The sequence below is a fragment of the Melopsittacus undulatus genome, chromosome 5, assembly GCF_012275295.1.
Source record: "Melopsittacus undulatus isolate bMelUnd1 chromosome 5, bMelUnd1.mat.Z, whole genome shotgun sequence".
NCBI classification, from domain to species: domain Eukaryota; kingdom Metazoa; phylum Chordata; class Aves; order Psittaciformes; family Psittaculidae; genus Melopsittacus; species Melopsittacus undulatus.
The window spans coordinates 80557390-80688765 of NC_047531.1; the positions used below are offsets into that span (position 1 = coordinate 80557390).

General features: G+C 39.8%; 1 protein-coding gene across 1 annotated transcript; it reads left to right on the forward strand.

The window, feature by feature from the left end:
* Positions 1–10646: 10646 nt before the first annotated feature.
* Positions 10647–115128, forward strand: EFCAB6 (EF-hand calcium binding domain 6). Its single transcript, XM_034063333.1, is given in 28 exon segments — positions 10647–10865; positions 15024–15101; positions 21841–21971; positions 30106–30169; positions 36704–36852; positions 41961–42057; positions 48568–48680; positions 48682–48729; positions 48781–48845; positions 62953–63125; positions 67574–67675; positions 68045–68093; positions 70552–70617; positions 70620–70684; positions 71816–72048; positions 74375–74471; positions 75864–76010; positions 77740–77807; positions 86870–87019; positions 90662–90857; positions 94093–94209; positions 102681–102736; positions 103375–103447; positions 106842–106868; positions 108880–109051; positions 109820–110004; positions 112421–112570; positions 115006–115128. Coding segments are annotated over 28 exon segments (3213 nt in total).
* Positions 115129–131376: the final 16248 nt, after the last annotated feature.

Here is a 131376-nt window from a genome sequence, read left to right on the forward strand (position 1 = left end):
CCAAAGTTCCTGTCAAAATCTCTGTCAAAAGTACTGGAAAAAGCATTGGCAAAATCCCTGGAAGAAGCAGAAGGCTTTTGCCAAGGTTTTGCCAGTGAATTTAGCAAAGTTTTCCCAGGCAATTTTGCCAAGGCTTTTGCCAGGGTTTTTGCCAGGGCATTTGCCCAGGTTTTTTCCAAGGCTTATTCCAGTGTTTTAGCCTGGGCTTTTGCCAATGCTTTTGCCAGGGATCGTGCCATGGCTTTGACAGGGCTTTTGGCAAGGCTTTTGGCAAGGCTTTTGCCAGCAAGTTTTCGAAGGGATTTTGCCCGGGCCTTTGCCAAGGCTTTCTCCAGGGATTTTGCCACGGCTTTTCCAGGGCTTTTGGCAAGGCTTTTAGCAGGGGTTATAGCAAGGCTTTTCCAGGTATTTTCCAAGGCCTTTGCCATGGATCCTGCCTCAGCTTTTGTCAGGACCTTCTCCAAGGCTTTTTGCCAGCCTTTTCCCAGGGATTTGGCCAGGAATTTTCCCAAGCATTTTAACAGGGATTTTGCTGAGGCTTTTGCCAGAAAGTTTCCCAGGCCTTTGACAGGGCTTTTGTAAGGCTATTTCCAAGACTTTTGAGAGGGATTTTGTTAAGCCCAGGCAAAAACCATCGCAAAAGCCATGCCATAATCCATGCAAAATACCTGTGCGAATTCCTGGCAAAGGCCTGGGAAGAGCCCTGGAAAAGGCTTTGGCAAAATCCATGGGTAAAGCCCTGGCAAAGTCCCTGGTACAAACCCTGCAAAAAGCCTTGGACTCAACCTTAGGCAAGGCCTGGCAAAAGCCAGGCATCCCTTGGAATTCCATTTTCCATGGATTTTACCAGGACTCTTGTCCTGGGTTCAGCAGTAGCAGTCATTTTTTCTCCTTCTTGCTAGCTGGTGCAGCGCTGTGTTTTGAGTTCCGGGCTGGGAATGGTGCTGACAGCACGTATGGTTTGAGTTACTGCTCAAATGTTTACTCTGGCCAAGGGCTTTCTGAGCCTCATGCTCTGCCAGGGAGAAGGGGAGGCCAGGAGGAAAGAGTGACAGGACACCTGACCCAGGCTAGCCAAAGAGGTATTCCATACCATAGCACGTCATGGCCAGGATGTAAGCGAGAGTTACGGGGAAGGGCGAGGGCTCTGGGGGTTGGAGGAGGGATTGGGTCGGTGCTCGGTCGGGCAGGGTGGGGTGAGTTATGGGTCAGTGGCTGGTGAGGTGTTGTATTCTTTTCACTTGTTATTTCCTTTCTTAGTAGTAGTAGTACTAGTAGTAACAGTAGTGGTTTGTGTTCTACCTTAGTTATTAATCTGTTCTTATCTCAACCCGTGGGAGCTACATTCTTTGGATTCTCCTTCCCAACTCTCTGGGAGTTGGGGGAGAAATTTCATTGCAAAAGCGTACACAGCATTTCCTTTGTAAAATCTGTGCAAAATCCCTTAGAAACACGCTGGGAAAATCCCTGTGAAAAGTCCTACTGAAATGACTTGTTAAATCTTGGCAATATCCACAGCAAAGAGTTAGCAAAAGCCCTGCCAAAATCTCTGTGTAGATTTTATCCCATCAGCTAGATGTCCGTGTGCAGTGTTCTGGGCTTTAATTTCCCTGAGTCTATGCCAAGGATGGAAGGACCCTCTAGTCCAGTCACATTAGGGTGCTTTTGCTACTTCTTCCCAGTTAGGTTTATTTCACCACCAGTACTGCCAGCTCTTGTGATCCTCCTGTCACTCCCGAAATACTAATGGGTTCTACCCCTTGACAGGTTGATGGCATCAGGTTACACTGTGCACCAACATCAGCCAGAGCCTTATACTCCTGTGGGACTGATGTGCCAGGCCATCTGATCCACACAGTCCCATAAACCCAATTGTCCCTCTATATAACATTTCTATGGCTCATCAGCTAAATGCTCATCTCTGCCACTCTGGGCTTTGAAAAGAAGGTATGTGCTGTCATGATAATCAGCAGAGAATAAAGTCATGGGAACATCCGACAGCAGCAGCAGAAGTCTTCAGGTCAGCATCAACTGACCCTGACTTCCCTCCAGTCATCACCCTAACAAAGAATGAACTTTTATGAAACCAGACAAGCTCAGCAGTGACCAGATGAGTTCAGCGGTGTCATCAGAATGCCACTGTCCAACACTGCACACTGTCTCCCCTGCCCTGAAAGACTGTCACAGCAGATGGAGCCTGACAGCATGGACTGAATGAACTCAACAAACTATAGCAATGGTCCTCTTTGTGTGTGTGTGTATACATATATATATGTAAAAACACAAAAAGCCATGGTATATTGAAATATGTGGGATCTAAGCATGATGTCAATGGTATGGAATAAGGGGTGGATACTGTCCTGAGTTCAGTTGTAACAGTCATTTTTCTCCTTAGTAGCTGGTGCAGTGCTGTGTTTTCAACTACAGTCTGAGACTAATGCTGATAACACATAAAAATTTTTAGTTGTTGCTATGTTTATCCTGATCAAGGAATTTTTCAGTCTCACGCTCTGCCAGTGAGGAGGGTCACAAGAAGCTGGGAGGAAGCAGAGACAGGACACCTGACCCAAACTAGCCAAAGCAGTATTCCATACCACAGCACATCCATACCCAGCATATAAATCAGGGAGTGTTACCCAGAAGGCCAGGATCACTGCTTGGGTCAAGCTGGGTATCACTCGGCAGGTGGTGAGTGGTTGTATTGTACATCACTTGGGTTTACTGTTTTCCTTTATTCTTTTTACTTTTATATTCTCTCTCCCTGTTATTTCCCTTATCATTATTATTACTAGTGGTGGTAGTAGTAGTAGTTTTGTGTTGTGCTTTAGTTACTGGACTGTTCTTATCTCAAACCCTGGGGTTTACATAAGATTCTCCTCCCTGTCCTGCTGGGAGGTGGGGAGTGAGGGAAGAGAGGACTAAGGGAGCAGCTGCATGGGTCTGACTTACCGGCTGAGCTTGAACCATGACAGTGTGTCACACTGAGACAGTTTAAATGCATTAGAGGATATGGTATATAAGTGATTGTTCTTTCTAGAGAGAGCTTTTATGTTTAATTTTTGTCCTGTTTTGCATTTCCCAAAACAAGAGGCACTATTGTTTTCCCTGCATTGTATAAAGTGAGAAGAAAATTCCTTTGGTCATCCAACAAGTAAGGCAGAATTTGGATCTAAGTATTTGATATTTCAAGAATCAGCCTTACCCCATCAAACCATGGGAAGAGAATAAGGAGAAGTAGTAAGTGGTTTAATAATTTGAGTTAGGGAGCTAAGAAAACTAAGGCAATGAGAAATCATCTTTACATGCTGTGTTTTGCACACCAGAATTTTTCCTATGGCTAACAAAGAGTCATGAAGATGCTGTTTGCCTCAGAGACAGGGAGCTCTAGGACGAGTTGTGAGGTGGGAGGTAATGGTGAATTCCCAGGAAAACCCTGTTTCACCCACCATTTGTATTTCAGGATGACTTGCCCTGTGTATTGCGTGTAGGCATCAAGCTGTTGGTAATATGGGGCTGCAGGGACTGCCTCTTGCCAGACATAGCTGCTTCCAGTGAGCCCATTGCAGGGCACAGGTGAGCCCATCAGCTGTGGTACATCTGTGAAAGTATATTTAAGAAAGAGTAAAATATAAAAATTAAAAATGCCATACACATGTGTTGAGAGAGAGAGGAGTGAGGAGAAAGAAAAAGTGTGAGAAACCATCCTATAGATAACAAAGTCAGAGAAGAGGAGGAGGTGCTCCAGTCACTGGAGTAGAGATTTCCCCCACGGTCTCTGGAGGAGGCCATGGTGAAGCAGATATTTTACTGCAGCCTATGGAGAGGACCACAGCAGGGCAGGTATCCACACTGGAGCACACAGAACACCCCAGACTACAGCAGGTTGCTGTGCCCTGAAGGAAGCTGCAGCCTGTGGAAAGCCCATGCTGGAGCAGGCTGCTGGTAGGAGTTGTTGCCTGTGGAGAGGAGCCCATGCAGGAGCAGTTTGTAAAGGACTGTAAATGGGGGAAAGGACCCACAAACAGAGCAGTGGGAAAGCATGAGGAGGAAGGAACATTGGAGAAGAACTGTTACGGACTGACTGCAGCCTTCCTTTATCAATATAAAGGAAGCAGTCGAGGGAGGGGATCCTGCCCCTTTGCTGCACTCTGAGATAAGCTCTTAGGCAGGAGGTTTTAGGACAGGGAATTGCTTGAAAGAGTCCAGCGCAGAGCCACAACGATAATTAAGGGAGTGGAACACCTCCCTTATGAGGAGAGACTGAGGGAGCTGGGGCTCTTTAGCTTGGAGGAGACTGAGGGGTGACCTCATCAGTGTTTACAGATATGTAAAGGGTGGGTGTCAGGATGATGGAGCTAGGCTTTTTTCAGTGATATCCAGTGATAGGACAAGGGGCAATGGGTGTAAACTGGAGCATAGGAGGTTCCACATTAACATCAGGAAGAACTTCTTTACTGTAAGAGTGACAGAGCACTGGAACAGGTTGCCCAGGGGGGTTGTGGAGTCTCCTGCATTGGAGATATTCAAGGCCCACCTGGACAAGTTCCTGTGTGATGTACTCTAGGTTACCCTGCTCTTGCAGGGGGTTGGACTAGATGATCTTTTGAGGTCCCTTCCAACCCTTGGGATTCTGTGATTCTGTGAATATATCTGCACTGCTCCCAGGGAGGGAGCAGAAGAGCTGGGAATAAAGGAGTAAAGTTGAGCCTGGGAAGAAGAGGAGGGTGGTAGAAAGATGTTGCAGTTATTTTGCCATTGTTTCTATTTTTAATTGGTAACAAATTATTTTTCCCCAGATCAAGTCTGTCTTACTCGTGATGGTAATTGGTGAGTGATTTTTACTGTCTTTATTTCAACCCACGAACTTTTCCATCTTATTTTCTCTCTATCCTTTTGAGGAGAAGGATTGAGAGAACAGCTGTGTGGGCATCTGACAGCCAGTCCAGGCCAACCCACCACACTGTGGAAGCCTCTGGTAACCCATTTCAGATTAGGAGCTTATAGTCTAATGTGGCTATGATAGCTGTTGCTTGCTATAAACCCATCATGAGAAGAACAAATTGTGCCAGAGCCACAAATTGTTCACCCTTGGTCTGCATGGGGGATTTCATAGCCCTAATTGTTCTCTGACAGTTGGAGAGACTGGCACACTTTCAGGGGGAATAAAGCAAAATAAAAGATAATGTTATAACAATGCTTTAGGTTATGTAAGATAAAATGTCTTAGGCTTAAAATAAAAAAACCACAAACAACAACCCCCCCCAAAAAAACCCCTAAGAAAATAAAGGTGAGATTTGCTATCTGTTTTGACAAACACGATTCAAAGTAGTGAAGCTTTCAGACACAGATAGAAAAAGCATTCTATTCTAAATCTTCATTTATTCTTCCAAGAAAAATACGTACTCCCATGGTTCTAACTGAAGCACTGTAACAGATCCTCATTATTCTGTTAGTTAGAAACTGCCTTCTCCATGTCTATCTAAACTGTCCAGAAATATATCATTTGCAAGACCCATCTATCTTGTAACTAAAGTGAATCATGCCTCAGATGCAGGAACTTGGTATATAGACACTTGGGAAACTCTTATCAAGTAAATTATTGAAATGAGAAGAAATGAGGGCCAAGTCCCTTAGTGGCTACAGATGCTGTAATTCTTCTGAAGATAGGAAAGCAAGCAGACCTATTCTGATTTATGGTAACTGAGGATCTTGCCCTTGTACTGGTAGGAATGTACTTAAAAATATAAGCAATGGATCTGATTTATGACTTTTTATGTACCGGCATGAATTTCAAGTAACATATAAATCAGGAGCTATTCAGTACAGTTAAGTTATTTTTGATTCATGGACTGATACTTTGCAGGTGTAAAGAAAATGTAAAAGAGAAGAGAACCAGGCTCAGTATCTGATGAAACTTTTAATTTGATTTCTCTGTTTCAGTAATCTTTGACTTTCAGTATATGGACTTCATGTGGATGCTGGACTATCCCTGAAGGATCCATGAAAGATAGTAAAGAAATGCAAGCTGACTGTTAGTAGACCAGATGGATATATGCTTCCACCATAAAATGTCTAGTGTCCAGGAAAGTACCAGTTGCAGTTGGTTTATGTAAGAGTACTTCAGAGATCCATCCTGATTTTCTGAAGTCAGAGAAAGCTTTGCTAATGACTTCAGCAGCAGCAGGATGTGCTTCTGCTCACCTTATTCTTCCTGTAGCCAGGTTACTGAGCCACATAGCTGTTACTGCCTTAGCTGTTTGAATGGTCCTTTTGCTAACAAATTGATCTAAATATGTCTGCTGAACCTGTAACAAGTGCAGAGTGGTATTGAAATGTCCATGAGTTTCCCTCTGGCTTGGACATGGTACAAATAGCTGGCACAGTGTCTTTAGCATGAGTCCCCCTAGTACCTGCAGTAGAGCTTGGTGGTGCCTGAGGAGACACTGACAGAACTGGCTTGCTTCTGTTTGTTCCAGATATGCTTATTGTCTGTCCATATTTACGATGGGTTAAATGTTGCAGCCAGAAACCATTAATCGGAGCTCCTGGCCTCTGAGAAATGGACCTTCCCTGTTCATAGTTTCTAGGGAGCCAAACTTGCATGGGTGCCATTGTAAGGGTATCAGCCAAGTGACTATAGTAATGATGACACTTAGCCATATATCAGATGAAGAAGAAAAGGTTGCTTTCCACCTGAATGGTGGAGAAAGAATGCTTGAAGGCTCATTTCTTTTAATAGATGGCTACAGAGCTAGGACATCTGCCAGGGATTACGGCTGTAGGTGGGCTATGCTAGTAAATTCAGTGTGTTTGTGACTGTTTCTTGGCACTGGGGCAAACTGGCATGGAATAGCTCATCTCCAGACTGTTAAACACTTCTCAGCCTTTGAAACAGGATGGCTGCATGCAAACTGCGTGTTGGGAGCAGTTTCTGAGCAAGCTAAATCCTGAAATGTACTCAGGAAGCTGCTTGACCCAGAGACTATTCTAACAATTTGAATGTACCAATGATGAAGATACAGTGTCCAGTGACAGAACCCAACAACTCCCTTACTTGCTGCATGCTAAGCAGTGGAGGACATCTACTCAGATCTACTTAATTTCTGTTTGATAATGTGAAGATTGCTTACATTGTCAGAAAGGTGTTTTCTCTTCCTTTCTTGTTTTCTCCCCCCTCCCTCACCCCCCTCCCCCTTCCAATTCTCCCTAGTATTCCAAAGCACTGAGCTACATATTAAAGATCTGAAATATTTGAATTGTGGTGGTTTCCTTTATTTATTCAGTTTGGATGGGGAGGGAAGAGGAGGAAGAGCTCTACCTCTGTATAATGCTGCACAGTGCTGCATTTTTGCTAGACTGTTAGTAAGTCTTGCTCTCATCCCACTGTTTTTAATCTTGGACATGGAATGTCTGCTTTATTTTCACTTCTCATCTCCCTTACAGAGAACTGACGGAGCCTCCTTATATGGCTTTTGTCATTTGTATACAGCAACCTGGATTTTCAGAAGGCTACAGAACTCACTGTCCCAACATTTGCTTTCTATACTGTGGTAATTGAATAACAGAAGCAAGGTGCAATTGATTGGCACATACCAGAGAGAGGAGGAAATATATTATATGCTCCAAATGCTACTAAGTTTGGGAAGAAACCAGATTTCTAATTTTGAATTATGTTTTTAACAGAGGAAATGGGAGTTTTTTAAATATTTCATTTGAAGTGTCTGATTGTGTTAACTATGAAAGTATCAATAGAATCACTCCGTGATCCAGTGCATCAGACTTCTGATGTTGGAAGGTACTTTTGTGACTGATGACTGTAAAATGGCATGGAAAAGATTGTGTGGTAGTGCCATCACCTGGATCACCCTTATTTTATTAGCACTAAAAACACGTTCCATGTGGGCAAAGACAAGTGCCTCATAAGCCCCAGAAGGGCATCTCCCAGTGTTCTGAGCAGTAGAGCATTGTTGGCTCTCAGCATTCCTACCAAGAGCTCACATAGCAGTGCCATCACAGGTGCTGTTCAAGTTGTATGGCTGTGCAGAGCAGATAGAGATTGTTTAACATTGTCTAGCAGGTCACCCGTGGGCTGTGCAACACTATCTCTGTCTGATTGTTATTTTCCCAGTTAGCTCTTCTGTTTATACTTACAGTGTAGTTTGCCTCAGATTTCCTGGTGCAGAAAATTAATAATAGCTCTTCGTAAAACAGAGTAATTACTGTAATGAGCTGGCATCTGGTATGTGCATTTTTCTCCTGTGAAAGCCTAAAAGTCTAAATAAACATCTAAGCAACTGTACTGCTTAATAAAATAGCAGGCTTTCTTAACTAGAAGGTTGTGCTCTGAAATATTTTTAGAGGCCTTCAAAATAATGGCCAGAAAGAATTCCAGAGAAAATTCTGTGTTATATGGTAAAGGAGTTAGTCTACCACTCCAGTCTCCTACCCTAAACTGCATATCTGAAAGCGCTGACATGGGAGACATCCATGTGCTGACATCAAGCACAACCACAGAAACTGTGAACTCCTCTCATCGGGCCACTGCTGTTCAGCAAGACCTATCTCAGTTTGTATTTTTGTCGTCAAATCAGATCTTGTGTTAAGAAACCAGGTTTCATTGCTCTTGTTGCTGTTGCAAGCCACACTGTTTCTTTTTGTGTCCTGTGTTCTCTCATAACCCTGTTTTAAACTTAAGGAACACCACGGCCAGAGTGACAACTGCAGAAGACCTCAATGCCTTGTACCCCTTCACTCAAGGCATCAGATTTACCCCAGGACCTCCTTCTACACAAAACAGAACATCATTGTGTGGCAACAGGCAGCACTCAATTAAATTGGCTGGAGGTTTGTATCAAAGTCTAAGCGTTCACAGTCTTGGGACTTTAAATCAAAATCCTTCCATTGCTCAGACGACAAGCACTGTGTGACTTGCAGATGGCATCACCCTCTCAGTCCTTCTGTCCTAGTGTTTGTGTTTCAGTGGTGCCTTTCAATATAACAAGTTGCAATGACCAAGGAACCCTTGTGCTGTTTAGGGTTTGGGGCCTATTTCCCTCAGTACTTTGAGAGAAGTTGTCTGTCACAAATGCACCATGTTTGCTGGATCCTGTGGACATGAACAAAATCAGTCTGGTTTTAATCATGGAGAGAAGGTAAAAGAGGAAGCCATGGCCCTTTTCACCTACTTCTTGTTACTCCTACTTGTGTGTGAGGAACCATAGTCTTTATTATTGTTTGCTTCTCTGAAGTCCATTGGAACTTAAGAGAGATGCCACTTGGACCACTGTCTCAGTACAGACTTTGTTCTGAAGTCACTACAAGATCACTGTTTCCAATTATAACACATTACCAGGTTTGATACACATCCTATCCTTTGGGAGCTTATTTGAAATGACTATGCACTTGCCACGGAAAGCTCATTTTCGGGAGCAGTAAGATTTATAGTTTGTTTCAATCAAGTAAGATTTTGCTGTCCCAGTGTGGGATTCATTTTGCAACTAATTTTTAATTATTATCATGTGGGGCTTCCTCCATCACTGTTCACGTCACTTTCCCTCCTCTCTTTGACACGTAGTTTTAGATTTAGGGTCAGATTCATTGTAGAAGGAAGCTGTGACAGTTCTATTGATTTCACTGAAGCTGTATCCAGCTGTGAATTTGAATGCTTTCTTTTGTTGGAATGGCTTAAAGTTGAAATGAAATGTGCAAGGCGTCCATGATTGTCTACTTTCCTTGTAAGGAAGGGATGAACATAAGAAAAAAATTGGCTTTTATAAAATTGCAGCAAAGCTGTAAATAACAAAAAGCTGTATTTTGCTGTCTTACTTTCTATAAACAAAGCCTTTTTTGAAGGCAGTTACATTTCATTTAAGAGCAGATACTAGATTAAAGTTTGGAAAAACCAGTTAATGCCTATGAACTAGCCACAGTGTTCGGATTTGTGTACAAAACCTCCTTTGATTCAAGCAGAAGGTAATTAAATGCTCATAGCTGTGGCTGAATTTGGCTTATTATGAATCAAAAAAAAAAACCAACCCATCAGGCCAAATCTTTTGGTGTTGTTTAATTCTTATTCAAGTCTAATGAGGGCAAGAGGTGTCTTAAGTAATATAAGGCATCCCTGTACACCATATTGCACTGTCAGATACTTCCATTGCTGGTTGTGTTTTCACACATTGTGGGAATGGGGCTGGCATGTGCTAGAATACTTACTGGCCATAGACTCCATATACAGACAATGAATGTTGACTCCACTGCTATGTGGAATCTCTACCCAAAGCTCAATAACCTCATAAAGCCTCTACATTTTATGGGGCAAAGAGATCCTCTCTGTAGTTTGAAGTGGAAGGGTTGCTGTCATAGAACACATCTATGTGCTATAGTTTTATTTGTTTAGAACTCTTAAAATTTAAGTGTATATTCCAACTTACTCTTTTGGCCATGGTAGCAAAACAAGATACCCTGTAATCTTTAATTTAAATATTTGCAAATATGTTTGGTTATTTATTGTTTTCAAATCAGTGGACAAAAAATAACTGATTTACTGATATATTTTTAGAAATGAACAGATTTGTATTGAATTCTCAGAAAAATTAGTGATTTTTCAGACTTTGGAATATCTGATGACTACCTAGTATATTTTACAGATGTCTGTGGGCTATGTCCTGGATCCCACATCCTTCTCCCAGGACATTGGGAAGAGCTTACTTCATGAGACAGCTGAAATAGAAGAGAAACTGAAAAAAACATTTCGGATGCTTGATGTTGATCTGACCCCGACAATCACAAAGGGTGAATTCGGGAGAGTCATTGAAACCTTTCTCTTCCTTCTAACAGAAGCTTACTTTGACGCTGTGCTGGCAGAGGTATGCTGTGTCATTGACGTTCATAATCATTGAGAGGCTGTTCCTATTTACGTCAAGAGCAAAATTTCAGTGGGAACAGGTTCCAGACCAGTGTTATCAAAAAGATACTAGACATGGTCAAAACCTTTGTTCAAGTCACAGAAAACTTGCAAAAATAACGTGAGCTAAATTTGATGGTTGGTATGTTTACATGAGGATTTTGTCTGTGTGGTGTGTCTCACTATTTGAAGGAGTTGCAATTTACTAGCAGATTTTTTGATTAAAAAAAAAACAACTCACAGCTTAAATTCATATACATGCAGTGTTATGAATATGCATAGATTACATTGTGAACTCTGAGTCAGAGACCAGCTGTTTTTTGTCTGCACAGGGAATTTCTCAACTCACTTTTCGTATTTGCTACCTTATAAACCATTGTCAGATTGGTTTTGAAGGAACGTTGGGTGTTTATATGATATTGTGACTGGCACTTACCAAAAACAGGGGGCGTACCTCATGCAAATTTTCACCAGCATTATTGTACACTTACATTTCTCTCCTGAAAGTGTGGATGACTAAGTTTTATATATTTTTTTCCTAATGTATTTGACTCTTGTTTGCTTCTTTAATTTGGTGAATTATCTATTGCATTTGTATTTTAAACTAATCAGTCTGTAACGGGTTAAGCCCATTTCAGCAAAGATGGATACTACATACTTTGCTAATGCTAAATCGTCATTAGGGGACACATACACAGCTGAAACATATTGAACAATCTTTTGAAACAAGAGAAGTGAGACTCAGTGAGACTGAGAATTAATATACTTACTTATATACATGTGAAAGATCATAGAACTAGAGAGCTGAGAAATCTATCTTACATGAGGGAAATACTTGTAGGTTGTAACTTTTTGGGGGAGGGATTTTCCACATATTAAGTTTATGTTCTGCACAAGTTGCTGAGGGTTAGTAGTGCATAATACACAAAACAAAATTGTGAGATTTTTTTTTTTAAGAAAAGAATGAGTAATGCAAATTAAGTATTTAAAAAATCTGATATCACCGTAGAACTTATCCATGTATATTGAAATACAGATCTCAAAAATTCCTGTCAAAGCTCACTAAAATTGCCAGAAATATTAACATACTTTAAAAGTTTTGTATACTATGCAGTAAAATTGCTCAAAACTTGTAATAATGAATCACTTGTGAGTTGTCTAGCTCTGAAAGCAGAATCTAGATGTTAATGTGAGCCTCAAGTGACACAGTGACAGGATACAAGTTTTCCTAAATTGCTTTTTCTGCACTTATACCTGGAGTAGTTGCCATAGGAATGTTTCCTGATTGCCAAAGAGAAGGGAGTGGTCTGCTAAGCTGCTGATCTGCTACTGGAAAAGTATGAACCTTTAAGACTAATCAGTCTGTTTTCTAAATCAGCAGTGAAAGTTGTTGTGTATGAAAGAAACTGTAACTGATTCAGTTTAATAGGGATTTGAAAACATGCCATTCTGCTTGATGTGTCTTTAGGTGAAAAAGAAAAGCTAAACCAAGGGACCCAGCAGTGGCAAAGTTACATGTTTCAGGGTTCAATCCTTTAGGAGTGAATAACTCACAGCGATCTTTGTTGCCAGTGTAAGTACACCGGCTGTGTGTGAACTGGGATTAAGTTTAGATTCTTACCATCAGTGAAGTAAAATGGAAATTAAAGCCATACTTTATGTAAAACCAGAAATAATTAAAACCCAAACCAAAACAACCCCACAAACCCCAAGCCCAAATCTGTGTTCTCACAGCAGCTTTATTAGTGGAGCACTAAATATTTTTCACACCTCATCCCCTCCCCCAGTGACATTAAAGGGAGACATTCTGCACGGAGATCTGTGGGGAAATTCCTTTTCCTTCAGTTTGTCCTGTGGGTTTCTATGATCTTGCCTTCAATAAGGAGTTGAATCAAAAAATATTCTGTAAATTCCAGTCCAACTTTGTTCCCAGCCAGTGCAAAGCTAAAAAAACTCTCAGACAAAGAAAGAATGGGGGAATGTAATACTGAGGATACAAAAATGGGATTAGGACTTTGAAAGGAAGCAGGAGGAAGAAGAGGAGCAGCAAAAGAAAAGAAGAAAAAGGGAGGGACCTAAGCCACTTTCTCCCAGAGAGACAGGGGAGCTTAAAAAATTCTAATTAATTAGCGAAAACTAATTAAATAACAAATGAGGGATCTTTCCTGGAATAAAAGGTTAATCTTTTCTTTATTACATGCAATATAATAAAACGCTAAAGCTTTTTGTATGCTTGGGGTTGGATTTTCTTCCAGTGTTCAAGGAGAATAAGATGTTATTCTTGACTTCCTTTTAAACTCAGTAAAATGCAAGAAGTAAGGATCGTGCTTAGACGATCTTGTCTTTTGGCCAACTAGTTTGCTAGAGAACTTCTCTGAGACTGCAGTGCGTGAAGGCAAAATTAATGGTAGGTTTGTTAGAGCTATCAGGCACAGAGATGTGATCTTACCACTAGAGGGCACTACAGGTGCTGTTTTGCAGGAATTTTGCTAAGGAGCGTTACCAGAGCTAATTTCTCCCTCTAGTTAGAACTCAACCAATTCCACTAAATTCAGAGGTTGAAATGGTGGCGGAGTTTGTCTTCTAGGACCTCATCCCACAAATAAAGGTATAAATAAAACTGCACAAGGCCTTTCAGAAACAGTTAGTTAAGGCTGAAACCAGAGAAGTATGTACAGAGGGTGGATTTTGGCACCTGCAGAACCCACTAGTGAAAGAAAACTTGGCTGCTGGTAGATAACTCCTGAAATTACCTGCTCTGCGCTTGGTGCAAGTCAATAGGATGCAGAAACAAAACCAAGGTGATATGGTTTTAATTTTTACAAGAACATTAAAAGTTACTAGTGACAAATAGATCTCAGGTTTGTGCTGGATGGGAATAGGAGGAGAGGCAGTTGTAATCTGAAGATTGATGGGAGCAGAGAACAGGGGAGAACTGGCACTATAACTTTCTTGACCTTGGGACTCTTGAGTACTCTGGGCAGTACTTGGGACTCCTGAGTACCCTGATCCCAAGGGCTGGATCATCCCTTTGTGTTCTGTTTGCCAGCCAGAAAAATACTTCAAGACAAAGTTTGTTACACTAACAGCCACCACTGTTACTGCTCACTCTACTTGTGGTAGAGCAGCAGTTGCCAGAGAAAACCTCATAAAGTTCAGCTAGATCTTTTGTTCAAAAGGTCCTGCACCCGGGTCAGGGCAATCCCAAGCACAAATACAGGCTGTGCAAGGAAAGGATTGAGAGCAGCTCTCAGGAGAAGGTTTTGGGGGTGTTGGTTGATGAGAAGCTCAACATGACAGCTCATACTTGCAGCCTAGAAAGCCAAGTGTACGCTGATCTGCATCAAAAGGAGGTGACCAGCAGGTGAAAGGAGAGACTTCTCCTCACCTGCTCCACTCTTGTGAGACCCCATCTGGAATTCTGTGTTCAGCCCTGGGGCCCCAACACAAAGAGGGATGTGGACCTGCTTACATGAGTCCAGAGGCCATGAAGATGATCAGAGGGCTGGAGCACCTCTCTTATGAAGACAGACTGAGAGACCTGGACTTTTTCAGCCTGGAGAAGAGAAGACTCCAGGGAGAACTTAGGGCAGCTTTCCAGTACCTATCGGAGCCTACAGGAAATCTGGAGAGGGACTTTTTACAAGGGCATGTAATGACACAACAAAGGGGAATGGCTTTAAACTGACAGGAGAGATTTAGATTAGATATTGGGAATAAATCCTTTACTGTGAGGGTGGTGAGGCAGTGGCACAGGCTGCCCAGAGAAGTTATTGCTGCCCCATCCCTGGCAGTGTTCAAGGCTAGGGTGGACAGGGCTTTGAGCAACCTGGTCTAGCGACAGGAGGGTTGGTCCTAGATCACCCAATCCATTTTGTGATCTCTGTTCTGCTTAGGGACCCAGAATTATGGCGATTTTCTCCAAGAGCAATGTAGAGCTGTGAAGAACAGCCTCAATAAAGGCTACTTCCTTGCTTTTGTTCACATGCAAAAAGAAATCCTTTCCCACTGGTGTCCCTACAGTGGTTTTGCACAGCAATATGATACATTTGTGATTTATATTTCATGATGTACTTGTGTTTTCTGTTCATGTAATCTTTTTTACTATTTTTATTTTCAGGACGAACAGTCAGAATCGCCAAATAATGATGTGAAGTCAGCTAGAATCCATGCTCAAGGAGAAAGTATGTTGATGAGGGTAATAGCAGAAACCACATGCTGGGGTAGTAATTCCTTTCAGATAAGTAGATGTTGCTCTTGATAGACTGATATAAAATTTAGTAACAAGTTTAAAAGTATATTGCTCTGTTGTATGAAGATCTGGTCATTCTTATATGCTTAGGGTTTTCTGGTTTGCTGGGGGGGGGTGTTTGTTTTTGTTTTATTATGCTAAAGTACAAAGTAACATGTTAAAAGCCTCTCTAATCCACACTTTTTAGCATCCAATACCTAAACGCTATTTTTTTCTTTCAAGCAGTCTTTCAACAAATCTCTGGTGTAGGGTTGGCATAGCCCCACTGTGAATTTATTTAGTTACTAGGTGCTTGTGGCTTGAGTAACAACATTGACTTGTTTAAGAAACTAGATTCTCCATGTCAGTACATTTTTGGTGATTGTGTAGCCATTTGCAAGGCTGATGTAAAACATTCAGAAGAACAATATTTTAGGCATTTTGTACTCCTTTTTTTTAGAAGTATCCAGTCACTTAAGAGCTCAGTCAGCTTAAATCTTAACTCGCATTTTAATAGCACAAAACCACTCTTATAATCCAGGACAAAGTGGTAGTGTTTCTATGGGAAAGCAAGATTTTAATTTTAATTTTGTACAAAATGAGCCATGAAAATTTGTTTGTAACATCCTGACTTTTTATAATTTTTGAGCACTTGCAAGTTAACCTGATGTCACTTATCATGCCTAATAACAGTTAACTATTTGCAAGGACACAGAACAGTATTCCATGCTTTTGAGAGCACTGTGTAACAGTCTGTTGGCTCTACCCTAAGAATGCTCATAGAAGAAGAAATACATTAAACATAACCTGATGTAAATGCTAAGGAAAATCCAGTCTACTGCTGTGCTTAGCATGGGCTTGGCCTGTAGTTTGGGAGGGAGAGATAAAATCTTTCTGATTTCACAGCTGTTACTGCACCTAAGGGCTGCAGTAGTACTTGCAACCCATTTGCTTCCCTTCTACTGAGTAGGACATCTGAATATATCCTCACTGCAGTCTGAATAAAATGTTAATATATCACAAAGGCTGTTAGGACAGATTGTATCCAAGACAATCTTTTCTTGCTGTAGAAAAGCCTATCAATCATAACTTAGTATAGTTGTTATTAATGTCATAGCTTTTATTCATTTGGCTCTATACAGCTAACTAAAGAGTAGCATTTATGTTTTCATGTTAAGTGTTTCCTATCACAAAAGAAACTGATGAAATATCTTATTATAGAATTTATTAATTGACAATATCCTCCAAAGTCCTAATTAGAGGTACATTTAATTTACAAGGTTATATGTTATTTTTTAACAGCATTGTTAAACGGAGCTGTTATGTGTATTTTAGTACATTAACAGGAAACACCATTAACTGAAGGCAAGGTTACTGCTACATATATATCCTAGGAACAATTCAGTTAAAGAAGTACTGCAAGATATGTAAATGCATGATGTACACAGGTAATTATTCAGATACACTTAAGAGTTCATATACACATTTAAATATTTATCTGTAACATATCATAGTGGTTATTCCCAAGCCAAACATTATTCTGCTTCTGTTTGGCTGCACATAATCAGCCAAGGACGAGGTTTTGAATTTGCATGTGCAAGTAAAAAAAAAAAAAAAGAAAAAATTAAAAATAAGATTCAGGAAGCCCAAAAGATAAAGCTTCTAATGTCCTCAGTAAAACATGGAATAGTGTTTTTTCCCTTGTATAGGCAGAAAGACACATTTGGACCATTTACTACATATATCTGTATTTAGCCATCATAACTATGATAGTTATGATGGTTGACTATACTGGTCAAGATGAGTGTGGTGGTTTACTCTGGATGGATACCAAGTACCCACCAAAGCTGCTCTATCCCTCCCCCTTCTCAACTGGACAGGGAAGAGAAAATACAACTAGTGGCATGAGCTTTCTACAGGGTCACAGCCTTCTTCAGCCATCTCCCTCCTCAAGGGGGGTCCCTCCACAAGCTGCAGGTGGATATCTGCTCCACCATGCACCTCCATGGTCTGCACCAGGGACTGTAGGGGAATCTGCTCTAGTACCTGGAGCACCTCCTCCCCACCTGCACTAGCCTTGGTGTCTGCAGAGGTGTTCCTCTCACACATTCTCACCCTTCTCTTCCAGCTGCCATTACTCCTGTGAAGTTGTTTGGGATTTTTTCCCCCTCTTCTTAAATACGTTATCCCAGAGGCACTACCACTGTTGTTGATGGCTCAGGCTTAGCCAGCAGCAGGTGTGTCTTGGATCTGGCTGGAATTGGCTTTCTTGAATGGAAGGGAAGCTTCTAGCAGCTTCTCACACAAGACACCTCTGTAGCCCTCCTGCTACCAAAGTCTTGCCATGCAAACCCAATACCATAAAGAAAAGTGGCATTATTTATTTGTTGTATTTGTTGGAAGTAAGGCTTACTGGCTCTGTAGTCATTCTTACTTGCTCAAAAAGTATAGATATACTAGGTAACAATTTTGACTATTTCAAATGCCGGTATTTCAAAGCTCTATGTTTAGTTTTGACTATAGGAGTCCTTCCATAATTTCTAGTCAAATATAGTAAAATGTTACTCCTGAAGGTCACTGTCTTGGGAAAAGCAGAGATAAGGAAAGGAAAAAAAATAATAAGACAAAACCATACCAAAAACCGATCAAGAAAGACAAGTAACAGCAAATTGTAGGAAAATGGCCACAGTGTTGTCTCCTAAGAAAAAAAAGAAAAGCCTGGAAGGAGGGCCAAATGCTGAACCCTGTGCCTGGGAATATGAATAACAGTACTAGAAAAAGCTCTTTCCTATTGACTCAGTGAGCACGCAAGGTAGCAGGCAGCAATGTAGTTAGGCTACTTAAGGACTTCTTTATGTGCTGTGGGTAACAAGAACCAGAACTTTTATACCATACCAGAAGCCCAGAGTCTTTTTTGTGCTCCTGGCCAGCTGATACCCTGGCTGCTCACTACTGCCCTGGTGCAGCAGAGGACTGTTGTTGTAGGAATATTGTTTTAGCTAAATTCAGAACCTGTTTCTCTTTAAAGATTACTGAAGCACTGTGATTGATTTGCATTTGCAATAAGACTGTTCATGTAAAGCAGAATGTAAAGAGGACTGAAAATTGATTTATTTTGTGTACTGACTGCACAAATTTCAAGGTCTCTAAAAATTACTAATTAGTTGTAAAGGGCTATCAATATGAACAAGCATCAGGCCCATGTATTTTCCTCACTTCCCCTGCTCTTATCACCCCTCCCCCATTAATTTTTGATTTTATGTTTATGAGGATCTGAAAATAGTCTAATTCTTTTCTATCTGGTTTGGGCCTATCTTTACCAGCTGGTAAATAGGAAATGTTCACTGTAGGAAGCCAATACTCTGCAGAGTGTAAACAGATGGAATCAATATAAAGTGACAAGTTAGACTGTGCTACTGAGAATACAGAGCCAAAACTAAGAGCATAACAGTCACGATACTTATTTTGTTCCAATTCATTTGGTACTGAATAGCACTTCATATATGCACAGCTGTGTCCTTCCATTTTTTACTTTCTTTCTTCTGGTTTGATGATGACAATTTCAAAGAAAAACTTTAATTAAAGATTTTACACAGAATGGCCCAAAGTAGAATATAGGGAAAATGAGAACTGATGTGTTTATAGCAAAGAAGAATATTTTTCAGGCACTTATTTTCTTTCTTTCTTTTTTAACAAAACAAAATCCAATGTATCTCTCTGTGTATTATATGCTAGATGGATAGATCTTTGCAGGTGGAAATCTTCCATTTGGTGATAAGGTATATAACCATACCTCTAAGAGCTTCTCCATCATCCTGTTTCTTCCCTGGTACCTATTACAGCAGAGTGTCATGAAGGGCAGGAAATCTAATCGTAAATCTCTGCATGGGTGTGCTGGTCAAAGAGAAGGGGACACTGATACAGACTGCTGTTAGACTGCCCTGAGACACACTGGAAGCAAAGTGACTGAGAGTCTTCCTTTCCCTTCCCTGGCTAGCTTGCCTCATATGTACCTTTCACCCTATAGAAGGGTATTTTGGAGGCCGTGGATCTGATCCATGGTCCATTCAGAGACAGTTACTGGGGTGGTAAGCTTCCAAGCTGTCCTATGTTGTAGGGTTTGCTTTGAAAGCACATCTGAGTTCTAGTCCTTTTGCCAGGTGTTATAATATGGCGTTTTCTTTACTAATTTATGCATTTTTTACACATTTTCACAAATGTGGAAGAAGGCAGCATGTTTTACCACTCTATCCCCAACTTATTCCTTGCAGCATATTTCTTAATGCTGCCATTAAAATTTTGCTATTTTTGCTTTCTTGGCAAATAATAACCCCAGATTTCCCATATGTTGTTTATTAGGGTGACTGTATGTCTCTAATGAGGGGCAGCAGCCACGAATCTGAACACAGATTTTGCTTCTGATCCTCATGTCAGGGTCAAGCATCTTTTGTTTCCTACAGGAGAAACACTGGATCTGTCCCACTCTCCTCCATGTGTATCTCCCTAGATATGCAAGCCATTGTAGCGCATCTGCACAGAACTTCTCTGCCTCCTCCTCCAGCCAGCTGCCTTCTCTGCAAAGTGCAATTCTTTTCCTAACTATAACACTAGGGGTCTGTTGGTCTCAGGGACTTCCTAAAAGATCTCCCAGAACTGTTCAACAACAGAAAGAAGGTATATAGTGTTGTAGGCAGGATTCAGGAGCTTGAGGTAATGGGAATGCATGAAAGCCCCTTTCCAGATCTCCTTCCCACCCTTGCCACCCTGAGCCACCAAACAAGTTCCATAACAGCAGGGAGGGGGAAAGAACACATGATGCAGGTGGCGCCTGCATGGGGAGGAATTGTTTTCAATGGCTGTCCTTTGTGTTCCTGAAGTATAAGAAAATATTTCAAATATTCATTGTCTTCTTTCTTCCCAAGGGATCCCCAAGTGCTCTACATGCATAAATGCTGCTGAAATGCAGTCACTGCTGGGGTGGGGAGAAGCAGCCAGCTGGCATGTGTCAGTGACAACAGAGCACGTTATGCCAAAGACACTATGGCAAGGCCCTGTGGTTGCTAAAAGTGCTGTGGTATCACTAACACTCCAGAGAACAAACAGGAACATTGCTTCTAGTGCTTCTGCTGAGTGATTCTGATAGCATAAACTGATTGCTATGTAGCTTATCTAACCTGTAAGCACAAATGGTCACATCAAGCTGGCAGAAAAATGTACCACTGGTGCCAGGCACCACAGTATCCAAACCTGTGCTTCGCTCATTAAATAATACATTTCAGTTAAATCTGATCACAGGGGAAATGAATCAAGATTTCTGCATTTCATTCTCTATGAAAACCTTGGAGTTGTGGTGGAAATGTTTTGCCAGTCAAGGCAAGGAAGAGAAATCCTAGCCTACTCTGATGAAATCTAATCCTTTCTTTGAATCTGAATTCCCTTTGTTGTTTTGTATGTAGTACTATAGGAAAATACACTTTTAATTATAAAAACTGTTTTTCCTTCTTCATGTCTTTAGCCAGATGAGAAGCTTTATCCTCTTCCACCTTTTTTGCCAGGTAGAGTTGCCAAGAAGTAGTCAAATCCACCTGATCTATAGCTACTTACTTCAGGCAACCTTTGCTTGTATCAGTGGATGGTTGTAGCCACAAATAGGCCTATTTACTGTGCATAAATGCTCTGCAGTAGGAGTACTGGACTTGGAACCTTGACCCTTTTGGTGAAAACAAACAAGATTCAAAGTCTTGGCTCCATTGAAGTACTGACTTCTCTATGATCAGAATTCCTTTCAATGATTTTCCTGCTTACTCCTGGTAGCACTGCAGAGTATATGCAACTGAGCTGGATTTAATTCTGTCTCAGGCAGCCGCATTCAAATAAGTGAGTAAGGAGCAGAGGCAGAATCTTTATTATTGCTGCTATTATGTGAGCCAGAAAGCACACAGCCTGATTCAATTCCCCAGTCACATTTGCAGATATAGCAGTTAAAAAGAGTGATTATTTTTGAACAAGGCTTTATTTTGTAAGCTGAACAATTCAACACAGAACAGAGTAAGCATGGAAGCTATCGATACTACTTTTACTGTCAGTTTTCAGGTTTTAAGCTTACTTTAAGGTCCAGGCTGCTGAGATTATTTACAGATGTAGAGAAAACAGTTGCAATTTCTAGAATGTTAATATATTTGTCAGTTTGTCCCATGTATACATTCTCTTTCAACTCCTAAATCTTCTGGATTTTGGCAATTTTTGAAGAGAAGTGAAAAAAGAATATTTTGGTATATGAAGGACAAATAATTCACTGATATTCTGGAGTTCACTGATACTTACAAAATGTATACCTGCCTTGATCTTTGATATCTGGTTTCCAGCAAATCTCTAGGTTTCAGTTGTTAAAGGAAGATCATTCTACTGTTTAAAATATATGAATTGTATCTGAAATTCATTGCTTTGCCTGAAAGTGTTTTGAAGTTTACTAGTGCCATTTGAAGAGGAAATTGCCTTAGACATTGAGTAAATGCAAAATACTCATTTCTCTTGGAGTGTTACTGTAACACTTTCTATTGTGCCAGGGAATTACTCTACTGTATTATCAAAATAGGTATGAAATGTCATTTTGTATTATATGTTAGGAAAGCTTTCCACTGCTTGCAATTGTGTCAGTTGTGTCAGTATTAGTTTCTTGTTCATTGAAATCACCTGTAATTTGTAGATCGCAAAGAATGTGAAAAACATTACCAGGTGCTGCAGACTTTTTTACTACAGCCACACAGGATGGATATAGAGGCATACAATAAGGCAAATCCTTGGGATGACCTGTTTCAGGATGAAGGACTCAGAGAAGTAAGTAAAGAAACAGCATGATTTTTCTGTAAGAGAAAGACTTTGTGATCTGCTGAATGACAGTGGCTGGGGGCTGCTTGAAGCAGGCTAATTTGCCAGTTTATCTTCTGTATGCAAGTTACAGCCTTCAGCCTTTCTCTGACTAAATGGATGCAAGAGTATGCAAAGATAAATATGTTAGTAATTCACTCCAAAGGGATGAGTCCTGCATCAAAATTCATCCCAAACAGCTTGATTTTCAGGATGGTGTTTAAGATGCTAAAGTGACAATGTGGGACTCCCCTTGCCTGCAGTCTCACAAAGCGACATTGGCACTGCATGTCCTTGGCCTCAGATCCAGGACACAGCTGAGTAGTCTACATGGAGATGCTGGTGCCTACCCCTGTCTGAAAGCTAAACAGGAGAGATAGTGAGAGCCCCAGGGGATCTTCCAGGGGAATAGTGAAAAGAGGAAAAGATTTTGTCACTCTACTTATAAGAGGAGTTAGGTCGACCCTTTTCTTGACCCCTTTCGTTTGTTTGGCTGACATAGGATATATATAAGATCTGTTTGAACTATTCTGTGATTCTATTATATATATATATGATTCTATTATATATACATATGTATATTTGATTCTGTGACTAATCAGTAAAACCAATGTATCAAGAGGACAAAGTGTGTGTGCGAACACACCTACAGGACCCAGGAGCCCCTCCATTTTACAGCTGATTTGAAAATGTTTGCTGCTGAGCAAGAAAATGGCTCCCCACTCCTTTTGAGGCCAGGGAGTGGAGAAATATGAGAGCCATTGCCTCTCACTGGGAAAAGATCCTAATAACCAGGTGACTAGTGAAATCTTGCCTTTGAAAAAGACAACAGCTCCCATCAGCTGTTTCATACTTCTGCTGAATTCCTGCAAGTATGACTGTGTTTTTTGCCCATGGGGTAGAGGAACACAAGCTATTTGAAATAAGATGTTGTATGGCACATCTTCACATCCTGTGCAACTTGAGGCAGTGAACAGGGAAACGTTATATCGTGGATACTATACTCTGCTTCCTGCTATCTTTGCAAGGTTTTCATGTGAAGTGATACGGTGAAATGGAAACTCAGAGGCTGCCTCCAAGCAGGGCAAAGCCAGAAAGCAAGGAGCATTTTGCTTCAGTGAGTCAGACTTCTAAGCTTGGCAGTTGGTTCACCAGGAACCTCAGAAGAAACATTTAACCTTTTAGAGCTGTAGTATGCATATCTACATAAGGGAGTAGTACTTGCTTACCTCAGAGGGATGATGTGAACCTTGACTGATGTTTGTATAGCATTTGGAAACTAGATTGGCCTGCTCTTCAATGGCAGAACAGTGGCTAAGTATTGATACTGGGAGTTCATATGTGCTTCAGATATGATGGATCCAGTGCCCCTATTAGTCTGTACTGGACAAAGCTGTAGCAGATCCTGCTTTCACAGAACAGAGTTGCAGGAATGTGAAGTAGCTGGAGCTTTGACTGCAATAGGGGTTGCACAAAGAGGGATGGTCCAAGCATGATGGGGTAGGAAAGTAAATATCTAAAAACCATGTGGAATACTTCTGTAGGATCTTTGCTGGTGGGTTGCTTTGAAATTGTGCTTATAAGGCACTATGTTGGAAATGTTGAAAGAGATCAAGTGATGACAGTGCCTGTGAATTGATGCCTATACACACTAGGAGATCAGCTACAAACTGGCTTAAACTAATGTGAATCTGTTAGCTGCAACATGTACTCCAAGGGGAACCTAAAGAGACTTAAGCGCCTTGGAATGGCCTTCCAGTTGCATGTAGTGACACTGGAAGAAATAGTTGGGCCAATTCTATTATTATGTGGCCCCATGGATGGTGTCACCACCACAGTTCTGGGGTTTTCAAAAATGGGATGGCTTACATGGCATCAGGCTTGCTGCCACCAGAAGGGATTCGCCTTTCTCAGAGCAGGAAGAGCCAGCAGGGCTCATTGACGGACACCTTTGGAGGGGAGGGGGAGGCTTACTCATGGTAAGCTATAGGATGACATACCAAGGTTAGAGGGACAGGTGCTATCAAAGGCCCTCAGCCTGTTGTCTGGGACATGATGGCCACACTGGAGCACACTTGAAATCTTACAGAGATGAGCTAGGGCCTCCCTAGGTAACAGGAGCAGTGGGGGAAATACCAGTGAAATACCTGAAAGGAATTAAGGGATGTTCTTCTAAGAAGGTGACACAGATGACAGCCCAGCTGAAGTGCCTCTACACCAATGCACACAGCATGAGCAGCAAACAGGAGGAGCTGGAAGCCAGCCTGTTGCTAGAAAGCTAAGACCTAGATATCATTACTGAAACTTGGTGAGACAAATCCCGTGACTCCAGCGCAGTTATTGATGGCTACAGACTATGAAGGGACAAGTGAGAAAGGAGGGGCAGAGGTGTTGCCCTCTACTACAAGAAATGGGTAGAGTGTTATGACCTGTCTGAAGAATAGCCACAAGCAGGTTGAAAGCTTATAGGTAAGAATTAGATACTGAGGCAACAAAGGGAACCTTGTGGTTGGTGGCTATTACAGGCCACCCAATCAAGGGAAGCCTATTAATAAAGCTACAGGAGGCATCATGCTTGTGGACTCTCATCCTGCTGGAGTATATTGGCCACCCTAACATGAGGTCAAAAGAAGCACAGACACCTGTAGGCTCTGTGTTCAATATCAGGTTGGACTGGGCTCTGACCAATCTGCTCTAGTGGAAGATGTCCTGCTCGCTGCAGGGGAGCTGGAACTAGATGATGTTTACAGCTCCCTTCCAACCCAAAACCTCCTATGATTCTCCATGCTCTGATTCCAAAATAATTTCTGTCAGTTCATATTGCCTGGCTACACTATTTCACTTTGTGTGTTTTTTTCTGACTGTGACACTTTCCAGAATTAGATATCAACAACACCAATTAAATAATTTGGTACAGGCAATTACAGAACAGAAGCAATACTCCTCTAAAGCAAGCAATCAAAACCCCAAAAGATGCTTTATTTGACAATAAACCTTGTGTTTGGCATTGCAATCTGAAAGGTAATAAATCTATAAAAATTTTACTACATCTCATAAGTGCTGAATAATAAAAAAAAACACAAATCTTCATTTTGGTGTTTAAGGCTTTAAAAAGATGAAGTTTTGTCGAAAAACTTCTGAAGCTTATATAATGGTACCGAGTCACCTCTGTATGAAACAAGACAATAGAAAAAATAATAGAGAGAAAATCTGTAACATTTGTTTTATTTTCCTACTGATGGAATATCACACAAACATCTTTTGAAGAAGCCTATTAAATTTGAGAATGTTTAAATATACCCAGAGTATACCTGAATTTGTTATTATGGGCAAACCTTAAAGCAAATGAAAGTGTATTCTCTTTTCAAAGTGCAAGTTGCAAGATGTTAATGTTAGCATGTTTATGAAAGGATATTAATGTCCTAGTCAAAAGAATAAAATGGCTTCTTTTTTGAAAGTGTGGTAAATTCATGGGTCAAATTCACTTCTGTGCTGGTAATTTTGCACTGATCCAGTTAAATCTTAAGAACGACATAGACCAGCTAAGTCTACTCTGTTCCTCTGGCTGCACACTTATTATTGTACAAAAGCTATACATCCTGTAATCATCATGCCCTAAAAGAACAGTGCCCAGTTAAGTGATTTAGGTCATATTTACTGGGTTTATTTTGTCTGTATCACAGGTGGCTAGGAAGACACAGGCAACTCAAGATATTTGAATCTAAATGCTCTCTGCTATTTCAAGTATAACCATGTCTCACTCTAAATTCCTGATATATTGGGCAAGCACAGTACTTGTTTTATCTGTTATGAACAGCAAATTATCTAAATAAAATTGTCTCCAATGGAATATTTAAGTTCTCCAAGTCACCATTCATGAAATTCCTTGTAAAAAAATGAATAATCCTTGGGCTTCTAAAGTATTGTTTAGCATGTCGAGGGCAGATAAACAGGTAGGCAAAGTAAATGCCAACAGTTTTTTTAGACTGTTTAGATGTATCTATACCCCTTTCTTCCCTCTCAGTTCCCCTTCTTGGGCAAAAGATTGGAGTGTCATACTCCAAACCCACACCCTAAAATGTTGTTTTCATTAGAAAGATATTTTATTCTGTTTTTAGTTTCCCTGTGAGGTAGCATCCAGTTCAAACCTGCAGGTCCAGTGCCATTCTAGGGCATTGGATGCTCAACTAGCTGCTAGGCCATGTTTCTTTGGTACTATTATCTCACATTTCTCTGGACTGTATACTTTTCATAGCATAGTCCTCTGCCTGAGACATCTGGAGAAGATGTATCTTATTTGATAAGTCCTTTGCTCCTGTTGTCCTTCAGGTGTCTACTTTTGAAATACAGTGAAATATACTTGTCGTGGTTTAAACCCAGCCATGCAGCTCGTTCATTCACTCCCCCCCCCTTCCTCCCCCTACTCTCGGAGGGATAGGGAGGAGAATCAAAAGAATGTAACTCCCATGGGTTGAGATAAGAACAGTTTAATAACTAAGGTATAACACAAATCACTACTGCTACCACCAATAATAATAATGATAAAGGAAATAACAAGGGAAGAGAATGCAACACCTCACCTCCAGCTGACCGATAACTCACCCCACCCCTCCCAGCCTAGTGAGTCCAACCCCGCAGTGCACTGGCCTTTCCGGGTAACTCTCAGTTACATCCTGGCCATGACGTGCTGTGGTATGGAATACCTCTTTGGCTAGCCTGGGTCAGGTGTCCTGTCTCTGCTTCCTTTCAGCTTCCCCTCCTCCCTGGCAGAGCATGAGACTCAGAAAGTCCTTGGTCAGCCTAAACATTTGAGCAGTAACTAAAAACATCGGTGTTATCACTGCTGTTCCCAGCCCAAAAGTCAAAATACAGCGCTGCATCAGCTACTAAGAAGGAGAAAAAATGACTGCTACTGCTAAACCCAGGACAATACTCCACTTATAATTCATTCTTTCTGCATTGATCTAGAAAAACCCTCTAACTCAATATCATTCTTTGGACCAAGTACTGCTGCCACTTTTCTTCCTCCTGTCCCTTCACAGTGTGGTCTCCTGATTGATTTCTGCTCTTGGACTCTGCAGCTGTTCCTGATTCAAGCCAGAGCATGCTGAATATTTGCCTTGGATTGATTAACAAACATTTTTTTCCCATAATACTGTTATGGTTGTTCTGGGACACTCTGTCAAGTCTCTCAATTAACTTTAATGGACTTTGGACCAGTCCTGTAATTATTAAGAGGTCTTTTTCTGTCACGATCCTGACACAAGGCACTGCCCATATGTATATTTTGGGCTGGGGACACTTTGTAGTTAGGGGAAAATATTAATTTCTGGAGATGTGTTTTGGATCCACACACTCTGCCAGACAGCTCTGTTTGTGTTCATTGCATTTCTTTTAGATAGGTCAGCCCAGCTCCAGAGAGACAAAACAGTTGTATTACATCACCACAAGGATATTAAAGCATTTATGGAAAAAAATACCCAAACCAACCAACCCAGAACTCTAACAGCCCTGAAACCTGCTCTCTGCTAGGGAGAAGTAAACCATTTCTGGATGGACCTCCCATTTAAAGATTTACTTGACTCTGAAAAATGAAACTCTCCTTAAGACCAGATCTCAGGACTTCGGTTTTTAGGTTTTTACAGTTGGGCAGTCTTGATTATCTAAGCCTGGCAGTAAGGAAAGTGACTCAGGGTTCATATCAAGGATAAATTCTTCAGTTTTGTGGGAAAAACAACCATGAACTACATATATATATATAACTATTTCCTTGAGATCCCAATGATGTCCTGAATTCATTGCAACCAGGCAATACAAACTTTCACTATCACAAAAAATGACTGGAAACATAGAAACAAAACCAATCTGACTTCTTCCTCTATGTGGTAACTTGATTTAATTTTAAAATCAGAGAAAGAAAAGGGATATGGCAGGAATTTTTCAATATTGAACTTAAAAGCTTTTTCTTAAAAGTCACATGCTCAAGATGAAGGTGTCCCTAGGCACCTTTAATGTACTCATGTGGCAGTTATGCAGCAAATAACTCACGGTTATTTTCTTTGGCAGTGATTTCAGAGCAAATCTGTGTAAAGAGTGATTTCTTTTCCTTGAACAATGGGTTGGATTCATAAAAAGTATAATGGGTATGTTTGTTGGTTTTTCAATTTTAACAATTAGGAAGTATTTGTATGTGTGTAAACATAGAAAGTAGGAAAAATAATGAATAGTTTTACTTACAATTATCATATTTTGATACTTAGGAAACCAGAAGGCATTTCTATGCTTATTAAATGTGCATTGTCAACTTCAATTTTTTGAAAATTGCTAACTAAAAAACCAATTTTGGATGAAGCATTGCTTAAGAAATACTTACTGAAATTAAAAGTAAACACAGGCTTTAAAACATAGAGAACAATATTTGTGCTTAGAATCATAGAGTAGTTTGGGTTTAAAATCATTACTCCTTATCCTATCACAACATTAAAAAGTCTGTCCCCATCTTTCTTGTAAGATCTATCAGATTTTTATAAGCTCACTTGTGTAATAGTCTTAGCACTAAAATATGTACTAGCCTTTAATCAAAACTTGTGTAAAGATCTCTCACTGTGGATTTGGCCACTCCAAATGCATTCATGGATTCAAGAATATTCAAGGATTCAAGAATATCATGGCTGCACAGGACTGGATGCTTCAGCCTATCACAGCCAAAACTAGCAGTAAAGTTAAATAGCTGGGATCTGTGTGCTCTGAAAGACCATGTGCTTGCAAGAACAGGGCTTTAGAGAGAGTCTGATTCAGTGCCCCTTGACTGTAATGGACGTATTTGCACTGTTTTCAACTGATTTCAATCCAGTCCTTCCATCTTGGGTGTAGATAGGAAATGATGACCAAATTTAAGCAGGCACAGAGCATAAGCCAGTACCAAAATATTTTTTTTCAGATGATAACCTATGAATTGTTTTAGCTTATAAAAATGAGGAAATAAATAAGCAAGTCATAGAAATAAACAGCAAAATCATCTAAAGACAGGAAAGGCAAGGCAATCCAAGTCTCCTATTAATTTTTATAATGAAGATGGGCTCTATCTCAATTTTAATGGCTGCTGCAAAGGCCAGCTCAAATCTCCATTATTTACATGTTCAGACTGTATCCCATCCCTTCCGTAAGGATGTGGTTTATGGTACGCAAAGCATGATGGCAATCATTGCCTATTCATGGGGATCCTGTAAATCCTTTCTAGTCCAGAACTGGAGTGCAAAGAATAGAGGGGAAAAGTGCAATTTTGAACCAGTAATTAGTATTGTATTTGTTTATTAAAGAGTATTGGCTTTCCAGCCTTGATATATGCAGATCCATAACAAACCATTTAGTTCAAATCAGCAGAAATTGCCTGAAAGTAACAGTAGGAAGTACCTAGGGAAAGGACTGAAGCTGTTTTCATGTGACAGAAAAGAGAGTACCCCTGGGTTGCTTGAAAACAGTCACTAATGTAGGTTAATGACTGAAGAGTGTTCTTATTCTGAAATAAGACCATGGTAATTTGTGTATGTATCTGTTGTTTGTTGTAGGTTGGGGATTTTTGGTAGATAAAAAACTGAGCTGCAAACACGGGAGGATTTCAGATATTCCTAAAATGTGCCAAAGTAGCATTCCTGATACAGAGATTTACTATTAACCTCATCTTTCTCATGACATTTTCTAAAATAGAACTGTCAATCCCCAGATAATCCAACCACATGAATGTTTTTGAAGTATTCATTTTATTTTGAATATGTGTGAAAAGTTTGTTCAAAGTGGATCCAAATCTATCAATTTTATTAGATATGTTTCAACTGCATTTCACGTTAGAGCAATGTCTGTATATTCATTCTGTATTTCCATATGTACAACTCATAGCTAAAATAATCCTAAACCCTTTAAAATTTCCTTGAAAAGAAGTTCAAAGATAAACCTCACCCTCCAGTAAGACACAAAGAGAAGACTCAAGGGAATGTAGGATGTGAGGGAATAGCTGGGGGAAAGAAGTGAAGTCCTACATTAATTATGAATATACTCGTGGCATACCTGCATCAAAAACAGGTGTGTGGTTTATTGCGATAACCAGGTTAGCCTCACGTTTTGGGCAGGATCATAATTCAATTGTTACAAATGAGAAGCTGAGGCAAGAGGCAAGTCAATAAATTCCCAAGTTTATTAAATAAATTTAATATTGTAATTGGGCATTTCTGTCTTTCTGTGTCCCACAAAAGTGAAACTAATCATACCTTCACTCTTTGACATGCAAAACAAATAATATAGAGAAAGCCAAGGTATGTTACAGTGCAGCTCTCTTTTCTTGTCCCAAATGGAACTTGCCAAATGGCTAAACAGATTCTTTTTATCATCTAAATGGAATTTCCTCCCCCCACCATTTTGATGCGAGTAATGGGTTATGAATGGTGTGATCTGGCTTTTTGTTTTCATAAAATCTCTTCTACTATGAGTCTCTCCAAAAGGGTTAATATCCGAAAGATGTCTGGAAAAAAGTACTGAGCAGAGATAGGAATTGTACTTTCATACGCTGACAAAGTCAAAACCAGAGCACAAATTCACAACAGGTGCTCTCATTCCCAGGATGCTGGAAAATTGTTAAGCAGAAAAAAAACCCCCAACCCCCTAAAAAAGCCACAGTTGTGGTTCAAGGGGTGGTGCAGACGCTTTAGATCTTAATGTTAGCATACAATTGGTGTAGCCTTTGAAAAAGGAGTTTACAAAGTGACTGCATCATACGGTGTAGTATCTTCACTAAATAGGTGCATTCAAATATAAAAATAAGAGAATCTATTTCTGGTTTTGGAAAAAAATCATCAGGACTAAGAAGAGGATTTATTTTTTTTCAGACATGCTAAAATCAAACACAAGTTTTGTTGTATTTGAAGATTGTGGGACCAGTGCAAAGGAAGTTGAGATGTTCTAATGATGCCATTTTAGCTTTAGACTTTACAGATCCTCTTTATGCAATAGAATTACAATTTTCATTTTAAAAACTACATCTTTCTGGGTTTCATGATTAGGAAGATGAAACATGATCATGAGTCACAGCAGCATTTTCTGAAGGGGACTGGAATTTAATCTCATAGTACCTTGTGATAAACTGGCCCTGGTTTCTCTAACAAACTGTCATTCTGGAAGATGAAATCTGCCTATATTTTCAAAGTATTTGGATACAGTCTGATGGTGGCAAGGGTACACAGTATGAATAACTTCCCTCCTGATCAGGGAAATATCTAGGAAATAAATGCTTCAGAGACTAATTTCCAAGCTGTAGAAGTTAATTCTATGTGTAAATGGGTTCTAATTGCAGAGTGAGGTTCCCGTTTAATCCAGATGAAGCTGCTGCAATTTTTCTAGCCCACTATAATATCCAGACAACTTGCTGCAGAATTTAGGTGTGATTTATCATAAGTTACACTGGAATTTGTTTAAGAATATCATAATACTCTTATATTATTAGAAGAAAAATGTCCCTTTGCAGATATATTAAAATTCATGCTCATGTAGATGGCCAAGAAAATGGCACTGTATGTAGGATTTGAATGATATTATTCAGACAACTCGTATACTATAGGCAATCTTTGGCAGAGGAAAAAGAACAGAGAAAAATGCAGTGGGAAGCTAAAAAAAAGTAATTCACTGATTGTTTTTCACAATCTTTTACAATATTGTATTTCTAAATGCTTAATAAATATCCTATTTCTTCAATTCACTACCAGTATGATCTATAATAGCTGTGTTCTGTAAAAAATGGCTTCTTCTCTGGTCTCTGGAACCGTTATTGTGTTAGAGACTAATGTGATGGATTATAAAGAATTTCTGAAGAATTTTGGCATAAGTACAGACACAGTTAAAGAAAAAAGCACAGAAAATGAAGTTCCAGGTATGTGCTCAGAAGAGAAGTGGAAACTTATGTACTCCCTCTCTTTCCAGTTATATCATTAGTAGTATTCCTGTTGGCCTTGATGGATCTGGTTTGCAATTTTGTAGGACACTGATAGCCTCTGTTTCTCAGCAGAATCAACTAGGACAGGGAGGAAAAGAAAGCCAAGCCTTTGGCCTGGGAAATTTTACCAATGGTGTGTGAAAAGTGCCTTTGAAATCAAAATGTTACACATTACATGGGACAAAAAAAAAGAATAACACCATTATAAGCTTATAAACCCCAGATAAAGATCTTGTTACTGCACCTCGGAATCTTACAACACTTGGCAACCTCTGTTTTCACCCAGTATTTAATCATACAGTACTTTTCAGGTTCAGTAACTGTAACAAAGGACTTTCATTGAAAGACAGTGACAAAACGATGAGCTTAGGCTGGGAAGGTCGGTGACCATAGGATATTTTTTGTTAGCATGACTATAGTTTCAAGCATAGCAGCAACCTAACTTATTGGGAAGTTGGGAATGTCTTTGTAGGCATCCACTCAAAGAAGGATGTTTGAGAAGTATCAATGGTCAGTAATTAAGTCAGTTTGTGAATGGGTATGTACAGGTCCTCTCAAATGTAAGGGTCAGCATAGAATTAGGTACAGGGTGGCACAAGGGGTTATTCCTTAGTGAAAGGTGATTGGCATGGAGGACATGGGCCATGAAGACTTAAAATTAAATCATTAGCTTTTCTGTGGTTGTCTAGGGAAGAAAGTGTCATTGGTAAGAGCAGGATATGGTTGTTTTCCTAAAAGACAGAAAAAGCGTGTTTCAGTAATTCAGTTGCTGGATGAATGAAGGCAGTGAAGAGGCTCAGTACAAGGCATTTTCTTCATCACATATGTGCACACATGATACTTTGGCAGTAGGATTTTTCAGGAGTGTGAGCCTACGTCCTGGTTTCTGCTGGGATAGAATTATTTTTCTTGCTAGTAGCTGGCACAGTACTGTGTTTTCGCTTTTGTCTGAGAATAATGCTGATACATTACTGCTAATTACTTTTTCATTTATTTTTGTTTAATAAGAAGCATTTAAACTTACTGTGGCTTTTGCTGAAGGAAGCCAGCAAAGACTTATCTGTACTTTGCAGGCTAAAGAGCAGTAGCTTCAAAGACTGTCTCTCATTTCTACTACTCAAAATTTAGCGCTTAATGAAGAGAATTACAGAAGAATAAAACAAAATCTATCCTGGTCTAGAAAAGAGAATCCAGAAGTACAGAAGTCTGAATTATGATTTTCCTTTTCCTGACAAAAACTCTTTCCTTGGGTAGTAGGAGCTATTTTTGAACCGATTTTGTATAGATGGCCTGGTGTTCAAAGGCGTTGAATACCAACAGCTCACATTGGCTTCAGTAGGATCAGAAGAAGCTGAACCCTTTGGAAATCATTAAGTCAGAATATCTAGTATTTTACTAGTACTTTCTTCTCACCGTTTTATACAACCATGGATAAAACCACATGACTATATAGAGGTTGGTTTGTGCAGCACTATCAAAGATTGTTTTGAGACTATTACTAGAGGTAAATAGAAGTACCAAAAATAGAATTGGGCTTTTTCCTACATGGGTATTGAAATTGTGGAAAATAATTTTATTAATTAAGGCTCCTTCTCCTTCCTAGTGCTTGCTGTACCTAGCACTGTGTATGATTAAGCCTCTTAATTAGTTAATGGTGCCTGGGACACAACTTCTCACTCGATCTGCCATAGGATGCTTCAGACATTCAAAGACTTAGCTTGCGGGGTGCTCCTGCAGCCCTACTGTACTCACAGTGTCTTGAATTCACCTGCTGCCCTCTGATTCCCAGTTTCATCTTTCATCTACCCACTTTAAGAAGCAGACCTTTGTCCATGAAAAACACTTATGAAGAAATTACCAATCAACATTGATCTAAAAATAGATTCTAAAATCATCCAGATAAATTAGTAATAACCTCTGTGGTTCATTTCTGTGTTGCATAACTGAGTGATATTTGCTTAATAAATATTAATACACAAGCAAAACTAAATTGAAATAAAGCAGTTCTAAATGGAATTAAGCATTCACACAAATACTTTTCAAACATTTTGAGTAATAAAAGGTATAGCTTTATTTAAACAGGAAGGAAGATCTGTCTTTAGCAGGCCACTGAGTGAGCAGAGGGAACAGTGGAGAGTATATCCTAAACACATACTCTTAGTGTATAACATTCTCAAAATGCCTGTGCCTTGTCTGTCACAGTAATTGCTGCTGTGCTCTGAATTGAGTATAACAGATCCATCGCAGAATCGTTATCCCAAAGAGTGTATATGCCAACAGCACATTAAACAGCAGTATGCAGTAAACCACCATTACAGCCCATGTGCAATAAGTGTGCCACAGAACAGGTTTGGGTTTCGTGGTGGTTTATTTGATGGGGAATCATTAAAGAGAGCTGTTTGCCTTACAGTAACTGGAAGCTCTTCCAAGTATCGTGGGAGCTAAGATGAGACAATGAAATGGGAGTATGTGAAGCAAATGGAAAAGAACCTTTTCAAGGTCAGTAGTCATGTGTACTACCCAAAGTCTATAAGGACATTGTCCTCTACTTCCTGCGAAAATTTTTTGGTGATGGATCATTCTGTAAATATATTGAGAGAGGGAGTTAGTTTCTAGTAGTACTTCCTGATATGAAATGTAATAAAGTTACCTGTAAAGATTTTAAGTTATGTGTATTGTGATTTAAAAGAAATATTAAATGAAAAATAATTACAACAAATGCATAGCTTAGAGAACATAATTTGAAATACCGATCAAGTAGTTTTATTGAAATACAAGAAAATACAAGAATGTTGTATTTCAGGCTTGGTTTAGTCTGTTTGTACATAAAGATTCATCAAGTTAACAGAAACATTCTTAAAGAGTTTTATAAGGCTTTATTTCTTTGAAGCCAACAAAGCTGTGGACTTTGCTAAATCAGTTTTCTTAACACTAATCTGCTAGAAAATAAAAAAGAAGGAACAGAAGCAGAAGGAAGTTTTCCTACAGTCTTCACTGGTTAAGTGTGCTGTGACAGAGTGCAGTTTGGATAGCACTGAGAAGGCATTTAAGGAAAAGGTAATGGAGTGTCATTGGTACTTCAGAGTACATCAACAGGTGGAGAAGCTGAGCCAGGCATCACAGGAAAAGAAACCTGCCAAGCTTTGAGGCCAGTTAACTATATCAGCTTCTTTTATAAACAAATTCCATGCACAGGGCTTCTTGTTTGCTTTTGCAGCTGGTGAGCAGAAGCACCAGTTCTGTTTCATTTTGTGCATTCCAGTCTTGCTTATTAGAATAACAGCATTAAAAATGTATGTATTGGAACTCCAGATTCCTTAGGCTAAAACAAAATGAGAGTACATCAAGGCTTGATGTCTAAAATGCTTCATAATGTGAATTGCTAGATCACTCTGCCAGTTCAAAGTAAGGACTTTCACTGTGTAATGACTAGTTGTCGTTGTCTGACAATTATTTTCTGACCTGCATGAAATAAATTATTAGTGAATAGGTGCTACTACAGAAACACACTTTTTTATGTGAGATTGCAGGACTAGAATAGAGAACGGAGATGGATTAGACATGGCAAATCACCTCTCCACGTGCCCTTAAATATGATCTTAAGGGGGGAGTGTGATGGTGGAACGTAACTGTGTTCCACCTGCTTTCTGGGAAGGTGAAGAGAAAAATAGTTTTTCAACATTCACTCATGTGCTTCCATGCCATGAAAATCCTGACTCTAAAAAAGGAGAAGCTGATACTGTGCATTAAGACTGCGTATTCTACTACAAACTCAATTACAGAAGCCTGTAGCTGTGTCTTCTCAGTCATGAAAAGACAAGAGAGGAGGGACAAACAAGGCTATAGGGATATTCAACATCTTGACCCTTTTTCATCTTGGTTATCTTTGATGTGGAGGTCGAATCTCAGACTGGAAGCACATTACAACTCACCTCACAAGCCCTTCTAGTCCTTGATGTTTATTTTGGCCCTCTAAAGTCTCTCAATACATTATCTTTACACTGTGATTTCAGCAGTTTTGAATGAACAATAATCAGCTTAGAAGCAGATGGGGTACTTGCAAAAAAAGGCAGGGGGAGAAAAGCCTCAGGGATGCTCACAGTATTCAACAACCCAGTGTGAGCTAACATTTCAGAAAAACAAACCAGTCTTCCTATTGTTTCATGAGCCTTATCAAAATCTGCAGTAAGTCAACTTTCAGGCATTTTACAAGTCCCATAAGCAAAAACACATCCACATAGCTCCTTTGCAACAGCCCATGAATTAAGAAAAAACCCAAAGAAGTGTGTGATGTGTTTATACCACAGCTATGTTAACTCTTCAATGTCTTCTAACATTTTCCAGTATTCGATGTGCTAATGACCTATTTTTCATAAAGGGAACTTTGTACCAGGTTATACCACGGATGGTTTTAAAGTTATATTAAGACAGGTGCTATGAAGCAGTCAGATCCACCAGGTATTTTTAGCTCTGAATTTTGAGGCAGAGTTATTATTTGAGAAACTTGTCTAACTTGTCATTTGAGAGTGTGTGATTGGGAATACTGTTTTGTAGTGAGCTTATTAATTAAACATCTGACGTTCAGAGCATGCCAGTGTAACCTATTTGATCAGTTCACAGAGACAAACATTCAGAAAGGTCTTGTAAAAAATGCATTATTGTTTTAAAAGCTTCATGAACTTGATTTTTCTGAACAAAACACCATAAATTGTATTCATTACAGCTGTGTTCAGCCTATCAGGACATTGAAAAAACCTTCAGAGCAATTGATGTCAGTCAGAGTGGATTTGTGTCTCTGGATCGCTTGAAGTCAGTCATAAATGGTTTTATATTTCCTTTGTCAAATGAAATTTTTCAAGAGCTAATGAATGGGTAAGAATCATATTATTTTCTTAGGGGACATTTTTTAGCAGTGCTGCCTTATAACTTTATTATTGTTTTTTGTGACTACCATCATTAATTCATCTTACTTGTGCCTGTATCGCAGTATGTATGGCACAGCACGTAAAAGCTGGTACAGTTAGGCATAAAACCAGGGTTTTTTTTTCAGTAAGGTATATAGTTTTAATGGAGTAAAAGCTTTAAGTTACTGCTTTCTTACTTCTATTTGCTCACAAATTTGTATTTAGTTTCCTAAAGGGAGCATTCCTCTCTTGCATTCAAATGACTAGTGATGTGGGATGGTGTGAACTTGCTGGAAAAGCAGCTTCAAGACTGTTAGCACCATGTTCACATGGTGATAGTGTGACTCCACAAGCCTCTCCTTTTTAAATATGCTGGTGCAGTAAGTAAAAGAGAGGAAGAAGTGAAACTGAAGTAGATGAATGAAGCAATGCTGAAGGCTTTCACTCTGCACTGCTCATTACCAGTCACTGAAAAAGATAACTGAAGGGACAATTCTGTGCCACATAACAAAGCAATTTTATACTTGGAAACTTGAATTTTAACTAAAATGAGGCAAAAATATTTTGAACTGAGGTTTTGACATGGTAAATATTTTTATTACAGCTGCTGTGAAGGTTGAGGAATCATGCCAACTGCTGGATTCAATTCCATGTACATTTTTTATCTTAACCAGCCATCTTTGTAGTATTATGACCAAAACTCAAATCTTCCCTTGGGCAGTATAGTGTACAGAAGATAAATGGACATTAAACATTTTCCAGCCCAGCCTCAAGGATCTAAGCAGACAGAGTTTAGGCTACAAGACATTTTCCAAAATACACTTTCCTGACCATGATCACTTCAGCATATGCTGACTAGCTTCCCAAATTCACATTTCCTCTTCCAAGCCAAAATATCACAGGAGTGGATGTTTTTGTGGCTTTTGGTTAAATCGAGACCAGGATCGCTCATTATTAATCTTTTGTACTCAGAAACCATAAAGCGTGAGAAGAAAACTGACAGAATACACTTTATACTTGTTGGCAACAGTGCCAAGGGCATATGGGCAGCCAAAGAAAAAGGAAGAACAACTCTTGCACGTTTGTACTCCAAAATAGTGCTTACTTATAGTAGCAGAGCAAGGCACCCAAATCCTACAGTGTGAGGAGGCCAGTAACTAGATCATGCATTACTGCTTAATGATTCCATAATTTATAGTTTATCTATTTAAATTGTTGGAACAATTGAGTCGTCCATGTAAATAACCAGCTATTTTTTTTTCTCTATATGCACTAGTTAGCTGTAAAGAGCTCAGTGCAGATATACGTTTTATAGCAGCAGGTGCTGTATGAGAGTGTCATCTGCAGTAACCATATTGCTTTGTGCATTCAGCAGATAAATCTGATTTGCTTCTAGTCATTCACAGTGTGATATAACAAGGATCAACTATTACTTTGTAAAAAAATTGCTGCTATAGGTTTTTTTTCAATTAATGCCACTTGCTAGTGTAAATCTTAAAGTAAATCTTGCTCTTAAGAGCAGTTGCATAACTGAAGGATTTCTGCATGCATTTTTTCACTGGAGCTTTCTCTACCTTTCAAAATATATAGTGGCATTTTAATGATGCAGTAAACAGAAATGTTTAAGCCCATGTATGCCATATCTCTTAGGTGATATTTCTCAGATAATGTCATTCAGAAGCTCCATCAGGTGAATGGAGCAACAGCAAAAGTTTGTCATAGGCATCTTATTCTAACAATGAAGTAACTTCATCGTGTAGCTGATAATAAATGTAGGAGTAACTGATGGGCAAGGGATATGGTTTGAAGGTTTTTAAGATTCTATTTAAATAATATGACATGAGATGTGCCAGGGAGTTGTTTATAAGAAATAATACATTACAGCATTTTATGATTGTTTGAGGTATTTACATCTCATGGGTTCCTGATATAAAATTCAGGGTCCCTTGAAGTTGATGCAATTTTGCCTTAGACTTCAGCTAGGATTTCACCGTTGACTGGTTTAGGACCAGATTACCTATACACTTATCTCTCAGTGTATGTCCCCACTGCAGGAAGATCAAATACATCAGAGGCAGACCATTGAGGTGTACTTCATTCAAAGGACATCACTCATCTGAGTCCCAAATTCCCTGATTTCCATCACTTTTGTGCTTGAAAATTCTTTCTACTTAGAACTAAAACATTGTGAGCTTGAGGTTATATATAGAGTTGCAGAAACTGAATGAATTAATCCCACAGTATTTCAGCGTTCCCATGTGAGAAATATTTTGGTGATGTTTTGGAGCTTTCCTGTGAACTGTATCCCTCCACAGGCTGAGGGGTATGAGGGAAGGGAATTTTTGTCAACAACCGTGAGCAAATCATACTTGAGCAATATGAAGGCTTTGCCGATGGAAGGCCTAGCTCTACTAGCTCTAAGGTTCTTTTCTGATGGTTGCTGGGATTTCTAATTAGTGACTTTATGATATGAGGTAAATAAATTTGTTCAGTTTGTCAGGACTTTGGTGAACATGTCAGCTAAAAACACAAGAATTTTCAGCAGCAGAGGTATTTGTAATCTTTCTGTGTTATCCTCATGCTTCTTTAATTCGTGATTTGTATAAATGTATCAGATGCTAAAGCACTGATGGCGAAAAATCCCTACTAATGGCTGAAGGATCCCTACGATGATACATCACATTGTCTCACTAGGTATTCATTATGTTGCAGCTCTAATCATTCAATTCTTTTGGAAGTACTCTCTTTTGTATTTGGACATAACAATAAGCATACTTCCAAAAAGCCATGAAGAATTTATTTATATTACTTTAATAAATTAGCTGGCTTACTATAGTAGGTAAAACTATGGATTATCACTTACAATAGAAAAACATTTTCTTCTGGCCCTACAATGGAATGGTCTTCCTATGCCTCGGTTATATCTACCTATGGCATCTAAATATTGCATTTATTGCCCTTCTAGCAGAGCTTGAAATCTGAGAGCCAGTAGTTTAACTCTAAAAAAAATACTCCAAAGTCCTTGCTCGGGTTTTATTCAAACTGATTTAGCTTTATCTAAATGGGGGTTTCTTCAGTTTGATCCATAAAACTTAATACTGGGGAGCTCCTCCCCACCTCCCCTACCCCAGCCCCTGTGAAGGCCTGATTCATCCATTTCCATGCTAATACCTGCAAGATTAATGTGCAGTACTGACTAGCCACAGACAGAACTGGAAGAGCTCTACAATCCTTTACCTGTCTGTAGAACAGGGGATAACCACTGCACCTTGTGGACTGATCAATGGCACCACAAACATAATGTCACACCTTCACCCAATCGGATTAGTATTTCTTCCTAAATTCCCTTCAGCTCCCAGGATTTTGGCAATTGTCACTGCTAGTGTCTAAGAGGCAACTGTAGGGTGTCCGAGCAGGAAGGTGGAAATTGAGAGGTCTGTTGCTCTGATTGACACAGCTTTGGCTGGTTGCTCATTTTCAGTTTCAGAATTGCTCTCTACAGTGTGATTTGATTTGAGTGATTTAGTAGACCATAGATATTTGATTGTGAAGAGATCTCTGTTGGGGGATCAAAATAACAGTTGTTATCTTGGCCTTAATTTTAAAGATCATCTGTTATTTCATACTGTTTGTTTCGTATTTATTTATCCAAGACAAAAATTAAATATGAAATAACTATTCTTCCCACAGCTTTTTTTAAATAACCCGTCCCTCAATAGCATTGTTGGCAAAGCCCTTCCCTGCAGGGAATGAAATGGTTCCTGTTGTGAAATCCTAATGCTGGCACTGCCTCTCTCTTAATTTACCTCGAATCTCTGGTGCTTGGCCTTTCCGAGCCCTTCTTCTGGTCTCTGGTGCAATTGTGCTGCTTGTGAATGGGAGATGCTCAGCCCCTTGAGCCACTGCGCCATGGTGCATGCACAATACTAACAGGCAGGACCACTGTAAAAAGAGTCAGGTTCCCTCCCCACCCATTAAACACCCCATGCTGCCAGGTTGCAGTCAACCAAAGCCTGAATGCTGTGATTCTTGTAACTTGCTTTTTAGCTTTGTTAGCTGAGCTCAAGAAACTGCTGTGTAGTCCAAAAACTGGAGGTTTTTGTAAAAGATCCAGGAAGTTTGCGTACCTCTTGGTAATTTTTTAACTTTGTCCTATGCATCCTGGATTAGCAAATGCTCTAAACACCATCTGCCACCATTTTAAGGAGCATTAGGAGTTTTAAAAGCTTATCTGAGATGATTAGAGTAGCAAGTCAGCACGTTTCTGATAATATGTGAGGGGTGTAATTGCCTACAAAGCACCATCTGAAATAGCAGTGCATTTACCCGTGCTCATTAGAGCTTTCTACAGTACCATTCAAACTGAATAGGAGATATATCAGTGGTTGGGAGGGGTCATAGGATCAGGTCCTCCTTGATTTTAAAGTAATTATTCATGGAATATGATACTAGTTAACTTCTCATGATTTTCAATATAGTCTAGCACTTACAGTACTCTCAAAGTTTTCAAATTTGGATACAATGAACATCATAACATTTAAAAAACCCAACATACTATTCCCCCTAGTTTTTCTACAGTTATGTGTAAATAATGAGAAGGGATGCATTAAATACGATCTCATTCTAGACATCTGTAATGTCTATGCCTGAACTGCTCCTCCTAGACTCCATTTTATAGTCACTGGAGAAAAACAACGGGCAGGAATCATCTAATCAGTTTTAGATGTCTACTTTAGGGTGAGATGAATCCTGTCCTGAAAGTGCCTGTCTCTCCCCAGTGACTATAAAGAGAACTTACAGTGACTCACTCAGGTGCAGGCACGTACATTTGCTTAGATGAATTCTCACTTGGGGTCTAGCTCTTCCACAGCTAGAAATTTGGAATTGAAAAAATAAGTTGGCTCAGTTTGCAGAGTTAGTAACAGAGAAAAGCTATGCAAGCTAACTCTAATAATGAACGTTGCACACATTGATATTATAATGATGATGTGATTTTCTAATTCAAAATTCTTCTTGGAACATAGAGTGGTTTTATAAGAAAACGTTTTAAACCAGTTTTTGTTTTTTAGAAACCAGGCTTGGACTGAAAGCCACAGGTAAACTTGCTTGGCAACAATTCTTACAACAATTCCAGGGTCCTGGGAGAACCTTTGAAAACAGGCAGACAATTCCTGTGAGAAAAAAAAGCCACGAGGAAGTAGGAAGTTCCTTTTTTTATGCAAGTAACCTGTGGAATACATATATATGTAATACATAATGAGAAGTGTATCCAGTCAATGGTCACCCTTCATTAAATTTATTTAAAAAAATCTTTTGGCAATGCTTTCTCTAGGTGCACTCTTATTTTTAAATCCTATCAAACTCTGAGCCTTAATGAGTTGATTTGTTATTCCTGCTCTGAGAAGAAAATGATGAGCAAAAGAGGGTGAGACATGAAAGCATTGCAAAGACTGTCTTTTTTCCTCTTTCAGATTAAATCCAGCTAGAGGAGATGAAGCTTTCTCCAGTGAGTGACACTGTTCTTCAGAAGCGTGCAAATACATCCAAGATGCCTATCATTCTTTAAAGGAGGGATTCCTTATGCTCAATGAAGTAAGAGCAATTATTTTTAGGTGTTTCCTCAGTTAATTACTCTTACAGCTGAACATTTATGTCTTATATCTGCTTCTAAGTAGTCTGGTGGTTGCTGGTCTTTGTTTTCTGTTACCACAACAAGCAGAGTCTGGTTTTCAAGTTTCCTTAACATAGATACGTGCAACTGGGGACTAAATAATCTGTAACAACCTCTCTGATAAACAAAAATTATTGACCTCCTGCAGTTTCACTGGAAGTCACGTTGGACAGTTCTTTAATCATCCCTGTGGCTGCCTTTGAACCCCTGCTAGTTTTTCTGTATATTTCATGATATGTTATGACAGAAATGAGAATTGGTGCTTTCATAGAATTTGCACTAGTACCAGAAAAAAATAAGTAATATAACTTCTCAGATAGTGTTAAGTGTTCCCCTGTTTCTATATCCAAGGATTGCCCGAGTCCCTTGTGCCTAACATCATAGTGGCAATTTACTTATGCTTCGATTATACATTATGACCTGCAAATCTTTAAGAGTAACTGCTCCTTATAGTCAAGATCCCTCTTCTGTTCTGGCATATTTTCTCCATTTTTCATTGCAAGAATTCATTAGAAAGCTTATTCTTTCCTTGTGCTTATTCTTCCCAGTCATGCTGTTCTCTGTGGTTTGTTCTCTTCATCATTTTACCATTCCATTTGTCTTTCAGTTATCTACGGTTGTCTCATGTTTTAAAGCTTCTGGGCTGTTTTTTATTTTCTTTCAGGTTATTTGTGCATGTGTCTATGTATATATATGTATATAAGTATATATATAGAAAGAGACATGTTTACTCTGTTAGAGACACATGTATATGTGCATGGGTACATAAAAAGGATATATAGCATAGGGCTAAAAATCAGCTCCTACAAGACCGCATTTGAAACAGGCCTGCTTGAGAATGAGTTATTATCTACACTTCCATTTGAAGGTTTCTATTATCTGATTCTCTTATCTATCACACCTGTTTGATACCTATCATTTGCATCCACATTTCTAAGTCAAAATGGCATGCCACTAGGAATAAGTAAGGTGTACCATTGCCTTAGGCAGCAGACTGCTCCACGACAGTAGTGCAGGCAGGGACCCAATGCCTGTTTTGCCTCTGCTAGAGTCCTGGACAGCCCTATTAGCTTCTACTTCCAAGAGAGTGATCTAGATGTGTTAATTTGCAGCTGTTGGCATCCCTATGTTGGCTGGTACCACTGGTTATTTCATGTTAAGCATTATATCCTAATTATGCAGGGTTAATCTCCAAACCTGGCTCTGTGTTTCCTCTCCCCACCATTCCTCTTGCTCAGGGCTGTCTCTAGGCCTAAGTGGATCGCCTCCTATCAGTGCCTACAGCAGTTTGTCATGAAGTGTGGTAGCTCCCAGAAAAGCTGTTTTCCTTGTTGGTAAAATGAAATGTGATAACTATTGGCTTTGACACTTAATGAAGAGGGAATGAAATGAAAAATGTTCAGTCTCACATGATCAACACAAGAAAAGACTTCTTGGGTGTCATATTTCTTTTTCACACTAAGATCTGCATAGCAGTATTTAGCAAATACTATTCTCCTGCTAAGCTGCGGTATGCAATACTTCAACAGAGCAGTGACCTCACCAGTGAACTCATTATTAATGTCTAAACATATGTGAATTTGTAACATTCCTAAATATTTCTGTAACTGTGTGAGTGGGTATTCAGCTATTGTGCAAAACCCGTGTAAACCAAGTACATCTTAGAGTTAACAAGTTTCTTGCTCTTTTCTTTTTTTCAGGAGGTAGAAATAGATTTGAACTTGAATGTCTTCTGTTCCAGGACTTAAATATATCCATGTTCTTATCTAAAAGTTTTTAATAGATTCATGCAGCATGCTCCTGATTCTTCATCACATCCCTGCCCAGCCCACAAGCAGCTGCCTGCTCCCTTTTTCTTCTAACTGATGTTTTTTCGGAATTGCTCTTGATATGTTGGAGTCTAAAATGCTTCCAGTCCTGACCCGTTGAGCCATATTCTGAAAACAAAATCCCAGTCTAGTAGCAGTGTTTTCTAATGTGCACACTAGAAATGTAATGTTCTCTGCAGCTATACTACAAAATTGACTTTAACATATTGAACCAGATTGATGTTTTATAAAAGGATGAATGAAGCACCCTTTGATGTTCTTTCATGAGTCTTGCGATACTTTGTGATTCAGATCCTAGAAAAAAATAGTTACACAAGTGTTTCAACACTAAAGAATTAATAATTAAACAACTTCTCTAGCATTCTAGAATGTTTTCAGAAAGTTTCTTCATATATTTTGAAACAAAGAAACAAAAAGTCATTAAAATTATTTCAGTGGGCAATGTTCAATATAAATTAGTTGAGCTTTTTAAAAATAAGAAATATCATTACTATATGTAATTTTTATACATACCATTATATGGCATGCATTTTTTGATAGTTCTTGTTATTGATCAAAATGTTATGTCACAGTCACCTGAGGCATCGACATTTGTGTCATTTGAAGATGTGACATCAATTTTTATTATAAATTTCATGCTGTTACATCTCCTGCAAATTTAGAAATTTAAAACTACAGTATCAAGTTGCAATTTTTTACTTGCATTATTTAATTGATTTTTTTTTTGGCTTTTTGTCTCTTTTAAAAGGAGATTTCTCACCTCAGGGCAAGGAATTCAAGTATTTGAAAGTCTCCTAACTCAAGTCTTTAAATGCATCAGATTCGTAAAAGAAATTAAACTGTTTCTCTCTTGTACAGAAATGTGGCATCAGGCAAACTTTAGTGTTCCTAGCATTATAAAATGCTTAAAGGAACATACCTAGTTCTTTAATATTATATCTAAATACTACAGAACATAAATACTTATTTAACATTACATGGTGAAAGCGACTGATTGGTTGTGATTGACATTTAAATTAAAGATAGGCATTAATATGTGCAGGATAAGGCTACACCTTAATGCGAGATACAGCATTTTGAAAAAGAAGGGAGGTGTCCTAGTTGTCTACATCCAAATACACTGCTAAGCAATAAGTATACATCCCCATGGTCACTGTCCACCCAAGAGAAATTAGAGCTGAGGCACATATCTTCTGATAAAAGGATAAAATCAGTGTGATAGATAAAGTTAATGAGAATCAGAGCTGTGTAGCAATTATTATAAGCTCATATTATATAATATAAACAGAGAGTGCTATCATGTATTTGTGAAAGGTTATTAATCTGACAGGTAGACTGGAACTTAAATAAGGTATTGACAAAGTTGAGCCTACTGTGTTCACTCCAGTTTCAAAAGTACCGTCATCTGACTTTTCCTAGACTTTGGATTGCCTTTTCATGTTTATTTCTTGGGTATGAGCTTTTGATAAGAACTGTCTATTCTTACCGGTTCTGGGGCCCTCACGATGTACAGAACTGTACTAAAATGCCTTTCTGTCAGTTTTGATGGAATGTCATCATATGTACCTCCCATACACTGGACTGCGTGATCATCTCTTTAGTGGACAAGTTGGTTTTTTTATTACTTTGATTTGCTACATATTGCTCTTCCTAAATTGTGACTCTGTACTTCTAAATTGAATGAGCAAATAATAGAGTAAAAAATTAAAACGCTCAGTCTGGTTGACAGAAGCGAAAGGAGCACTGGGCATATCTTCAGAAGTACTATTGGCATTTTTTATTAGATGTTTTTATATAGATGATATATCACAATCCCTTTCTAATATAATTACATAAAGACTGTTCCTTTAAGCTCTGCAGTATTTCATCTATATACATACATATATGACCACAAAAAGAAAAAATTCACCTACCAGTTTATAGGAAAAGAAATCAGTTTAATACATTGCAGTAGATAATAATTATGCTTACAGCATTCAGGACGTGATTCAGTAATGCACTTTACTACATTATTTTAATTCATTTATTGGACTGGAGCATTACTGAATGAAATTGTTTACAAAGATAGAGGTACTGGAAATGGTGGAAAGACAGGCAGAAGAAAGAATTATTTAATCCCCAGCACCTGGAGCCTCCCACCGTGAAATAAATACTTGTGAGAATGGTTTATAATTATACATAACATCATGACTTTTGTTGGACTAGACCAGTACACCCTCAGTCACGTCACTGATGCTGGACTGACTGACTTAGGTAATGGCCTGGGCAATAAAATTAAATCATTTTGGGTAAATAAAATTGAACTTGCATGGTAGCCAAATAAGCAAATGCAACCTGCTTAATAAATCCTGATGCTGCAGATCTTAAGTTTCACATATTATCTAAGGTTTGAACAGATGTAATATATTTTTATCAAAACAGATATTTCATCTTCATGGGTAAGACCTAGGCATTCTACACAATTGTTTCTTGTAAAGTACAAGCTATCAGATTCCCTAACTTATTTACTGGGGGAAGTAGGTATATTATCAGGTTTTGCTTCCATATGATTTAATGCAGTGACAACAGTCTCTAAAGAAAATTCAAATACCAGATAGTAGCTTCACAAGACCATTATCTTTTGATTGCCAAACTTTAAAGTGTTTCCCAGACCGACTGATGAAGTAAATAATTGCTTATCCTCTATATTATTACTGCCACCCTGGATCTCTGTGGGGGACTAAAGGGAAATGGAATTTTCTTAGGGTGAATTTTATGAACAGAAAGATATTTGTCTAGTGCTTAGTCAAGGAAACTGAATCACTGAAGGAACTATTTACTCCTAATTTTTCTGTTATTGTTTCAAAGCCTTTATTTCACTTTCTTCTTTTCTCCCCATTATCTTTCCTCAGGTTTCTTTAGAGAAAATAAAGAAACAATTAAAAAAAAGAAAAAAAAGGAAAAAACTTCAGGAAGAAAATTAAAATTATAAAATACAACAGACAGTTGAAGGGAGGAGTTGGTACAAACCCGTATTTAAAACTTTCTCACATCATTTCTGGATATTTCTTGCATGGGAATTGAGAGAAAAAACTATGCCTTAAGTGCAGTAAAATAACAATAGCCTGTTTCTCCTGCATGAAGACATCCATTGCCCATTACCTTAAAGTCCAAATGAGCATCCATTGGCACAATAGTGTGACTGGGTACCCGGCCCTGGATAAAGATTCCTTCTGAGAGCTAACTGACCCTCAGAAGCCAGATCAAGAATGTCAACAGACCTAGCCTAGCACCATACCTGATTTAAAGGATGCATAAACAGGTACAAAGTAAGCATAAGAAAAGAAAGGAGGTCCAACAACAGTAGGTCTCAAGAGTTTCTGATTAACCAGCTGTCAACAGCCAGAATTTCTCAGTGCTCACCATGTACTTATAATTACATCTTTAACTGAAATCTCTGCAAGAACCCAAGTGTTTGCATTTACTTTGGTCTTACAGACTTATGGATGACATCTGACAACTGCAACCTTAGAAAAAGCTGTGTTCAGAATAAAAAAGTTTTAGTCAAGATTTTGGTTGTTGTTCTGAAGTTAATAATGAAGAAAATCCTGCCACAGATGTGAGAACACATCCACCTAATAAATTTAGGCTCATGTGCCATCTATGAATATGTTGAGAACTGTATTAGGATCTAATACAGACATTACTTGATGGACTTCTTTGTGGACTTAAAGCAATGGTTGAAGTACATGCTACAGCAACTTAGACTCGACTCAGCTGAGTAAAGTTTACTTTGACCCAGCATGTATTCAGTCAGACACAACTTTGTGTGAACACTGGTTAGAGACCAGATAAGTCATAAATTGCAGCTCATAAACTAACCCGAATGTGAGCTGGTCTGTGCAAAGCAAGTTTACATATCGATTTGCTTGTAGCACAGTTTATCAACGAACTAAATAATCTAACCCAAGGTAATGGAAAGATCATTTTAGTTTCATTCCCATAATTTTAGCCTTCCATCCAACAAGTATTCCACTTGTATGTTCACTGGGAACGGGAGTATATCCAGGCTATTGAAAAAGCTACAGGGTTGTCAGTTGTTGTAGGCCAGGATGATCTGTGAGTGTTGAATGCCATGTTGGAATCAGCATTGCTTTAGTAAATGCTATGTCTTTTTTATGTATGCTTTCTTTTTTTGTCTTAGAAACGAGATGGAAAGATCACAAGAAATTACCTTCATCATGTTTTATGTAACTTGGTGTTTCAAATGAAAAACAAAGACTTCCAGGACTTAATTGAGATAATTGATCCAGAACACATACCTTGACTACCATGAATTTTTAGGCTTGTTTAAGGAAAAAGAATGAGTAGAAAGTGTTTACTTTTAATTCTGTAATCATAACCTCTTTTATAATAGCTGTGGCAAAGCTGGTTATGTTTTGGTAAATTTTTATGCTCTGCATACAGTTGTTGCCAACATCAGTAAGGTCACATTTATACCAACAATGGAATAATCATAACCAGCACTTCAAGATTTTATTTCTTTTTTTCTGAAGCATCAACTGGAAACCAATCTCATACTTTTACTCCAGCAGAATCACTAGCTCACACCTGTGCATACAGCAGAGGAAGAACAGTAGTAGCACTTCTCAGCTTTCAGTTGTCAGATCTGTTTTGCCAGTATTTTGCTGTTTCTTGTTTTATCCTTTTTTTATAATACATCTTGGTTGAAAACATATGCTATACTACACAGACATTGCATATATTCTGGGTACAGCTCTGACACCTTCTGAATTTGCAGTCATCTTACAAGTTTTTTTCTTTAGAACCATTCACTGGAGGTACAGAGTGGTTTTATGCTGTGCATTGTCCATTTCTTTTGAGAGAAATAAATCAATATTTTTTGCTTACTAAATTATAGTAAGAAGCAGGTCAATCTCCAGTTTGCAAACCTACTTCCTAATATTAAGTTGCTCATAATTTTCAGTATCAACTTTTAGGTTTGCATTAGTATGTCAACTGACTAACTTCATATTTAGCTTTGTCTTAGGTAGTCTGGATAGTGTTTATGAGAGATACCAAAGGAGCACATTAGTGTCAAAAGAGATACTAGGTGCACAAAAAGAAGGTCCCATTAAACAGCCCTGAATGGTGTGCATTGCTTTGAAACACTTTGATTTTAGGAGCTGAAACAAGCTGCTTTCCACCCTGATTGATCAACAATAGCACCATTTGATGCAGCAGCTCAGGTCGCTTCCAGCTGGTTTTGAGAATAATGGTATGGCTGAAATTCTGGGGCAAACTTTAGTAGCTGTAAAATTAGCATGCTGGAGAAAATGCAAATGCTGACAGTGCCTACATGTGCAACTGATCTGCACACTAAGTGGGATTTACAAATTAAGCTGGTTAGACTCCAATTAGAGGTGTACACAGATTATTAGTCATTTTCTCATGGAAAATAAGCATCCCAGATGATGTTAGTGCTAGCATGAGGGAAGGCAGGTAAAGGAAATGTTAAGGATAACAGAACATTGCACCTTGGGATGAAATACCACCAGTGATCGCACAGTAGCCACGCATGATCTTGTCAGTTGTAGTTTCACACACAGGAAGTGATTCTGCCCAGAACAGTAGGTCTGTTCTGGGCTCTGTGGCTGGGTTTGTACCCCACTCTTTATGAAAAGTAGCTACGAATAAACCTGAGTGTCCGGGAATTCCTCTGTTGTGTGTAGTGGTGCCAGCTCCACTGAGTAGTGATGCCAGTTCCACCAACATGGCTCATCCTGTAGAAAAGACAGATTACAGGCTGTATTAATAAAAGAGGACAACTCTTTCAAGAAATATCTTCTTTTTTATCATTCCTCTAGGAAATTTTTTGGTCAGAGGAATCTTAAAAGCAGCAACAGGCAGAGCCAGAAACTGGAATCAGCCTAGGTCCCCAGTCACCTAAGACAACCCAAAGGGCATCTTAATGTCCTTCCTTTCACCTGAAAGCTTGCATAGTACAGTGTTTGGTCAGAACTTCAGTTATGCTGAGATTTGTTATCAAAATTGGATCCTGGTTTTGTTTCTTCTCAGAAACTTCTGGTTTTAATATACTCAATTTGCAAGTGAAAACCACTTTTATTCTAACTGCTAGTGCTCCAGACAGATCCTAAAGTGAGTTCAGTAAGCCAGATTTTGTCATTATTTTCCCCCTGTGCAAGCCCATTGTCTTCAAATTATGCCCTGAGTAAGCTGAGTGCCACTTGTAATTCATTCAGTCCTTGTGGATTTTGTTTTAGAGGACTGAGGGGAGAAACAGAAAAAGCTCTGTGTTAGTGTCAGTCAGTATACATGACTCTTCAGTCACTTAAAGAAACAGATGTATGAAGTGAGATATATGCTTTCTTGAAGTCACTTTTCAGTCAGTTTTCAGAACAAATATTTTCAAGGGTAAATCTTGGGCCTAATGCTGCATTATGCTTTGAAATTTGTACACTAAAATTATTTTAGTTGAACACAATTTTGTTTTAAATTAGATGGTTCATGAATAGCTTAATGAGACAAACCAAGCAAAGAAGCACACTCTTCTTGTAGCTTGCAATACTGTAAGTGGTAGCATACTCATTTTCAGTAACTGTTGGTCTTCCAACATTAGATCTATCATTTCAGTACATTTTTTCATGTGGTAATGCTATCATAGTTTAACCTCAGTGACCTTCTGTTTTCTTTCCTGCATTACTAATTCATTTGGCTTTTAGGTGGGGAGGATCCTTTCAGATGAAAACAGAAAACTGGAAAGATTTCCATTAGGCTTTGCAATTCTATGATCCTAAGTGTACTGGCACTATTAACAGAAGTCATCTAAGAAAAGTCCTAGAGCTGTGTTGTCCCTCTTTGTCAGATCCACAATTTATGAAGTAAATTGATGATGTCTGCGTTCTAACAGATTTAACGTAATTTCTTTTCTTATCGTATCTTTCTTCCTGACTTTTAATATAGCAGCTATAGCTGAAGGCGTTAAACATTTTGGTTGGCCTTAAGCATATAGAAAATAAAAGATTGGTGGGAAAGATCACTATTCCTCATATGATCAGCTTTAAATCCTTTATTTATTTTCACAACAATTCCATGTTGGAAACTCTTGGGAGTTTGACAGTATTTCAGAATTTCAAAGGTGAAACAAGCCTTTTTTACAAAGGAAGAACTGATGTGCTGAAGATCCAAGACATTATCAAACATTATTTAGTATTTCCAAACACAATGTAATAAAAAATAAATTAATATTTTGTCTTTCCTCAGCAGACTATTGTTGTAAAGAACAAGGAATTTAAATTTAATATTGTCAATATGAAATTTCATTTTCAATACTGGCAGGCTCCCCAAAGTGGGGAGTCATGAGAGCTACAAGCGTGGGGAGCATTAGGTCAAAACATCTATGTCCAAAGAAGAGGGGATTGTAATCAGCATCTTATTGCAGGAACATTTCAGTCAGGTTATAATCGGGTCTAATCTACTCTCTCAGAAGCTCTAGTTTTCTCTGCTTACAGTCAGTGACTTTCAGAAAGAAGGGGAATTCTTTCCTACCTTTGAAAACATAGTAGGAAAATCAAAGAAATCAGGTCCAGTCTGACCCTTACAACCCAGTGTGCTGCTGACCATTGTGTGTGAGCAGCAAACACAACAGCATCAATAGGAAATGGCTTTTGGAAAATAATCTTTGATCCTGAAATATGAATGAGCATGAGCGTAATCAGTAAAATCAAATTCTACTGTATACATTTTCTTTTCTATAAATGTCTCAGAGAAAATTTTGGGTGCTGTATATTGGGCTCATAAAAGTCATGTTCCCACCACAGTATAACTATATGCTTTCATCATCTGTCAGTTTTATAGCTCTGTGTTGTGTAGTATATAATTAGTGGTCATTGATCATAAACAAGTAATTATCCTTTGAATTACCTGGGACACAGCAATTGTACGATTTTCTAAATAATGTTTCTACCATTATTTGTGTCAATGAAAGATCTGTACTATAAGAAAAGGCAGGAATTATAGCCACTTTGAATTGAAAAGTGGTCTTTACTTGAAATTCTAAAAAGTTCCCTATAAAAATAATATAGACTAAGGTAACAAGAGGCAAACTGTTTAAGTTTCAGTCATTCATCATTGTGGTCAAGGGCTGCTTTGCTTTTGTTTTGAAAGGATGCAAGATAAACCTTGTGGATTAGTCTAGTGGAATGCTGAATGCTGAGGCTGTATTCTAGCAAAGCCTAGAAGAATACTTCTAGGGTTTCTGTTGTGGTCAACATTGAGCACACTGTATATTTGCATTATTGAATTGTGGCATTGTTGAAACATGCACGTAACTGTGTTTAGCAAAGAGCGATGTGCAATACCACAGATGGGTTAAGTTTGGAATCCTTTCATGGGAATAGCATCTAAAATATACATCTAAATGGTAAGATTTGTATTCTACTTTCAAAGACATTCAGGGACACAGTCTTGCATTGGCCATGTTCAGTCCATGAAAGGTTTCACTCACACCGTGTTATTCTTCTCAAGCAAACATTTCTAAAGGCACCTGGTTTTAGCAGTATCTTTCATCAGGGTCATGCTCTAGAGAGTTGATGACCACCCTGGAGAGGAATTTTAATGCTTATAATAAGATGAAGAGAGAATTTATACTCAACCAGGCAATAGATGGCCCACTTGACTGGAGACGTATTTGGGTTTAGGATAAATGAGTAACAATATAGCTAATTAGTTAGAATGGCTCATCCACAGATGAAGAGATCATTTGAAAAATCCTTTGTTGTAACCTACTTTTAGAGTTGTCATTCTATGATTTAGGCTGACTTCTTAAAAACACATTGTGACCTGCATCTGTTTACCAATCTACATCTCTTTGTTTCAAATTCGGTATTAATATTTGTATTTAATCTTATTTAAGACTATTCTAGGAAAATGTTGTGGATTATTCAGAGAAACAGTGGATGGCACTGTTCATTCGCTGCTCTAAAGTTGTAAAAAATACCAAGTTTAAAAAGGCTGCATTTTAAAATAAAGAAAAAAAAGAAAGAAGCAATTGACTCCTCCAAATGCATATACACTGGGCTTAAGACTATTACATCTGTGCTGGCAATGTCATAACCAGATTGGGGTTTTAGCACGGGTGCTTTAAGGGATGCAGGGGTTTTGAGCAAAAGGTGATGAAGTGGTTAAATTACATTCTGAATTCCAGTGGTTCAGCTACATCAGTCTTATTTATTTGAAATGATACTTCTGCTTTGGGGGACTTCTACTATAATAGGACTTTTGCATTGATGTGACTCATCCTGAGGCACTTGAGGACAATACGGCTATCGCTGCAGCAGAATAGCTGGTATGCTTGTCCCAGATGGCTTCCTGTGAGATGACATTCAGACTGGGGAAAAGAGGGAACAATTTTTAAGGGCATTTGGAAGCCTTTGATGGTTTAGACTCACAAAGCAGATGTTGCTCTGTAGTGTTCACAGCCACTTTCTGTGTGAAGGATACACTTGTTTTAGCTGAGCAAAGCTTCACAATTACTAGAAAATGGGGACACTTTCCCCTCCCTCTCACCCCCCTGACACTTTCTCCCCTGCAGTGTGTGGTGACAAGATGTGCACTAGATTTTTCAAAAGAAATTAAAGCTTTGATTTGTTTTTCTTTTCCTAAGAAGGAAGATACTGAGGCACTTGATATGTTAAGTTGCAAGTGCTTTTTTACTATAGGTATTATTTTAGTGTCATTCTAAGTAGAACAGGCACTTGGAATGAGTGCAGAGAATGCCATGCATCCCTAGCATAAGGACAGGAACCTTCTGCTTTCATCCAGGAACACCCCAAAGCTTTATGAACATGAATGAAATCCTGTAAGGCTGATCAGCTCATTGAAGTAGCAATACAGTGATGACAAGGGCTCTGATTCATGAGCTCTGGTAATTTATACAGGAATGATTTAAGAAGGTTTTTTAACAGGCCCAGGGAACTACTAAGTCGATCTCTTCACTGGAAGTTACCCTCAGAATAACAGAAAGGGCTGAACAGTGTGTCTGCTCCTGGGCTGCTGAGGTGCACATCCACGAGTAATAACTTAGGCCATTAGTGACTTCATGTTGTATTCATTTGCCAGGTAACAAAGTAAACTAGGGCCTTCATTCATGATTTCTGACAGATTTCATTGTGCAGTGGCTGTGATTCTAGTTCCCTCTTCCATCAGTCCAGCTGAATTTGACAGGTCAGTGTCAGGTGAGCCAAGTTTCTTCCAAATGTCCACCATACAATTCAAGCATTGATTACATAAGGTATTTACAAAGGGTAACTGTACTTAGGGAGAGGCTTGTGTCCTTAGTCTCGTTCTAGAGTCAATGGAACTCTTCCAGAATGATAGTGGGTTTAAGTTAGTTTCCTGCTTTTCTGTAGGCTACAGAGGAGCCTGGGAAAACTAGTTTCCAGTGCCTAAGGATAGCCTTCAGAACAATGCCCTTAACTATATATGGAAAGGAACTGTATTACTTTGATTGTCATTGCCTTAAGACATTTATATTGCACATTGTTCTCAACCCACCATATTATTTCAAATTCTTATTTTATCCAGGTTATGCTATAAATACAAAGATAACTCTTCTGATGGAATCTTTCATAAGATGCTGTTTGATAACTTAAAAGCTGCTGTTCTTTCTGGTGACTTAAATGGTAGCAGCTCACATATATCAAAGGGAAAAAAAAAACAAAGAGAAGAAAAAAGACAAACAGAATCTTAAAAAAGTACTGTTATTACAGACAATTTTCTATTTAATGCAAACTAAAAATATGTATAGAAAGACTTTCAGATAGACTGAAGATACATACTGGTTTTCTAATGGTAAGCACTGTCCTGGGCTGATCTCTTATTTCAGAGAGATATATTCAAAACTGTAGAACAATCAAAGCATTGCATCAGAAGAGCAAACACACATGGATCATTCATCAAAGAATCTAGGATGCAGCTAAAAATGGTTGAGCTCACATTACAGGCTCCACAAGGATTATATCTCACTGCACCATTCAAAAACTGGGGTTTTGCCCTCTAGATAACATCTGAAGAGTAAGCTTGTGACCCTCTGTAAAATCAGTGGGGCTCATTACTCAGGAGCCTAATTTGACCATTCTCAGAGGATCAGGAACTCAGGCACATCTGATGGCTGTGACTATTGCAGGCCATAGCTACTGCCTTCAACTGAACCAGCATCATTGACAGTGGCATCCAGATTATGAAGATGTACGATTTACTGATTCTCCTCATTCATAATCTGGGCTGGTGGTGGGGGAACTGCAAACTTTCCTTTGTAATGTGATGTGTTTCTCTTAAAAATATTTTTTCTTATACTTTCATTATAAACTACATGTGTGGTCACACATGTTTCCTTTCACTTGAACCTAGATAATGCTCTACTCTAATATGTCCATGCTCACTGCCTATCCTCCCCCACTTTTAGGCTGGTGTTCTGTTCCATGAAACAGAATGCCCTATGCAAAGCTCACATTTCTGTTAACAGCTCTCAAGACAGGGGTATGCCCTGTCTTGCCCCAGAGCCTCCTCAGACTTCTTTGTTTCCTCTTCAGTGATCTGACCTTTTTGTGTTTCTTAAGTCCTCATCTGAATCCCCTCCAGAGCAGCTCTAGGGATTGCCTTGTCTGTGCATTCACATGTCAGAACTGGCAGCTTATTCCTATGGCTCAAAAAGCCCATTTCTGTTGTCTCTCTTCTGTTGTCCCAGAGCATTGCCACAGGCTCTCCACACCTCTCTCAAAGGAGGGCAGATGTTGCAGGGACACCAAACATAGATATAAACAATGAACTCTGAGCTCTGATGCTGAGTATCAATTTCAATACTGCTGCATTACAACCTGCAGCAAAGCTCTCACAAAAATAATTTGTAGGCTCACCAGGACCTTCATGATTCTGTCATGAACACAGAGAAATTGGCAGTGGATATTTGGCACCTGAATCAGCAATATGAGGCATAAAATGCCTGCTGAAGGACACTGGTGAAGGACAGCTTGCATTCACCAAAATTCGCTTACCGCTCTAGCCAAGCCCTGCTTTAAGTAGTCAAAACAGAGGAGGAGCATGCTATCCATCTTCTGAAGGCCTCTCAGGCACCACAACATCTTTCTGTCTCTCCTAGCAAGGTCTTAGGGAGATATAACCTGCTGGGACATTTTATAAAAGACTACAATCTCCTTTACCTTCTTGCCAAGGTGACTATTGGCTCTAAGGCCTTCAAACTGCTTTATGCACTGTGGTCAGTTGCTAGTGGTCAGTTTCTACCTATTGGAAGGAACTCAACTGTTTGGAAATGTTACCTGCCTACCTGCCAGCAATTCATGTGGGATAAGTTCTCAGCCATATGGCTTGAGTTATTTTACTATGTCAGGCCCACACAGGAGGGAGACAATTCCTTGTTGCAGATAGCTGCAAACATACCACATCTCACCTTTCATTTATGCCGTGTATTTATGACAAGAGGTATCGCTTTAGGCATTCTGACAAGCTTAAAACAGAACCTTTGGATGTTCAACTCCTGAATTGATTAGTATTTTGAAGCTATGTCAGATAAGTTGCTCTTTCTGTGGCTATAATCAGTGATTTGCATCTCCCCAGTTCCTCTTGTCCCAGTGATGTTCTGTGTTGGCCAAGTCAGTTCTGGTACTAACAATTTCTAAGCCTTCTAGTCTGGAATTCAAGACTTCTGTCCCTCCTGGAATTGCTGAAATGACACTTCAGTATCCTTACGAATCTTACTGTTACTGCTTTCCTGATTATATTATGGTTGTGTGGCTCTCATTCTCTCTTTATCGAGAATTTGTGATTAGTTAATGAAGAAGAAAGTAAGTCTCTAGGAAAGCAAGCCTGGTCTCTTTCTTACCAAAGTTACGATTTTGGACCAGTGGTCTGCAAATGGAATCCTGTAAGCAATTTAACAGGTTGGGGTAGTTAAAGTGTCACTACATGTGAGAGATCCTCTTCCACAATGGCATTCATCTTAATCCTCTGGACTTCTAGTAGACTGCATCTGTCTCTGCAACTCTTTCCTAATTTGCTTTGTAAGACACTAGGAAATATCTAAGACTTATTTTTACTGAGGTTCAATTCCATTTCTACTGACAAGACTATCAAAGCAGAGAGCTGGCAAGATTAATAAAATGCAGATGACCCACCAGCATGGAATGGAGTTCTGTTCACAGAAGACATTACTCTGAACTCAAGATAAATCAGTGGTCTCACTAATAAATATATCTCTGTCCCTAACATCTGCCGAGACACCATCTGGAGCTTTATCCATACCTTCAGCAAGCATTCTGGCTGTTGAAGTACAGAGTTACGTTAGGTTTGTCAGGCCTGAATGAAGAACTTTGTCAGCCAAACCCGGTGAGATGGGCATGTGCAGGGAATAGGGTTTGGTGTGTCACATAGTTGGTAAATGTACTGTGGCATATTACCTGAAGGTAGAAAAATAACATAATTATCACTGAGTACTTCAAGCTGGCAGCTGGGTAAGAGACAGTACATGGCTAGCCCAGAGAATCATATATGCTGATTACTTGGCTAGCTGGTAATGGATAGAAAAGATAATGTGTCTCCCGTCCCAGCTAGAAGGAAGAGTCTCTCTCCTTTACATGACTGTCAATTTCACAGAACTTGTAAGTGCTCTATCTGAAGACCCCCCACCCCTCTCAAGTTTGACTGAAATTGGTAGATAGACTCCAAATTTAGGGGGAAGGCTGACAGATGTGGATTAAAAGGCAGAGTGCATTATTCTTCTTTCTCTAAGAAACCAAGGTAAAAGTGGTGCTGGTTGGAGGGAAGTATAATTTAAAATATAAGCTTGCCTGAAATCAGGGTAGATCTTGAGGATCCCTCATGGCTCTTGTTTCTCTCAGCAGGCTTTGAACTCTTTGTGACTCTAATTACTGCCTGAAAGTAGGAATATATTTCTTAGAAAAATGTAAGTAACTCTCCAGTTCTTTTCCTTCCCTCTTTTTAAAGCCAGGTAGTGTGTTTGCTTTTCTGCATAAATTTGGGAGACAATTTTAGGCAGTTATTTAAGAACAAATACGAACACATTGTGATATTCTGTAGTTTGTTCTCTCCTTATTTTTTATTAGCATTCATTGTTTAAGCAATGAATACTAATATATTATGTATTATACACATTGTATACATATAGAATCATAGAACAGTTAGGGTTGGAAAGGACCTTAAGATCATCCAGTTCCAACCCCCCTACCATGGGCAGGGACACCTCACACTAAACCATATCACCCAAGGCGTCATCCAACCTGGTCTTGAACACTGCCAGGGATGGAGCATTCACAACTTCCCTGGGCAACCCATTCCAGCACCTCACCCCCCTAACAGTAAAGAATTTCTTCCTTATACCCAATGTAAACCTCCCCTGTTTAAGCTTTAACCCGTTACTCTTTGTCCTATCAGTACAGTCCCTAATGAAGAGTCCCTCCCCAGCATCCTTACAGGCCCCCTTCAGATGCTGGAAGGCTGCTATGAGGTCTCCATGCAGCCTTCTCTTGTCCAGGTTGAACAGCCCCAACTTTCTCAGCCTGTCTTCATATGGGAGGTGCTCCAGTCCCCTGATCATCCTCGTGGCCTCCTCTGGACTTGTTCCAACAATTCCATGTCCTTTTTATGTTGAGGACACCAGAACTGCACACAATACTCCAAGTGAGGTCTCACAAGAGCAGAGTAGAGGGGCAGGATCACCTCCTTTGACCTGCTGGTCACACTCCTCTTGGTGCAGCCCAGGATATGGTTGGCTTTCTGGGCTGTAAGCACACACTGAAGCTGGCTCATGTTCATTTTCTTATTGACCAACACCCCCAAGTCCTTCTCCGCAGGACTACCATGAATTTCCTTTTTGCCCAACCTGTAGCTGTGCCTGGGATTGCTCCAACCCAGGTGTAGGACCTTGCACTTGGCATGGTTAAACTTCATGAGGTTGGCATCAGCCCACCTCACAAGTGTGTCAAGGTCCCTCTGGATGGCATTCCTTCCCTCCAGTGTATCAACAGAACCACACAGCTTGGTGTCATCGGCAAACTTGCTGAGGGCTCACTCAATTCCAATGTCCCTGTCAGCGACAAAGATATTAAACAAGACCGGTCCCAACACCGATCCCTGAGGGACACCACTCGTTACTGATTTCCAGCCAGACGTTGAACCGTTGACCACAACTCTTTGAATGCGACCATCCAGTCAGTTCTTTATCCACCGAGTGGTCCATCTATCAAATTGATGTCTCTCCAATATAGAGACAAGGATGTCATGTGGGATACTAATATATATGTATAAATATGTTATATGTTATTCTTTATCCAAGATCAATACAAAAAGAGGCTTTAGGTGCTTCATCATCCTAATTAAAATCTTTTTATATATTTCCTTTTCTGTTGAACAGAAAGATAATTTTTTTCTTGATCCCTCTTCTATTACTGAAGCATCTCTAGAGTGAGTTCTCATTATTCTTAATATGTTTTATATCGAATCTCACATTGTGTTGTGGCCTTTCAGATTTTGGATGTATATACTCACACTTCTCTCTTCTACTGTGACAGCATGTTTCAATGGTTCACTGCCAGCTCTCCTTAAGTTATTTTCCCTTTTAGATCCATTTCCCATAAGACTTTAGTTCCTTGAAAAGGCAGAAATCTACCTTTTTTCACTATTCTACTATGTTTCTTTTACAAGTGTCATAAACACTGTCATTCCATCAACATTCCTGCCTAAGCTGTATTTCACCTTCTCAAGAAGTTTCTCTGTGTTAATTAGGATAAAATTTAGAAAGACTTTCCCTTCACTAGATTTTGCTGCATCAACAGAATGACACATTCTGATAATCTGCTGGACAGCCTACATTCTGCTGCAATCATTACCCAACCAATTACAACTAGCTTTCTCTTTTACCCTGGATGATTTTGCCACTTTTATGTTTTTTTTTCTACAGGCAAAAATCTCCAAATCTCCAAGAGCTTCAAATCCAAATCCTGTTTTCCCTGTTGGGATGTATAATAGGCATCGTACCATTGCAGCACGTATTCTCATGGAGTTTTATCAGTAGAACTCAAATAGGGCTGAATTTATTGAAGTGTAAAATTCCAGGATCTTCCAAGAACCATAAGGATGTCCAGACCCCATTTTTTATACCATATTTTTTACATTCATGTGCTGACAACCAGCATGCTTGATCAATTCTGTTTGTCTACTCTATGACCCTGTAATGTATAACCCTGTATCAAGTAGTTTTAGGTCCTCAGTTAAGGGCTGTTAATACCTTCCTGTGAGCTTTTACATCAGCTCCTTCCTTGAATCTAGTCTAAGGCTTCCCTAGTATTTTATAAAGGTAGTCGATAAAGAGAGCTTTTTGTGAATAAACCCCTGACAGGGAAGATGGTCTTTCACATGACATCCTTCAAGTAACAACTCACTTCCAGGACATATCCAGCCTTTGCTTCAGTCTTGAACTTCAATATGGAGGAAGGATATAAAGAACGTTTGAGTTTATCTTCATCACCTGTCCTGTAATTGCTTTTGCATTTTCACAGGGTCATCCACGGCAAGACCAGTGTTGATAGGCAGGAGAATACAATAATCAGTGCAATGGGACTGGTAAACCTGGTGAAGTTTTGGAAACCTCTTACATTCAGGCAAGATAGCAGGTATCATCAAATGACTATGTGCCTTCAGCAGATGAGTCCATCTAAGAGCCTCAGAAGGGAGTTACCAGTCATTGTCATCCTTTGGTCCTTTTGGGAAGGCTGAATCTTCTGTGTGCTGCTCAGATCAAAGTAAAACTCTTTTCATTAGCATATTTTTAGAATAAGAGTTAAAATGCTAATATTATCTTCAAGTTTAGGGAGAACTATAAAACACACTTAGTAAATCTATAAAGTAAGATTGCTGAGTATTTCCGCATTTTGCTTATATGGAAATACATCCCTTAAAATTTAATGAAAATAATTGTTCTAGCTTCCATTTTCATGGGTTATAGTAAATCCATAGCAGATAAAATAGGTACAAGTGGAACACATTACATGCCCTTTAATTTAAATACTTTTCTGTCTTTAGAAGTTATTAAATACTTAATTTTTATTTATTTTAATGTCTTATTGATGAAGGTTGTGGTATTTCAACAAGATGAGTATATAGTCATATCTATGGACTTTTTATAGACCCAAGAAAGGACGGTATTCTTGCCATTCCTCCAAAGGCAAAAAGTGTGGAAGCAATTTATTTGGAATCCAGAAAGAGAGAAAATGTCATAAGATACATTTTTCCTTTTAAAATCAATTGAAAGATTTTCATTAACTTCTTTCACCTTAGCTTAGCCATCTCACATTAACTGAGGTGTTAGAGGACAATGGTGGCTCCTTAGCTGATGTAGAAACTTGGGCTCCTTAGAAACTAAGCCTGTGACTTGTAGGTCAAGGATCTCTATTTTCAAAATAAATATTTCAGAGCAGTATCAGTAAATTTTTGGTTTTGGGTTGTTTGGGATTTTTCCCTTTTCTGTACAGTAAAAAATACATAAGAAATGTTTGCACAATATATAGAATCATAGAACGGTTAGGGTTGGAAAAGACCTTAAGATCTTCCAGTTCCAACCCCCCTGCCATGGGCAGGGACACCTCACACTAAACCATATCACCCAAGGCTTCATCCAACCTGGCCTTGAACACTGCCAGGGATGGAGCATTCACAACCTCCCTGGGCAACCCATTCCAGTACCTCACCACCATTACACTAAAAAACTTCCTCCTCATACCCAATCTAAACCTCCCCTGTTTAAGCTTTAACCCATTACTCCTTGTCCTATCACTGCAGTCCCTAATGAATAGTCCCTTCCCAGCATCCTTACAGGCCCCCTTCAGATACTGGAAGGCTGCTATGAGGTCTCCACGCAGCCTTCTCTTCTCCAGGTTGAACAGCCCCAACTTTCTCAGCCTCTCTTCATACAGGAGGTGCTCCAGTCCCCTGATCATCCTCGTGGCCTCCTCTGGACTTGTTCCAACAGTTCCATGTCCTTTTTATGTTGAGGACACCAGAACTGCACACAATACTCCAAGTGTGGTCTCAATGAGAGCAGAGTAGAGGGGCAGGATCACCTCCTTTGACCTGCTGGTCACGCTCCTTTTGATGCAGCCCAGGATACGGCTGGCTTTGTGGGCTGCAAGCACACATTGAAGCTGGCTCATGTTCATTTTCTCATTGACCAACACCCCCAAGTCCTTCTCCACAGGCCTTTGAACATATCTCTCTCTATATATAATTCATTATATATATTATATACTATATTATATATATAGTATAATAAATATTATTTTATATATATAATATATATGTAGGCCTTGGAATCACTATCTCTAACTTGACCAACCTTTCACTTTGTGTTATGGCAAAGACGTTTCTTCAATGTCTATCTCTTGTTTGTCATTAAAGCAGCCTTTTTCATTATTGCTGAATCAAATGTTTGAAACTACAAAAAATAAGTTACTTGTCTTCATGTGCAGTCTTTCAATTTTAGAATCAAGCAGATTGAATATCAAGCTAAAAAAATGCACCCAGAATAGAACTTTTGATGAAGTAATTAGAAGGCTGAAGGACAGAGTGATACAAAAAGCAGCAACTATTAAAGACAGCTTTTTTGTCTGTAACAAGCAATTACATGGGAAAATTAGTAACACTGGCTTGCAGAAGGTAAGGAAAGTGTTAGTTGTTTTCCTCTCCCATAGTTTCCCAGAAAGACACTTCTTGTCTTGGCAATGTGCTTGCTCACACAACTAGAGTTGAATCCTCTAGGATTGTTTCTGTTACTGATGAGCTAAACAAGTCTCATGCAGGTTGAATGCTCCAGAACTCATCATCAGTTACTGATGAGCTAAACAAGTCTTATGCAAGTTATTGTATGAGAAAGAATCTCAACTTGTCTTTAAAGACAAAAAATTGTCATCCTGTAGCAGCACTACACCTTGAAAGCTTCAGCTGCTTCTAGTTGTTAAAAAGAACACGCATGAATTGGGACTGGCAAGACACTGTTGGGACTTGGTCTAATATCAACCAACAACACACCTCTTATGTGAAGTGAGTGAGCATACCTTAAAGAATCACCTAAGTCTTAACTCAGAGTCCGTAAACTGACCCTGAACCTCTGGAGTGGTAGCTGGTAGGAACTGGGTATAAGTAGGTGAAAAATAAGATTCTTAATAGATACAGCATGATACTTCATGGAGAATGATTGAAGCTAATTTTATACCACATTTTAGAATGGTGAGCCTCAGCTTCCTCTGAACTGCTCTTGGACTGCAGAGTGGCTCGTAATCACGCTGGGTCTAGGGGTTACCCCCTGGGGTCCCCTGCTCTCTTCCTTGCTTACTCTTGCTCTACTTTCAAAGAAAACTACAGTGATTGTTACACCGAAATATCCTCCAGACATCCACTAGCATTTCAAGGCATAGACTGGTCCCCAACAGGAGAGAGAAACTTTCTGTAGCTCTTACTTGAATTCAGTGAATTTGGTCATGTTGTAAATTTCCAACATAATTATTTGATGTTGGGCAGTTTTTGAAACTGACTTAGCTGATTTGGGTACAGCATCTCCGTGCTGAGAGGATCCATAATATTACAAATGTATTGAAATTGTATAGTTTTTACTTGCCAAGTCTTCCAGTTGAATTTTGTAGGTGCCTTTTTTGAGGTAGGATTTTCTGAGGTATTCCCAGGGCACATTGCAGACTTGATGGCTTATCTGGGTGCATGTTATGCTTTGAATGGACTTGTGAGGTCATGGATTTGGGATTGTAGCTGTGATGCTGATGGTACCCAAAAGTACATTTCTTTCTTCTCACATTTCAAGCAAAATTTTTTGCTGAAAGTTGAGGCTGGGCAGAAAAAGAGACATGATGACAGTAATATTTCTCTAGTCTTCCTCAGTGTGAGAGCTGCTGCTGAATAGTATTATGACAGTAATGCATACTCTGCCTTTTGTCCAGGTGCTGAAATAAGGTAAGAGTCAGCAAGGATTAAATCAGAACTGTACCTCTGAAAGTGGCCTGCATAGTCCCTTGAGAAAGGGACTGTTTTCACTTTGGTTCAGTAATAGACATAATCTTCCTTCTATGTACCATGGACTGTACAAGTTGTCACCAGCTACAGATGCAGGGCCAAATGTACTGACTGTAAGAAGATGACAAGCTGTTATCTTCTATTCTCCCCTTCTCAACATAGATCTCAACATAGACCCATGAGGTATGCACTCCACATTGTATGACAGGACGAACGCCTTTACTATAGAGCCTTCTCCCATAAACACTGTAGCTGCATTCAGACACACATCTTTTTACCCTCAGGTGGATGTCTTTCTGCAGTTGGTGCAGGAAGTGAAATTGCTTTGAAATGAAGGGGAGGGAAAGACGGAGGACAAAGCACATACAAAATTTTCCATTTTTCTTACTATTTTCTTGTTAACAATATTCTTATTAAGAATGTGTAAAGCTGCAACCCATCTTCCTATACAGATCTGACATCTGTGGCACCTACCTTTGGGACATTAGCTTTGGTTGCTGCAATTCACACTACAGTGTGATACCTAAGAGTCTTATATGTTGCCTGCAGCTAATGCACTAACATACATTTTGTGTTAGGCAGAACAAACTCATTCTACCTGCTGCTTTTTCTTCTGTGTTGGCTGCGTACAACTCACATTTAAGGTATTTGTATAGCACCAGAAGCTATTGAACAGTTAGTCTTTGTGATTTCATTATTCTTTTATTACACTACAGAAGATTAATTTCTCAAGTTTTGGCAATGCACAAAAGATAAAGTATCATCATGTATCTGCAGCCAGGTATATGCATCACTGCATTGTGATGTTCTTGGACCCTGCAAGCTCAGCAGAGTCCAGCTGGGTGGAATATTGCCCTGCTGCTGTCCAAATGCATTTAGGCAGGTAGGTTGTGATGTGTATTAGGGTGCCACTGAAGTTAAAGTGATCTACAGTGTTAGGCTCTTCTTTGGATCCTGACTCTGTAGCTGTAGGCAATGTCATTGCCTTACTTACTGGGACTTCTGTAACTGCTACTCTGATCTACAGCTTCTTTTAGAGCAGCCAGGCAGCTACTGTATAACTGGGCAGAGTTGCTTGTCCTTAGAGGTGGAATAGGTTACTCAAACAGTAATAGCATAGTGTGTCAGTGGTAAACACAAAAGCCTACTTGATTCCTGATTTGTTATTTCGGGACAACCCATAGAAGTGGGCAAAATCTGTCTGCCCAACTTGGAACTGGATAAGCTCTGTTTATTTGTAAAACATTATGTTACAACAGCATTAAGGGCTGGGCAGAATGCACCCCTTCATTCCTGTGAAGGCTAATTGATCTTGCTGTGCCTGAATAACCAAAAAATGCAAACATAAAATCATCAGTTAACCTTTGCAGGGTTATACTAACACTGTTGGTTCTCTGTGTTTTTCTTTACAGCTTACAGCATAAGGACACCTTTTAGCTGCTTGCCTGTGGAATACCGAAGGTGTGAGGCAGGTTAGTGAAGGGGGATGCTGAACTCCACCTCCTATACCAAAAAGTAAGACAGTACTCTGGCTTCACTGTCTGGCTTTCCTAGGAACAAGGAGAGCAGGCATAGACCCTGCTTTTGCATCTTTGGACTAATATTTAGTTGGACTAATTGGCTAATTTTTATGATAGTTCAAAATCAGGAGTATGGTAACTGAAGCTCTGTCAGGGGTCTGGAGGTAATATCCACAATTTGTGTGTGTGCCTTCACTTTTGTGAAGGATTACAATATCTCCTCTATGTAAAGTTATCATCAATCCTCATCCTTTAAATAAGACTTAGAAACTATGACTTTTGTGAGCCATTTAGCACAGGTCAGTGACCTAGTTGTTCAATTTAATATGACTTAATCTTGAATGCAGTTTTCACAGAGTTTTATCACTTTTTTCTCTAGATGAAAGTGCTAATAATTGAGGCTGTAGCCACCAAAATTAGTATTATTACTAATTCTCTCCAGCTTTGATTAGATTTGTGCAGCCAGATTTCCTTATCGCTGCTTTTAAGCATTTGATCTGATAGTAAATACTTGTTCAACAGAACATAAAATGAACTTGCTTATTCAGAAGCTTTACATTCAGACAAAAGAATGATAATTTCCTAATTATTCTCACTTTTTAACATTCCTTATGCTGTTCAGCTATTTAATGATTTTTTTTCTTTTAATCTGTACAATTAACTAAAATATAATGGCAAGAGGAATAGCTGTAGGAACACTTGGAAAGTCAGGACAGAGTGGTGCAGGATAGTTATAAAGAAATACACCCAAATCAGGAGTTACAAAGGAGTTGCAGGAAATGAAGGGTTTGGAGAAAGATCTCAGAAGCAGCAGGGGCTGCAACTACAACTGTTCAGGGAAACAGGAGGTGGGAGTAGAAGAAAATGAGGGACTTCTCCTCAGTTGCCTGCCAGGTAATGGTAAGAGGGCACAATGGGAGACTGCTGATACTCTGTCGTGCTCCACCTCTTAGATGTAGTGAAGTTAGAGGGTCTGCTAAAAAAACCCAGAAGGGAATATGGGAGTTCCCATGTAGGAAGATCAGAAAGTTCCTTGCCAAAATAGATTACCTAAAATGGATCCATAAATCTGTTTTGAAGAGCAGCAATGCAGAATGAATTATGTGCCTCCACCTTACTGCAGCTGTATGTGGTTCAGGGGCCTGAGTCCATTCTGTGGTGCTTGTTGTCCAGCAGATAGTTCTGGCAGGCTTCTGGGGAAAAGTGTTAGCAGCAAATTCTACAAATGACAGTTTTCCTCCAGTCTGCCAAAGGAGCTAATGTCACTTTTTACTCTCCAGGTGAAGTTCAATCTTAGCCTGTCATGCGGTGGTTTTGCTTAAAATGCCAGTCTCAAAAATATAGTCAAATTTTATTCCCTATCTCTTTCAGTATAGAGTTGAAGTTGTACGGAATAGATCCATATATAAATGGCTTACTATAAATGTAAGGAAGAGAGATTAATTTTCAGAGTAATTTCAAGTTCAGCCATAAGATAAAACACACAGATATTAACTATTCAAAATGGTATATTAAGCAAGAAAATATGTTATTATATAACTTATTTTATTTCTCTTCTAACAGGTGTTGGAAGATCATGACATGCCAGTGGATGACAATCAATTTAATCTAGTAACAGAAAAGCTAGGGTTACCAGATGGAGGGTTGAGTTATCTAGATTTTGTGGCAATACTGGAACATAAAGGATTTTTAACAGCAATAAAGCATGAAAAAAGCCTTTTCTGAAAGATCCAGAACTTTTCCAAGGAACGGCTATTGGTGAAATTAGGAAGAGATCAGTGATAAGATTTATAGCACCCAGATTAACTTCCTGCCTGTAGTGCTCTGATTTCTGATCCAGATAAGATGCCAAGTACCTAACTGGAGAGAAACTGGAACACTGGGGATGTGAAGTAACTGTACACAGATAGATACCATGGAGTTGTCACTAATAGATTGCAAAAAGTAATTTACTGATTTCTCTGTCTTGAGTAGATCCTTGTCCTCAGCATTTCTAACTCTTATTCACAGTCTTAGAATTATGCTGTATCCTAGCTTACAGTGGATGATTTTATAGTAGTGGTGTCCAGCAACTTTTTCTGTTGTGAGTAAAAAGCCAGAAGACATCAACTAGTTCTTTCAGGAAAGACAGATATGTTAGTAAGTCATTAGCGATGAGTTTTAGTGGCAGTATATACAACTGGAGCTGTGTGGTGTGGTCTAGTCACTTACTGGTTTGTGGGTTTAATTTAAATTACTGCTTTTGAATGTTAAAGCTGTTAAGGGACATTGCTACTAGGGAAAACTGAGATGTTGTTATCTATAATGTAATTGACATTTTTATTAGAGTATCAAGAATCCCAGTGAGAGAGCAAGGTTTACTGTTTGCGCGTCCACCCACATAATGAGGATGTGGTCTTCAGTGATTTACTATTGTTGAGGAATGAATACCAGAGGAATATATTCATAATTTAGGAGTACAACTTTTTACTCAGCTACTTGCCTTACCCCATTTGTAATATCACTGATTTCAAGGCACTGTAAGGGGTTTGATTTTCAACTCTTAAAAATGAAACTGATGGAACATGAACTGATTGCATAGGGGGGAACCCTGAGTGCAGACTAAAGCTAGTAAGTAATTATTCATTTCTCCTTTCTTTTATACTCATGTTTTAAGTCCAGACTTTACGGGTAAAATTCTGATGCCACTGAAGACAACGACACTTTTGCCATTGGCTTCAAGGCCTATTTTAACTTCTATATTATGCCTCTTATTTTTCCTCAGAGGTGCACATTTACCTTTCTCACAGTGTTCCTATTATCTTCTGCTGCCATTATTTCTTTTAGAACTAAGACAAGAGGGAGGGCTGACTTGTGGCTGGCTGACATAATATTCATTTTTTTTTCTGTATTCAGTCCTAGAAGCTTAGAAGTTTGTGAATATAGTCGGCTAATCATCTGTCCACCAAAATATGTGTGCCTTCATCCAATAGCCTAATAAAAGATGCTTAAAACAGGTTAACCTCAGGAGAAATGAGTGTGCCAGCTCTTTGATTTAAATCAAGAATCAACAGCATTTTGACTGTATTTTAAGTTTTTGCTTTTGCCAATTAGGAGAATCACAGCTTTTCTTTCGACACATTACTATATCTCATAGCTGTAAAAGGAAGTGTGACCCACATTTAACATAAAGCAAGTCTCCGAAATCAGAAGGCAAAGAAAAAACCTTAACTTCTATTCCCAATGATTCGTGGTTCACTGGGGTGGAGGGTGGTCTGAGACCTGATTTTCTTCTTATAAGCTTTAGTGGAAAGGCAACACAAGTACAACTTTTCTTGACTAGATTTCAATAGAAATTGAAATCTAAAAAAGGGAAGGACAGTGCATGTCTGTAGGGGGGAGTAGGACTTAAAAGGTAAAATCAGGAAAGATTGAAATGATGCAGTGAATACTATTTAGTGATTTTTCACAGTAGTTGCAAAGGCTCTTGTTTGTCACTATGGAAATCTTAAAAAAAAATCTTTAGAACAGGCCATTAGCATTTTTTTTATCAGTCAGGAACAAGGTGTAGTAAAATGTCAGTGTGTACATTTTTGTTTGCAAGTTTTTCCCATTTTAAAATCTGATGTGTATTACTTTAGTTTTCTACGGCTCATATGTTGCAGAAAAAAAATCTAAAATGCTCAAGAGGCTACAAAAGATGCTTAGTCTCTTTTCCCCCAGAAGCAAGGTAAAATAGGTTCCTAGAGTATCACTGCACAATGAGCAGAAGGAAGCAGATCTGGAACAGTGACCAAAATAGCTTTTCTATGGCTTAAAAGTAACTTAGCCCTTCAGGAACGGAAGTACATGATTGCCTGCTGGGAAGCTGACTATCCCCCTTCCCTGATCCTGCTGGCCTTTGGGATAAGAAACTTGTGACAATATGAAGCTGCTGTTTGTGCAGGGCTGAATCTTGCCAGAGCAGAACATCAGGCAAAACAGGATCAGGGGTGATGCTCTGTTAAGTCAGGAGTGTTTTGATGGCAGATCTCCTGAATTAACTCACATCTGTTCAGACTGGCGGAGGGCTTAGCCAGGATAGAATTGCTCCAGGGAATATGGTCTAGTGTGCAGCAGTTTTGCTGCAGAGTCAAAGATGTAACAAATTACTTTCACTGACACTGTCTGCAATTCCTGTGCTCCCTCACTGAGACAGACGGGTGGTATGACAGCAAGTCATGGCTTTCACAGGGCTCTTTTCCTCCAGTCTGATATCTCCCTTTCTCAAAGCAGTCAGGCACCAGAGAAAGCTAAAGTAAAAGGCCGTGTTTTAGCTGTGATTTCTTCAGTTGAGATTACCTTCTTCACCTTGCGCTGAGAAAACTATAGCAGCTGAGGCCATTATTGTAAATTCTGTGGAACCACTAGTACTGCATACAGCTATTGGACTTCATCATGTTTGGGCTATAAAGAATACAAATGCAGGGGTTTTTTTGTTTTATTTATATTACTCTGCTATTTTCAGATATGTTTAATGTCGACTTTTTTATGTTCGCTATACTTTGATTTCATTATTGCAGATGCCAGTTTGAATGGGCCAGGAGCTGTGCTATGTAACAGCCCAAACCACAGAGTAAATGATGTTAAATTCACTACATGAGTGCTGAAGAATGTCTCAGTCAACTTAATGATAAACTGATGGAAGTCTACGGGGTAAATAATTGAGACACAGTTTGCTTTTGGCAGTGAAGCTGGTTGTCATTTTGATGCAAATATTTGTTGGTTTGGAGGAGCCATCAGGAAAGTTGCTCTAAAATTATGTTGGATATCTTGTCTTCTGTTTTCTCAGGAACTTCCAGTTCAAATATATTCTGTTTCGAAGGCAAAAAGTTTGGTTTGTTTTTTGGTTTTTTTTTCACTAATTGTCTTCTCTATAGCCTTCACCAGGAAAATAAGACCTTAGTTATTTTTTCCATCCTTTTGTGAGCATAGCTATTAAAGCTTCTACAATTAGAAAGGAATACCTGTGTTCTACTCAGTCATGGAATGATCCATCTATTCATGAGAATGATCTTTCAAGAAGTTCTTAGTCCCTAAATTTTGCCACACAGGGATATTAATTGAGGTGAGGTTTTTTTTTGCAGTTTTTCTAAGTTTGCTCATTATTTTCTGCAATTACCATTAGAATGTACTCCTTGAATTCCCATCATGGATATGTACAGAGTAAGAGAGATCACATTTTACAAAGGAGAGAAGAAGCAGGCCTTACCCTTTTGCTCAGTCCATCCCATCCCTATTTCCTGGGAGAAGTGGAAAGATCAGCATTCAGGAATGGGATCCTCTGTGCAAACCAGCTTGGACACCCCTAGCAAAGCTGATCATATTGAGCAATACTACTTCAGATTTCTGAAGAAGTACACCTTTTTTTTGATCATTTTGCAACTATTTTAATGGAAGAAGCTTTGCAGCTGGTACATTGATAGCTGTGAGCTCTCTCTCTTCATTACAGGTATTATGAGGGTGAGCACAGGTTGAAATGAGGTACCTCTTAGTATAGTACTGATGGAAAGTGGAGGTTAATTTGCAAGTTTGCATGAGGGTGGCTTTTTGATGCTCTTACTTTTGCTCAGTTCTGTACGTGCTTGAGATGAAAGCAGAAAGACTGCAGTTTAACATGGACTTTCCAAGTGCTTAGTAGGGCAGTATTATAAATGCTTTGTATTCTCAAATGGCATTAAAATACTTGCCTGTTGTCAAAACAAGTCTAGAACAAACATTTGTTATTTACGTTTAAAAACATGTAGTTGACATGTTAAATATATTTAGTTAAATATTCCTTGTTAGGACACCTATTCTGCCTTCCGTAAGACAGACAGTACTCATGACGGTATCAACATGCTTGACTTCCAGCAACTCTTGGGCAGCTTTCTGCTTCATCTTAGAGATGAGGAATTCCTTTGTCTCCTTGGTTTGTCAGGAATGAACCTGACCTCCATGTTAAATTACAAAGAATTCTGTCAACTGTTCCACACCCAAGAAATTATGGAGGAACCTCCTCAGCTCATGCCACCTCATAAGTAAGAAAGAAAAAGTTGTGTAGTACTTAAAGTAATCTGATGTGTTTACAGAAATTAATATACTGTGTGAAAATCTCTATTGGGTATAGCTGAAAAAAAGACAGTATTAAAATATGACTTTATTAAGCTGAAGTTGGGTGGCTTTACCAAGTTCTCAGCAATTTAGGACTCCATTAAGCCAGATACTGAATCCACTACTAAGTTAAAATGCCTGAACTACCTCCAGGGACAGTATAAGTCTGTAAGGTCAAACATGTATACTGGTTCTGGAGTTGGAGTCTTAGACCTGAGCTAGCCTCCAGACTGCACAACTCGGCTGCATGATCCAAGTAGCAGAACTGGAGACATGGTTTGGGAATCAGATGACTTTTTGGATTGAGAAGCAGCCAAGGTATTAGGTGTCTAGCACAATGTCTGTCAAATCTGAAGCTAATATTATCAGTGTACACTGCAGTAGCCCAAAGCCTCATTGTCCAGACCTTTATGCTGCCAGGGCACTAAGAGTAGACAAGATCAGGGGTTGCACAGAAGCACCAAGATACAGTGAATTGGGTGAAGGATAGAAGAAAAGTGCTGCAGCCTCCCTTCATGTGAAAAGTGCTCCTGCTTAAAATGTCTGGAACTTTAAAGTTTGAGCTCAACTTTAATGATAAGCAGTGTTTAGGCACTAAAAAATTCATTATAAAAACTCGGTGTGAAACTCTGTTTAACTATGCAGAGATAAATTCATAAAAATAATGACAAGATACAGTAGGACTGAAAAAGCTCCTAATCAGCAACTCGTATCTGCTGTGACAGTGAAGATGTGATATATACACATAGGATTATTTCCCAGTTTTTATTAGTCTTTTACAGTATTGCTATTGGCTCTGATGTTGGTAATATTTATCTGCTTGGTTTGTTTTTCTTTTTTCCTGAATTGGACAAGTTGGTGAATCAAGGACATCAGCCCAAAATAAGAAAGGAAACGGATGATGATTGAGTCTTGCTAACACTTGGAATCTGAGACAGTTCCAGAATTTCCTCATTTCAGTCCCAAGAATAAAGTGATTGATACCTCAAGAGCAATTGAATTTCCCTGCTAAGTTTTTAGACTGTTTATGTTGATCAGTTGTTTAGGCTTATGGAATCTTCTCTCCAGCAGTGGGAGTGGGGAAAACTCAGAACATTCCTGGGCACCTATAATAAATTAGTATGGCATTCATGTTTCTAAATCCAAAGGGAGTCCTCAGCAAAAGCTTTCAAGGCCCAGAGTCCTAGGAGCTCAGAAGTGCATGAGTTTGCAGTGCTGCAGTTCTCCAGGACTTAAGTTCCTATATGCACATGCCATGGGTGGTACAGAAACTCAGTGGGTAGGTCAGATGTAGTTACCACGTTTCGCCTGATCTGCAGACCCAATATTCCTCTGCCTCTTATGTGAGAATCTTTGTCAAAGAAGCATATTCCTGGAGGGTGGCTGAACCAGGCTTTGAAGCCATATATCTGCAGTGCTTCCTTGCAAAGCAATAGCTGGAGTAGAAACAGGTACTAGGATATAGCATGATGAGGGTAGCTGTGTGTTAAGAGAAATAACCAGCCTTTCCTCAGTGTTCTAACTGGAAGTGCTTTGGAAAGCTAAAGAGAATTGGGCATCAAAAGAAGGGCTGCTCTTCTCAGGTGAAGGAAGGTGCACCATTGAGAAGAAAGGTCCCCTTGATTCTCAAGAAGGTGTGCCCTTACGTAACACATGGTTTTAGTCAATTTTCTGTGTACTGCAACAGCTATGCTGGATCCTCATTTGAGGCACCCATATTCCTCTGCATGCTTGAACTCAACCAGAAGCACAAGGGCCCCAAAAACTAGTCACTTGCAATGGTGGCTGGATTTAAAAATGTAGATCTTACTCCCCAGACTCACAAGCCATGCCTTGGTGACTCATAAAGACAGTTTTGATCTACATTATTGATGTAAATCAAGGATAATCTTGCTGGAGTCACTCCAGAATATAATTGTTTCTGAGATAATTAACGTTTCCTTCTATGCGTATAAATGATCCTTGCTGGCTCTTGAGTTTGAGGGAGAATTGAACAACATTGATTTGAAAATAAATAGGGAATTACAAAATTTAAAACCTCTTTGCTAACCTGCAGCTAGGGAAATAAGGCAGTATTTAAAGAATTAAGTTTACACAGATATGAAGTAACAATCTTTAATGGGCGTCTTAGAAACTAGGAAACAAAACCTCCACTACTGTGAAGAACAACAAAAGGGAAGAAAACTTGTGGAGATTAAAGATCCCACTAAAGTAAAACATAGTTAGTTGTTATTATATTTTTTCTTTTCTGAGAAAAAGCCAGATGATAACGGATGCAGAGCTAGCTTGTGATCACGCTCATTACTACCTTGTTATCAAAGCAAGAACCAGATGGCATGACCTAGCAGGGGTAAGAAGAATGTTTTCTTTATATAAATAAGCAACACTAATAGTTTTCAGAACATTATGCAATGTTGATCTTCAGATTCTATAAATATTCAAAGAAACCCTTGCAAAATAGCTCATTAATGATAAAAACTTACTATGTGATTAAAAAAAAATCAACAGTTTGAATAATATTCAAGTTTTGTAATGATTCTGTTGTAGATGTGCATTTCTAAAACTTTCTTCATATTTTACTATTGTTGGGTTCATTTAATGTTTGTTGTAAAAGTAGTAATAATGGGCTTCATCTGAGGCCAGTTTTACTATGTGCTGTACACACACACCTACTCTTCAGCTGACACCCAGTGTTGCCCAGTACTGTGAATCATTGACTGTAATGCCTACACCATCCAAAAAGACTCTCACTAAACTGTCCTATAAAAATTATATCCACCTTTTTATCTTCTTCAACTTGTTGAATAGTTGCAATATTTGGACAAAAGAGTAGCACAAGGGAAAAGGACTATAGTTTTCATTAAATGTTTGTGTAAATCTTAGAATCATAGAATCCTAGAGTGGGGATGCTGTTTTTATAGAATCACAGAATCATGGAATGGTTTTGATTGGAAGGGACCTTAAAGATCATTACCATGCCCTGCCACGGGCAAGGACACCTTCTACTAGATGATGTTGCTCAAAGCCTTGAACACTGCCAGGGGTGGAGCAGCCACAACTTCTTTGGGCAACCTCTTCCAGTGCCTCACCACCCTCACAGTAAGGAACATCTTCCTAATATCTAATCTAAGTCTCCCCTCTGTCAGCTTAATGCCATTCGCCTTTGTCTTATCACAACATGACCTTGTAAAAAGTCCCTCTCCAGATTTCTTGCAGGCCCGTTTTGGTTACTGAAAAGCTGCTATGATGTAGGCCTGGCAGTCTCAGTTCACAAGATGAGTGGTAAGAAAAACAATAAACTCAGCTAACCAGTTAAAAACTAAAGCAAATCAATTCATGTTAGGTATAGAACAAGCTGAGGAAAAAAATTTAAAGGTCTGCTATTTACGAGTGCCTTCATCCTCCACTGGCATGCTTCAGCAGTGGGCATAAACACAGCTGCATGCAAGCTTCTCATGATCATATCCCCTGCATTTATCATCAGTAAGAAACTTTGTGTGGCAAGTACATCACTTAAACACCTGTGATGACAATCCCAATTCAAGCTTTTGTGAATTGCACATCCATAGCAGAAAGCAGGAAACAGTAAAAATCAAACGAAAACACATTAAAAGATTAAATTCAGACATGCATGATTTTCCATATCTTTCTCAATTCCCATTATTCATTAAGCTTATAGAGAGATCAAACATTTTGTCAAACTTGTTGGTTCTTATTAGTGATGATTTATCTTATATTCCAGAGTTTCCAGGAATTTGACAGTGAAGGAAATGGCATTATACAGCCGAGGGACTTGAAGAAAGTCATGTTCAGATTTGGCATTCCAATCACCCCGAAAGAATTTAAGCAGCTTTGGGCAAGGTATGACAACTCTAAATTATTAGCTCTTGCAATAATGCATCTTTTATAAGATTACAGAGCCTTTGGTAGTGCAGCGAATGACAATAGATTACACTGCATGAGAAATCTTTTGTTATGATTGTGACCTCAGACCATGACACTGTTACAGGAAGCTATGTTTTATCATACTGAGCTCAAGGATACAGCTAGATCCATCAGTTTCCAATTAATTCAAACCTAGGTCTTTCTCTCTGCTTCAGTGTTACTGACCCTTTAATTCAACACACATTTTACTCTTGGATGGCACCTTAGGTCACTGGTTAAATTAACTTGGTTTTCATCAATTCTGCTTATACACAAAAATGCTTACCTGAATTTGTGATGGGGAAAGTCAGTTCCAGGTGTCTTGGGTCAGGTTGGAACTGCAGACAAAGCTTCCATCAATGAGGTGTTGACAGTCCACATTGCATACCTGTCTGAAGGCAGTGCTACCAGCCTCTCATCCTCAGAGCACTAAATTTACTTCCAGTATTTTCAACATAAATAAAAATGATTCAGTCAAAAGAAAAATGCTACATACCAAAATACATAACAAAAGAAAGGTAACATCATGCTGTGTAAAGCTGGCAAGTAATATCATGAAATGTTTATATAGACAAGTAATTTTTTGTGAAGTGGGGGAAAATACTTGTCTGCCTACAACAGAGGAGCTGCGCTATAAACTATGTTTGAAAGGGCATAGATGTCAGCTGTATGTGACATTATATAAAAAGGTACCTTCATTACAGGTCTGTTTAAAAAAATAATCACTCTCTCAGACATACAGAACCTGAGTGTATTTCATTGGGGTTTCAAACTGCATTAACTGCAGAGATATTTTAGCATAGATTCATCTCTGAATTATTTTCTACCCCATTAGATTTTACTTTTTTTTTCTTATTCCTTATGGATGCCATGGCACATTGAAGAGTATCCTTTTTATGCAGTGTTCTGCTGCACAAGTTCACTCCCATCAGCCACTCCTTTTATAGAATAGCTAAAATCTCTTACGTGCCTGATATGTCTGTAACTTGAATAAAGGAATTAGAGTGAAGCTGCGTCTAAATTAGGCATTACCATGCATCAGAGCACTAGCGGGGGAGAAACTGCAATGTAAAGAGCTTATGGAAGAGTTTATACCCAAGAAAATATGAAAAGTGTTTATGAAGCTAAACCTATGTTTCTGAAGTATGATTACAATTCTGAGTGTCTCAGACTTGTGTGACCAGTTTGAGACACTCGAGACTGTATTTTTAGGAGCCCAGTTCTCTGTATCTCAAGCCAGACACTGAAAGGCAGCAGTGCTGAGAGCTGAAGAATAGTCCTGACAGTTTGGTCCTCAGGGTAGTATTTTCAGAATCGACTCTGTGACTACAATGCATATGTTCTATCTTTCAAGTCTCATATAAAGAGACATACTCATTGATATACTCATTCTCCGTGTGGTATGGCGCCTCCACAAGGAAGGGAAGACAGTGAGATTTAAGCTGTTAAGTCAGTTAAGGACATCTGTAATGCTTCTCTGTGAGGAACACATGAATATTTAAAAGGAGCATTTTTTTTCTTTCAAGGTGTGATACAGATGTAAAAGGACATCTTACCAAGGATTTTTACAGGATCTGGGGATAGAGTTTGCACCCAGTGACACAGGGCTCAGCAGACAACTATGACAAGTGTTGTCAGCAGACAACACAGCAGACATCTATGGACATCTACAAGCCCAGTGTACTAATCAACAGAAGAAGCAGTCAAAGCAGAAACAGCAAACTAAAGCTCTGCATGTAAAATAAATTAAAAAGCAGATCAAGTAAGTTATTTATGAGCTTAGCATATAACTTTCTATGTTTGTGTTCAGTTTGCTAAGATGACACAGATTACTATGCTACAGCTGTAATTAAAAACAAAAAAGGACTCTGAAAAGCAGTCTCAGAAGGTACTGGACCAAGCTTTTTTGTAGTGTAACTCCGTTGATTTGGGCCAGGTAGACCTAGCCCAGTGTGTACGGTGAGACTTTTTCACAGATATTCTCCATGGCTCATATGACTTATTTTACAGACTTTATGGCAGCATCTTTACTGACAAATCAGAACACCTATAGACATTCCCAGACTCAGTCATCTATGCTGCTAGACTGTCAAAGCAGTCATTGTCATGTTTTGCCCTATCTCAGCTCATGTTTCCCCTGATCATTCCAAGCACAGTTTGGGAGCAAGAATACTTCAAGGACTGTTCCTGATAGGCAGTTTGCAGGCAGCTGCTCTCTTTCAGCAGCTAGGAAGGTTCACAAGCAGAGATGTGCCAGCTGGCCCCTGTGCCCGGAGCAATCCCTGGCCCGTTTCTTGATATCATCTCAGCTTGTGGTTCCAGATCTAACACTGCTGTCAGCTCAGACTGAGGGAGAAGAGCAAAAGGAGTTTTGTCACCTGCAGGTCTCTTCTCAGACTGCTCCAGGCAATATAGATTTAGACCTACCTAATTACAGGGGCTTTTCTCGCAGCTGGGCTGGGTGGGGGTGTAGGACACCTTGGTCCTATATCCTACCCTGTCCCTTGGATGAAGGCTAAGTAGCAATCACAGTTGGTTTCACATCCCTCTAGCAGCTAGATAAATTGTTAGTAAATGGCTTTGTAGATGCAGCAAAAACAAGCCTTAACAAGGATGGACCCTGGCTTCACATGACAGAAATAATCATGTTGTCTCCAAGCAAGAGGGCTCTCTGCCTCAAACAAAACCAACACTCACCAAATTAATAGGTCACCGATTTTGGGAAAAGTATTTTACAAACATATGACAAAATTATATTCCATTCACAGTTGCTTGTGAGTCAGCAGTGATTGAAGCCTTGGGTGATATGATTTAGTGTGAGGTGTCCCTGCGCATGGCAGGGGGGTTGGAACTAGAAGATCTTAAGGTCCTTTCCAACCCTAACTATTCTATGATTAGCCCACTGCTGCTATAGGATTCCTGTACCTGCCAGCAGATTGAAGCAGCAGGAGAATCCTCTGCCCCAGCACAGTGCTGTTAAAACTATTTTTCAAGGTTATGGATAGACACCACCTGGATACTTCTGTTTTCTGCTTGTGGTTTCACTCTTCTCCTGAGCAGTTTCTTTCTTTATTTCTTTATTTATTTGTTTGCTTGGTTTTTTATTTAGGAATATAAACCCTCAGGAGCAAAAAACATGTACAACTGTACCCCCAGGAGCACAGATTTGCTTTCTTTTGTGCTTGGGAAGTGTCTGGAAGTTGTAGGAACTAATACATTATTATTGATAAAAATTGTAATTCCCCATGACATTGTTCGTTGGTAAAGGTGATACACTTATAAACAAAGAGCAGCCTTGTCTTGCAGATAAAGAGGCAGCTTGGGAAATCATTACACACAAAAAAAAACCCTCAGGAAACACAGGGAGAAGCCTGTGAGCTACAGCTTTTGTTTTTTTTACCCTGCTTCTTTAAATTCTGGCTTTCAGTATCCCAAATAGACTGAAGGAATCAAGAGCAAGACTGTCTTTTTTGCACCAACTCTCCCACCTGCATTGCATCTCTCTGGCATAAAGATGCACTATGACACCCACAGGTATCAACAAGTTTTCCACAACAGAGATGTTTAGGTAGCTGCTGTGTTGTAGGCATTGCTTATTCCTGTATTTGTAACTGACTGTTGTGAAACTCAGGCCTTAACTGTCTCATACTGGGTTCTTCTGCTCCATTTGTTGTACCAGCCATATTTCTCTAGACTTACACTTGGATGCAGAGTTCTTTTGGTCAGGAACCTTCTATTTCTTTCCTAGAAACGTTTTTTTAGTGCAATGCCAAGTGCAAGGCAATGCTATAAATAAGAAGCAGCTCTGCAAGTTGGGAAGATGCTGTGCTGCAAGCAGAAATTATGCGGTGTGGCTCAAAGATGCAAATACTCATCCTGAAGCAGCTGGAGAGTAATTAAACAAATGGGGAAGACATGCTGGGTAAAAATAAAATAGTCATGATATGGCATACTGGCAGGTCCACATCCTTTAGAATTATTTACTTTTGAGAACCTATCATTGCAACCACTATGTATAGAATTATGTATATGACAACTATACATACAAGTACATACATGCAAGTGGATAGCTATTGTTTAACCATAATTTGGAGGAAAACAGAAATTATCAGACTGAGTCAAGTATAACAATTCAGTTACCTGCTAGCAGCCGGAACCAAATGTTTCAAGTAGAGGTGGAGCAGCCTTCTAATAGGAATAATGTGGAATATCCTACCCCCTGCATTGGGGCTGTCTCGTCCTGGGCAATGACAGCATTTGGCTTAACTGTGCAGCTAGGACTTATATCCCTTTCAAAAACTATGTTCTAATTATTCGTTAGATTCTGCTTTTCTTGATTAATATATAGGACATCCAGTTCTGTTCTTAATCTAATGAAATTTCTGGCATCTGCAGCTTCTCCTGGGAATGAGTTCACAGCAATAGCACGTGGTCTGTAAAACTATGTCTTGTTATCGATTATTGCCACCTCTCAGTTCTGCTGAATGTTCTGGTTTTGTCTCCCACACTTCTTCACCCACCTCCTGGCTGGTGGGAGCAGTCCTATGGTAGCAGTTCCTGTCTTGGAAAGCTGCAAGTGCAAGAAGAGTTGAATACAGGCCTCATGACTCCTCAGATTTCACATAAGGCCCTGAAAAGACATAAATGACTCTTAAGCCATAGTTATTGTCCATGTGGTGGCTGTGAAGGCAGAGATCCGGTTGGCTGTCAGCCTTCTGTTCCAGGACCACATCAGGACAGCTGAGATACAGAAAGCACATGTGCACACCATGCCCTCCTACTGTAAAGGTCAGTGTAAGGAGAACTTCTCTCGGTCAGGGGAATGGATGCAGTGGCTGCAGAACCTAAGCATGGTGATCCACCTGGGTCTCGGCCCCTATTTCATTCTCAATGAGTTGGAAAACTTGACTCCTTTCACCTGTAAAATTTGGACGGAGAGGAGGTATTCACCTGAGGTGTGAATTTGCTGGCTATAAGATCCACTTCAGCAGCACGGGGAACAGCACACACTCCCCCTTCTGTGATCTTGCTTAAGCCCTATTTTCACAGTGGCTGCATCCAGCCTGTATCCTTTCTTCTGGCTTTCTGCAAGGGCTGTGAACCTCACCCTAAAAGCTTTGGAGCAGTTTCAGTGCCCTGTGATTACACACTGTGAGGCAGACAAAAGCTCCGGACATCTTACAATTCAAAACATACTGCTGTGCACTTCCTTTTTTGTTTTGTTTCCTTTTGCTTTTGTTGTAACTCACAGGAACAAATTGCCCAAATTAGAAACAGACATTGAACAGTGGCTCTCCAGCTCTTCAAGAAAAATACAAACCATTTGCAAGAAAATAGTACTTTTTTGGCATTGTAGCTCGATCTATGGTTTTAATCCTCATTTTGTCCATGCACATATTTACTGCTGTGAGTGGAATAATTACTGCTTTGAAACCTTTTATCAGTCCAAAAATGTTGAATGCCTCAGTTTTCCAAAAATATGAATTCCAAAAACTGTTGTTATTTTACTTAAGACTTCACTTTCTTTGGGAAGATTTAAGCAGAATATGGTAGCAGTGATGAAGAGTGACACTAAAGGTAATATACAGTTGAGAAGGGTTCCAGAATTTTTCTGCTGTGAGGATACAATGTGGACCATATCACACCTTCAAGGCACACCCTTGCAAGATGTAAGGAGCAGTGCTCAATTGTTTTCTAGGGCTGGAGTAGATCTGTCTCTCACTGAAATCACAAAACTGCCTTTAGTATGTTCAGCTGGTTTTGGCTTTTTTTGGCTGCTGTATCCTGTTTCTTAAATGTGACTCTCTTGGCCTCTTGCTGGGCCTCAGCACACGTCTTCCCCCACTATTGCCACTATAAAGTCATGATTTTTAAACTGTGGTACATTACAGTAACTCAAAATAAGAGAAAACTCTCTGTCAGGAGATTTTAGATTTGTGTCTCTGCTGGAAAGTCTGTAGGCTTCTGAACATAATAAAAGCTAAAACTCAGAGATGTAATTAGCAGATGTTGGATCTCTAGGGTCTCATATCTAAGAGGAGGTTGAATGAGCCTAATCTGGTTAGTCAGTAATTAGATACATAGAGACTGAAAACAGTAAAGGCAGCTTCAGTGCAATGCAAGTGCTCTTTGTCTGATGTGCACCCTCTGCAGAATAGTTCTATGATCTTTCCAATACAAGCCTTGCTTTAAGTGTAAACCAAGTACCGCATGGTAACAGGAGAATAATGTGAAAAAGAAGAAGGAATTAACTAGAAAAAAAAAGATATTTGAAAGTAAGAGAAAAGGTGATAGCTCTTTAGGGGCTTTTAGAGACTCTAAAACACACTGGCAATATTGCAGTTTCCCTGAAAAGAGCCACATCATGCTTCAAAACCTATATACAGTGGCTAGATTAATCATAAAGAAGCTCACAACTATTTTCTGGAATATTACAGGAGTAGGAGCTATCAAAGTTTTTAATGGCATGAAACCAAGCCAGGGTGAGAGGGCAATCCATGCAGCTACAAAAAGTAAGTTGAAGGAGTATTGCATTCCTAAGGAACCTTGAACTTTTGAAAGGTTTCATATAAGAATGCAGAAGGAAGAATCCTTTGAAGAATTTTTAGCTGATCTGAAAATAACGGATCAGTCAAGTAGGTATGCATTTTCAGAGATTCCATTTTAAGGGATCATATAAGACATGCAGATGTGTTTAGGATATGGTTTAGTGGTGGGCTTAGCAGTGTTCGGTTTATGGTTGGGTTCAGTGACCTTAAAAGTCTTTTCCAACCTAGACAATTCTGTGATTCTGTGATCAAAGACCCAGACACAGACTGCTGTTTAGTCAAGCTAGGACAAAACTGGTGCTCAGTGAATGTTACCTCCAAGCACACTGTAAAAATTTTGTCTTAGGAATATCTACATATGAAGAAAGACTGCTGAAAATGGGGGGCATCTACTGAGAATTTAAATCCTACTAAAGGATTGTATGGATTTAAATTGCAAAGTGAAGATAAATACTTCAATTTAAGTTTATAAGCAGAAAGAGTTAATATTTGGTCTAAAATATGCCTAGCCCTGGGCTTGGTTAAAGCAGTGAGTCTGATGAAGGAACATACAGGAGATCAGTACCCAGCAGTGTCAGAGATAAAGTAGCCACAGAATATAGAGCTGTGTTTTCACAGCAATGTGTGCTACTAGAAATATTCCACTGATTTTGAGGGAGAAGCTCATAAAGGAGCTAGATTATGTAGGAGTAATGGTGGGAAGTTTAAAAATGGAAGAGCCATTTAGCAACAGCAAGATGAAAAGACAAGTCACTGATATTGTTCTTACATTCAATGTGGCTAAATATATGTTTCAGACAGACACTGTCTTATAAAGGATATTTTTAGGCAAAAGGACTGCATATGTTTTTACAAATATTAATATTTTTTTTACAAAAATTGCAAATTCAAGTTCTGCTGTATCCAACCAATCTTCCTTTCATGAGAGAAGTTAAGACCAAGCATTTTGAGACCACTCTACAGGAGATTCTGCCTTCAAAGACTTCATATAGGCTTAAAGCCCGTTCTTGAGTTTTCACAGTAAAGTGTAGGAATAGCCATACACTTGAAGTAGCTGTGACTGTTTAAACACATACTGAAGATATCATGTAGAGAGAAAACCAGTAGGGAATCTGGAAAAAAGTATCCAAAAGGGCCTGGGAAGTAGGATTAGACAGAAATGCAAATGTAAGGGGAGAAATTAACTAAAAGATTAACTGCTAACAAGATAAACCAGAATAATTGTAAATATGCCATCCACAAAGGTAACAAGAATGTCCAGAGTCCTGTTAGCATGTAAATGTTGTATGAGAGCTCATACTACATGGGCAATATGTACAAGCCACTTTTGAGTTGCTACACAAAATGGACATACTGGACAGTAAACCTGGAGAAAGATTCCCAAACTAAAGGCATTAATAAAGACAGTTCTTGACCTTAGGTATATTGACACTAGAAGACAAGTCTTCAAAAGATGGCTTATAGGCAGTATTATTTAAAAAAATCATCAATGGAAATGTGTGGCCTGTGTTTCTAGGGCACTTGTGAACACCATGATTTGAGTCATAAACCAAAAGAGCAGAGCTCTAGCTCTGCACTCAATTGTAAGAAATCATAGAATCATAGAATAGTTAGGGTTGGAAGGGACCTTAGGATCATCTAGTGATCTGTTATGGTCAGAGATGAGATGAGCCACTTTGTAGGCAAAAGAAAAAACAGCTTCTAGAACATAAAAATAGTGTGACTTTTAGAGGGTTTTTTTAGGTAAAACCATTCAATTTGACAATAATGTTGAAGAAATAATTACTAATAAAAACAACTAATCAAATACATATTTTCTAGAACATTCAAGGAGTCTTCTCTTGAAAACAACACAGAGAATGACAGAACTCCTGGAAATACAGTTATAAAAAAGTAATATCCTATTTTAGAAGAAAGTGGTGAAAGAAAGGTTTGTAAAGCTGTACAGAGGATGACACAGTGCAGAAAGTAATGAAGGTTACCACCTGTGGGTAGCAAGTGCATTGCATACCAAGCCTATATATACCAATCAGATCAGAGTCTTCTGTTTAGCAGCACACACTTCAAAGGCAAAAGCATAGTAGTGTCAATGTGTTAAGACCTGACAAGCCTCACAGAGAATAGGACACTCACAAAGCTGCTGAAAAATGTGAGAGGAAAGACCATATGTTGGCTCATCTGAACCTGCTGTTAGTATCTGACCAGGGCATTAGCCTGAAATTGCATTTGGATTGAATTTAACGTCAGAACGTGTCATGGCATACATTAATGCTCTATTTGTTTGGATATTGAGTCCCAGAACTTCTGTTTAGCAATGGTGCCCTGGTCAGCGGCTCAGACATGAAATGATTTGTTAGGAATGAAGGATATCCTGATGTTATGGATACAATGGTGAGGTGAGTTAAAACTGTTAAAAGGCAGTTCAAGCAACCTGTGCAGCTGAGAAGTGATCCATACTGTCACTGAACTTGAAAGAAATATCATTGAAAAATGGTTTCTTGCCAGCTGAAACTTGCTTAAGCAGAGATTCTGGTACTCCCAATTTAGTCCATAACAGTATAATGGGTCTGAAGCATATAATAAATTGCTAAGAACCCTCCTAAGTCATATCATAATTCAGATTTTTTTAATGTAGGTGATGATGTTTGCACACACAATGGTGCTTCCTGAACCCTAAGGGCTGTGGGAAAATTACTCTTCGTTCATATGAAGTGCAAGCTCCAAAAAGACCTATTCTTAGGAGTAACACTGACATGGAAAATGTATTATTCTTGTAAAGGCTATACTGAACTTCAAGCTTCTTGAAAACAAATGGAAAACCAAGGATTCTGCAATGCTCTGAGAGGAAAGACAGCATCAATAACTAGAGCTGAGAACAGGCACCTCTGAGGAGATCTGTGAGAGTTTGTAAAGCTCTGACAAGACTGAGTATTGCTAAAAGGCATATGAAATTTATCCTGTCCCATGTTGATCTTATAACAACTGATTGCACATACTCATGCAATGGAGAAAATGTAAGGCTCAGGTACTGACTGATTGATAGCTGTTTAACAGGGAGTGAAGTGAGCTGGTCTGAGCTGTTAGATCCACAGACAGGCTCGATGAGAGGCTGAGGCAATGAATCATGAATGATTGTCTGGGTTACACTATTGAACTGTGCTATCACTGTAATAAGCCTTTTATACTACAAATGCTGACTCTCTAAAGAACCCAGCCTCCACACTCTGAACCCTAGAGCTGTCAGAAAGAGCAATCCCAAAGCAAATGGAGTGTGGCTGTAGGTATTAACCCAGATCTAAACTTGTTATTTTTGCCATAAGGGTAGCATCTTGTAAGCAATGAATATATGTAGATAATTTATGTATACTTGATACTCTACATCAAGACATAATTCACAACTATTCTCATTTACATTAATCTTAGGCCCCTTTGCTAGTTGAAGACATGCAGTAATGAGAGATGTTTGTGCCTGCTTTGTCTTCTTGAGCCACAGCGTGGAGAAGCTTGGTTGAATAAAGAGGCAAAGAGGTATATTTCTTGGGTTTCTAAGGTCTGATCATGAGATCCCTGATGTCAGTGAAATATAAGTGACAAAATAAAGTGGGAATAAGACTCAAGATTTTTGTACTTAGTTGTAGGCCAGGGCTAAACCACAACAGGCCTGAATTCAATTATGTGTAAGAAACATAATTCAGTTATGTGTAAGGAACGTAATTCACTTACGTGTAAGGTGCTGATCCAAAGTCCATGAGGTCACAGAAGCTCTGCACTTGTTCCCTTGGGCAGGGATCAGGCCCTGCGGTAGTTCAGGTTTTGGTCAGATCTAGCTGGTTTTGTTGAAATAGTTGTTCTTGCTATGTCAAAGTTTCAGGAGCCTCAAATTGCAGAAAGTAAGCAGCTGAACCTTTACCATTTTAATGGCTGCATTAAACATTTTGTAACTCTGCTCAGGCCAGACTTTAAAAGAGAGAGCAATGGGTTGCACCTGCAGCTCTGAGCAGGGAGAGTAGGCAGTTAATCTCCCAAGAAGCATTTCTTTATAACAGGCGCTTGAGCCATACAATTCTATGTGCAAATTAAATGGGAGGGGGAGGGAGTTGGGTTTGAGGTTTATTTGTGAACAATTTGGCAGTCTTTGAATAAATTATAAGAACTTATCACACACAAATATGCTCAAACTCTTTCTGTGCCCCTCTATCCCTATTTTGTATATTTGTTTGTATCCTTTTTATCTGATTTAACAAAGAAGCTAAAATAAACATCTGCTCTCTTTCAGGGATAAATTTAGGGATTACTTCCAAGATTTCAAGAAGGCCTTTCATAAAGCAGACAAAAATAGAGATGACTATGGCACACTATGCGACCTGCACAGGATACTACAAAAATTCAACCTTGATCACAATCAATTGAACAGTATTCTAAACAGGTTTGTATGATTATTTCCTAAGCACCTCTTTGGTCACACCCAGCAAAGACTTAGCAGAACTAAGCTTCTATTTAGTGTTAAGCATATAAAAAGCTTTGTTAAAACCAATGGAGATACCAGTATGTGTCAAACTGCATAGGCATAGAAAATCTTGATTAATTCTGCAGGTAACAGGAATGAAATGGCTTCTTACATAAGAAGTATGCTTTTAGTACTTGTATTTGTTTGTTCTATTTATTTAATTTCAGTTTAGTAGAGCAGGTGTGTGAAACATATCCTATTCAACACAGAATCAGAATTAATTCAGGTTATAAAATAGCAATAATCAAATAATCCAATGTTGTTGCTATGCAAGACTATGCTTTTAATTGTCTGTGTTAACATGAGTAAGAAGAAAAATCTTTTGTAGAGGCTGAAGAGCAAAAAGAGCTCTAGCCTTAGGTCCTGTGGTTCTTTGCACCGAATAGTCCCCTGAAGGTTATGTGCCTGGCAGCACTGGGTTTTGTTCTCCAGAGCCTATGAGACCTGACTCTTTTTCTGAAATAAAATTAACAAAGTCTTTTCACAGTTCACCTTTAATTGGGTGATCAACTTTTTATGAATTGAAACCTTAATACGAATCTGCTGCTTGTTTCTTTCTCAAAGACCTCTTGATGATAAACACCTCCATTCATTGTAATTTTGTGCAGATTATTCCTTTCTTGATCCAAAATAGTCTTTTCTAAATAATGCAGAGTAGATTAGCATATGCATTTAGTTTTATTACTAAAATTTTAATGCCCACTTGGCAATTTATTTCTCTGCTGAAATGGTGTTGATTATTTCCTTTTCCACACAGTCTCCAATATTGGAGCCAGCTTGACACGGGTAGTATGTGGGAGTGCTGTGCAGCTGCAAGATGCAAAATCAGGGCTCTTGAATAATTTTTTTTTTTTACTAGCAGATATGGGGTCTATAGTTAATTTATTTTCCAGCCTGTTTTATAAAGCTTCTCCTTTGTTTTACTGGCTCTCCCCATTAATTAGGCATTCTTGTAACTGGATATGTTGGTGATTGGTAGCTGAGGCATTGGTCCCCAGTGATTTACTGTGGAAACAGATGATAAAAGTATGTTACAGTAACTCAGATTTAAACAAGAAAATCAGGGTTGTGTGGTGGGGCCATCTCCTCTGTCAAGTCTTGGGTTACTAGGACTTGCTTTGACCATAATCTTAATAAAAACTGAACACAAGACTAAAAATGTCCAGCCTTTCCCCTGCAGCATAGGGGTTGTTTATGTAATACATGTGTGAAAGCAATCTACAGTTCTTGCCATTGACTATGAAATTACTAAAGTCTATTAGAAACCTCTACATAGACGGTAACTGTAAGGTCAATCTGGAATAATTCCACAGGATTCAATGGTTCTGTACGAAAAAAACTAATATATATTGTGGTCTGGAGACACTGTCATTCAGTGGTAGAAAATTCCCCAGACTGACTGTACTAGCTTTATACTGGCTTTATAAGCAAGAGCTGGGCAAGCCCCTGCTATTGAATCCCTTGTGGTGATGAACTCTACAGGCTCATTACAGAATCCCAGAATCCCAAGGGATCCCAAGTCCAACCCCCATGCAAGAGCAGGGTAACCTAGAGTACATCACACAGGAACTTGTCCAGGTGGGCCTTGAATATCTCCAATGTAGGAGACTCCACAACCCCCCTGGGCAACCTGTTCCAGTGCTCTGTCACTCTTACAGTAAAGTTCTTCCTGATGTTAACGTGGAACCTCCTATGCTCCAGTTTACACCCATTGCCCCTTGTCTAATCACTGGATATCACTGAAAAAAGCCTAGCTCCATCATCCTGACACCCACCCTTTATATATTTGTAAACACTGACGAGGTCACCCCTCAGTCTCCTCCAAGCTAAAGAGACCCAGCTCCCTCAGCCTCTGCTCATAAGGGAGGTGTTCCACTCCCTTCCTCATTTTTGTGGCTCTGCACTGGACTCTTGCAAGCAATTCCCTGTCCTTCTTGAACTGAGGGGCCCAGAACTGGATGCAATATTCCAGATGTGGCCTCACCAAGGCAGAGTAGAGGGGGAGGAGAACCTCTCTTGCCCTACTAACCACCCTCTTTCTAATGCACCCTAGGATGCCATTGGCCTTCTTGACCACAAGACAGGTTTGAAGTCCTTGTTTAAAATATACCAGGTGTCTTTTCATGAAGTGGTCACAGGGCACTGGAGGAATGTAGCTTTTCTTATAATGGTAAGTGCTATTCAGCTTTTACTGTTTCATCCTGAATAACTTTTATAATGTTGTATTTTCTGTATATGTGAAACTTGCCTTAATTATAGTCTTTTTATGGTAAAACATCTTTGAAATAAAATAATTCAGTTTGGTAACAAAATCTTTTTCAAAAACAATTTCCCAAATCATATGCAAGAGCTCATCACTCCCCACACTGATATGTGATGCAAAAACATATTCACTGTTTTTACCTGGAGCTATCCATAGTCAGCTCTGCAGCCCCCTGAATTTCCAATGTGAGAGAACATGAAATTCCCCAGCGTCTGTGCTCCAGCAGATGTTTCAGCTGACAGGCAGAATTCACCAAGCTGTGAGTGCAGCCGGCAGTGCCCATGGGCTGGGCTCCCAGGTACAGCCTGACCACAAGCCCTCACAGGAGAAACCTCCCAGGACACTGCCACAGGTCCATGGTGGCAGCAGCTGATGGGCCAAATGCAGCAGCTCAGTGGATGGGTGAGTGCCTGAGAGAGTGAGGCTGAGTCCTGCTGAGGACATGTAAAATAATCCTCTCTGGGCCTGACAAGCTGTCCAAAGAGCAGTTTGAGTGGGGAGAAAAGGCCTTCTGTCACAGACATAAGGAGAAGCATTGAATGGAGGCTGGTTTAGTTTCCTTCCATGTGGTAGAGAAATTGTGAGTGAGCATAGACCTGTGCTGGTACATCCATGAGACATACCATGAAATGGTACTGGATGTCTTAGTTTGTGTTTGGTAACAGCTAACCAGACATGGAATGTGGATCTGCTTCTTTCTGTCCAAATTGTAACAACCGTAACATATTGAGAGGCTTAGGTAGCACTTCAGCATCTGTGAGTTGAAGTATTTCTGTAAGTCAATGCTCAGAAAGTCAAGGGAGAATACTAGGACTTGGCACAATAAACATCTATCTGCTCCTCAACAGAGTCTGTTAAGCTGTACGCTGTGACATGGAAAGGAGATTCAAGGACAAGTTTGGGAGCCTACCATGTCCTCCAGCCACATTTAGAATGGTTAAGTTCCTCAGAAGATTGTGATCAAACAACTGTGCTGTGTTTAAAAACCACCAAGTTAATGCTGATGGACTGGAAGGTTGTGCACTTGAGTCCAGGCTGAAGCAGGGCTCCTCTTGAGCATCTGGAGATTAGCCTGGAACTGCCTGTGAGAGTATGGCTGCATTTAAATTATAGGATTGCTGTCTTAGATCTGAGAAAGAACTTAGGTTGTAACTAACAGGATTTATACACTGACAGCACAAGCATATCCTGAAGTGTGGCTGCAGTACAAATAATATCTCATAATAATTAATCAGCGCAGAAAACAGTGAGATTATTATTCAAAATCATTGATATCTCATTCTGTGTTTTTCCTTTAGTTTAGGAATCAACATTCATGACAGCAAGCTCTCTTATTTTGATTTCCTAAGTGCAGTTGATGATGGCAGAGCATCTAAATACCAACAGAGACAAAAGCAGGATACACCACCTGCAAGTTGTGCAGTGCTTAGTTCAGAACAGACCCTAATTAAGATAAAAGAAATAGTTGCATCATCTTATGATCTGTTGTACAAGGTAAGTTTCATGTGGTCACCACATCTTATTTAATGTCTATTTTTTCCTGCCTGGCTGGGAACTAACACAAAGACTTCAAAACTTTTCTGCTATTAATTGACTGCTACCAGCAACCTCAGCCTATGTAGAAATAGCATCCTCTGACAACTGCAGACTTCCTGATTGGATTCTAGTAACTCCACAAAACAGGCATATCAAATCATGCCTAGAGTTTTTGTGAAGGTAAGGATTGGAAATGAAATAGTGAATAACACATTATCAGGACCTTCATCTCTTCCCCAAACCTCTTTTCCTCTTTCAGTTGCCTCTAAATTGTGTTCCAAGCATGTAAATTATCACGTCTTTCAAACAGCTCTGTTAAGTTTCCTAAGCTGAGACTTTGTATAAGTAGATATAATGTGCTACTGCAGACAGGCATTATGGTTTTATCAGACCAAAAGATCATGTAGCAACTGAGGGTAAAGACAAACGATCAGATGTGAGCGCATTATAGTGGCTGCAGAAGTTAGCACCTGTCAGCTGGGGCTCTGTAGCTATCTGCATTTATGCTCTGGGCCACTTCTGATTCTGACACAGACAGATAAGGTGCATTAGCTGTCGAGCAGCAAGTTTCCTGGTTTTCCCACCTGTAAAATGAGAGCAATAAATATAACCACTTCTCTGCAGAATTTTGAAAGCCCTGAATGAAAAAATGCTGTATATTAAGTAGTCTTAGACTGTTGTGTTGGAGTCTACTGAAATGCAGCAGCCTCTAGAGTAAATAATTCTTGATGCCACAGCAAGATTGTTTTCAAGCATAGGAAAGAAGAATCAAAAGTACCTTGAAGGAAACACTGTTATTGCAAAGAACTGTAGAGCCATCTCATGTGTACTTGCAGCTTCAGGTCCAGTTTAAGCTTATGGATTTAGAGGCAGGCTTATGCTTGCAAAGGTGGTCTCACTACCCCTGTATCCCCAACAATGTGGTCTTCCTGCCTGCCTTGTGTCAAAACCAGTGCTTGTCTTCCTGCCCAATGACCTGGGTCAGGGAACTTCAACCTGACAAAAGCCTGATCAGTTGTATGTGTCCATGGGGGAGCTGCTACCTGCACAGGAGAGGGCAAGGGAACAGTGGCTGGAAGTAGAAATTCCCTTCCATCAGTGGCTGCATTTCCTAAATCTCAATCTGTAAACTCTGTCCTGCAGTTAAAGATAACACAGGCTTCCAGGAAAGACATCACTAGTGATGTCACTTCTACAAACACCCCCAAACAAGTAGTACCATGGGAGATGATGGTTTTTTACAGAATCTTTTTTTCACACTATTTGGAGACTTCTGTGATGTTTGTAAATTTGCTGTGGCCACATTCCTATTTTGGACAGATAGATTAACTATTGAACAGGATATTGAAATATTTATGTAATCACTACATTTTTCACTGTAAGGGGGGGAAGCCTTCCTGTGCTCCATGTTATTGAAATAAGAAATAGGTTAGTGTTAGCTACAGGTTAATAGAAGATAATATCTGTCCTGGCATCCCTGGGTGTCTTGGGAGTCATAGAATGGTTAGAGTTGGAAAGGACCTTAAGATATCTGTTTCCAACCCATTTGCCATGAGCAGGGATGCTTGGAAATTTTAAAGGCCATAGTTTTTTCTGCTGAGGATATGATTTTAAAATGGCCTTTGGCATGAACAAGTTGTCCATTTAGTTTTTTAGGATACCTGTTGATAGTTAATATAACTTTAGCAACCAAGGGGTTTTCTTCATGGAGAGCCAAGCTTTGTCCACGATACTATGGAAAAGCAGAAATCTTTCTCATTTCCCCTACAAGAAAAAAATAAGGAAGTTCTCAATTTTCTCCTGAGCCATTTCTTGAGTAATAGTTGCTGCCATCTCTGTGGTGGGGGACTCTAATGACACAAAGTCATAACAGAATATTTTGTTAAGAAGAGGCAGACCTGAAAGCACAGTTCCCAGAGTCCAGCTAGTGAATAAAATAACACATCACATCCCATCCATGACATTCTACAAATGAAAGTTCTTCTGCTTTGAAGTTTAAGAATTCAGGTGTGTCTCTGTCAGCATAATCATTTCCCACGCAGTTTCACCACACTTGATGCAGTGCATGCTATATACTCAGTGCTTTGGTTTTCCTAGAAGACTTTCAGTAAGTAAGCAAAGATCAAACTTTCATAAGAAGTTGCAGAATCCTCTCTAGTATCCAAAGGATTCATTTCCAATGACCTTTGGTTATGGTAGCATTTGTTTTGCCAATAGACACAGGTCAGGTTCATTAAATACACATTTTCAAACCCATTATTTAGAATAGTTCCAATGGTAAAACATAAATTGCTGTATTACACCAATGTGCAATAGTATTAGCAGGCTAATAGGTCTTTAACCTGAAGTTTAGAAAGGCATAATATTTGTTTTCATTTATGGAATCAGTGATTTATATGTGCAGTACCATAATGGGCAGTGTAAAACAAGGGGGCACAAGGAGTCAATAGTAGAATGCGAGGGGATATGACCCACACCTTTTCTAGACCTTTGTATTTCTACCACTCATTTGAGCTACTCTCTTGTATGCCTCCTGCTGCAACTGTGCTAAACCAATTCTGTTTCCCCCAAGAAACCTTTGGAAAACTCCTGTGATGAATAGGTTGGGTGGTCTGAGCAAGGAAGAACAAGAATAGAACAAGTAATCTTTCAGGATGAGGTGAAGCTGGTGAGAATGAAGAACTATCAAGTCCTTTACAGAGTAGAAAACAAACTTGCCCCACCAGGGAGAATGAGCTGAGAGGAGAAAAAAAGGCAAATTGAACATGCTCAAGTGAGCTTAATTAAAAATACCTTAATTTAAATTATTTTAAGCAGCCCTCATGGTTTTGTTTTTTTCCTTTCTTGTCTTAACCACTGCCTTTTCTGGAAAGTTTGGGTATTTGTTAGAATGCCTTTTTGCTTTTACTGCAGGTTGTTGTTCATTTCCATATTTATATTTACATGTGGCACAGAAATACAGGCTATTTTTGTCTTATTTCAACAATTGCATCTCATTTTTTAAAGAAAGGAAAGCTTCAAAATAAGTAAGGTTCTGAGAAATGTGTTTTATTTCTCCGTGCATAAAATACCTGCAAGTAAAGGGCATGTGGGTCTCAGGTATTTCCATGTGAAGTGCTAAATAGTTGCTAAAAAAAACTTCTCTTCTGAAATGTCTACGTTTGCTTAAATAATTTGAATTCTTGCTTCTCAGGTATTTCCTCTATTTGATAAAGAAGGTACTGAAGTAATTAAAACACTAGAATTTCAGCAAGTACTTGACCATTTCTGCTTCAAATTATCAGACAAAGCAGTTCAGGCACCTTCTCAAGTACCTAACTTTTGTGAGGACTTCATAGTAGACTGGAAAGTTTTCCTAAAGAATATGAACCACCTCACAGAGATAAGAGCTATCAAGCTATAATATATTTCTTTAAAATATAGACTTAAAAAACTGACTAACTAAGCATACACAATTCATATACATTTCCGTTAAATTCCCTGAAGCCCTTATCTCCTTACAAACTGCTTTAAGGAGTTACATCTTACACTCAGATTTAGGTCTGTACATGGGGCAAGCTGAAAGTATGCAGCCATATTGCCCTAGCTGAACAACGCAGGGCATGAGATATCCACATATTCCCAGTGATCCCTGAACTGTCTAGATGGACTGGCAGTGGCAGGATAGAAAATGAGTAGAGTGGGAAGCTCACCAGGTTCTTGGTGCAAATAATAATAGCAGTGTAGATGTAGCAGGAAGGTCAAATACAGAGATTAGTCAAGTACAGAGCAAATCTTGACTGCAGTCATGGAGAGTCTTCTGATGCTCTGAATATTCATGTTGCAACAACTCAAATTAGAGTTGCTGTTTCTCTGTGGCAGATGTTTGTGTCCACAGTGCCCGTCTTGGAGTCATTCACTTGGTACAGACTGCAGGAACAGATCGTTCAGTCCATAATCACATCCTTTTCTCAGTGCAGCAATCCTTACTGTATTTGTAAACAACAGGAACATTATCAAAAGTGTAAATAAAAGAATTCTCTGTTTAATTTTAATTTCATAGTACTTTCTTTTCCTCTGGCTTTTCCCCTCTTAGTCTGGCTTACCAGTGGGAAGAGAGTGTAAGTACATCTGAAGGTGCAGGAGTCCAAACAACATTACCTTACAGCTCATTTCTGAACTTGGCTAAGGATGTGAAAGCTGGTTGCTAGCTGGATAAAAACCAGTTCTAATAAGAACAAACAAAAACCAAACAAACAAAAAAACCCCAACCCAAACAAAAAAAAAAAAACCACATTAATTTGCTTCTTATATTCTGAGAAGTAACTATGTTTTATTTTCAAAAGTATATGCTCAAAGCACAAATAAAATGAGAAAAATAATAATCACCATCCAATGAAAAACCCTATAAAAAGCCTACCACTTTATTGCCATGGCGATAATAGAATGTTGTGCTAAACAAATCTGTATGGAGCTGTATGGTGATTAAGTCTTGTGTCATAAAGTAGAAGCTGGAAAACCAGTGAGATCTGCTGCAGCCTCCTCATGTCCAAAGTCCAAGTCTGTCAGGCTTCAAATAATTGCAGGACTTGAGTGACTTATGGGAGGAGAAGAAGGAGGAGGGACCACAGATTTTGAATAAAGGAGAAACCATGAACAGCTCTGAATGTATGTAATGTGTTATAGGTTTCTGTAGCTGGTTAGAGACTTTATCTATACATGTCAGTTACCAGTAGGCATAGCTTCACCAAAGTGTTTATTATAAGTGTAGCTTTAGTCAAAATTTTATAAGGTTGCTTAAATGTATTTTATTCTCTGTAAATTTAGCATTAATATTTATAGTAGCGCAACTGTTACTTTGTCCTTAGTGGCAGGGCTACATTTAATTATAGTTATTTAAAAAATAGTTGGGGGGATTTTTAAACATTTATATTTTCAGCTTATTAAAATTAAAATGCAGTCTTAACAGATATAATAGATTACATGGTTCTGAAGTGTGAAACAGTGGATTACTTTGTATAGGTTAGAAAATGCAGCATTTCCCCTTTTTCTGCTTTTATGCTGATACAAATTCAGTAAGTTTCAACTGAGTCATATCAGCACAAAGACCATTTGTATGAAATATCTGTATAATTATTCTAAGAATGTATTTGTGTGCTGTAATACTGACCTGCCAGCAAGCTTCCATGTTAACTTTAGAATAAGTAGCTGCTTTTGTTAGGGAAGGGTTTGCTGTAACATCTTCTCATCCTCCAAGTAGGTGCTAAGCCTCCTTAATAACTTGTCAAGCTGCACAATTCCTGGGATCAAGATCTGCAAGAGTGCATGTTTAACACGAAGTCTCTTTAACAATTAGTCCTCCAAGACGCCAAATACCTTCCACCTCAATTTAGCAAAAAAAATAGATACTTGGTCCATGACAGGACTGGAGCATGTACTGCTTTTTCAGTATCAAGCATTCATCTTGAGCAGTTTTCTGTGCTGTTTTAGAGGTAGAAGGGATAAATCCATCATTAAAATCCCAAATTAATCCACAAGGGAACATTTTTGAAAAGACAAAACAAATACAAACCAGGCTCACAGTGCTGGTTCAGCTTCCAGATGCTCTCAAATCTCATGTTTTCATTTTGGGTTCAACCCAACATTTCCCACGCCTTTACATTTTCATCCCACCCTGGGTTCACACATATTCCTGGGCTCCTGTGCAGGTTCCGAGAGAAGGGTGGTTGTTAAATTATTCACTTCATTCAAACACACTGCAATTTTGGCCTGTAAAGTATGTACCTAAATTAATGAGGTATGCAGCTCATTCAGGCACATTAGGAAAACTGATCATTACGCTATACAATTTGATCGCTGAAGTATATTAAAAAGTAACAAGTAAAGTATGCAGCTTGATCATTAAAGTATGGAAAATTTACTGAACTAGTAAAGTATGAGCCTGGGATGACTTTTGTCTCAAATGGCACCTCATAAATAAAACCCACAACCACAAAGGCAAACATTCACAAACCTAAAACCTATATAGGTTTAAGTTGTATTTTTCCTAGAAAACAGCTGAATAAGGAGACATGAAAAAAATCTTGTGGAAATTATTTCTGGATGTTTTATGCATCATGTGGATCTTTTGGTGGCTTTGACATACGTTGATGAGCTTTACATTCTGATTAACTCCCTAAAATACACACTACAGCATCTGTATATGAGCAGGATGTTCACTGAAATACGGCTCTGTAGAGCTTTAGGGCTACACCGTACAAAAATAGAATTAAAGATGTGAAGTATTTTAAGCAATATGACTGCAGCTTAATATTCAAATAAGAAAAAGCCCACAGTTATGGCACTTAGCTTGGTTGTTGCTAACCAACTGCAGAAGAGCAAAGGAAGGAGACACAGAGGATGTTGTCTTAGATGGGATGCTACTAACCACAGGTGGACTCTATGAGGATGTTTGTAAAAGTCCAGATCCCAGAACTAGGAATATGCATTGTGAACTTTTGGCTGGCCTGCCAGTCTTGTGATTAATAAGGCCTGAATGGAGCTCTTCTCCATTAAAATAAGTGGCTAATGCATTCTGGCCTGCTGAAAGCTGCAGATGGGAATCAGACTCCCCCAAAAGAATATGTACTCGTGTTCTTCCCCACTGTGAGCTATTTCAGATGCAGAAAGGGAAAAAGTAGAGAATGTGTAAAAAGCAATAGTTCAGGTCATGCTGGTCAGGTCTAGAACAGCAAGATACTCATAGCACCAGCACACCTGCCTGTAGGGGGGGAATATATGGGGAAAGGATGGATTATAATCAATGTCAAGCAATTTGTTGTTTAGCCTTCCTGGAGCTGAGGTCACTGAGTGATTTGCTGCAAGCTTAGTAAACCTTTGCCTGTCAAGTCCGGCAGGGAGGAGAAAGAGGGTAAGGCAGCTTGAGGTGATGGCAAGGAGAAGAGACAGATTACCACTTGTGCCTGTTCAAGAGTAGGAACTGAGCTAACTAGGGGTTTGCTGACATGTGTGTCTCAGCTGACAAAGGGGAAACATATTTAGCAAACCTTTTTTCTTTTCTTTTTTTAAGTGATTTAATCTGAAATTATGAAATTTGGAAATCAGATTCTTTGCATAAAATTTTACAGAACATTTCAGTATCAAATCAGGCATTTGGTTTAGCTTCATCCTGAACTTTAGTTTTCAAACTAAAATCTCCATTTTTATGCTTCCTCTTTTGAGTTCTCTGCAGTCTTACACAGCAGAGTGTTTTCATCACCAGCTGAGTGCATTTTATTTCCAGCCACTTCCATCTAATCAACCTGCCTGCAAAACTGCAGGCTTGTTTGTTCATCCTTGGTTCTCTTCCTGCCAGAGAGAGCATTCTGCTTCTCCTTGGACCAGTACCCATGAGAGGATTCTCCCTAGCAAGTTTATGTGTCTCTACAGAGCTAAAGCCACTTGCTTTCACATTGCTCTCAGCAGTGGTTGCTACAACCCCTTCCTTATAAAAACAGGTTCCTTGTGATCTTGGAAACTATTCTTGTATCTACAGAGGGGACAGCACTGACACAGCTTACCCGTTCCACAAATGGAGAGTAGCTGTGCTGTGGCTCCCCAAGCACTGATTTGCCTGCAAGAGATGGGATGCACAGAGTGCAGCTCTGTAGTCTATCTGTTGTAACCATACAGTTTTAGAGTTCAAAAACCCTATGCAATAGAAAAGTTACATCCTTGGTCTTTCCACAACCCTGTTTCCTAAATCCAACAGTGTTACTAACCCAGCCCTTGTGCACTGTGTTCATGCAGTTGAAGTTCATTTTGCTGCCATGATCCACCTGTGAAATTGCAGCAGGACTACAAAATGACCTCCTCTACAGAGGTGGTGCTTTTCCCTGTCTTGAGAGTGGGTATTTTACAGGTTTATTCATTACTCATTGTCCTCTTATGTTGAACCTCTTGGCCTTCTTGTTCTGGGCCACTGATACAATCAGACAACTGAGTGTCATCTGTCATGTCCCACTGCACCAGCATCAGAGGTTGCAGGCCTGCTGATTATGTCCCTACTCTCAGTCAGCAGCACCACAAACTTTGTCTGAGCTCATGTAGAACAGCTGTGCTCCAGAGAAATATCCCCACTAGGATGCCTGCATGTTTGCATCTATTTCTGAACATTACACCTGCTTCAGGCTGAGAAACATTAAAGCTTTCCTTACACCAGGATTTAACTCCATGTTCCTCTTTATCCACAGCAAAACTGGTTTGAAAATTCCCCTTCCTTGCTCTGCTCTCCTGTGCAGTGCCCTCCCAGAAACTGTAACATGCTGTCCCTTATTGTGCTAGGGTATCTGGTTTGGACTCTTTCCTCAATGACGAGTGAAGAAAAGGTTCTAATGGAATTTTAAAATGGCAATTCTTCTTTGGGAAGCCTTTCACTCTATATTTACTAAAAGTAGAGGAAAAGGGGAAAGAAGGAATAATGGAAAATAGAGAACGTAGTATTAGACCATCAGCTGTACTGCTGATGGGCTAAACACTGCTGGGAAGACAGAGGTGCAGGGAAGTCTCACTGTGGCTGCTGCTTCTTTAACAAGCTCTGTCTAGGCTTAATATTTCATACTCATTTAATACAATAGTTATTTAATTACATTTAGAGGAATGTGGCTTTTCTTTTTCTCTAGGCAAGGCAGAGATTGGCATGTGGGCTACCTTTGACTCCTGCCAAATCATATTATAAACCATTTTATACCATTACGTATTCTAAACACTACCAAGGGTATTTTATCCTACAAATGTGACCCCAAAACTTGATTTTGTTCATTGCAGACACTTGGTCAAAAGGAAAATGGGACACTACAGAATGACCCTCAATGGAGTTTTCATATTTTGTTTATAACTGGGTTTATTGTTGCAAGTTCCTGTTGCACACCAGCTATCAAATCCTCAGCAGGCATAAATCAGCACTCAGGTTAATGGAGCTAGACTGATCACTGCCAGATGAGGATACAGTTCTACTTGTAACCCAGGGATAAAATATAAGCTTTTCTGTAGTGCTGAGAGTTAGAACAGGTTGGCTGGATATTACTGGTTATAACCAGGAATTCACCAGTGCATTTCCACCCCAATCCATGCTCTGACAACCAACTGCTTCTTCCACACATCTTTAGGGAAGAGCACTTACGGAAAACAACTTGAAGATACATATTGTTAGGATAAAGGCCCATGGGCTAAGCACAGAAGCCTCTAAAACTGTGTAAACTGTCAAAAGGATGATTACTTCTGGCAAAGGTCATTCCCATCTCCAAAGAGGGAAATGTACATGTCCCGTTTTTCAGGGAAAGATACAAGTGCTTTCTTGTGTAAGCTATTTCTCAAGACTTTTTCTCTCTGAGCCTCCCCAGAAGGGGATGGAGGTCAGACTTGTGGCAAGGCAGGGAGAGGACTAGAGAAACTGTAATTTATCTTGATGTTCTCATTTACTTTCTAATTAAGAATTCCTCTTAATAGAAAAATCTTCTAGAAACAGGAAGGAGCTGCAGGAATGGAGCTTCACTAAGCAGGTGTGGGTGGTAGAGCCTTCTTTTATTACTAATCAGCATAGTTATGCCATTTATAGAAAAGGACATGAGGCTCTGAAGGAACTTTCTAAAGAACAAAAATACAGCCCTGCTTTGAACAGCAAGCAAGCTACATAGAGTAGCCCATAAGAAAAGCCTCCTAATAATGCCTCCACTTTCTTGGTGAAAGCAGGAGGTGAAAGTGGATTTACATGGTCCTCCCAAGGTACCTCACATTCTGTAGGAAGAAAGCCTGTACAGAGCTGAGCAGGACAGCCAGGTAATCCAGACTTCACAGCCTAGGGCAGCAGCTGACATTTGGCCATAGCATTTGACAGGTAATGCTCAGAGGCCATGCAGTAGTCTGAGAAGCTGTGAAGCAGGAGCAGAGTCCTGGCCCTTGAATTCTAAAGTGATATATTTACAGAGCTTGATGGGAATTGTGGAGCACATGGAACCAAATATCAGGAAATCACTAAAAGAGAAGTAACCCCTTTTCTATACAACAGAAAGTCTTCTATAAATGATCTGTAAGTGTATGCTAGGGCATGTGCTACACAGCTCTGAGGCAGCTTCATTCCAGTTCCCTTTCACTCATGAGGTTAAGTCAGACACAGCAATGCAAAAAATGTACCCACACTGTGTATACAGTTAATTTGAAATGAAGAAATAACACTTAAATGTCCAGATGCCCAGTCCAGAGTGTGAGATTTTAGGTTCCAGCTCCATTATTTCAGCTAAAGGTAATTCTTTTAACAGCAGATGATAGTGTCATAGACATACACTGGATGCACTAACTGCATGTGGTAGATGAATGTAATGCAATAACTGAATATAAAAGCTTTCCTGTTTTTCAATGTGTGGTTTGCAAGAAGAACAAGTGATTTATTTTTTATTGGCTCTCTAACCATTCTAAGATCAAAGTGCATTAGGTCTTATGAAATAAACAAAAAGCTCTTGAAATTACATAAATTGGGAAAGCTTGCACTCACAAAATATGTTTCTTTAAGTGGTTGCAGGGTAGTAACACTTTCCCTGAACCTTTGGCTTCATTAGGATAATTAAAACCAGCAGTACAGTGCTTTCTAGTTGCAGTAATATTAGGCAGGCAGAAGGTGCGCCCTGCACTGGACCATGCCTGGCAGGTCTTCATTTCCTGACTACGGCACAGTCTGGCTTCTGCCTCTGCAGCCACAATTCCACTTCTCGTATTTCTTCCCTTAGTAATAATGCAGCCACAATGCCTGTCCCACACGTATGTTTTATGTAAAGCATGGTTAATATTGGAAAGTGTTATTTACATCTGAAGATAGTGGAGTCTTTCCTGATTAGGAGGCAGGTTTCTTGCAGTTCTGTAAGAAACATATTTTCTTTTCCATCCAGTTATAATGATCATGTGAGACATGACAAGGGAACAGGAGCGCAGGACCAAAAGCCATCTGTTTCTTTTTTGGTATTTCATATTGCATGGAGCAAGAAAGTGGCAAAGCTTAAATGCTTAAACATGGTAGTATAAAACATGATAGTAACATTTAACATGCTGGAAAGAAATGTCTGAACCAAAACCAGATTTTCTTTTTTGGTTGGTTTTACCACAACATCTTACCATAGCTATAGTAAAACTGGCTGCTACTTGTGCTTGTGAAAACTTTGCTTTCAAGATATTTTACATATTTAGTTTAGACAGTGCAGTGGGTGGAAAGTCAGCTTACACTCCTGAAAATAAGTAGTTTCGTCTTCAAAATTCTGAAACTGCCTATTATTATTATTATTCCGCACTGTGCTATTCTTTAGATTAATTTTGTAAGTAAAACTTGGTTTGACTTTAAAAACTGCAGTTTACTGCTAATTCTGGAGGTAGAATGTAAATGTTGAATAGACTTCATTGATATTTAACTTTATTAAATGTAGCCTTTTGCATGCACAGCTAGACTTTTGGCATTCTCAGGTATGTCCATATCAAAGCCTAGCAGCATTTAACTCTGCATTTTATTCCAACCAACTGTATTTTGTCATTTCTATTTCTGCTTGTCATCTGACCTTCTCCTGTATTTACCCAAAGTGTGCTTTTCCCCATGCAGTATGCATAATGGGAATTTAATCAGTAATAAGCTCCAGTGGTAAAGTTTAAAAAACATACACTGCTGTTAGGTTTGGAATCAACACACTGAAAAAAAAGGGGTTTGCACACACCTTGTGCTAGCATTAACACTCTTGCCCCCAGCTCTTTCCCTGCTTTCCCCTCACATATGCTGTACCTTTGCAGCCTTCAACTGCATCATTTAGCTGTAGTATCCCTACTGTGGATGACCAGATTAAAAAGTACCGCCATAAATATGCCTAGAACTTAAAAAGGAAAGGAACGTAATTGCCCTCTCTTTCATCTCAGGACTGAAGTGCCTTTTCAATCAAAGAAATTTCCACTGCTTGCTAAAGACTATTCAGATGAGAAGAATACGTTTGGGATATTTGGGCTAGTTAGCACTCACTTCCCTTTTTTCTGTATTAACAGAATAACCCTCTTTGTATGATCACCCAATTTTTTTAGACCTTTGTAAAAGTATAGGTCAGTCTTGGAATCCTGTGCTTTTGTTGGCCTGTCACCAGTTGGATCACATTTGTAGTCTGTTTTTTCCCTTAACTACTTGCATAGCCCCTTTTTTTGTGGTGCAAGGCAGAATTCCTGGAAGCAGTTTTTACTGCCTGTGGGATCTTGAAGGCCGCCTTCTCCATGGGCTCTTTGACTGGCTGAATGCCACACCACAATTTATAATTTATTCAGTGGATCCATTAGTGATTCTCTGTGTATGTTTTTTGTCTAGACTGAGGAAGGGCAAAAAGTCACTCCTCCTTAATCTGCTTGGGAGCTGTCAGAGAGAGGCATCTTCTCACAGCTACAAGTGTGACTGCTGGCTTTAACACAATTGTACAGGAGTTTAAAGATATTTACTCTTCAAAAGATATTACAGTATCTCAAAAAAGGAGTTCTGGGATATATGTAACCAACATTTCCAGCAGCTGACTGAAGAACAAGTAAGAAACCTATATTATTTTGTCTTGTTAATTTAAGTGTACAACTGGGTAAATTGGCTGTGGCTAGAGACATGTGTTTGTATACTGCTGTGTATAGGCAAGTAGTTTAGAAATTTGGATGAAATGAAAATGTTTTAGAACTATCATTCCATGAACATTTGTTGCTACATTTGTGGGAGATTATTTTTTTCCTTATCTCTGAGTATGGTTATGAACTATAATAATCGCAGGCTTTCTAAAGCAAAGTCATGGAGATGCTATTGCTAATAGTGAAGGTGTGAATTTAAAGCACAGTAGTTCTCTTTCACTAATTCTTTATCTGTATATTTGCTATTTCAAAAGTTTCTTTTTTTTTTCAATTTTAAATTAATACACTTCCAGTTGATGGGGGAAAAAGCCTTCTCAGCATGGAATAAAAGGTATTTCCATGGAGAGCTAAGTCCTTTAATGCAAATTCCTTTTTCTCAGTAGCTATTTTGAACTGCTTGGACAAAGAAAGGGGCAAGCATTTGACATTTCCCAGCCACCTTTCAGCTGCTTTTCTGGGTAAAAGATTCCACCAGATTAGTGTTAGCAGAGTTTATGTAACCCTGAATTTAGCTTGAATCACTGAAGTCATGGCATGAATCTGTCAGTACAAACTGTCTTATTAGCCCAGTGCTAGTCTCAGGGCAACCAGAGAGGCCAGTCTTTCATAAGATTCTGCTTCTGCTGAACTTAGAATAAAAGAGCCATATGTTTATCTTTGCTAGTGCTGGTTCAGTGTGGTTTTTCCTAGTCCAAAGATGAGGTGAATAATAAAACAGAGGGAACCTTGACTAAAAGATTTCAGATTTTACTTAGCAGCATTCTAACCTTCATGCTCATGATTGCATCAGTGCCATTTGGCAGCAAACTGAAAGATGAGATACAGAGCCTCCAAACTCATATGCATGTCTGTGGTACAGAAAGGTATTTTGATACTTTGCTCATTACAGGTATACCCTCTGGCCCAGCATTTTTTACTATAAATTGCAGACAGGAGCAGGGCCTGCTTGTGATTGCAACAGAGATTGCACAGTCTTCCAAGTTATCAGGTGCTGCTGTACATGTGTAAATTTGCAGATGAAAGCACTTTAAAAATGAAAGTATCTTCCATTTCCCTCTTGAAAATAGCAGAAAACCCCAAATGTCCTATGTGCTCTATTCCTACATACTCCATTCCTCACCAGACTTCTGGTGAGCAACTAAGTGCAAGTGCTGTATTTGAACCTGAAGCCTCAACACCAGTTGAAAGCAGAAGTGAAAATATGGTGATACTCTTTCCTCATACCTGTGAACCACTGACCAGAAGCACTGGGGTGAGCTCACAGCTGAGCCTGGCCAAGGCAGGAGAGCACACACTATCCTGAGATGTGAAAAATATCTTCTTCTTTTCTTATTAGCTTTTTTTGGAAGCATAAGGCAGGCATCTCCAGCTGAAGAGTCCTCCAGACTAGATCCTGTCTACACTCAAGCAGCAAAGGGACACAGGAGCTATTTTATACTTAAAAGAACCTCAGGCAAATGAATAAAAAAAATCTTGGTAGAAACTGTCATCCATAATAGCAACGAGAAACAGGCCTGAGGAGCTTCATTTATATAAACAGCAGCCTTTGTGTGAGTGAGACTCAAGCCCTGTATTTCCAGAGATATTTTGATTTTGACAGGCTTCTCAAAGATATGCCTACGTGTATCTATATGAAGATGCCCCATGAGAGCCTCCCAATCTGGGTACAGGTTTTGCCACTGCTAATCCAAACCCCTGCCGTTCTGGCTGTTGTCACTGCTTAGAGTTGCTACAGAAGTGTTTCTAAAGTCATAGTCCAGATGACTTCACAGAAAACATCTTTTATCCTTTCCTGGATGATGGCCACTTACTGTTTGCTGTTAGCAAGGCTCTGCTGCAGTCTACATTGAGGAGTGGATGAAGGATTTTTTCCTGAAGTCTGGATTCTTGGTCTTCTTGGTCTTTCAGAATTTCTGATACTGTGACCGTTTTCATAAAAGGCTAAGGATGGTAAAAACCCTGCAAGCAAGGTGTTGATTAATACCTCACCAGCTGGCATCCCCTTTTTATCACAGGCACTTTTTTTGCTTGAACTCCCTTGACTTGCTTGAACTATCAGCAATCCCTCAAATGGCTAAACCTCACTGGGTGTTAAAGTAGTTTCTATAGCTAATCCAGCTCATCGGGGTATTGTTCTATTTAATTGAAGTTTGTAATACACTTTGAGATCCCTGTATGAAGTGCAAAGTATAATCAGAAGCGCAAAATAGAATTGTTTATAATTCATAATGTGGTAGCAGCAAGGCCAATGGGGGAAAGTTGAAAGGAAATTTAAAATGTATCCTTTGCCCTTTGAAGTTTGACTGCAACTTGGCACATGCATCAAAGAGGTGACTAGTTTCCTTTAGGGTTTAAGTCTCTACCAAAAAAGATCAAATCAAAAGGAATCTGAGGTTCCCAATTAGATTTATATTAAAAATCAATAATGAAGACCCTATAAAGACATACTGATGACTCTTGAAACACAAAATGAGTGCAGCTTATTTAAGGGCAGGCTGTGTTAATCCTTGCTTTGATTAGTAGCTTATATCATGAGTAGTCCCATTTAATTCAGCGCAGCTACTCACTGAATAAATTGCTGTTCAGCAGGAAATCAACTCAACTGATTCCATAGGATTCCATACAAAGCCCAGAAGGTGGGCCACCTGCCCTGTGCCAGGCCAAACAGCCACATGAACCTCCATAGGCAGCAGAAGCAAGGGTATCAGCAGCTGCCCCCAGGTCTTCTGTAGGCTGGCTGTACATCATAACTATATGTGATTCTCAAGGCTGTAAAGATTTCCTGCTAGGTTCTTTCATGCTGATTCATTTTTTCCCTCAGGGTGAAATAATTTGTTGATGCAAATACAATAGCTGAGGAACCTTAATGGCCTCCTGAGATGGTGATATAAACTTAGGTGCACCTGATAGCATGAGAAATTCGCCTCAGTGGTACTTAACCAGGATACAGGTGCATCATGTATTTGATTTACATCTCATGTTAAAACGTTATCCTTCTATACTGCAGCTCAATCACTGTGTCTAATCACAGGGTTTAGTAGTTGAAACAGCACACTAAGGGCCCAATTCAATTAAAAAATGTCCTGCAGAAATCCTTTTTGTCATTGTTTTTCCAGCCTTATGCAGGCTTCTGCAGAGAAGCTTTGATTTTTTAGTTTTTCTAATAAGATGGGCCTTAGGATTCCTTCTATTCCAAAACATCCTCACACTTTTTTAATATATGTTTTGTCGTATTATTAGCACATGAGGGGATTCTGGTTTTGTAAAACTAGAATTTACAAAAGCCATTTTTTTCTTCATTATTAGTTTGAGAATCTTTGGAACACGGTGGATGTCAGGGATAGTGGACAGTTGAAATAACAGGACTTTTTGGAAGAAGCTCAGCTCTGAACTTGTAACAATACCATCAAGCACTCCCAACACCCAACTCATTCTGCAATTTCTACCAAGACAGCCACTGCTTGTGCAGTGCACGATCCACACATGTCTTCTCAGGCTGAACGTCCCAAGACATCATCTTCTCCAGTGCAAAACAGCGTAAGTGTGGTTTTTCTGTGAATGTTCTGGATTTTCATTTGTGTGAATAGGTTGAAAATAATACCTGTGGAACTCAGTGAAGGTATTCTTATTGATTTCCCATGAACTCAGACACAACCATCTGCCAATAAGCAAACAAGGTAATTTGCAAAACTGTGTTACAATGACAAAAATTGGGCTAGACAGTAACTCTACTGAAGTCAAAGGATATATGTCAATGTTTACCAATAGCATTCCCTGCTGTTACCGTACTCATATTCATCAGTGCTGTGCAGCTAATAAAACTTCTGTCTTTAAGCACAATCGGATTTCTGAAAACAGAGAAAACAATCCAAACTCCAAGTGCCCAATAGCTGCAAACGCAGCATACAAAAATGTAGACAGCTTATCTGTGATCATCTGACAAAGCCAGGCAGGATTGGCAGTTGTGGTTTTCCAAAAGGTGTTTGCTGGCCTGGCCTAAAACATTCTGGTGGTCTTGCCTGCTTTCTGGTAGATACCAAACAACAGCTGTTAATGCCTGATGGTCTGACTGATAAACTTGCCATGAAGGACAGCGATCCAAGAGAGGTAGGAGAAATGGATTAGGAATACAATAGTTTTGCTTCATTTTTGCATCCAAACCTCTACTTCCTGTCAATAATGCACTTTGGTTCTCTCCTCTGCCATGCTGGCCTCTTACACAAGTGTTAGAATTCACAGAAAGATGGGGAAGTCATTACAGGAATTGAAATATCCCCCTTGCGGAGCTGCACCTACTTATTCTAGCTCTTCAGCTACAACCAAACCTACAACAGAAAAATAAGATATTTAGAATTATTCAGTGCCTGGAACATGCTTGGATTTTCTGCCTACTGCTACATGGAAATGTTTAGCTACTGAAAAAGAAATAACAGATTGAGCAAATTAAAGATGCAAACAACTTGTCAGGGCTGGTAAAACTAAACATTGTCCCATCTCTGGCTCAGTTATTGCATTAACTATAGGTTCTTTCTTGAAAAGCCCAGAAAATTGCTTACATGCATCCTTTGCACTTTGATCCAGTTCCCAGTGAAAGCAACAGAAAATTCCTTGTTACTGCCTGTGAATGTTAGATTGGGCAGTAGGAACAGAACTTAATTCTTCCCAAACTCACGGCTGTTGGAAAGACCCCACCCAGCCTGAACACCAATCAAGATGAATGTTCCTGCAGCATTCGTTGCATGTGTGAGCTGTCAGCAAGTCTGCACCAGTGAGACCCTGAAGTCTCACTAACTATGAGATTATACACTGGATCTGGAAGCATAAATACCACTTATGCACGTATCATAGGCTAAGACTTTGCTTCCAGCTCACCTACAGTACTTCTGAGGCAGCAGTCAAAAAGGTGCTGTTCGCCAAGATCCTCTCACATTACTCCTGTGGTTCTGCACAGGACCACTGCAGAACTGAGTCCTCCCAGTAGCAAATCAAAGCAATGTTATTTCATAATTCAGCGACTGTCATTGGTTTGTGTTTGGTCTAAGATGGTTCTACATAGCTTTCTTTGACTATGGTATCTGTTGTTTAATACAAAACATCAAGCCAAATTAAGAAAATATGATCAAGGCCCACTAAATGTATAGTGTCATTTTGACACTAAGAGTGTTCTCATATTTTCACCCCCAGTTTAGCAGACCAAATTCAAACCAGACTTAGAAGTGACCCAAATGGTACATTAATCTCAAGTCTGGAAGACCAGAAACTGGATTTGTCATCTGGTGATTTGACTATACAACCAGTAAAACTCAATAGAAAAAACCCAAACAGCATTATCTTTTGCTTTTAGATACCAGCATCCAGTCGTCCTCAAAAAACTTGTTCTGCACATGACCTTGACTGCAAAACAATAGAAAATCAGATAAGAAAGAAAATCAAACATTCCTGGAAAGGGATACTGAAAGTGTGCAAAGAGAAGGATATCAGCAATGTAGGAGAAATCCCAGTGTCAGACTTCCTAGGTTTGTTACCATCTGAAAAGTGCTTTATTCATTCTCAGATGTGTTCTGTTGTCTTTCTTCTGGTGTCCCACCCATGGGAATATCTGGCCTGAAGTAAGTGCCACCCACTGCATGATTTCTCCATCTCTATTGCAAAGCAGAATAGCTTTGGGTGCAATACATTCACATTCCTATTCAGAATTAGCTACTCCTTGAAAAAGGAGTGCATGGCTTTGCTTGTGGGTATGTTAGAATGCATACAAGTTCCTCATTACCTCCCCAATTCACTATCCTTTCTGTGCGTGGGGATATGTCAGTAAATAGATTCACCAGACTTTTCCTTGTGAGCCTGTGTGTGTTTCTGGTTGCAGTGGTTTCAATGCTCAACACCTGCTGATTTGAGAGGACTCTGGATTTTACTCATAGAAGCACACACATTTGTGTGTGTGTGATGAGTGCACACCTGTATAATCAAATGTAAAGTCCTGGCTATAAGAACATGTTAGCTTATCAAATCTTTTATCTCAGTTAACATCAAGGAGTACTTCTTGTGCATTTAAAATCAAAATGGCATGTTATCAGTCCGCTGAAACCATGTAAAAAGTGAATTACCACCCCATAGGTGTATGCATATGCATATACATGCATGTAGCAAGATCTGCATAACACACACAGCAGTCACTGCAACTGGTGACCTGGCAGCATATCCCAGATAAAACTTGTGAAGGTAGGACAGTGACTGGCTATTTTTAAGAATGACAAAATTCATATTCTTTCTTTGCATTTCAGATATAGCAAGGAAATTCAGTTTGGATTTAAGTGAAGGGGAGATTAACCAAATAACAGCAAAATATGATTCCAAGAAAAATGGAAGATTTGCATACTATGACTTTCTTCAGAGTTGTGTCTTGTTCTTAAAACCACAGGAAGGCTCACTGCTGAAGAGGGTGATGATACAGAAGCCACAAAAGCCGGTAGGTACAAAGCTCATAAAAATCAAAGCAAAACTTGTTATTTTCTGTTTCTGTTATACTGACAAGTTATTTCATGGCCTGTTTTTACAGTCACTTTAAAACAGTGATTTTCCTTTCTCTTATTTAATACCATGGGACTAATTGCCTAGTATTCATTTGGTATCTATTTCAGTTAGAGGATTTAACTTCTTGGGATCATATTCGATGTATCCAGGTTATAAGGTAAATTGGCCAAATTTGCTAAAATTTGGATACTATTTCCAAACAGAAAACATGGGAGGTGACAGTTTAAGAGCTTTTGTTGAACCAAATGAAATCAAGCTAGAAATAAAAAGTGCATGGGATGTGTCTTAGGATAACCCCAGTTCATCATCAAGCTGTGCCTCTGCTCCACACCCAGCACCCTAACAAAAGTCTAGAAGAAGCTCTCACTTGCAGTGCTGTTAATGGACATTAAAAATATCTGTTATCCAGGACTGGTCAACAAATGTTGCACCCTTGCAGCTCTCCCTGCCACATATACCATCTCCCTAAGCTACAATGAAGAGGCAAAAGAGTCCCAGCAAAATGGCTACACAGAGGCTGTTTTCCTCTGCCTGCAGTACTGCTTTAGGGCAGAAAAGATCAGAACAGACACTGAAATCTGGCTCTGTTGGGCCAGAAAAGAAGGCGTTGGTAATAGCATCCCAATCAAGTTATGTAGTAGGAACAGTGCCAAATTCCAAATCTGCTCATTCAGCGAGCCTGCTGCATTTTTTAGGCTGTTTCTGAATGTGCCTAATTAGTTTAGATGTGGTTAGTAGCAGCATTTTACAGAGAAATTACATTACTGAACTGTTTTCACATGTGGAATGAACAGATTGCCACCAAGGTATGAAGAGGGTATCATTAGGAATTACCAAGTATTCACTAGCAGTAGGGACAGTAAGGTAAAACCATTAAGTTTTGCATTAAAGAACTTAATTATCTTCCATAAGATCTTCCTTCATACACAAACTTGATGTTGTAAAATTCCATTCCAGTGTTCTGGGGTGGATAAAGCAGTAATTTTTAAGTCCTTATGTAGTTGTCTCAAATAATTTTTATTTATTCTATTCAGAAAAAATAATGAAGGTCTCGGTCCATGTTCTGAGCACCTTTATATAAGGTAATATGCAAAGCAGAATTTCCTCATAGATTGTTCAGTCCATTTCATCTAATAAGCGTACAGATACTCATCAAAAGGAATCATAAACCCCAAAATAAACCACTTTCCTTTCAGTGGCAGGCACAATTCCTTCTCTTTCTCAAAAGCCTGAGAGAATCAATGGCCTAGGGCTTCCTGGAGCATCCAGGCTCTGAGCAATAAAAATAACCCATGTTGCAGTCACCATAAAGCTCTCCTTCCCTCCCTTCAGCCCACAAGGAGGTTTGGAAATTGCATTATTCATGTACCCACTCATTCTTTAGCTGCATAGTCTGTCAGAGTAATACCCCAAGAGCACAGAAAGATGGTGCAGCTGCCTCCCAGGCCTCTTATAACACATGTAGGTTCAGCAAAGCCTCCGTGTGTTCACAAAGCAGATGTATGTGCATCCTTCACATGCAGATGCTTGTGGAGGCTGCAGTGGCACGTGCAACTGGCACCCAGTTACAATAATAAACACCAGGAAAGTGAGATGAAGATGGCTTGGTTTGGTTTATTTTCTTTAAAAAGGTAGTAGAGCAGGTCCAGAGCCTGCAGGTGGACTGGGGCTTGCTGGCTTTGGGAAAAGTCCCTTACTCATCACATCAGTGTTAAAGCTTTGTACAAGTGGAATTAATTTTGCCTTAGGAAATAGTTCTGCAGTTCTTGGTTGTTCAGGGTACACCAGTGTAATGAGTTTAGCCAGGCTAAAAACAACAGGTCACAGCATGTCCCAGTGAAAATTAGCCGTATGGACTTGTGAAAACATAGGTTCAAAAACCGGTTACAAGTTATTTTTAAACTGGGAAAAGTGTATAGTAAGGTTTTGGGTTTTGTTAAATACTGTACTGCTCCCACAGTTGGCTTATGCAGTCACTTGGAAAAATGAACAGTGCAGAGAATTAAAAATGACTGAAAGAAGGAGTTGAGAAAAGGCAAGCTGAATACATGTGAAAACACAGATCTGAGCAGAAGTAACACTGACTCCAGAATCAGTTTCAAATAACAAAAAGTTAAGGCTTTGACAGTGATTAAGTAAATATACCATCTGCACTTCCCAAGAATATCAAAATGTTATAGGTTAAAATGATCTTGTGTAAACAGTATCTTGCAATAATTTGTAAACAAATTATTGTTTACAGTATTAAGACAGTATTACAGTCCAGCATCTTTTCTCTCTGCACTATAGTTCTTCTTCCCAGTTGTGTCCATGATCTGTTACTAAATGTCTTTCTCATCCAACTTCACTAGCTGAGTCCTGGACCACCAACCACACCATTTCTCAGTGCAATGCTGAGAATTCAGCCCAAGATCCTGCACTGCTGGAGACCAATGAAGCGAACTTTTAAATCCCATGATGAAACTCGTAGCGGTCTGTTAAATGTTTCAGATTTCAGACAAGTAGGTTGAATTTATCAGATAATGGTCAGAAAATTACAACTGTCTAATCTAAGCTTCCAGATTGAATTTATTTCTGGAAAATGGTACTGAACTAGAGCATATCATTTCATTCTGGATCCTGTCTGTGACTTTAGCTCTGAACATCACTCACAGTAATCTTTCTCTACATGTAATTACAATTCCTTGAGGTCTGAGGTCTTGGTGGGATCCTGACTAGATAAAACAGAGAAAAACCTAACTTAGTCCCTATACCAAATTTAAATGCATATCTTTCACAAACACATGGCAACAGAACACAAGCGTACTCGCCAATAGATCTCTCTACAGGCATTGCTATAGCTGCAGGATCCTGTGGCCCTCTGACTGCTGTGGCTGCTTCTAAATTTAGGATGGGCTCAAATAATCCTGATTTGAAAGCCTCTGTTTCTGTTTTTTGTTTCTGTTTCTGGAATCCTTTCTCTTCTGTATGCAGCATAATTCTGTATTAGGTAAGGGATCCATATCTTCTTCAAGTATTTAGGAATCTCATATCTCCTCAAACAGCAAATACACACCTGTGTATTCTGGATATCAGTGATTCTTCATCAAGATCAATGGGTAGTTTGATTTTTGCTTAGCTTTACTGATTTAAAAATCTTTGACACTGTTTAATAATAATAATCACTGTTCTGAAGTAATTCTGACTACTTTCTATCCAATTGCAAGGAAAAACAAAAAACCAAAACGAATAGAATGGGGCTTGAAGCCATTAAATGCTGTATGCATTAGGACACCCCTTGGTATCACTACTACTGAGCAGCTAGCAGACAGGATGCTCACAGTATACAAATGCCTGGATACAATAAGCAATAATAAAGCGTGTTTCTGATGTCCCTCTTCCCCTGGAGCTGCAGGAAGGTGGGTTGTTGCCTGATAGGTATAAACCTGTTCATTATACTGGTCACAGAAATGCTCTGTCAAATCTTTACTCATTTAGGACTGGTGGGAATGTGATATGTTCTGGCACTGCCACATAGCTGAAACTCGAGTCCCTGCCTGCTCCTCTTCAAAGGCTGAGGAGCTAGATGTGTCAATGAGGCCATATCAAATTCTTGCCTGAGGCTCCCTGTCTACCAATGCAGCTTTCTGACTGCCTGGGCACTGCCTCAGCAGACTAGGCTCAGAGGAGGAAGAGTGAAGATCAGGCTCCTTTACATTTGATTTTAATTTGTTATGTTCCTCTAGGACATATGATGATTACTATTTGTAGTTAAAGCAGTGTCAACAACATTCATATCAAGCTTCCTAACATGATATATGCTAAGCAAAAGAAACAACAACAAAAAAAAACCCAACCAACAAACCCACACCAAAAGATTAACTCTTTGTGGATCTAGATCCCCAAAGAAGCAATCCCTGATTACACAGTCCTACTACAAAGGTGTTAATCTGCTGTTTGACAAGATACCAAGTGATTTATGGAGGTACAGATCCCTTTATCTCCTAAGTAACTTAATTTACTGAAATAGGGAAATTAGCTCTCTACTAACTTCAGTACCACTGCTATTTATGGCTGTACTATCTTGCAGGGGGTCATTAGTGATTTCTGATGCTGAGCCATTAAGAGGGAAGTGGGCAGACTAATCTGAGATTGCCAAAAAACTAATGACAACTGGCATAGCACACAAGGACACACCATGTTGCTGATCATGTTCAGGGTTTAAATTCTGAAGTGCCTCTAAACCCAGAAGTAATCTTCAGAAATTAATGAATTAATCTCTTTTATGTCATGGCATTGAGAACACTTCACTGAAGTGCTGAAAAACACACTGGATCAAATATTTGAAAGATGCAGGTATCTAAACTGGCTTTTACCATCAGGTGAACCAGATGCATCCTGCTCAAGTTGGATTCTCACTGAAGTGCTAGGAAGCTTTCAGGCTGAGCATTTGTTCCATGAAAATTATAAGCACTGAGTGCATCAAGAACATTATCATACATCTGGGTTTGTACAATTTGAGAGACTTCTGTTTCTCTGGGTGCAAAGGCTTCAGATCACCCAAGAAGGATAGAAAGGAAGATTCTACCTCTTCATCTCATCTCCACATAGAAGTGGATGCCTTTTAAATATGTGCTTTCTGTAAATTAGCTTTTATGCATATGGGTGCTACTCATTTCCCAGTGTGTCCTCAGACAAGTGCTAGTTGGGCTAGTGGACAAAACCCCTGTGTATGCAGGTTTTCAGACACACATTCAAGGGAGCCAGTATTGGCACAGGAAGGGTAAGGGATAATGAAGGAAGGTTTTATTTTCTAACTCTGAGAAACCTAAGCCAGAGTGGAGCTGAACCATCAAGATACTTTGTAATGAAATTATAGCAAGATAAACAAAAGTTTTTACTTCTTGCTCACCCAAAGCACTGAAATAAATGTTAAAGTTGTCTATGTCTTTTGCAGGTTCTTCATGACTACAACATTGACCTAACTGAAGAGGAGTTATTCAACTTTTTGGAATACTATGATAAAAATTTGACTTCAAAAATATCCTATAATGATTTTCTCCAGGCATTCATACAGTAGGATTTGGTCAAAAGAAAAAATACCCAGATAAAGACAGTAACTGATTTACAATTTCAAACTAATAAATTATTTGACTATAGCTTTTTTTTATCTTTTCATTAGAAAACTCAAAATACTTCTAAATTCTGACAATGGTCTTGTGTTGTGGATTAAATCTACGTAGTGAGAGAATTAATTTTGCATAATCCTTTTATCAAAAAAAAGAAGAAAACAATTAACATTGTCAAAATAACGCTTCCCAAGACGTTTCCAAAAGTAATTAATTTAATTTTATGCATTTTATTAATGACATACTCTTAACTTCAGTAAAAAGGTTTACAAGACATATTATTGAATTTCCTCAATTGTCATTTTCCCAGATTTGTTACTTTTAATACATTAGCCTTCATTATCCGAAAAAAAATCATCCTATTTCTTGGAGCATCATTTTCCTCTACTTGCAGTGCCATATGTGCATTGTCAAAGAACACGTTCATAGGGACCAGCCATTGAAATCTGAGCAGATGCCAACTGTGTGTGGACACCACACCTTCCTCTGTTGAAACTATTCTACATCCATCAGTACAGTTTGGAAAAGAAGCTGCTTTACCAATAAACATTGGCTTCTTAATTGCAGAGAAATATTCCCAGTGCTAGCCATGAGGTTTATTTTTTAAGGATACTACATATATATTTATACAGCAAGCAGTAAACTGCAAATAAAATCTCTGGTTGGATTTCCCAATTTTAGAAATACTCTGGTTCAATATCTTGTGAAGTACTTCAGTCTTGGTGAGAAAATGAAAAGATATCTGACTGTTGAACTCTTGTGATAATTAAAGGATAATAGGATCATCAGAGCCTGCTTCCTAAGATTATATCAACAATGAAACACATACGTGCTCTGAAGAACTGTTTCACTGTCTGGTTCCTGAATTAGTTTTCATCAGTACACGAAAGAACCCTGTCCTCACCACCTGAACTGATTTGGTATCTTCCTTTCTCCCACGTAACATATAAAGATAAGTCAATAAAAAATGATCTTAAAAAAAGAGAGCAAGTTATGGGTGTACAAACACACACACACACACACACATCTCAAGGGAAGTCTTTGGAATGGGAAAGGGTAGTAGAACGTAATCTTGTTTTTCTTATTACTTCTAGTGAAGGTGTGAACCATTGCAATGAATCTGAAAGATTCCCAGTGCAGAGCACTTTACTGCATGTTTTTTTCTGAGAAAATGTTTCTTTGCATTTGGAGCTTTTCAGGAGATATTTTGAAGATTTTGAGTAAAAAGCATTGGGGAGGTTTCATGTTGGATGTTCTGTATTGGTTCTCGTTTAGCTTCCAAGATTCATGTAATTTGTACTCTAAGAGAAGTACATTTGGAGTTTAATATATTTGAAATAATAACATAAAAAATGCTTCCTACACTTTTTTTTTTTCCTGAAGCTGATTGCTGTCTGTAAGCTGCTGAAATTGCTGCTTAGATGTTTGATTAACAGAGGAGACTGAAACTACTGGTATTAAAGGATGTTCTCCCATGCTAAATCAATACAAAAAGTCCTGGTTCAATTAATAGAAAAGAGTAGGGTTTAAGAATACATGTACACGTATAGCAAGTGACTAAAAAGAGCTGGTCCTGATTCAGTTGCATGAACACAGGTACAATTTAGTTACTCCCAGCTGGCCACCCTGGCAGGTCGTGTGTTAACCCCAGCTAGCCCCACAGGGATGTCTCCAGTGTCGGAGGACTTCTCAACCAGCAATTGGTAACCATGCTTCAACAACTGACCTGAGCCCAAGAGGGGGTCGGCTTAGGCCCACTTATGATCCAATTGGCCCATCTTTGTTTAATTTTACCCTTGTAACTGATACGGAGCCTCACACTGCTCTGTGCTCTAATGGCAACTTCTTCCCTCCTCCCCAGTCATTCCGAATTTAATTCCTGTACGTATTTCATACAGTTCATGTACTGAATTAATCATTCCTATCAGTTAAAAAAATAATTGCTATTTGGAACACCTATGATTAAAACACAAATACAACATTAATTATTTTAAAAATAGTGGATTTCACTGCACTGATCTAACCGAGGAGATAAAAATAAACTATGGAAGTGATTATCCGGTAGTGTTGTTGCAGGGTTTGGTAGCTTGTTTTGTTTTTCCCCCAAAAAGTCTTCTGCTGTACCTCCTGTTTGACAATTGGGTCTAATTTTATATCAAATACAGACTGCCATCTTTGCACTGCTTTCTGGCACAGAGCATGGCTACTGTGTTTCACAAAGGGATGCAGGAGTTGTGTCCCTTGCCCTGCCATTTTCAGGATACCCACTGTCATCAGGAGAGGCAATGCGGCTAGGGGATGGATGTCTCTGGGTTTCCTGACACATCCTGACAGAGGATTTTTCATTAGTTCGACTGGCAGGAGTATCAAATCCAACAACTCCGAAGGGATTAAAGAACAATCTTTTTGCTGTACAAACAAATCAAATCACGCTGGGTTTTTTTTGTGGGATCTTACCAGCTATTTCTCCAACCTCAAAATCAAGCCGAACCCAAAAGAAACTGAATTTCAACTGCCAGGGTTTTGAAATAACCAAGGTAATTCTTCATATTAAAATTGCAAACGGATGGATAAATTCTGTAATAGAAGAAGGCTTATTTGTTTTGCAGCCGCTCCACCTAATCAAGGGTCAGCCACCCAGCTACGGAGGGCTGGCAGAGATCCCGTGTTTCCACTGTGAGGTGGATAATGCCAGTGGGATTGAGCATTATCCCAGGGTAATGGTCTCCTGCTGCTATATGTAAACACCACAGCAAAGCTGAGGTGGTTATGAACATAAAACATCAATGCAAAGCTCAGAAATGTAATTTCCAAGTGGAGGACAGTGATCCTGTGTCTGCTCCAGCAGGATGGGCATTTCCCTGTTATCCCTGGTGGAGCAGCACAGGCACATGGACTGCTGGTTTGGAAATTTGGAAAGGGGGAGCAAAGGGAGAAATTTTGGCAGCAGAAGTCTCTGCCAGCACTGCCTGTGAGGCAGCATCTGCTACCATTGAAACACAGCAGCAGGTGACAGCCCATTGCTGGCTGCTCCGTCCAGACTTGCTCCTCTTGGGCTCGGTGGAGAAAAGCCCTTAGGCAGGGTCTCTCACCTCCCTCCCCCAGGGTCCTGGTGTTGGGAAGAGACGCACTGACCCTCACACATCAGTCAGGGCATGGCCTCCTGGTGGCAACCCAGCCCTCGCACTTGGCTTAGCGGCAGGTGACCATCAAGCATCTGACTGGGCTGATCACCATGAACACTGCCAGGCATCTTGTGAGGCATGAAGGAGGCCAAGCACACCCCATAGTCAGGGGAGATGTCTGCCTTCAGCAGCCTCTCCAGCAGAGCCTGGAGAACAGCAGACATGGATCCCCAGGGGTTAACTCAACTGTGGATGACAACCTGCATTGCCAGACCTGCCTTAGTGCTTCCCTGCTGCTCTGCCCCCAAACCAGCAGTCTCTGTGGCTGCTTATTTGCCTCTTCTGAGCTGGAGACAAAGGGCTTCCTAAGGCTGGAGGAAAATGAGTCCTTCTGCAGTGCTCTAATATTTTCATCCCCTTCACTCAGAGCAGAATAAGCTCATCGAATGAGACTGAAGACACTAACAGATCTGGTGCTTCACAGGAGCCTCATGTCACTGCCATGTCACCCACCATCCTGCTAGACCCATCTTGTTTCCCCACCTGCACAGACAAGTTTTGCCCATTGCTACATCCCTCAGCAAAACAGCCAGCCACTCACATAGGGCACCTCTGAGTTAGGGGTGTACTGCAAGGAAGCTCACACCAGACAAGCACCATAATGGTTCTGTGGAGTTAACATACAATGTAAACACCCATCACCACACAGAAAGTGAATACCAGGTAGAAGCAGAATATAGAAGACAGTGTCTGTCCCTCTTCTCCCCCATTATTCCTTTGAGGGTTTTCTCACCTCAAAGCCCCAGTAAATATGGATGCTCACCAGAAACATGTGCTGCTCATTAGCACATCCCCAAGCCCACCTGAGCTACTTGGCCTCTTCAAATCCCCTACCCTGAGGCCAGCCTGCTGCTATTGCCAAGAAACAGGGGTTGGCTTAGGGGAAGGAGCAGCTTCACAAGAACCCTTTGGAGCACAGTAGAAAGGTATGGCACAAAAGCTACTTGCTAGAAGCATGAAGAAGCAGGACAAGGGAAATGAAAATGGGAATCAGTCAGAGGAGTGGAAGGAAGAAGAGGTTTGTAGACTCTGTACCAGTTATTTCTGTCCTAGGGCTTGGTGTGGAGCCTGCAAGAGTGGGAACAGAGTGTGCTCAAAGAATGAAGAAGTAGTGAAGGGCAGAAAGAGGGCTAAGGTTAGGAAAAGGGACAGAAGAGAAAGGAAAGAAAGAAGAGATTCATGTGCGGCATCTTCTATACTGGCAACTGGCATAAAGCCTGCAAGGGCAGAAATAAAGTGTGCTTCAGGAAAAAAAGTCAAACTTCTTCAGAATACAGTCATTTGATTAAGGCATTACTGTGTGAAGTGCCTAAATCTCTGTGTAATTAGTGGTTTTATCTGGATGATATACAGCAGGTCATGAGTACTAAAGGGATGCTCCAAAGAGGGGAAAATGAAAACCAGGTTTAAAAAAAATGTTTCCTAAAAAAATAATTTTATTCTGTTTTTGTATTTTTCTATGCTAAAAGCTGCCGTGCAATGGAAAAGTATTATTATGCTGTGAAAAGAGTCATAAAGAGAATTTTGTATTCTATCAATACTTAAAATATGCAAATATGATATCTTCACAACGCCCCAAAATTATGCTTGGCATGAGTTCTTAGCAACAATACAAATATCATCATCTTCAAATAAGCAGGTATAACATGCTGCTCAAATAGCTGTAAAAATAACCTCATCACAGCTCTGGGAGCATCCAGATTTCATCTTTGATGTAGATAGATTTTAAGTAGGAAAGCAAAGAAAGTTGTCTTAAACATCAGGGTATATAGGGATGAGCTATAGTGGAGTAATCGTATATTCAACATGGAAAGGAGACCTGCTGGCATTCATTTACAGAGCTGCTGTAGGTATAAAAACACAGTTCTGGTACTGTGTATGCAGAGCTACAGAGGCTGAGCGCTGTGGCACAGCCTCCTCCTCCCCTCCTGAGTCCCCATTGGAACAAGGTTAGCCCCAGGCTGCCATCCGGTATGCTTGAGTCTTAGGTTAGGTAGTGGTTAGCTAGCATCTGGCTTTATCTCTGCATGTAAATTGGCTGTGATTCAATAAAGAAAAGGGTGCGATAGCAAAACTAGTATAACATAGACATTTCCTTGTGGGGTGAATACCTTTTTGCTCCTGCTTTCAGTGTGTTTATACAGGGCTTGATTTTGATCTCGTTAAATCAACAATCTACCATGACTGTTTTGACTTCAGTGAACTTACCCCAGCATCTGAGACCAGGATCAGACCTTGGTACTTTATTTGCTTTTCTTCTTTTTCTTTCTTTTTCTGTAGTCAGGTTTTAAAGTATCAGCTATTTCTGCTCACACCAAGAGCGAGAGTGGCGGGAGGGTTTTGCCTGAGGAACAATGCATCTTTCTCTGTACCCTGTGCAGAATTCCCATCTTGTGCATTAGAATAGATGTTGAAACAGTTCTAATTAACATTTATAATTTGCATTTTAATTGCCTGCCAGGGTGTGAAATGACATGTCTGGGTAAAAGGAGCCTTCTCCTTAGTTCCAGTGGTTTGCACAGTCCCAGCGAGGCAACCGGGCGGAAGCACCCTGGCCAATGGTCCTTTTGCAGCATTACTCCTAATTAAGGCAGAGCCTGATCCAAAGCCCAGTGAGTTAAACTGAAAGAGTTCACATGGGTGTGTGTTTGTTTGTTTATTTTTAATGAATGGGACTCCCATAATTAATTTTTGTCTGAAGATACACATCAGATCTTGATTTTAAAATTGCCAGTTGCAAAGAATCAGTGCAATCTTTTGAAGGTTTAGTGGCTAATTACTCTCTTCTTTATGAAGAAAGCACGACGTACATACATACAAATACATATGTATGTATTTTTAAGATGATGTTCTTTTATATAAGAATGTGCCTCTGTGCACCTTTCAGCTTGTGCACCCTGCAGTTACATAAAGGTCATGGTGAAATCATAGAATCACAGACTGGTTTGGGTTGGAAGGGACCTTAAAGACCATCTAGTTTCAACCACTCTTCCATAGGCAGGAATACCTCCCATTAGACCAGGCCGCTCAAAGCCCCATCCAAAGTGGCTTTGAACACTGCCAGGGATGGGGCAGCCACAGCTTCTCTGGGCAGACTGTGCCAGTGCCTCACCACCTTCATAGGGAAGAACTTTTTGCTTCATATCTAATCTAAAGAACCTGTTCTTTCAACAGCAAGACAAAGTGAGCTCCCTAGGTTTTCACCTCTTAGAGCAAATTTTGCAGTTCTTTTCCCATTTTCACAGGTTCTGGTGTTGATTCCAACTTCACAAAATCATGCTAGAGTCACTGATGTATGAACTGGGAAGTTTCCAAATCTTAGCCTTAGGGATACCAAATTCTGCCAGCTTTGTCCACTCAACTGCTGCATTTGCTCTTCTGGCCATGGCACCAGCTGAGCACACCAGGCACTTTCTGCCAACCAGACCCATCTTCAAGTCCTGTTCTTAGAGCTCTTCTCCCTGAGGCAAAGTGACTCCTGCCCATGTCCCTGTGTTTAGTGATACGGCTTCGTATGTGACCATACTGAAATGTAGACCAATTTGATGTACCTCATTTTCAAAAGTAAAAACATATAGATTGGAGTGTACTGTGAGCCCTCTTATTCAGCATTCCCTGTGGTCCAACACTTGGTTCATCTGTAAAAGGTTTCAGTAGCACCTTTTTTAGCAGGGGAAAGAAGCAGGTTTCCTGGTCAAGATCTAGCAGCTAAATCATGCCGGGACAGAAACCACTACCTGGAGGACCCTTCAAAACATATAGCCTCTTAAAGATAATTCCTCATTTAATTACATTGGTTAGGTGGTTTTTAACTCATTTAACATGTGCCATGCTAAAATTATATCATTCCTGTTTCCTCTGTAAAATACTAGGCAATGGTGCCAAGTCATGTGCCTTACAGAAGTCTATTACCTTAACACTATTTCATTTGTCATCCAAACTTGTAATCTCATAGAAAGATATCAAATTAGTTTAGGAAGATCCATTTTACTTAAACCCACCTTGATTAGCATTTAATTTTATTAGCCCCTTTTAATTCTTTATTACTTCAGCCTTGTACAATCAATCCTATCACTGCTTTTTTTCAGGGATCAAAGTCAGGTTAACACTCTCTGACTTTGACCATCTTATTTCCCTTTTTTATAATATTGGCACTGTTTCAGATTTCTATGGACTGCTGAGATTTCTCTCATGTCCTAAAGTGTCCGAAAATTCATTATTAACCGTTTAAAAAGCTCCTCAGCTTTTCAGATATAAAGTTCCCAATTCATAACATTTGGTAATTGCTATTTAACATGCTGTTTAAGGACTACTGGGCTGAAAAGTCACCGGCACTGGGTAATGTCCCACTAGCACCTGGCCTTTCTGTCTGTCCACTGCAGATATATATCTTAAAATTATACCTTTTTAATAATACTGTTGATGAATCTTCCATTCCCATCATTCCCATTTGATTTTGTATTCTTATCATTACTATTTCAAGCCATTGATACTCCCTCTGCATGTTTGCTTTCCTCATAATTTTTAACATGATTTTCTTCCCTGACCAGTTTGGTATACATCTTTATTCTTCATTGATTTTGCATTCATTTACCCTGAAAAATGGGTTTGCAGGTTGGGTTGGGTTTTTTTTGGCTTGCTTGATTGTTGGGGTTTTTTACCCAGTTTGTGTATTCCTGGATTCTGGGACTGTTCTCTGGCAAACTTTCTTAGTTTTCAAATACCATCTATGTTTTCCCATTTAAGTGTTTTTTCTCTCCATTGATTTGCTAGTTTTTGGCTTTCTGAAATTCCCCTTTTTGAAAGACAGAAAGATTATCTGACTTGTTCTATCTCCTTATTTTACATTCACACAGTGGACGTGATCAAAGTCATGGCTGGGGATACCACAAGCTGCATCAATGTCCTCATTCTCTGAACCAGTTCTTGTTCATCAAGAAGAGACGTGATGACTTCCTGCTGGAAGTAGCCTTTATGTCAGAAAATTGTCATCTGGGGTTTGTATAAATTCTGGCAGACTGTAATCCCACTTTACACCATTCAGAACAAACTGCCTCATGATGCCAAGTGTGGGGTGTGTTGCAACCATTTTTGATCTGTGTTTAAGTAGTAGTCATCCTCTATAGGGAAGACTCCATAAAGCTTAATTCAGTTTAAGTGTCAAGTGCATACCGTCTGGAGGGATACCATCAGCTTTGCTTCCTAGGTCCAGTGGATGAAAAAATATTCCAGTTGACTGACTTCATCGTTGCCAGCATCACCATTTTATACCGTGAGTCAGTTTTCTTTCCCTTTTGCCAAGTTGATCTTTTCTAAAGAGATTATAAACAACTTAATCAACATTCCTGTCATGTGTCATCCTATTAGGCTTCATTAATATCAGCTAGTTCTAATGTATGTTTCTAAACAAGCAATTTCTATTCCTTGCATTTATTACCTGGGCTTTTAATCTTGATGAATTTCCACACAGCACAGTCTTTGTCTCTGTTGCATGTTGCCAACACACAGATTTTGTACAGTCTGAGGGTTTGGTGATGCCGCCTTTTCACACACTTCTGTTAATTGTAACCCCTCCTTGCAGCTCCAGACAGCCAAGTCTTCTGCAGAACCCCATATTCTTTAACTTATATCTCCCAGTTAAGCAGCATTTTCACTGTCAGGTCCTCACATCTTCTGATTTCCTTTATTTACTTCCATGAGGATACATTGAACATCCCTCTCCTTCAGCTTCTTTTGGAGTGTAGTGTTTATTAAACTGCATCATGAATCAGTGCAGTGGTGTCTTCTGATTTCATGGTGTACCATCCTTTGTGCTGTGACTCTTTGTGTCAGGTCATCTCTGGTGCCAGCCTGTCCCTTCACTTATCCATGCCACAGGAATTGATCTGCCTCCATGCAGATCAACTGCCTCCCCAACTTTTCTGCTTCTTCCAGGTACGCAGTGGGGAGATGCTCTCTGCATTTCACTGTCCCAGTTCTTTGGCTTGTCTTGTGGAAATAGGAAAGGCTGTGCACCATATTTATGTATCAAAGGTGACCATCAGTTGAACAGCTTCTAAAGCAAATTTTTTCCCCAAAGAATGAATCTTTTTTCTTGCTATAACTCAGGTTCCTGCATTTGAACTGTCATATCCCAGCTAAACGTGAACTAAACTGCCATGGTTTGCAAAATACTGCATAGTCCAGCACTGTGTGCATCTGACTTACAGGGATAAAACCCTGGTGACACAAGGGCACACACCTGAGGAGTCATTCCACTTTGAAGATGAAATGACGTGAAAAGCTGAAATGTCCCTTGGAAAACAGTGACGAAAATAAAGTGCAAGTGGATCATAAATTCAGATGTAATGAGCAGAGTCTTCCATTAAAACATGATCAGAGTGTTTCTCCTGGAAAGGAGGCTGCTCTTATGTGGCCAGGCAAAGTGAAGGTCCAGCATAGTGGGTATCCCTCTTGACTACTCCAGCTTAGCTACAAAAGGGCACAGTGCAGAGATAAACTCAACTACTCTTGAAGCATCGTGAAAAATTGCATCAGTTTTAGGGTGCAGTCACAGATGAGGATGCTGAGATCAGTGCTCATATTTCTGCTGATTCCAACAGGACCATTTTTCATGTTTCTTCAGAGTAGGTTTTCTTTCTGCTCTCTGACAACTGAAGGAAATAGCATTGTAGCATTGGAGACATTAGAGCAAAAGAAAGAAATACATCAGGCTCCAGGATTTTTATGTGGCTTCTCGCACACATGAAGTTTTGGAGCGGTTGGGTCAGCCAGGAAGCGCAGGTGGCTTCCCTTGGTAATGTAGAACATAAAGCTTTCCCTTCTACAAGGAGGAGCATTTTACACCATGAGGGTGGTCAAACACCCTCACACAGATGTCCAGAGGGTGATGAGCTCTCCATCTTTGGAGATACTCAAAACTCAGCTGGAGGAGCCTAGCTAGATGTGCTTGGAGTGGGAGGTTGGGCTGGATACCACCAGAGGTGTTCCAACCTGAGCAACTCAGAAACCAGACTTGAGACATTTACTCCTAAGGGAGTAAGTTGGTTTCCAGGTTCAACAGACTGTGGCTTCTGAGAGTCTTGCACAAATTCAGCTCAGTTTTGCCCTCCCGCTGATATCAGCACCATCGAGTGAAGAACTTTGCCATCCTCTGTAGCCATGCACACAGGAAAGGAGTGAAGCCACTGAGGAGTCAAGAGAAGTAACTGCCCTTTACATCTATAACGAAGTTTTAAAGGATTTTCTTTATTAAAAATAAACCCCCATATACCTCCTTCCTATTTCAACTCTTCGTGTGGGCTTTGAGTTCCTGATGATTTTTAGACCAACACCACAATTGCTAAACACAACCACTGCTGATAGCACCAGTGTGGAGACAACTGATTCAACGCTGTTCTTTAAAGGACACTCTCCCTTTTCACTCAGAAACAGAAATGAAGCCAAACGTCATCATCACTTCTGAAAGCCCCATTGAAGTAATTTGCTTTCATACATTCTGTTGCTTTCCATCTCTCAGCATTGAGTTTCTTTTGTTGTTTCTTATAGATAACACCAGCTTCAAAGTTTGGAGGAACCGTTCCCCTTCTGCATCTGTTGTCCTTTTCTCTTTTATTCCTTTAGCAAATGTTTATTTCTTTGCAACTTAAAAGGAGCTGCTTTAACAAAGCACACCCAGGATCCAGGAGAGCCGAGTGTCTCGCACTGCAGCATCCTGAGCTCATGGAAGGGTGAAAGGACCCTTTTCTGACCAACAAATGCAGCTGCACCCTTTACCCCTTTGGTCTACCCAATCTTGTGGTCTTGGCAGAGAGTTCTACTCTACAGGTTAAAGGCTGTGCTCTATAAGTTCATATGCCTTCATTTTAAGTGATGGCATGTGCTCAGTAGCAGGGGAATGAATAGCAATTACAAAATCCCTTACTTTTTAACTTAGAAGAGAGCACAGTATTTCCAGGTTTATCGCAGCATTAGTGAGTGCTGGCTGGTTACATCTGTCACGCAACTAGCTCAGCCAGTGTCAGCTCCAATGTAACACACTGATGTGAAGCTAAAGGCAGCTGAGGAAGTGTCTTCATCATGGTTTGCTGAATGCCTTGTCTATATTTTCATGATTTATTACTTCTTTGACTTTCTTAGGTGTTGGGAGGAACAATGAATCAATCCAAGCATTTTCTGAGCAGGGACTGCTAATTGTGTGAGCTCTATTTGCTGCTCGAGAGCTCCAATTTTGACAAGTCTCTTGACCGCATGTTAGTATGTATGATTAATTATTGTTACAGGCATCTGCAGAAGCAAAGCGGATAGGTAACACTTCAGAACTGATTTCTTTCTGAACAGTAAACATAATGATGTACACTCTATATTATAAGCATAACAGGTGTGGAAATAAGGTGCTTTTGAAGGTGTGCAGGTAAAACATCCCTCCCCAGCAATGGGTACCCAGAGGGCACAGGCTGAAACAATGGGGCAGCAAGTTGGAAAGCAGTTACTTCTCTTGACTCCTTCACAGCAGCTTTCCCTTTCCTATGTACATAGCTACAGAGGACTGCAAATGAGGTGCTGCATCACCTGGCACATGAATGAGGGGTGGAAGTCCTGGTCAGTGTGTTGCAGGCAGGCCATGAGGTTATTGAGGTGCCAAATGTTTGCACACCACAGATAGGACAAATTCCGATGCTGGGTTGCTGAGGGACCATGCTGGACACTTCTTTCTAGAGGCTTGTCCTGTCATGCTTCTGCTTGGCTACCCTAGGGAAGAGCTGCCTTTGCTCTGGCTGGTGTTGGCATTTGCTTCTGCCAGAGCAGAGCTCTTCCCTCCCCACAGAGGGTATCTACCCCATATGAGGGTAGTCACTCACCCAGAGAGGCTCATGGTGATGCTGAGAGGTGTCCCCAGGCTCACCACAAGCAGAAGGACCTGCTCCCTTGTCCTACAGTACTCTTGGTTTGTTGCAGGTCCTTCAAGCTGGTGCTGCTGAGGAAGGTGGATGGTTTGTCTGTGGGCTCAAAAGCAAGAGCAAGGTTAAGGCTTGCACATCATCCCTGGAGAAGCTATAGAGGCATCTAGAATGGGGTGCCCATGATGAGAAGCTGCTTGGGGAGCCCCACCATGAGTGGCATGAGGTGGTGAGGACTGACAGGACCGGCTGTGGGAAGCAGAGGAGTCGGTGACAAAGGAAAGGTAATCTGCAGCCAACACACGTCTGCGTGAAGCAGCTCTCTGTTCATTTTAACGTATCAGGTAACAGATGCAATCAGAATGGCTGTGCCATGCAACAGCCTTATAAAACAGTAGAAGAAATATAAATATGGGTTTAATTGCTCACTCCACTTAAACTGCTTTATCCTGTGTTACTTCAGTATTTCTAGAATATTGGTCCTAAGCTGTTACAGTGGGAGGCAAAGTTTGCAGGAGGCTGTGAAATTTCCCACTGCAGCAGCAGCCTCCCAGAGCAGGATATTACACCATGCAGATGAGAGTATTTCTGTCTGCACAAAGCCCTCCATCAGCACGCTGGAAGTGAGGCACCTTGCTGTGCAGCTGGGAACCCGACCATCACTTCTCCATGTCCCTTGTGTCTTGGTGGACAGGCAGCACCACCAGTCTGAAATGGAAACCTGAAATGCCACAGGGAAGGCTTTCTCTGAAATCCACAGCACACAAAAGCAGGGCTGCCTGACTCTGCACCACGCAGGGGTGCAGACGGAATCACTTACACCAGTACCATCAGCTTTGGCCCAACAGACCCACAGGTAGGGTCACTGCTGTGGCATCCCCATTTGTCCCCCCATGAACAAGTGGGTACTTGTTAAGGGGAGGCATCCCAGGACCCTTTATGACCCTTTCCCACTGCTGCAGTGGCCTCTGTGGAAAGGTCTGTGCTACCAACCTCAGTATCTTCTCATATTCCCAATCTGGACTCAGGAAACTGGGCCAGCCCCGGTCCCTGCAGCTGGACTCTAGGCACCACAGGGAAGGGGCAGACGGGGCTTGGCTGGCAGGACAGTGCCTCAGAGTCACTGACTCTCCGGAGCCTTTGCTGGGAATTGGATATCTCAGCTGGTGGGCAGAGCATTTTCCTTATCCTGATTTTGAAGCTTAGCGCTACCATAAGCCATTGCAGCGTGTTGATTGCATCCAGTGTTTTCCCATCCAGCCCTCCCCAAGCTGCTCATCCCTTCCAGAAGGCAGGAAGCATTACAAGGAAATTTGAGAGTAACTGAAAGGCCAAAGCTGTCCAGGTCACTGTTTCTAACGGCTGGCCCCTCTCCCCAAGGCTTGCTGCAAGCCCCTAGCACCACCTCACTGTGCAGCTGTGCCCCTCTGGCAAAACCAGGGGAGAAGCATCCACACTACTGGCTTCAGTCCAAGCAAACAGCCTCTTCTGCAGTGGTGGGAATGGATTTGCCCACTAACTGGGCCCAGATTGTGCTGAACTGGAGCAAATGAGTGGCCTGAGTGCCAGGGCATGTTGTGTGCACTACCTGGCGGCAGGTAGTGAGGTTAATTGCTCTGCTCAATTTTAGCTCATTGTGCTCTAAAGGATGAATGCACTTCACTGGGCAGGGGAGCGAGGAACAAAGACAACCAGTTTGTGGGAAAAAAAGCCCTGCTCCTTTAATCTGTTTGAAAGCTTTTGGGACATCAAAGTCCTGGCAAGAAGAGATATCTCTGATATAATTGGTGTGGACACTTACAAAGGTTTTGATAAAGACCTTTATGAAAGAGCTATTTGTGGGAGGCAAAAAGGGGTTGTGGGCTGGGCACGAGCCTACGAAGGAAAACCCAAAAAGCAAGATGAGGATGGTGCAAATGTCACTTGGCTCCATACCCCACCCAGCAGCACCTCCAGCCCCAGGGCTGCTTACCACACATGGCAGATGAGGTGCCCCTGACAGTAAAGCCTGACCATGGGAGACAAGGATTGCCAAGGGCATCCCAAAGCCAAGGGGTCAGGCCAGAGCAGGGGAAAAGGATTCCCCCATGGATACACTCTGGAAAGGCTCCCCGAGAGGAAGGGGGTGATGGTTGTGAAATCCAGGTAAGTCCAGTCCAGAGGAGCTGTCACCTCTTCAGAAAACCCAACTAGGGCCATGGGTAGCTCACCATAGTTCTCCACTGGGGATTGCAAATATATGATATTACCTCCAGAAATCCTAAACAAATGAAGAACAGAGTTGGATGAAGATCAGGAGAGAAAGTAGCAGGGAACTGTGTCCAAATGCTTGGATAGGAAGAAGAGGAGGTTCTCTTCTGGCACCACTGCCTCTCACTGATTCCCAAAGGACACATCAGAAAGAGGGGAACGGAACATTTCAGAGACGGGAAAGTTAAGAGAGTTAGAAATAGAATCTAGCTAGAATTGAAATTATTTTAATTTCTAAACAAAGTGAGTAAAGTGCAACACGATGGCAGTTTACAAAATAATGAATGGCACAAAGAAGGTACATATAAGTACTCCTATTTACACTTTTCACATAAAATGAGAAGAAAGGGACAGTCAATAAACCCGAACAGCAGCACACGTACAAGGATAAGCTAAATAGTGTTGTTCTAATGTGCTGTGCATAATCACCCAGGGAGCTCGCTGTTCCACAGTATCATTAAAATCCCAGATGCAGAGAGACTTGCAGAAAAGGGACAGGAATGTACCTGGAAGAAAAGAACATTTGGAGTTATATTCACTGTGTGTGAGTTATATCAGCAGTGAGCAATAATAGGGGGTTTTAAGAGAGAAATTGTACAAACAAGAATAAATGGGAGTGGGGCAAAGATCCCCATGGGCAGGTTATTTCAAACATTGCTTTCTACAGAATGTTGTGTTTCTCCTTTCTCTGAAGCATTTACATTGGTAATTATGGCTTTAAACCGACAGAGGGTAGATTTAGACTAGGTATTAGGAAGAAATTCTTCCCTATGAGGGTGGTGAGACACTGGCACAGGGTGCCCAGAGAAGCTGTGGCTGCCCCATCCCTGGCAGTGTTCAAGGCCAGGTTGGACGGTGCTCTAGTGTGAGGTGTCCTGGCCCATAGCAGGGGAGATAGAACTGGATGGTCTTTAAGGTCCCTTCCAGCCCAAACCATTCTAGGATTCTATTAGCAGCTGTCAGTGACTGGAGAAGACAAAACACTGCTTATCCCCAGAGGCTCCCTCCTGCAGCAAGACTAGAACACTTTGCATCCACTCTGTCCCCGTGATCACCCAGAGAACAGAGCTTTTCCCCTTCCCTGCCCACAGCTACCTGGTCTGTGGAGCACCCATCAGGGCCAGGCAGGTGAGCTGCTCCCACCAGCCTTGCTCCCCACAGCAGCTTCCCTGAAAACCACTGTAGTTTTGGAGGCTGGCTGTACGGGCCACCAGGTAATATCACGTGGAAGCCTAAACCCAGGGCTGCCTGGGAAAAGGCAACTGAGTCCCAGCTTGCTCATAGGTTGTAGCCAAGGAACATTTCACATCCTCAGCCATATGTGACTGAGGGAGGTGAAAAAACGTTGGTTTTTTCATTGACATGCAGCGGTATCTCCCCTATTCATCATTAAAAGGAACTGAAATTAAACTTGGTTAACAATTCTGCAGAGTGTTGGAAATGTGGAAGGTGGGAGGTAAACCTGCCCATGGCATGTGGGTTGGAATTAGATGATCTTAAGATCCTTTCCAAACCAAACCGTTCTATGATTCTATACACTGATTAGTGATACACACCAGCACACTTTTGGGAGCAATGCTGCCTGGATAAATATCAGTGAAGGTCAGCAATGGCAGGGTGGTGTGGGAGAATGATTTGAGAAAGCATTCCTGAATTTAAATAGAGTTGACAACTGCAAACCGTGTTTGTGGAAGCCTTCCTTTTTACAGCCTCCCTAGTCTGTGGTTCACCAGATTTGAGGAAAGAAGCCCAGGCCTTGACTGTGCCCACAAAGTTAACAATAAGCCACCTCACTTTGATCTCCCTCTCTGAGTTTCATGTCCTTACACTACAGCACAAACCATCCTTCCCCTGACTGCTGCCC